At 36.7% G+C, this 135,804-nt stretch overlaps 10 protein-coding genes and 2 long non-coding RNA genes across 14 annotated transcripts; 6 read left to right on the top strand and 6 right to left on the bottom strand.

The window, feature by feature from the left end:
- The first annotated feature begins 759 nt into the window (after positions 1-759).
- Positions 760-1,408, top strand: LOC131935989 (UDP-N-acetylglucosamine transferase subunit ALG13 homolog). The gene has a single exon (XM_059292771.1). The coding sequence runs from the start codon at positions 797-799 to the stop codon at positions 1,307-1,309; it is 513 nt and encodes a 170-aa protein (XP_059148754.1). The 5' UTR covers positions 760-796; the 3' UTR covers positions 1,310-1,408.
- Positions 1,409-18,341: 16,933 nt separating this feature from the next.
- LOC131936003 (uncharacterized) lies at positions 18,342-21,610 on the bottom strand. The gene is made up of 3 exons (XR_009386002.1): positions 21,367-21,610; positions 19,907-20,075; positions 18,342-19,776 (listed from the first exon to the last, which is right to left on the bottom strand). It is a non-coding gene; the product is annotated as an uncharacterized LOC131936003 (long non-coding RNA).
- Positions 21,611-21,950: 340 nt separating this feature from the next.
- Positions 21,951-35,895, bottom strand: LOC131935905 (uncharacterized). Its single transcript, XM_059292648.1, has 9 exons — positions 35,595-35,895; positions 32,214-32,431; positions 31,473-31,695; positions 30,760-30,891; positions 29,446-29,716; positions 25,239-25,482; positions 23,617-23,830; positions 22,891-23,064; positions 21,951-22,142 (listed from the first exon to the last, which is right to left on the bottom strand). The coding sequence occupies exons 1-9, from the start codon at positions 35,889-35,891 to the stop codon at positions 21,951-21,953; spliced, it is 1,965 nt and encodes a 654-aa protein (XP_059148631.1). The 5' UTR covers positions 35,892-35,895.
- Positions 35,896-40,115: 4,220 nt separating this feature from the next.
- Positions 40,116-49,999, top strand: LOC131935968 (protein flp). Its single transcript, XM_059292740.1, has 7 exons — positions 40,116-40,365; positions 44,502-44,641; positions 45,083-45,253; positions 45,948-46,208; positions 46,925-47,181; positions 48,694-48,986; positions 49,524-49,999. Exons 1-7 carry the CDS (start codon positions 40,162-40,164, stop codon positions 49,899-49,901), a joined length of 1,704 nt encoding a protein of 567 aa, XP_059148723.1. The 5' UTR covers positions 40,116-40,161; the 3' UTR covers positions 49,902-49,999.
- On the bottom strand, positions 49,996-56,737 carry LOC131935967 (KAT8 regulatory NSL complex subunit 3). Of its 3 annotated transcripts, none has more exons than XM_059292738.1 (14): positions 56,720-56,737; positions 56,096-56,356; positions 55,697-55,864; positions 55,382-55,472; positions 55,010-55,093; positions 54,511-54,612; positions 54,299-54,424; positions 53,867-54,085; positions 53,627-53,698; positions 53,193-53,267; positions 52,837-53,058; positions 52,416-52,577; positions 52,223-52,310; positions 49,996-52,085 (listed from the first exon to the last, which is right to left on the bottom strand). In XM_059292738.1, the coding sequence occupies exons 2-14, from the start codon at positions 56,296-56,298 to the stop codon at positions 50,245-50,247; spliced, it is 3,453 nt and encodes a 1,150-aa protein (XP_059148721.1). In that variant the 5' UTR covers positions 56,299-56,356; positions 56,720-56,737; the 3' UTR covers positions 49,996-50,244. The 3 variants fall into 3 exon arrangements, with proteins under 3 accessions (XP_059148721.1, XP_059148720.1, XP_059148719.1); XM_059292737.1 differs by lacking the exon at positions 56,720-56,737 and adding an exon at positions 56,440-56,519; XM_059292736.1 differs by lacking the exon at positions 56,720-56,737 and having other exon boundaries at positions 56,096-56,426.
- A 1,532-nt stretch (positions 56,738-58,269) lies between these two features.
- LOC131935977 (putative aminopeptidase W07G4.4) lies at positions 58,270-66,082 on the bottom strand. The gene is made up of 16 exons (XM_059292757.1): positions 65,887-66,082; positions 64,794-64,926; positions 64,483-64,548; positions 63,629-63,711; positions 63,353-63,461; positions 62,981-63,099; positions 62,680-62,779; positions 62,488-62,563; positions 62,261-62,346; positions 61,933-62,037; positions 61,708-61,783; positions 60,760-60,878; positions 60,510-60,593; positions 60,050-60,157; positions 59,763-59,894; positions 58,270-59,485 (listed from the first exon to the last, which is right to left on the bottom strand). Exons 1-16 carry the CDS (start codon positions 65,889-65,891, stop codon positions 59,360-59,362), a joined length of 1,527 nt encoding a protein of 508 aa, XP_059148740.1. The 5' UTR covers positions 65,892-66,082; the 3' UTR covers positions 58,270-59,359.
- A 630-nt stretch (positions 66,083-66,712) lies between these two features.
- Positions 66,713-70,090, bottom strand: LOC131935978 (uncharacterized). The gene is made up of 3 exons (XR_009386000.1): positions 69,981-70,090; positions 68,940-69,113; positions 66,713-67,058 (listed from the first exon to the last, which is right to left on the bottom strand). It is a non-coding gene; the product is annotated as an uncharacterized LOC131935978 (long non-coding RNA).
- Positions 70,091-81,446: 11,356 nt separating this feature from the next.
- LOC131935906 (uncharacterized) lies at positions 81,447-82,000 on the bottom strand. Its single transcript, XM_059292650.1, has 2 exons — positions 81,655-82,000; positions 81,447-81,454 (listed from the first exon to the last, which is right to left on the bottom strand). The coding sequence occupies exons 1-2, from the start codon at positions 81,998-82,000 to the stop codon at positions 81,447-81,449; spliced, it is 354 nt and encodes a 117-aa protein (XP_059148633.1).
- A 13,794-nt stretch (positions 82,001-95,794) lies between these two features.
- Positions 95,795-99,771, top strand: LOC131935935 (sodium-coupled monocarboxylate transporter 2). Its single transcript, XM_059292682.1, has 6 exons — positions 95,795-96,057; positions 96,360-96,513; positions 96,830-96,968; positions 97,454-97,634; positions 97,863-97,992; positions 98,582-99,771. The coding sequence occupies exons 1-6, from the start codon at positions 95,839-95,841 to the stop codon at positions 99,334-99,336; spliced, it is 1,578 nt and encodes a 525-aa protein (XP_059148665.1). The 5' UTR covers positions 95,795-95,838; the 3' UTR covers positions 99,337-99,771.
- A 2,124-nt stretch (positions 99,772-101,895) lies between these two features.
- Positions 101,896-107,078, top strand: LOC131935907 (sodium-coupled monocarboxylate transporter 2). Its single transcript, XM_059292651.1, has 7 exons — positions 101,896-102,084; positions 102,841-103,110; positions 103,587-103,740; positions 103,963-104,101; positions 104,764-104,944; positions 105,272-105,401; positions 106,093-107,078. Exons 1-7 carry the CDS (start codon positions 101,896-101,898, stop codon positions 106,836-106,838), a joined length of 1,809 nt encoding a protein of 602 aa, XP_059148634.1. The 3' UTR covers positions 106,839-107,078.
- Positions 107,079-109,509: 2,431 nt separating this feature from the next.
- On the top strand, positions 109,510-114,425 carry LOC131935908 (sodium-coupled monocarboxylate transporter 2). Its single transcript, XM_059292652.1, has 9 exons — positions 109,510-109,647; positions 109,760-109,984; positions 110,363-110,451; positions 110,790-111,066; positions 111,352-111,505; positions 111,627-111,765; positions 112,177-112,357; positions 112,578-112,707; positions 113,626-114,425. The coding sequence occupies exons 2-9, from the start codon at positions 109,796-109,798 to the stop codon at positions 114,300-114,302; spliced, it is 1,836 nt and encodes a 611-aa protein (XP_059148635.1). The 5' UTR covers positions 109,510-109,647; positions 109,760-109,795; the 3' UTR covers positions 114,303-114,425.
- Positions 114,426-118,382: 3,957 nt separating this feature from the next.
- LOC131935909 (sodium-coupled monocarboxylate transporter 1-like) lies at positions 118,383-122,695 on the top strand. Its single transcript, XM_059292653.1, has 6 exons — positions 118,383-118,571; positions 118,802-119,071; positions 120,113-120,262; positions 121,182-121,311; positions 121,862-122,134; positions 122,649-122,695. The coding sequence occupies exons 1-6, from the start codon at positions 118,383-118,385 to the stop codon at positions 122,693-122,695; spliced, it is 1,059 nt and encodes a 352-aa protein (XP_059148636.1).
- Positions 122,696-135,804: the final 13,109 nt, after the last annotated feature.

Raw genomic sequence — 135,804 nt, forward strand, 5'->3', positions numbered from 1 at the left:
GAAAAGCGTGGGTCACTTTAGTACCGATTGGATACCTTTACTAATATTTGAGAAGAGACCCACGCTTTTCTTTATAGTAATTTAAATAGTAGTCTATAATTTATTTTCTACTTTTTAGTGCATTATTACATAAAAGCTTGTTATTAAAACGTTTTTTATGAAAAAAAATTTCAGTACTTTACATGTTTTATTTACAATAGAGTTACATGACTAAAAACCATTGCGCGCCTACTGAACGTGATGGCGCAGCTATTGAACGTACCGTGATGGCGCAGCTATTAAACGTGATGACGCGTGTGATGTGGTTGGCTATACATGCCTTCTAATTCGGTCCAAATTTTAATTTATTCATAAAAAATTAATTAGGCATCCAATTAAGACAAATTTAATTTCAGATTGCATTGTCTTCATGTCTTGACCCACGTGTCAAATGTGAATCGTATCGGTCAAGTAGAAGTTTCCGAATTTTCACTCCTGCGTTTCGATCTAGACTGACGACAGAGCGACGACAGAGTAAGTGAGTTAAATAAAAGCTCGTAAAAAAAAAAAAAAAAAAAAAAAAAAACTAAAATTGTACCCGTAGGAATACGATAATCTAGACTACTAGAGTAGAGATCTAGACTAGATCATCTAGATCTACACAAATGTGAAATATAAAATCAGAAATAGATCTGGCAATCTAGAATCTAGATCCAGTCCAGATACTAGAGTCTAGTACAGACCACTTGATATCTAGATTAGATCTACGCAATTTTTACTCAGATTATCTACAATTCTGTGGCACATTTGATTTCAAATGATGAAACAAATAAAAAGACTTTTTGTCACGGTGGGAACCACACAGTTTGATTCACTGATCAAAGAGGTTACATCTGTTCCTGTTTTGGATGTGTTAGCAAAACTTGGCTTCACTCATGTAAATTTGCAAATAGGAAGAGGAACATATGAGCCAACGGAAATTGCAGAAACAAATATTACACCATGTATAACCTACTATCGGTTCAAAGATTCCCTTGTTGATGACATTGCTGAAGCAGACCTTGTTATTTGCCATGCTGGTGCTGGAAGCATCATGGATTCTCTAGGGGCCAAGAAACATGTCTTAGTTGTGATAAATGAAGAGCTTATGGGAAATCACCAATCTGAGCTTGCTGCCAAATTGGCTAAAGATAATTATCTTTATTATTGCAGTGTTCCTTTACTATACAAATCTTTACCATCATATGACTTCAATTTACTTCAACTATTTCCACCTGGAGAACCACATAAATTTGCTGATTTTCTAGACAAAACTCTAGGTTTTGTCTAAAATAATATAAGTATGAATTTTTCTTGTTACCCGTAGAAGTTAGTTTAAAGTAAGCTTTATTTTTGCGGTCATCTGTCCAATTGCAAATGTAAAAATCTAATTTGAATTAATAACTTTTTCAATTGATTTATATAAATCATTAAAGATTATTTGTGCTGTATGGCTGGTGTTACCATTACAAAATAAAGCTAGTTTCCACCAAGTAAAAAAAAAAAAATTGTTCTTGATTGTTAACAGCACTAGCAAGTGCTGGCTGAGCTCAGTGCCAAATGACTAGAACATTTTCCTCATACAGCTCACCTGAATAGGGTCAGAGCTAATTACTTTCTTTCAACATTTGCATGCAAACAAGTAGGTTTAGTGTTAAGATCTGGGTGGAATAGTTTCATTATGACATCTGCAACTTTTGTGCATGGTCCATATCTGATTCACTTTGTATGTATTATATACTGTACTGTAAGTTATTTTATTTGTATTTACCATAAAGCACCAATGAGATGAAAAATATAATAAATTTTGTACTTCATTAACGCCAATATTATAATATTGTCAAAGATAAACGTCTATTACAAAGGAAAATTGGGTAGCAACGACGGAACATGGACGTACCCGCGCAACTATGTCTCTCTTCCTCTATTTCTCTCTCTCTCTCTCTCTGTTATAGACAGGCACAAGCACACACACACATCCGTGCACACACACGCACACACACATGCACACAAACACGGACACCCACAAATGCTTGCAGCCACACCTTTACAAGCGATTCTATTTTGACCCCACCAAATAGACATCTGAAATATAGACATCTGAAAAATAGACATCTGAAAAATTGACATCTGAAAAATTGACATCTGAAAAATTGACATCTGAAAAATAGACATCTGAAAAATAGACATCTGAAAAATAGACATCTGAAAAAATAGACATCTGAAAAATACACATCTGAAAAATAGACATCTGAAAAATAGACATCTGAAAAATAGACAACTTAAAAAATAGACAACTCAAAAACAGACAACTCACAAATACCTGTCAGACACCTTACAATGCCACCACACAGCTTTTGTATGGTGTCATCTGTCTAGATACCATACAATGTACACACACAAGTATTAACACATTGAAAACAGGACACTCCTTTTTGTAAAATAACCGAACATTTAAATTTAAATGAATTGTTCATTTTTTTAAAAACGATATTATATAGCTTTATAGCTTTATTTTATTATAACTTGCACTTAACATAAAAAAAAGCGGCACTTAAATTATGATTTTGATTCTTGATGGGCTTTAAATGTTAAAAAAAAGTCGTAAAAATGTCAGGCTTGTAGCAAAAAAAAAAAGAATAAAAAACTCGATAAATTAGATTTGAATTGTCTAGTGTCAGTGACACGTAAACAAAGGATTGCGTTGATTCATGGGTTTAACTAACACGATCAACCTATAGTTCGATCAGGTTTTATTGATTTTTAAATGGTGGAGTAAAACGCCCACAATAAAATTAAAACTATTTTTTCATTGAGTTAGTAAATTGTGTTTTTTTTAGATGAATAAAAACATTAGTAAACAAAATAACAAACAGAAATAGGAATCTTACTCTATCCTTTTGGACATATGTAATTAAGATGGTTTTTAGATTTTAAGAATGGGAGCCCGCTTGTTCATTAAAGAAAAAACAAACAAATAATCCCTTACACCAGCACACTCTTCCCCCACCCCCACCCTATGCCCCGGGAGATACCCTCCGCCTATTGTGACATTCACCATATTCAAGGACTTAGCTCTTGAAATCAACCCAACCCTCGACGTAAAGGCTAAGAAAAAAAAACAGTGGACACTTCGGTGTGCCATATCCGCATCGTATTTTTATGTTGACATTCCAGAAAGATTTTGTGTAGAGAGTATGAAGGTTATTTTTATTGCCCCGCGCTATTGTCAGTGTCGTGGTGGTGGAGAGTGGCGCGGGGGAATGTCAACAATGCGGTGTGCTTTAGAATTGTTTTAGTTTAGAAGAGGGGCCGGAGGGTGGGGTGGGGGGGGGGGTATTTTAAAGACCGACTTTCTAGTGTCGCCATTTGACGTGTTTAGAGAGCCCGTATAGGCTTTAATACATATACTCGGGACACAGGTAGTGGTAATTATAGTATTATTGTAGGTGGCGGGGTAGTCAGACAACTTGACATGTCCGGTTTAATCTATTATTAGCCGGGTTATAATTCCCGATGTCGAGAGTTGGTCAATACGCGTGAAGTGACCTCAGGTTACTTTGTTGATGGTGGGCTCGTCGCCATGGTAACAGGTGGGCCGAAACTAAACTGTTTACCTGTCTTACCTGACTCTCCGAAAAACATGACACGTGTTTTGTCAGCAGAAGATATTCAGTGGTGATGTCCGCAGGTGTGTCAGCTGTTGTGTTGTGGTGTGACAGACGGGGTAGGGGGGGGAGACAGACAGACCATTTTTAGCCGTCTAGGCCTAATAAAAAAAATCATGCCTACGCAAGAGAATTGCTATTAGCATAAAATAAAGTATAATCAAATATTATAACTTTATTACAGATCTCTAATGCAACTTTCAGTGTGTTTTCCGAGGTATTTTCTCCAGTTATTTTATCTACTGGCTCAGTTTGTCGGAAGAAATAACCGACGAAATCTTAAAGGTATCCATGTAAATAGCAACACCTTACCTGTTTTGTTTTTTATGGTTACACCCATTTGCGTTGAGTAGATGGGGGGGGGGGGGGGTGTACTGTCCAGTGTTAAGGTCAATTGCCTTTCTACATGGTCAGGCTGGTAGGTGTCGCAGTTGGGTGTCGACTGATAACGAGATGTGTCCAAGTGTTTAGCGAGATGGTTGAGTCAGGTGCTCCCCGTCGGTGTTTCTTCCAGACTTTTTTCTCCGGGGGGTGAGGAGGGGGGTGCACATGAAATTTTGAGAGGGGGGGGGGTAGATTTACTTCTGGGGGGGGGGGGGAGCGGAGCGCTACCGTAGAGATGCGTGGAAGAAACTCTACTCCCCGTAAGTTAGTCAATCAACCAAAACCCTAACTCACACACCATCCTAAGAATGCCGTGTGTTTTAGTTTAACTGACTGAGGTCCTTACCTTCAACAAGTGTAACAGTTACAGTTAGTGTCAAGGAAACGGTCAGTTTAAAAATTCAACTATTCAACTGTATCAAATCCGGGTGACAATAAAAAAAAATAGGAACAATTTGACGTAAATAACGAAACAAAACCCACTAAAACACCTCATAAACACCACGACTAATGATAACATGCGACCTAAACCAACCATTAACTAAAACATGAACCCTACATCAAAGCTAATCCCATACTGTTAATCTTTGTTTACTTAAGAAAAAGCTTTGAAAAAACCCCGAGACCGCTGGTGAAAACCTACCCCCGTCCTTTGACCACTTTAATAACAGTACTTTGTGTGTGTTCGTGCGCCTCTTGCATGTCTTAGCTTGTCCCCTCCCTTTCTTTCTTTCTACTCTAGCGCTGACATAATACTTTTACTATTATTATTATTACTATTATTATTATTATTATCAGAGGCGAAGCGAAGGGGGGGGGGGTGACACCAAGGCAAAAAATAGCAAAATATATAGAGAAAAATTTGAGGGGGGGGGGGGGGTTGCAAATCGAACGTTTGAGGGGGGTGCAAATCGAAGGTTTGAGGGGGGGGGGGTGCAAATCGAAAATTTAAAATTTGAAATGGTCGCTACGCCTCTGGGTGGTGACACCATTAAGTGCCGCACAGGGTGACACCCGACCTCGCTACGCCTCTGATTTTATTATTATTTAGTAAGAACGCAAAAATATTATTATTTGGTAAAACGCGAAAAAACCTGTACTTTTCCATATGACGTCAATGCCAATACGCCTCTTGAAAGCCAAATCGTAGGAGGACCTCTCAGACGACAGCAATTGCCTGCTCATGTATGAGAACACGACAATAACCAATGCGCGTGCATACACAGTGCTCACACACACCTTACACTTCCTGTTGATGTTGAGTTAATGTTGATGTTTTAGCTGAGACCAACGATGGAGATTGTTTTAGTCTAACACGTTTAGTTCAGTTATTTTTTTATTATTGAGTAACATGTCAATTTAAGCTGGAAAATATGAAAACTTGTAAAAAAAAATAGACCGTTACTGACGTCATAAGTGACGCGTTTAGCACACGGAGAACACAAAAGACGTGGTATCAGTAACAAACACAGCACATATTAAAATACAAACCATACAATATATTTAGCACAAGTAGCAAACATTGCATGAGTAGAAAGTTAACCAGTGGCGTCGCTAGGTCGAGTGTCACCTGGTGGGGCAACTCATGATGTCGACCCCCCCCTCCCCCCAACCCATTTTGTAGGAATCTTCATTTTTACTGAAAAAACTTTTTAACTTTAATTAATCATTCACTGAACTGGCATAAAGCATTTTATTTATATTTTACAATGGTGTCACCGGTGCGGTGCGCACCCCCGCCTCGCGACGCCTCTGACTTTACCACATGTAGCACAATATTACATAAAGCATGAGCATGTAGCACATTTTAGCAAGAGTACAATGCTTGGCATATGAGATACATCGAGCACATAAGGCATGCTTAACACATGAAGCTCATGTGAGACATATAGCACAATTAGCATGTGTATCACTTGATGCACAAAGCATAGGATCACACATTACAGTTCGCAAGTATAGGATGTGCAACAAATGCATAAAACAGCTTCATTTACGCGTGCAGAGTGTAAATTTAAAAATAACTAAAAACGTTCAAAATCTTTTTAATGCTCTCGCTCAAATAAAACTTTATTCAAGTTGTGTCAAATATTTATTTTTTAAGTAAAAAAAAAACAAACGAGCATATTACTTTCAAACAAGACATACACAAAAGACCAATTATTTTTCTCAGTCACAATATTATGTCAATACAGTTACAAGAACAAGATATATTAATCTAGAATATTTTTCATACACAATAACATTTACCAAATCCACAGTTTTCAATAATAAATAATGTATTTAGTTCTATGAAAATATCATTCTATTTTGAATCGGTCACTTCTTTAACTTTAACCGGGCTAATCCAGAGGCGTAGCGACGCGGGGGGGGGGGGGGTGGTACATATGTCCCCGGGCGCCGACCCTAGGGGCGCCAAAATGGTTTGGAAAAAAATTCAAAGCTCATTTTAGCAGCAGTTTTGAATAATTAATATAAAAAATATATAGGGGGGTGGCGGCCTAATTAAAAGTTTTTCCATGGGCGCCGGGAGGGGTCGCTACGCCTTTCGGCTAAACCTCTTAAGTGTTATGGTCTGTTCGATTAAAGTTTTTAAACACAAATGTGCCAACCAAGTTTATGTTTTGCAACGATGCATTTATGAAATCGTGCTAGAAACAAATTGTGCATACAAATTAAAAGCGTGCTTACATATGTAAATAGTGCTAATAATACATGAATTCTAGAAAATGTTCGAAAAATTTTAATCAGTGTATTTTGAAAACGAGTCATAACGAAGATCCATATCACACTCAATGTTTACACTTTCAAAACAAAATCACGTGACTTGCGCATATTAGCATAAACCACCTCGTCCACAATAGATAATATCTCACAACAAATATGTTTTCGTATGTCCTGGTCACGTGATAAGGTTTATGTATTCGACATACGTCCATACCCACTCTCTGGTAGGTCGTAGTTTGTTCGTTTTCGGGCGTGGTTTGTGCATTCGATTTTATTTAAATTAGATGTCACATTCTACAGTCATTGATCTAATTGATATCAATGTGTCGGCAATGTTTGATAGAGGTGAATAAACAAGATGTTTGGTTGTTGTGTCGCTTCTAATACACGCAGAGCTTTAGGTAGCTACGATTTAGTCTTGTTATGGGTAGTTTGATGAGCTAGCATGTCAGTTCTAGAATATTCGGATAATGGGTCAAGAAACTTTAGTCGATAGATATCACGTCATGGCGGGATGGTCTTTAACGCTAACACTGAAGGTGGGATTTCAGTTATCTATGGGTAGCCTGTGGTCAGATGTCAGTTATGTCCGGGTAGCCTGTGGTCAGATGTCAGTTATCTATGGGTAGCCTGTCGTCAGATGTCAGTTATCTATGGGTAGCCTGTGGTCAGATGTCAGTTATCTATGGGTAGCCTGTCGTCAGATGTCAGTTATCTATGGGTAGCCTGTGGTCAGATGTCAGTTATCTATGGGTAGCCTGTGATCAAATGTCAGTTATCTATGGGTAGCCTGTGGTCAGATGTCAGTTATCTATGGGTAGCCTGTGGTCAGATGTCATTTAGTTATGGGTAGCCTGTGGTCAAATGTCATTTAGTTATTGGTAGCCTGTGGTCAGATGTCATTTATCTATGGGTAGCCTGTGGTCAGATGTCAGTTAGTTATGGGTAGCCTGTGGTCAAATGTCAGTTATCTATGGGTAGCCTGAGGGCAGATGTCAGTTATTTATGGGTAGCCTGTGATCAAATGTCAGTTATCTATGGGTAGCCTGTGATCAAATGTCAATTATCTATGGGTAGCCTGTGGTCAGATGTCAGTTAGTTATGGGTAGCCTGTGGTCAAATGTCAGTTATCTATGGGTAGCCTGAGGGCAGATGTCAGTTATTTATGGGTAGCCTGTGATCAAATGTCAGTTATCTATGGGTAGCCTGTGATCAAATATCAATTATCTATGGGTAGCCTGTAGTCAGATGTCAGTTATCTATGGGTAGCCTGTGATCAAATGTCAGTTATCTATGGGTAGCCTGTGATCAGATGTCAGTTATCTATGGGTAGCCTGTGGTCAGATGTCAGTTATCTATGGGTAGCCTGTGATCAAATGTCAGTTATTTATGGGTAGCCTGTGGTCAGATGTCAGTTATCTGTGGGTAGCCTGCGGTCAGATGTCAGTTATCTATGGGTAGCCCGTGGTCAGATATTTATGGGTAGCCTGTGGTCAGATGTCAGTTATCTATGGGTAGCCTGTGGTCAGATGTTAGTTATCTATGGGTAGCCTGTGGTCAGATGTCAGTTATCTATGGGTAGCCTGTGGTCAGATGTCAGTTAGTTATGGGTAGCCTGTGGTCAGATGTCAGTTATCTATGGGTAGCCTGTGGTCAGATGTTAGTTATCTATGGGTAGCCTGTGGTCAGATGTATGTGATTAACTTTAGGCTCTGGGCAGCGTTGTGAGCATTTTCCCCAAGTCTTACACGAAGCTCCACACAAAACCCCACACAAAGCTCCACACACAGCTCCACACACAGCTCCACACACAGCTCCACATTTAGTTCCACACATAGCTCTAAAAAAAAGTCAACCCTTGTTTGTAGCTGGGGGTCGCTCACATTAAATTACTAAAAGTCAACTATTCAATGCGCTGTATATCACCTCCATTCACACACTGCTGTCCGCTCTACTCAATGACCTATTCACCCTGTTGTAAGATGGGGATGAATGAAGGACCTTTGAACAGCGAGTAACCAGGTCAGCGTCCCAAGCGTTGACTTGACGACTGTCGAGTCAACAAACGAGCTGCTGCTAGACGTACCGAGGGGTGAGATAAAAGCTGGTTTGTGTGTCTAGCTTTGAGATTATGTCAACATTTTGATACATTGTGGGGGCGGCGTGGTATGGGGGTAGAGCTAGTGGTTCTTAATTCCTTGTCCAGAGATCGGACCCCGGGCTAATTTAGCTAATTAAGGACAGCAAGTCATTTGGCCATTTTGGAGTGAAAATCTAAAATCAAACAACTACTGCCTTGCAGATTGTTCTAGAATGAATAAAGGCTATGGAAACAAAAGCTGAAAGAATAGCAAGGTAAAGTGGTAGTCAACAGGCCCTAAGACACACAACATGTTGACACGTAATACTTAATTGTGTTGGAGGTAATCCCCTACAATATTACAATCAAGAACCAAGAAAAAAGAATAAATATACAATGCTTCTGGCCGCTAAGGTTTTGAAAAAAAAAATATTCCAGCGTCCTCTAATTTTGAGCAAATTATGGTATAGATGTTTACGATAAATATGATAAAATATCAAAGCTTATTCTATTATGATAAACTAAAGCTAGTACACCAAGTAAAATAAATACGATGCTCCAATAATACAAACACTGAGCAGAATTATAATATCGTTTTAGCTGAGTATACACCAGCCACATGTTGTATCACATTGAGTATAAATTAATATAGTTTGTATCAAAGAGTTGTACTTGATGACCAATCAAATCAGATCTTGCGATCACGTGACTTTTTTAAATATATATAAATCTCAAATGTGGAGTATTGTCCCGTTGGCGTTTAACGGGTGTTGGCGTGAAGCGTTGGTTAGCGACGGGTGAATGTGGGGGTCACGTGATGACCACGCCCTTAGCTACACACTGACCGCTGTGGGCGTCCACTAGGAATGGCCAGAGGAAGCTTTTGATGGCGTCACTCTCACAGTCTGAAGTGTGGAACCTGGCGTGGCACTCGGGCTGTAATAAAAAAAAAACACTGACGTCATCAAATGAAAAAAATGTGGGATAATCAAAACATAAGAATTGATCTCATAAAACTAAAAGTATAGGGGCGTACATTTTCACAAATTTAAACATAAAAATGCATTCTTTAAAAACGTATAAAATAGAAGCAATTATACTTAGCAGCATTCAAGAATTGTCAGTGTTAAAACTCTAATTTGAAACGCACACACAATACTGTTAAAGAAATGTATGTTGTCATCGATACAGAGAACTTTGTTATACGCACAATGCTATCTATCTTCACAAAGTAAACTTCTTAATTTTTTTTTGTTTTAATTACAAAAACTGTTCATTTAAAACATGTTAAAACTATTTTGCATTCACATTTCGAAACTGAAATAATTGACAGCTTTGTTTAAGAGCTTTGCACATTTCTCTATTCACTGTCTAGTTGCTTACATGTAATGTAGTATTAGTACCGTTTAAAAGTTATCGCCCTTTATAGTTATCTTCCCTACACACACAAAAGCTATTTCGACATATTGAAAAGTTAAACACATGTTTTACCTGGGTAAAAACGTTAAGTATGTTATAGTCACAGGTCTAGGTATGCTTTGCAATCAGTCATTTTCAGTAGCTGTCAATTTTAGCAAATCTCATTGTTTTCATTCATTTCTAAGATGATTAAACGAGTAACTCAAACACAACTAAATCCGAAAATGCAAAAATGTAATCGTCTCCAACTATGAACACATTCACACATCACACACTGTCAACCTGAAATATCACACTATCTCCACACATATTGTCAACCCACACATCATATTGCCAACCCGAAATATACCATAGTCAACCCCACCCATCAAACTATTCACCCGATGTATATTCACCCAAGTATATTCCCTCACGTAAGTACCCACTATCTATTCGTACGACCACCCATCCCTCAGATTAACCCAAATTTATTCATTTTATTCATCCGATATGGTTTTGAAGTGATTATTTAAGTTGTGAATGTCGCATATTTAGGCCACTATCTCCCTTCGCCCCCTCCAACCCCCCCCCCCCCCAATAATTTTTTTTCAAGCTATGATACTTTTATAAACGAGTGTCTCCACGCCTCTACAGGCCTCTTCCCGCTTGTCTCCCTTGAATATTTTTCCCAAGTGATCTCCCTTGAAGTTGTGTACATCACGTAGACAGCAGTTCTCCAGTGACTAGGTCACGGGATCCAGGCAGTACCTAGAGTCTGACACCTATGATTCACGGAGACCACGTTATTCCATTCACGTCTCCCCCTTTGTCCGACCCAGCCAGACCTGAATCCGTTGACCTCTCCTGTGGCCAAACTGTTTATCTTTCACTTAACAGCCCCGGGGTGTGGCTTTGGTTCCTACTACACTAGGCGGTCGTCAAGTATTCGGCTATTTGCTGGTATCTGACGCCGTACATCGTGCCCGATAATAACCGCAGTTGTAGATTGTATTGAAGTATTTGCTGATATCTTAGGTCGTACATTGTACCCGATAATAACCGCAGTTGTAAACTGTATAGAACGATCTGCTGGTATCTGACACCGTACATCGTGCCCGTAAATAACAGAAGTTGTAGACAGTTTGAAATTCTTTGCTAATTTCTAGAGTCGCATTGACGATGTCCTTTCTTCGCTTACTTAGGTCTGTCTAACAAGTCATTTGCGTGAGGCAGTTTTGTCGGAGTCTTTTTGACGCCCCCCCCCCCCCTCCCAAGTAGTAGCATCCAGATAAATAAGTCACTTCTACGCCAATAAATGATGGACTACATCTTATACAAAAAGGTATAGTATGAATAATTTAAGAACCCCTGTTAACATTCAGAGGACTGTTACACAGGTTGGTAACTAATCCTGTCATAAACTACCTGTGAATCACAACACCTGCCTAATAAAGCGAATCTATCAAACACTAAAGACCAAAGCCACTTAGTAAGTCATTTTTTATGGGACGGGCTCAGATCGTAAAGCTGAAAAATTAGCATAATTTATTCTTAAAATCATCCCCTCGAAAAGCGGGGGTGTATTTCAACTATCTGCTTAACGTATTCTGACATCTGACCTGAGCTGACCTACCAAAATTTTATCTGGCAGTGAGGTCAACGTCAAATCCTTTGTCGGAATAAAATCAGTGGCGGCGACAGGGAGAGGATCAAAGGTCCCAAACCCCCTCTCATCTATTGCCGACAGTGCTTTTACGGCGCTTTTCAATATATATATATATATATATATATATATATATATATATATATATATATATATATATATATATATATATATATATATATATATATAAATATTGTGCCCACATGCTTAAATCCTGACTACGCCACAGAATGAAACACATTCTTGGAATACCTGAACAATTGATCTAGATGTGCGTGTAAGGTCATTAAATCTTTGAACGTGCACGCGCACAGATTTCTGCCTAATTGAGCGCGATATTTTTGTTTCTACGTTTCAATTAAACAGGAAGGAATTGATGGGAGTGGCGAGACGAAAAGATGCTAATGTGTTTGTTCATCCTTAAACTAAATGGTAATCTTTAAAAGGTGTTTAGTTCCAGGGGTACCTTTTTACGAGTATGTCAAATTGGTAATTTGTGATTTGTTTAAATTTTTCTGCGAGAAATGACATATGGGCAGTTATGTTCTGACTTTTACCCTTGTATATCGTGTCAGAAGATGACAATATTTAAACTTATTTCAGGCGATTGATTGACTGGTTTATTGATTGATTACTGATTGAATTGTTGACAGATTAATTAAATGATAGATTAGTTGAATGTTTGATTGATTAATTTAGTTGTTACATTGCGCTTTCAATTACAAGACTGTATTACAGCGTATTTGTGCACTTTTGTACCATCGTTTTGATTCGAAGGTTATTTTTAAAATTTCCTACTATTCAACCTTTGACTTATAATTTTGATGATAGTGTACCTTTTTTTGCGAGCTTATGTGTTTTTACATTTAAATGTTGTTTATGCCATCTAGTTTAATAGCCAAACAGTATTAATTCGCAGTTTTTAAAAAAAACTGTTTAGAAATATAGCCAGCTTTTTAGTGAGGTAATTCTAGACGTTAGGTAATGTTACATCACGAACGACATTTGGTGAATTCTTACCACCGATATAAGGCGTGGTTTAAAACTTTCATATATCACATATAATACTGTAATCAGAAGTGTACTTAGACGTTTGTCTCCCATATTAGGTAGGTCTAGATCTAGTGAAAAATTTTCAGAAAGATCATTTTTAGGAGCGTTTGTATTTTTATTCTAAAGTTCTTAATCTTATTTGATGAAGGCCACACATTCCCTATAATGTTTTTTTTTTCAAAATGTCGGTCAATGATCTATAAACAAACAATAAACAATGAAATTTTTTTTAAAGTTCTGTTGCTTTTTCATTTGTGCTATTTTTAAGATTTTGTCTTATTTTGTTCAAAAGGCGTGGACCTTGAATGCTAGCATGAAAACAACAACTAGCCACAATTGTTTATCCATACAGACGTGGTACAGGATATACATTTCCCCATGGTTAACCAAGCGGAACCGTTTTACCTACCTAATATGTGGCCATTGTTTGCCTGTACAAGTCTATCATATGGTGCTAGCTAGGCACGTACTACACACCTGGTGCTAACTAGGCTCATACTACACACCTGGTGCTATTTAGGCTTATACTACACACCTGGTGCTAGCTAGGCTCATACTACACACCTGGTGCTAGCTAGGCTCATACTACACACCTGGTGCTAGCTAGGCTCATACTACACACCTGGTGCTAGCTAGGCTCATACTACACACCTGGTGCTAGCTAGGCTCATACTACACACCTGGTGCTAGCTAGGCTCATACTACACACCTGGTGCTAGCTAGGCTCATACTACACACCTGGTGCTAACTAGGCTCATACTACACACCTGGTGCTAGCTAAGCTTATATTGCACACCTGGCTAATAGCGCCCTACACACCTGTGCTATTTAGGCTCATACTACACACCTGGTGCTAGCTAGGTTCATACTACACACCTGGTGCTATCTAGGCTCATACTACACACCTGGTGCTAGCTAGGCTCATACTACACACCTGGTGCTAGCTAGGCTTATACTACACACCTGGTGCTAACTAGGCTCATACTACTCACCTGGTGCTAGCTAAGCTTATATTGCACACCTGGTGCTTACAAAGCTCATACTACACACCTGGTGCTAGCTAGGCTCATACTACACACCTGGTGCTAGCTAGGCTCATACTACACACCTGGTGCTAGCTAGGCTCATACTACACACCTGGTGCTAGCTAGGCTCTTACTACACACCTGGTGCTAGCTAGGCTCATACTACACACCTGGTGCTAGCTAGGCTCATACTACACACCTGGTGCTAACTAGGCTCATACTACACACCTGGTGCTAGCTAAGCTTATATTGCACACCTGGCTAATAGCGCCCTACACACCTGTGCTATTTAGGCTCATACTACACACCTGGTGCTAGCTAGGTTCATACTACACACCTGGTGCTATCTAGGCTCATACTACACACCTGGTGCTATCTAGGCTCATACTACACACCTGGTGCTAGCTAGGCTCATACTACACACCTGGTGCTAGCTAAGCTTATATTGCACACCTGGCTAATAGCGCCCTACACACCTGTGCTATTTAGGCTCATACTACACCTGGTGCTAGCTATAGCTAGGCTCATACTACACACCTGGTGCTAGCTAGGCTCATACTACACACCTGTGCTATTTAGGCTCATACTACACACCTGGTGCTAGCTAGGTTCATACTACACACCTGGTGCTATCTAGGCTCATACTACACACCTGTTGCTAGCTAGGCTCATACTACACACCTGGTGCTAGCTAGGCTTATACTACACACCTGGTGCTAACTAGGCTCATACTACTCACCTGGTGCTAGCTAAGCTTATATTGCACACCTGGTGCTTACAAAGCTCATACTACACACCTGGTGCTAGCTAGTCTCATACTACACACCTGGTGCTAGCTAGACTCATACTACACACCTGGTGCTAGCTAGGCTTATACTACACACCTGGTGCTAACTAGGCTCATACTACACACCTGGTGCTAGCTAAGCTTATATTGCACACCTGGCTAATAGCGCCCTACACACCTGTGCTATTTAGGCTCATACTACACACCTGGTGCTAGCTAGGTTCATACTACACACCTGGTGCTATCTAGGCTCATACTACACACCTGGTGCTAGCTAGGCTCATACTACACACCTGGTGCTAGCTAGGCTCATACTACACACCTGGTGCTAGCTAGGCTCATACTACACACCTGGTGCTAGCTAGGCTCATACTACACACCTGGTGCTAGCTAGGCTCATACTACACACCTGGTGCTAGCTAGGCTCATACTACACACCTGGTGCTAGCTAGGCTCATACTACACACCTGGTGCTAGCTAGGCTCATACTACACACCTGGTGCTAACTAGGCTCATACTACACACCTGGTGCTAGCTAAGCTTATATTGCACACCTGGCTAATAGCGCCCTACACACCTGTGCTATTTAGGCTCATACTACACACCTGGTGCTAGCTAGGTTCATACTACACACCTGGTGCTATCTAGGCTCATACTACACACCTGGTGCTAGCTAGGCTCATACTACACACCTGGTGCTAGCTAGGCTTATACTACACACCTGGTGCTAACTAGGCGCATACTACTCACCTGGTGCTAGCTAAGCTTATATTGCACACCTGGTGCTTACAAAGCTCATACTACACACCTGGTGCTAGCTAGTCTCATACTACACACCTGGTGCTAGCTAGACTCATACTACACACCTGGTGCTAGCTAGGCTTATACTACACACCTGGTGCTAACTAGGCTCATACTACACACCTGGTGCTAGCTAAGCTTATATTGCACACCTGGCTAATAGCGCCCTACACACCTGTGCTATTTAGGCTCATACTACACACCTGGTGCTAGCTAGGTTCATACTACACACCTGGTGCTATCTAGGCTCATACTACACACCTGGTGCTAGCTAGGCTCATACTACACACCTGGTGCTAGCTAGGCTCATACTACACACCTGGTGCTAGCTAGGCTCATACTACACACCTGGTGCTAACTAGGCTCATACTACACACCTGGTGCTAGCTAAGCTTATATTGCACACCTGGCTAATAGCGCCCTACACACCTGTGCTATTTAGGCTCATACTACACACCTGGTGCTAGCTAGGATCATACTACACACCTGGTGCTATCTAGGCTCATACTACACACCTGGTGCTAGCTAGGCTCATACTACACACCTGGTGCTAGCTAGGCTTATACTACACACCTGGTGCTAACTAGGCTCATACTACTCACCTGGTGCTAGCTAAGCTTATATTGCACACCTGGTGCTTACAAAGCTCATACTACACACCTGGTGCTAGCTAGGCTTATACTACACACCTGGTGCTAACTAGGCTCATACTACACACCTGGTGCTAGCTAAGCTTATATTGCACACCTGGCTAATAGCGCCCTACACACCTGTGCTATTTAGGCTCATACTACACCTGGTGCTAGCTATAGCTAGGCTCATACTACACACCTGGTGCTAGCTAGGCTCATACTACACACCTGTGCTATCTAGGCTCATACTACACACCTGTTGCTAGCTAGGCTCATACTACACACCTGGTGCTAGCTAGGCTTATACTACACACCTGGTGCTAACTAGGCTCATAATACTCACCTGGTGCTAGCTAAGCTTATATTGCACACCTGGTGCTTACAAAGCTCATACTACACACCTGGTGCTAGCTAGGCTCATACTACACACCTGGTGCTAGCTAGGCTCATACTACACACCTGGTGCTAGCTAGGCTCATACTACACACCTGGTGCTAGCTAGGCTCATACTACGCACCTGGTGCTATCTAGGCTTATACTACGCACCTGGTGCTATCTAGGCTTATACTACACACCTGGTGCTAGCTAGGCTCATACTACACACCTGGTGCTAGCTAGGCTCATACTACACACCAGGTGCTATCTAGGCTCATACTACGCACCTGGTGCTATCTAGGCTTATACTACGCACCTGGTGCTATCTAGGCTTATACTACACACCTGGTGCTAGCTAGGCTCATACTACACACCTGGTGCTAGCTAGGCTCATACTACACACCTGGTGCTAGCTAGGTTCATACTACACACCTGGTGCTAGCTAAGCTTATATTGCACACCTGGTGCTTACAAAGCTCATACTACACACCTGGTGCTAGCTAGGCTCATACTACACACCTGGTGCTAATTATAGTAATTGTAGTGCACACACTTAATGTTATTTATGCACGTAGATCAGCATCTACGTTGTGTGGGAACCTAAGTTTATTTAAACATGAGAGCGGAGACGACTTTAATTTTCAACTGAGATTGGAGACAACGTTATTGTAACATGACATGGGCGACTACTGTTATTGTAACTTGATATGGGAGGCTACTTCTATTGTAACATGAGATAAGAAACATTTTAGTAAAACAAATATCTTAACATTTAAAATGAATATTGTCATCTCTGAACACAAAAAATTACCATAATCAACATCATTACATTTTATTTAGTACCTGCTGCGTGATATACATTTCAATGTCAAATATAATTTGCTGCGAATGAATTTGTAGTGTAAATCGCTTCTTGTGTTAACGGTGGTATTCTATAGTGATGATTGTACTCAATTATAATAGGCTGTTGCTCGTATTTTTTAAACTCCACTAATTTCAAGTAAAATTATACCACAATAAAACAGGATTTTTTTCCCTACACATTGATACCAATTTTGTGTCTCTAGCTTAATTAGGAGCTAAGATATGGCCTTTTAAAAATTTGTGGGCGTGGCTAAAACAGCTTAGACCTTCGTCATTCAAGTCAATGTTACATAAACAAAAAAGTTGGCACCGATGGTTTTTTCATTGCATCATCACGGATTCGCATTTTTCGAAAAATTAAAAAATTATAATTTTATTGCATCATCCGGGATTCGCATTTTTTTTAAAACTAAAAAATTATAATCAAGCTTACAGTCTAAGTTATACTGGACTGGATGTGATTTGAATGAGTAATTTAATGCCATTCATATATTATTATGGACTTATTACTCCGTGTAAAAAAAAAAATGTAGATCTAGGTTTAAAATAAACTAGATCTAGTTATTGTAAATCGATTTATTAATATTTAATACTGTTACTACTATTATTATATAATAGAAATGCATAAGCACATATTACTGCACAAGTTCTTTATATCTAATTGTAATGAACGATATTACTTGGGTAGATGAAGTAGAGTAGACCTACACACACATACACTACATGATAAATGGAAGTAGCAACTGGTTGCCTTTACGTTACTTTCTCAGCCCCCCCCCCCCCCCCCCCCCACTTACTTGATATTCAGTGTCTATATCAGGAGGCCATAATAAAATTATAGAACAAAATAAAAGAAAACAGCTGTCAAAGTGTGTACCAGTGTTTATTACTACTAAACTATGCAATGTAAATTATTAGAATGTGAGAAACACAGTATTAAAATACAGTAATCAGATTACCACATGAATTTTAATTTTGTCTAATAAAATAGAAACATTTAGGAGAATGGCAAAGTAAAAAAAAGATTTTTTTTGCAATAATTTAAAAATATGTTTATCAGAGCAAAGAAATAAACTACATAGTGACAACCTAAATTTAGCCCTTGTATAATCTACGACCATCACAGTACTGTAAAACAGTTACATAATCATAATTAGTGTGAAGAAACAAATCTACAGTACAAGAAATCAACCTCGTCTCATTACGATCTTTCTTAAGAAGAAAAGTAGTATAGTATTAATTATCCAGGAATAAACATTAAAATATTGGTTTAAAGTATAATTACTAGTAAATCTAACCAGTCATTGAATGTATGCTGGAAAAAAAAAAGGTGACGAAAAATTTCTTGGACCACTTTTAGTCTCTTAAGTGTTAAAACAATTTTCTAAAGTATCAATTATAATTAATCTTTAGATACAATTAGCACATCTGAGGAAAAAATATATATTTTAAAAAGCGTTAGTACTTGTGTGATAAATTAGTTTGGACCAACATTTTTGAAGCACATTAACTACTGATTCTAGGATTATCTAGCTGATGTCAATTACCCTGAAAAATTAGTTAAGTAATTAATTAAAATGTGATTTTTTTTACACTATGAAAACTAAACTTAATTATAAACATTGTTAGTATTAGTTTTCAAAATAAGTTTACAATTCAGAGCAATCATTTTTTCAGTAACAATTTACAAAAACACTAATGTTTAAAAAATAAAGTTCATTTGTATACTAAAAATGAAAGAAGTACTCTGAAATTCTGATAAGCTATTATTCAGAAAGAAAAACAAGATTCCTACAAAGTCAACAACCAGTGATTCTGCCCGATGACTGAAATCCTCAGCATTATCCTCATCCTCTGCCCAGTAGCTTATGGTGTAAAGAGCTGACTTTTGTTTTGTTGCTGGCACCCTTTTGATAGTCCTTCCACTGTATTGCGACACTCCCTGATCACCTTGCTTCCACTTATGAGTCAGCTGGACACCAATCAGATTTCCCGTCAGATACCTCTCCAGCTGTCGCACCAAGAAAGGCTCAGTAGAAGTCAACTGTCAACAACGCTTCCATGACTTTAAGAAACAGAGTAGATCTACATTTGATTGCCACATTGCATTCTTGTAAATGATCTTTATCAAAGGGCCAGAAATTAACTTCTTAATCAGCCTGAGTGCTTGCGGTGCTGCACGAGAACCCCAGGCTTCTTGAGATCTGCAAGCAGTTGAATGTAGATTTTAGTTATGTCCCAGCAGCCACATCATTCTCTTTAAGATGAGCCTTGAATAAAGCTGGATCTCCATGGAAACTGTACCTTAAAAGAGAAGGGCAAATGGAATTAGAATTTAGGAGACCATTTCACAAAATATATACCAAGCACAACATATTGCAAAGTATATAAAATAAATATAAAAATTTGAAATAAATTCAGTCTCCATACTTACTGAATGTACTTCCACCTGAGACATTTGTTGAACATAGAAAGGGCTGTACACAAGTTCCACCAACCTATTCCACTCACAAGCCTCTGTTCTCCTCAGCCGCTTTATCTCAGCCATCAAGTTTCTGATTACATTAGCGATCCCCTTTATACCAAGTTGTAGGCACACAAGTCTAGAATTAAATTAATATTAATAAAATTATCAAGTACTAAAATTGTCCTTAATAAGGAGGTCTAAGGGCATAGGGCTTTATAAAATTATATTATTGTATAGGACTAGTTATAGATATATAGATCTACAATACATAGGCTTATATTAATTTAAATATATTTATAGGCCTACTTGATGGAGAATTATACCTGAACTAGTCTAAATCTATTCTTAACCATTTAACAATGTTTCACTATGTGACTATTTTTACAAGATCTAGATCTAGACTAGTACTTGTATGAAATAGAATAGTTTCGGCAAAAATAAAAAAAACATTACTGTAGGCCTAACTGAAAACGTGTAAAAATATAACTAAAAAATTAATGTAGAGTCCTAATCAAACATAATGATTAAATGATTGTGTTCATCTAAATGTACTGAATTAAAATAAATAGGCTAATTACTGAAATGGTATAGGCCTAGGACAGGACTACTTAATACTTAATGCAGAATTAGATGAACACTTAGGCCTATACCTAATTAATTTAACTTATCTAGATTCTAGATCTAGAATCTATATCTAAATGAACTAGCACCTATTTCTTACTAGGTCTAGATGTAGAATCTAGATCAGTGTTGGCCCTATTAGATTCAATTAGATCTAGATCTAGAATTAAACTAGAGTCCAGAACTAGCTAGGCCTAAAGCTAGATTCAGTAGATTATTTTTTACTAGATCTATCTAGACTCTAGTAGTATATAGTCTGATCTAGATCTAGTTACTATAGAATAGATCAATAGAGCTAGATCTAGTAATCGGGATTTGTTTTTCTAAATCCAAAATCTATTAGGCTATCTTAATATCATCTAGATATAGATCTAGATCTAGATCTAGATCTAGGCCTATTTACTGAGTCTAGTTCTATCAAAATTTAAGTTAAGTCTACTTGTGTAAAAATCTAAAAATTAAATTAATGTAGAGTCTAGACCTAATTGTCCTAAGTAATCAACCGTAATAACTTAGTAAATGTAGGCTACTTAATCTAAATTATTAATATTTGGCCTAGTAATAGTAATATATCATAGATATCGGAGAGCCGTTATCAAGTAATGCGATATTTTAATAATGTAAGAATCACAGGAAATTTGGCGCGAAATTAAGGCTCTCTCGCGGACAGCCTTCCTAGGCTTGCGGACCATTGAAATCGTAATTTTAAAATATAGGTTAATTTTACAAGACCCAATTATTATTCTCATCAACATTTAGGCATCTCTTTCTAAATATTAAGTACTTTATTATTTAAAGACTCTTACCTTATATTTCAGCACATTGCTCCTCTGTAAGATAATAAACGAGATCCAAAAATTAAAATAGGCTTGGAATCTAAATCCTCTTGAGGTTAAAACAAAGATGCGCACGGCGACATGCGTAGATCAGGTGTGCTGTGGTAGCGCCTTAAGCGACACGGCCTTAATTACCAATGGTCAACCGGAAACATGGAATTTAGGTTCAAGGTACAGCCATGATTACCATGGCAACAAAGGTCACGGCGCAAGCTGCGCAACTCGCTAATTATAAACACTTTTCTTACCGCGAGGTGGGAGTGGGGTGGGCTTTAATAATATAATCAAGCCTAAGATTGACCACCTGCAGTAAACACTAATTAGTGGACGCATTAATGCAGAGATTAGTCATGTTGTTGTCAAAGTGATAATCCGCCCCACCCCCATATGTTCCAGCCCTCGATAGAACCTCACCTTTTAATATACAGCTCATCTAACACGGGGGGGGGGGGTAACTAAAAGACTTGAAGCATGGGGGAAATCTATTTTGGAAGACTTTGTAACCTTTGTATAGCTAGTGTAGTAGGTCTAGGAGCTAGAGCTACCAGTTGAGGTTAAATGATTCTGGAACTTCCTGTTTTTCTTACCTGAAATTTCCGAGAGTCATAGGCGATGAAAAAGGGTGGGTTTTGTACTGACAGACCCCAGGCCAGCCTGACGGTCATTTTTGTGAACTCGTCCAGCCCCACACAAGTCCTCAGGCCGGGGTAGTCGTACAGTGTGGCATGTATGTTCTGCGAGACTTCCTGGCCAGATAAAAAATGTGACATTATTTACTCGTACTAGACGGGTTTGTTGTGAGCAAGAGTTCGCGACAACTAGATCTAACTCTGATCATGGGCTACGTTTGTAGGATGACCATCTAGCTCAGTTAGGTACCTGACTATAGACTTTAGTCGATAACTAAAGACAGCAAGACGCAATGCTGACCACTAAGTTTAGATCAGATAAGCAGATGAACTCTACTTCATGTACCCCGTGAAAAATCTCTTTTAAAAAGGGTGGCTCATTATTTACAAGAAAGTAGGACATTCCTTGTTTTAAAATAGATGAAATAATGACAACAATAATGTTTCATTAATGAACATCGGGTGTGTACCTAAATAAACTTCGATACCAAAGTAGGCTGTCTGGTATCTGGGCGGTCATTAACAAAGGGAGGTAACGTAAATTATCTCGTCATTAACCCGTAGTTAACCGTGAGTGTCATATTCTGTAGTTCTATCAATTGTTTATGATGATCTATAGTTTCTGACGTAGCTAGTCATACAAAGGGCAAGCACTCGTAGCAACACAAATAACTAAGCGGAAATACTCCTCCAGCTGACGTCATGTGGTCCCTGGTTCACCACTCATAAAATCGGACAGAAAAATGGTTATTTATAGAATTTATAGTATTCGTACTTAGAAAAACACCGGCCCGAAATATCTCTCCACTTAAGTACTATGTAAACTTCCATGTAAGTGCTGACACTCTTGTAGATTTATACTTACATGTATGATTGGGGCCATCTCGAAGCGTTCGATAGATCGAATTAAATAGTTATTGATGTGCTGTTCCATTTCTGAAGAGACGTTGTCGGCAGGGCCCGCGGTAGGTAGGCATAAAAGATGGCGTAGTTTTAGTTTTAGTTGGTGGAGGGTCTGTTGTACACAGCGAAATGACAGCTGGAATGTAGGGATGACATGTTTATGACATGGAAAAAAATGACATCGGGAATGATGAAATTTAAGGGGATGACATGGTATATTGGAAGAATGGAATGACATATGGACTGATGAAATTATATATGTTTGGATGGTAATTCATTTGTCAGCGTGAAGTAAGCGCATCATAAGCTTTGTATGTTTAACAGATGGTGATCGGAAAAAAGCGCAACGGAAAACTGCGAAAAAAAATGTGCGCATATATAGATATTAACAAAGAATGACAACATGTACGTTTTAACATAATAAAATACTTCACCACAAAATATGACAAAATTAAACTGTATTGCTATAATTAGCTTGTTATTAAATAAATTAAATATATAAATATTTGCGCAGTTTTTCGTTGCGTAGTATGCGCATTTCTCTGGAGAATCGTTAAAAATTAGTAACAATATCATGAAGGTATTAAAACCCTGACTTAGCAATATCATGAAAGTTTTGAACCCTGGCTTGACAATATCATATAGTATTGAAACCATGACGTATTTTAGCTACATGTCAAATACTTACCACAACAACTGAGAATAATATTTTCATCTTAAGAATGTCAAGACCGCGCAATTCCGGAAGTTCATCTAGGGCGTCTAGGGTGTCCACCCTCCCCTCCCTGTAGAGGTCATCGTAGGCCCTGATGAGGCTGGTGGGCCGGTGGGACCCCATGTTGACGTTCTCAAACACGTGACTCGGCTTGGTCGTGAACTGGTTGTGAACCTGTTCGGCTAGCCTAGAAAATGATAAAGTTTCATCAGGACCTGTTCGGCTAGTCTAGAAAATGATAAAGTTTCATCAGGACCTGTTCAGCTAGTCTAGAAAATGATAAAGTTTCATCAGGACCTGTTCAGCTAGTCTAGAAAATATAAAAGTTTTATCAGAACCTGTTCGGCTAGCCTAGAAAATGTCAAAGTTTCATCAGGACCTGTTCGGCTAGTCTAGAAAATGATAAAGTTTCATCAGGACCTGTTCGGCTAGTCTAGAAAATGTAAAAGTTTCACCAGGACCTGTTCGGCTAGTTTAGAAAACAGAAAAGTTTCATCAGGATCTGCGTGGCTAGTTTAGAAAATAGAAAAGTTTCATCAGGACCTGCGTGGTTAGTTTAGAAAATAGAAAAGTTTCATCAGGAACTGTTCAGCTAGTCTAGAAAATAGAAAAGTTTCATCAGGATCTGCGTGGCTAGTTTAGAAAATAGAAAAGTTTCATCAGGACCTGCGTGGCTAGTTTAGAAAATAGAAAAGTTTTATCAGGAACTGTTCAGCTAGTCTAGAAAATAGAAAAGTTTCATCAGGACCTGTTCAGCTAGTCAAGAAAATAGAAAAGTTTCATCAGAACCTGCGTGGCTAGTCTAGAAAATAGAAAAGTTTCATCAGAACCTGTTCAGCTAGTCTAGAGAATAGAAAAGTTTCATCAGGACCCGCTCTGCTAGTCTAGAAAATAGAAAAGTTTTATCAGAACCTGTTCGGCTAGTCTAGAAAATAGAAAAGTTTCATCAGAACCTGTTCGGCTAGTCTAGAAAATAGAAATATTTCATCAGGACGTGCTCGGCTATTTACAAAGAAAGGATTTTCAAAATCAGAACTAATTACAGCGACTTATCTTTGCTGGGGAGAAGTTGTAGGCCTACTCATTAGCAACATAATAAAATCGGTTACATTGTATTAAATATGCTAGTGAACGATGAGTCACTGATGACTGCACTCAGGGTATAAAATATACACAAGTGGAGTCACGTAAGGTGACTGGAGACACTACTGGACACTACTGAGTGTCTTTATATTGTCTAATAGCTACACTGTCTAATGGGACAAGCAGTACAGCGACAGGCTGCTAACCCAAAAGTCTCGAGTTCGAATCCGGGTTCAGTAGAGCGTCCACCCAGCTCTAATGGGTACCTTACTTACGTTAGGGAAAGTAAAGACGGCTGGGCATAGTGCTGACCACATTATCCCTTCATATGCCTAGGTCACAGAAACAGGTGGACTCTAAAATTCAATTGCCCCATTGACCGTCAGGTTCGAAAAGGGATCTTTACTTTTACACTGTCTATTTAGATGTAACATAAACAGACAATACGAAATGCGTGACAAAGTAGTCCTGCTGGGAGAGGGCAAAGGTCAAGGACGGTCATCCATCTTTACCTCTGCCTCAGCTGTTTCTCCTGCTCCTCTAGCTGAGCGATCTTCTGACGAGAGGCTGCTAACTCTTCCTTTAGGAACCGTACTTCCTCTTCTAAATTCGCGCCACCTTCTGGACTTGCAGTGCTGCCATTTGTAAATGTATTGGGCCCCTCAGTGTTGGTTTCCATCCTGCCCGGTGGGTGATTATTGGAGGACTTACGGTGGTTCGCGTGGCGCTGTCCCGATGCTCCGAGTCTTTCTATATCTGAGGAATTAAACAAGTAGGATAAAAACTTCAACGCTAGTTTACGGAAAAAATAAACATTTCTTACATAGAGCAAGTTTAAATAAATAAAACTGTGTACGCTATGCTCTGAAATGACTTATAGAAGGATTTCTTTTGTTTTAAAAAATGACTGCACGCTTGTTTACAACTGTTGCGCAGCATGACTGCGCATATTTAAATGAACACTAAGACAAATGGTTTATAAACGGACGATAATTTTTTTCGTATAGATTTCGCCAAACGAGAAATCCTCAAAAGTCTTATTAGTCTCGTTAAAAACATAAAGAAATAAACATGTGAAAGTCGTCTTGAAGTGAGGGTGTAATGGACATCAGCAGCTTAGGATTAACGGGGAGTTAGGTTTAGGACAAGCCTGGTAGGACTTGAGAATTGTGACTTACAGTTTATGTCAAATTAGTATCAATCTTTACAGAAAATACGCAACGGAACATTCTTCCTTTTAACCACGTTTTTTTTACTTAATGTAATTCATAGTTGAATCCTCCCCCTCCCCCCTACCCACCCCGTCACAGATAAAACTAGATAGGCAAAGATCCGCAAGACAACGTCAGATGCTTAAAACAAAACTTAATCTTGCATAGACGCTTTAAGTGCATCTACGCAAAACTCAATATTCACTTCCTTATTTATATTTTTGAGTTAACATAGCTTTACAAAAAATGCATACATTTGCGTCACGCGTCAGTAAGTAGATGTGGAGTCACAGCGAGTCATTTGTCTTGCTGTTTTGGAATGTAAAGAATTTTTTTAACACCAAAAAACTCGAAGGGTGTTCACTCGACACCACAAAAAGTCATACAGTGTGACCTACTTCTTGTGTTGACATCTTTCATCTTCTTCAGGTCGCCACTTTAGAAACGTTTGTGACAGAGTGAATGAAAACAAAACTTAACACATACTGACTAAACGGGGAGGGGGGGGGGGGTGGGGTTCGTATGTTTTGTTGAGCAACGATCATCTTTTGCTTGTTCTCTTACCGTCATTTACAAAAAAAAAAAAAAAAAAAGCGTTTGTATTTTATGTTTTTTTTAGCAAACGCTGACATTAAGAGACAGACGTAGTAGGTTTTTTTTTTTTTGCCTAGAAAAAAAAATTCCATCTTTCCAGTTACACCTGTAACGCCACAGGCTGGAATGTTTACATTCACAAACCTGCCTCTACCCTCCCCGCCCCCTCCTTACCAGGTGAGTTCCAGGCCGAGCTTAGAGTTGCGGAACTTAGTCACAGAGGAATCTGTACATCTGACAAGGATGGGGGAGGGGGAGTTTTTTAATTAGCTGACCTAGAGTTTAGCTCATGCACCAGCTGGTCTTGAAAGTAATAGTACTCGTAGATTAACAACAGCCACATAATCGTTCTGCTGGTATCGTTGTTAACGATACTTCAATTTCAATTTCCACCAAAACTTAAATGACATCCGTCATGAGTTTATTAAAGTATCTTAATGGGTAATTCCCGTTTTAATAATAGATGGGTTCGGTTAATTAATAAGAATTAAGATAATACATATACAAAATTATCAGCATAATATAACTAATTAAATTAACTAATTTATTAGTTAATAAAATTATAAATTTGCAAAGTAATTTAAAATGTTTTAAATAAAATATTAGATTTAAAACGTGATTTTTGTAATTAGTTAAAGAAAAAAAGTTATTTAAAAGGAAGGAAGTAAAAGGTAAGGACGTCAAACGTAGACCCATGTAACAGCGTGCAAGCATGGACTGGGGTGTAATGTAGTTGTCTAATAGAAAAAGTAGTGGCCTTACTTACGTCTGCTCCAAACGATATGACTGGTAGTCGCAGGGACCGGGCCGCCATTTCTTCTCAAATCACGTGACTTGTGAGACGAGTCGTCTGTCCAGTTAATTAGCTGACCACGCCCATCTGGTGTTGGAAAAAAACAACAAACTCTGTAACTAATTAGTGATTGTGAGCGAAAGAGGAGATAAGATCGGACAACGGCTACAGCAGCAGAGCACACGTTTATTTTTGGCAAGGCTCGTCGAGTTACTTCCCTTAGAGAACACACTTAGCTTTACCTAGGAGATTAGTTAGCGTTCGCCAGCAGCGTCGAGCAGGGGAGGTAATATAACCGTGGATTCGTTAGTTTCAGCTTAAAGAAATCTTTCATAAGACGCTTGCCCCTCCGGAGTGCGAACCCCTCCCCCTCCCTCCCGCTGAGGTAAGTAAATATGCGTGTAAATAATGTTTGACACCTTAAGCTTCCTATTCAGTGAAAATTGATATTTATGTTTAGTGAGGTAAACAAACGAGAATTTTTTCCCCAGACCATTAGCGCCAAGGGGGGCAACTGAGTAAAAGCCTAATCAGGATGATGAATGTAGGAGTAGCCTCCCCTTGATATGCAGTAATTATTTGTGTGTGTTTGTATTAAAGGATAACTCTGGAGCATAAAATGTTTATTTAAATAAGATTATTTTCGTTTCGTTGTCTTTAATCCGTAATATTTACCAACTTGGTGACTATCTGTTAATGTTAACCAACTTGGTGACTATCTGTTAATGTTTACCATCCCACTGGGCCGTTTAATTGTTACCTTTCTATCAGCCTTGTCCACCAACTATAAGTTAAACTCACCCTACCTTTTAAACCGAAACCGACGCTGTTGTGACCTCCCCTTTTAAACCTACCTTGTTGTGACCTCCCCTTTTAAACCTACCCTATTGTGACCTCCCTTTTTAAACCTACCCTATTGTGACCTCCCCTTTTAAACCTACCCTATTGTGACCTCCCTTTTTAAACCTACACTATTGTGACCTCCCCTTTTAAACCTAACCTATTGTGACCTCCAATGTGATCTTCAATGTTGTAGCCTCCCCATTGTAATCTCCCCAAATGAAACCTTCCGTAATGTAACCTCCCTGTTGCGATCTCCCCTGTTGCGATCTCCCCTGTTGCGATCTCTCCTTTTAAACCGCCCCTATTGTAACCTCCCCTTTTTAAACCTCCCCTGTTGTAACCTCCCCTTTCAACTTACTTTTAAGCCTCCACTAGGTACCCCCTCCCCAAATGACCTCCCCTTTTAAACCTCCCCTATTGTAACCTCCCCTTTTTAAACCTCCCCCTGTTGTGACCTATCGTTTTAGTATTTTCTTGTTTTTCAACTTAGTCCATCAAATGTCTACTAAAAAATTATGAGTAAAATCTAATAGACTGCACATGTGGTGGATGTCGCTCTAGTGACTGGCAACACAAACATTCAAATCTAAAAGATTGGTGTGCACCAGAGCGTGAAGTTCAGTTCAACTAGAGCCAGGGTGTCAGGTTTTGTTGACATGGTTCTCTTGAAATAATGCATGGTTAGGCTGTGTGATACTTGCTCCAATAGTGCGGCTCAGGTTTTGTATAAACAAATACACATACAGATACACACCCACACCCACAAGTACACCCCCATATTCATATATATATATATATATATATATATATATATATATATATATATATATATATATATATATATATATATATATATATATATATATATATATATATAGGCAAAATGTAAGGTTCCCTTATGAATCAGTACGGTCCATGGACACGCTAACTAGTAGAGTTCTACCTTTTCTGTGTTCTCGTAAAATGAACACTGCCCAACCGCCTTACTTTCCGCAACGTGAGTCAGGTACCCATGAGAGTTGGGTGAACTCAAATACGGTCTACTGACTTGAACCCGGATCCGAACTCAAGACTTTCGGGTTAGCAGTCGTGTGCTCTACAATCAAATCACGCCGTCCATTTATCAATACATGTCATTAGCGTTAAAAAAAATTCTTCCTTTTGTAAAACATTTTTATTAAATAATCTTATGTAACAATTGTTAGATAAAATTGAAATATTTCTCCATTTATTCTATCCTATCATTAAGTCTGCAAACACTACACCAAACCTACTCACCATGATGTCGTGAGAATCCATTTTGTTTTGGAATAATTGGATGAAAGCTGAGGATGTGACTTTGGTCTAGAACTGACTGGACACTTGACCACGACATGTCGTCATCGTCTGCCGTGGTGTCCACGTCATTGTGTCCATCCAGCTCAGACAACATGGCCAACAGGAACCCGTAGCCTCGGGAGAACTGGGATAGCGTTAGGGATAGATAGGATTCGCCTGTTAGGATACCCTCGCTCATCTTTCTTATCTCAGCGTCGTGAAGTAGTAGAATCTGTGGAGTGGAAATGAATTAGATGGTAGTGATCCGATGTGGCTAGTGACGTCATGCGGCTAGTGACGTCTTGCGGTTAGTGACGTCTTGCGGTTCGTGACGTCTTGTGATTAGTGACTTCTTGCGGCTAGTGACGTCTTGTGGCTAGTGACGTCTTGCGGCTAGTGACGTCTTGCATCTAGTGATGTATTACAGGCAGTGACACGTTATGGACTAATGACGTCTTTCGGCTAGTTGTTATGCAGCCAATAATATTAACTTGTATTTTGCCATGATTAATGACCTTTGTTGGGAGCCGTAATAACCGGAGCCGATTGTTGGGATCCTAAATGAAGGGAGCCAATTTGTCGGGGACCGTAATGACACGGAAACCGTTTGTCAAGACCAAAATACGTAAACTTATTTGTCAGGAGTTGTAATGACTATGGCTGTTTTATTGGGAGCCTTATTGACCGAAGCCCATTTTTGGGAGACTACACGAAGGTCCATTTGTCCGCTGGTCCTTTAGACGGGGCCATCATTGCGTCGTAGGACTTAGACCATATCTTCTATATAAACAAAATCCTAGCAGTAACTAGGTGCGACGTTTAAAACTGCACGTAATTCTTTCAACATTTACCACATGACCAGTTTTAATTACGCCCCCCCCCCCCTCCACCCCCACGCACCCTTTTTTGTAACGTCTTTGTCTATAGCACTTTAATTGTCCTTTTTAAAGTCAACATTTTGATCAATGAATTAATTTATTGATCGCGTCGGAGAAAAGAAAGACAAATTAAAGTTAAATTTAGGTTATTGTAATGGCTGATTAATTCATAACAAAACATTCGAGGGCATAAGGACGGTCTACGTTAGAAGTAAGCCAAGAATCAAGGTTCGATAACTCTTTAAATTATGCGGTTGTCTCCCTTGGGGCTTGAAACCCTCGGCCATTTTTTTTCCAAGCTTTAATTGGTATCACTCGTGTTATTTACGTAAGGTTGTCGCATGATGATTTTACACTGGAGATATTTAGACTTTAAAGATTATGTCCCCTGTCTCACCTTGTCATACTCGATCCTCTGCTTGAGGAGATGAATAAATCGGCTCAAATGTTGGTCGCCTTGGGTCGAGTCTACGACATCGAATAAACTTTTGTTGCGGATGACTCGGTTTAGAACGTCCTCCCTGTTAATCTGTACAGAAATGGCACATGTATGAGGAACAAATGTACAAGAAAGTTTATTGCATGAGGAACAAATGTATAAGAAAGTTTAATTGCACGAGGAAACAAAAGTATAACGAGCTGGGAACCTAAGTTCAAGGTTATTATGAACCGACCAGAGACCAATTTGTTATATAAGTTTTATGATAAACTTATGATAAAAGTACTTGTTTAGAATTTGCTAATTTTGGAGCAAATCTAGCCCATTAAATCACTTGTATAAGAAATGTAGGACTATAGTACAGGTTAATCATGTACTAATTTGGAACAAGTTTAGTCTTCTAAATGAATTGGAACAAAAGTACAAACATGTTAAACAAAGACAAAGAAGAATGAAAACAAGTTGACCGGGTCATCTATGAGTATATGTTGATATGCAGATGTCAAAACTAATCCAGGTCTAAAGCCAGTATTTCTTTTGTTTCTATGTTCCCTAGTTTCGACGCATTGATCAAAGAACGGCCCGTTACTATATACATACCCACTACATTTGTTGAAAGGAGGGGAAAGGGGGGGGGGGGGGGAGTGATAGATGTGTTTTGTGTGAACTACCTGCATCATCCGGAAATGGCTGGAATCACTTGGAGCCTGGACACCGGCCACAGCCCCGGATGTAGCGTGTCTGGAGGCGAGGTTAAAGCCCTCGATCTTCTGTAGCACGCACCTGTACTGGATGATGACCTTCTCCAGCTCGACCTTGAGGGCGTCAAAGAGCGACATGAGCTTCCCACCTGAGCTCTCGATCAGCCCGTGTTTGCCCATGTTCCTCACACACCTGAAACAGGTGGAACACAAAAAGATTACTGGGGGTTAAGACTTTTGTAGGATCTGGCTGAAAATTACAATGACCTTCACGTTTCATATTGCTTGATAATTTGTATACCGTTTAAGTTTAATGTAAATTAAAAGGACTCAAGAAAACATTTCCTTAAAAAATTTCCCTTTTTCTAACACACATTCCCTATACTCCCTCCACGTCATACACACAGGACTAATACGTGAAAAAAAAACACATCAGCTGAGATACTCAATTAAAGTTTAAAGTGCGTAACAGTTACACTGATCGTTAAATGGTGACTGTTTAAGATACCTAACTAAGCAATACTTATAGATGTTTATTTGACAATGATAAAAAAGATGCTACAAAAAAAAAAAAAAAAGAAAATGACGGTAGTAAAATTTAATTTGTTTTTATGAAAGACGATCAATAAGTCAGTAAAATATGAAAAGTTAGTGGGTATCCAGTCTAAAGGCGATACAGAACTAAATGAGATGGCAGTGGTGAAAGGTCACCTGTCTATAGCTCGCTTCCTCTGCTGGATAGTTCTCCTCAGGTTCGGGTCTAGCCTGGCGATGATGGCTATGATAGTCCGGCACTGAGGGATGTGGCGTCTGATGTTCTCATGTCGGTCAGTGCTACAGTGTAGGGTGAACAGGGCGATAACTCGCTTGACCAGCTGGTCAGACATCAGCTGACCCGTGGGGAAATCACTCTTGTAGAAGCTGTAAGTCTGAGATAAAAATAGAATTCGGTGATTGTAGACTGTTTATTTTTAGTTGAAGGAAAAAGATCTTTGGTTTTGTGAGGTCGAGTGAAAGAAGGCACGACTACTTCTAGGATGTCTACTTCTGTTCTCATGTGTCAGAATTATGCCCCTGAGAGAGTCCATATATTATGGGCATATGGCTTTAATTAGGTGTGGTAAGGGCAGATTTGTAAAAACGTAATTCCATATAACATCATCCAACACAAACGTTACCTTCATCCAACATCATCCAACACTAACGTTTCTACCATACAACATCATCCTACACAAACATTACCACCATACATTAACATTCAACTTAAACGTTATCTCCATACAACATCTACCGACCTTTATGTAAAGTACCTCCATACAACATCCAACACAAAAGTTACCTCCATACAACATCTACCGACCTTTATGTAAAGTACCTCTATACAACACCTACCGACCTTTATGTAAAGTACCTCCATACAACATCTACCGACCTTTATGTAAAGTACCTCCATACAACACCTACCGACCTTTATGTAAAGTACCTCCATACAACATCTACCGACCTTTATGTAAAGTACCTCCATACAACACCTACCGACCTTTATGTAAAGTACCTCCATACAACATCTACCGACCTTTATGTAAAGTACCTCCATACAACATCTACCGACCTTTATGTAAAGTACCTCTATACAACACCTACCGACCTTTATGTAAAGTACCTCCATACAACATCTACCGACCTTTATGTAAAGTACCTCCATACAACACCTACCGACCTTTATGTAAAGTACCTCCATACAACATCTACCGACCTTTATGTAAAGTACCTCCATACAACATCTACCTACCTTTATGTAAAGTACATCCATACAACACCTACCGACCTTTATGTAAAGTACCTCCATACAACATCTACTGACCTTTATATAAAGTACCTCCATACAACATCTACCGACCTTTATGTAAAGTATCTCCATACAACACCAACTGACCTTTATATAAAGTATCTCCATACAACATCTACCGACCTTTATGTAAAGTACCTCCATACAACATCTACTAACCTTTATGTAAAGTACCTCCATACAACATCTACTAACCTTTATGTAAAGTACCTCCATACAACATCTACTAACCTTTATGTAAAGTACCTCCATACAACATCTACCGACCTTTATGTAAAGTACCTCCATACAACATCTACCTACCTTTATGTAAAGTACCTCCATACAACATCTACCGACCTTTATGTAAAGTATCTCCATACAACACCTACCGACATTTAAAGTACCTCTATACAACATCTACCGACCTTTATGTAAAGTATCTCCATACAACATCTACTGACCTTTATGTAAAGTACCTCCATACAACATCTACTAACCTTTATGTAAAGTACCTCCATACAACATCTACCGACCTTTATGTAAAGTACCTCCATACAACATCTACCTACCTTTATGTAAAGTACCTCCATACAACATCTACTAACCTTTATGTAAAGTACCTCCATACAACATCTACCGACCTTTATGTAAAGTACCTCCATACAACATCTACCGACCTTTATGTAAAGTATCTCCATACAACACCTACCGACATTTAAAGTACCTCTATACAACATCTACCGACCTTTATGTAAAGTATCTCCATACAACACCTACCGACATTTAAAGTACCTCTATACAACATCTACCGACCTTTATGTAAAGTATCTCCATACAACATCTACTGACCTTTATGTAAAGTACCTCCATACAACATCTACCGACCTTTATGTAAAGTACCTCCATACAACATCTACCGACCTTTATGTAAAGTACCTCCATACAACATCTACCAACCTTTATGTAAAGTACCTCCATACAACATCTACTAACCTTTATGTAAAGTACCTCCATACAACATCTACCGACCTTTATGTAAAGTACCTCCATACAACATCTACCGACCTTTATGTAAAGTATCTCCATACAACACCTACCGACATTTAAAGTACCTCTATACAACATCTACCGACCTTTATGTAAAGTATCTCCATACAACATCTACCGACCTTTATGTAAAGTACCTCCATACAACATCTACCAACCTTTATGTAAAGTACCTCCATACAACATCTACTAACCTTTATGTAAAGTACCTCCATACAACATCTACCGACCTTTATGTAAAGTACCTCCATACAACATCTACCGACCTTTATGTAAAGTACCTCCATACAACATCTACCAACCTTTATGTAAAGTACCTCCATACAACATCTACTAACCTTTATGTAAAGTACCTCCATACAACATCTACCGACCTTTATGTAAAGTACCTCCATACAACATCTACCGACCTTTATGTAAAGTATCTCCATACAACACCTACCGACATTTAAAGTACCTCTATACAACATCTACCGACCTTTATGTAAAGTATCTCCATACAACATCTACTGACCTTTATGTAAAGTACCTCCATACAACATCTACCAACCTTTATGTAAAGTACCTCCATACAACATCTACCGACCTTTATGTAAAGTACCTCCATACAACATCTACTGACCTTTATGTAAAGTACCTCCATACAACATCTACCGACCTTTATGTAAAGTACCTCCATACAACACCTACCGACATTTAAAGTACCTCCATACAACATCTACCGACCTTTATGTAAAGTATCTCCATACAACATCTACCGACCTTTATGTAAAGTACCTCCATACAACATCTACTAACCTTTAAAGTACCTCCATACAACATCTACTAACCTTTATGTAAAGTACCTCCATACAACATCTACTAACCTTTAAAGTACCTCCATACAACATCTACTAACCTTTATGTAAAGTACCTCCATACAACATCTACCGACCTTTATGTAAAGTACCTCCATACAACATCTACTAACCTTTATGTAAAGTACCTCCATACAACATCTACCGACCTTTATGTAAAGTACCTCCATACAACATCTACCGACCTTTAAAGTACCTCCATACAACATCTACCGACCTTTATAGTACCTCCATACAACACCTACTGACCTTTATGTAAAGTACCTCCATACAACATCTACTAACCTTTATGTAAAGTACCTCCATACAACATCTACTGACCTTTATGTAAAGTACCTCCATACAACATCTACCGACCTTTATGTAAAGTACCTCCAGGACCGGCAAACTAGCCGGAAGTTCGTCATGCATGCGCTGTACCGGAATGGCCGTCAAGATGGATGCCAATGTCAGCCCCCTCAGACGCTGGATCAGACCGGCACAGTCAACAAATCGCTTCCTGTCGAACAGACTCGCCAACTTCCTGATTGCGAACGGCGGGGTCAGATCTGCTGCCTCAAGGTTCAGCGATTCTTCGGAAAACGATTCGATCCAGTGACCAGTTCTCCAGACATTTTCACTTCCGCCCACCGGCATCTTGGCTGAAATTGGCATTGCCAGAAGTCTGTGGGCGTATGCACGTACTTCAGTGCAATGTATTGACAATGTTTACTAGGCTTGTGAACTGTATTTTAACTATTAGATCCAAATCTGTTTAAAAACTGCAAGTTCACTGGTGATAGTAATAAGCTCATATAAGACACTGTATTATAATATTATACAATAATGAATGTGTTTTTTAAATGGATATAAGCTATAAGATAATCTGTATTGATTAATGCATTCAAAAGCTGAAGTTATAAGAGCACAAATTGTAACCTCCGATGTAAACAGTAGCTGATTTTATAACTGACACAACAGCAATTGTAAAAAAAAAAAAGTAAAAATTCAAATTTAGGACTAGCGATTTTTTGAGAAGATGTAGTAGATTTTATGTGTCCCTATGTAGGACTGGTGTGGAATGCCCAGGCGCCTTTACTTTATCCAGTAGAAGTCTGGTACTCAGACGTCCTTCAGTCTCAAGTCTGAAACAAGATCCGAACTCTAGACTTCGGGCTCGCAGCCTAATGCTCTACCATTCGACTACGCCGTCTACAGCTTCTAATATCACTTGACTTGACTTCTGGTAATTGCTCACAACTATACTGTTGCCAGATGCTCTGGTTTGACGGGTTGTACAATTGACGTCACACAACTAGATAGAAAATATGACTACTTTAAATGATTTACATAAAATTGTGACGAAACTATCTTAGAGTAAATGGGAAAAAAATATTAATTTTCATTTGAATAAGCTCTATGTTGGGAGTGGGGAGGGGGTGTTTTGTGCGGTTATTTTAGGGGGGTGGGGAGGGTGGGTTGGCTTTTTGTGACGCCATGTCATGATTGAAGATGCGAGGTTTAAGGCGGTTAAAAATACATTAATGAGCGGTTCCTCTATCCAATGTGATGATACCAATATTATGATGTAGTCACGCACAAATCCGTAATGATTTACTCACACAATCTAAACACACTAGGAAAATCCCATGCAAGAAATCACACTTGTCACTACCTGTTTTAACTACTCCAGTTTTGAAAAACAAGATAAATGTACGTAACGCACCACCAACTAAACGTTACATCTAACGTAGATTTAGAAGTTTACACGTTTCCGTCCAAATAGACAACACATGGAGTCGTCTGCTGATATGTTCGCTCTACCGTCATGCTGCGCTGACTGTACATGAAATCGTGCAGTCACTGACAGAAACAAACATGGCTGAATGATCCGATTTGAGAAGCAGACGGCTAAAATGTGTTATTGATACAACATATTCCTGTCTTTCTTTTCATCAAGTGCAGCCGAGCGTGAAAACAGGGGGGGGGGGGGGCAACTTAGTATTGAACTAATTTAGGTCGCTGGAGTTTCACAGGGAAGTAACTCAAGATTTATTTTGTTTACACAGGATAACTTTAATTTAAAGCAATTAAAGAGGGAGGTAATATTTTTTTTAAAATCTAAATTTAGAGTTGTCGTACTTAAGTAGAAAAAAAATGTGTTTCTAATTTACTGTGCGGGTCCATCTGTTTAAAAAAAACATAAAATTTACATTAACAAAATAATATTCAAAATTGTTGAGAGTCTAAGATATCTGTGTCTGGTCAATAATTTTAAAATATATATTGTTCTCACAATGTTTCTAGTACTCATAAAAACCAAGTAGGAAAAACAATATTCATTTAGATCTAGTTCTGCGTTTACACCACGACATTGCGACGATAAGGGAATAAGGGAAATTGAGATGGGAATGGATATATATGTATGCAAATATAGGGATATATATATATATATATATATATATATATATATATATATATATATATATATATGCATTCTATATAGGGCCTATATACATATCTATATCTATATGTATGTAGATATATTTATGTGTGTATGTGTGTTATTTAAAAATGGGTATATATATATATATATATATATATATATATATATATATATATATATATATATATATATATATACACACACACATTTATATATATATATATATATATATATATATATATATATATATATATATATATATATATATATATATATATATATATATATATATATGTATAGGCTATGTAAATATGTCTGTGGTGGTTTGTGTGCACTCAAGTCATGTACGATATGTACACAATGAAGCCTAAGCCAACAGAAAATTCCACCGCACATCATTAAAGTCAGCATTGTTTGAATCGTGTTACAGGCCAACAGATAGGCGCCACCTTTATTTATATCTGCATGCACATGATACTCGCACATGGCCTTAGGCTCTAGGCTGTATGTTTATCAGCTGTAGATTCCATGCATGCCTGTTGAATTAGATAAAACCTGTTTCAGCGACATACCAGGATGCTTTACAACGTTGAATACTCGTGTGTTGTACGGACTAGTCTCTTTAGTATTTAATCTAAGCCTAAAGACATTTCTAGCATCTAATACAGATATAGATTTGTAAATGTGTTTCTCGTCCTATTACTAAAAATAAAAGACTCCTTAGTCTGAAAGGCGATTAGAATTAGATCATTGAGCCTGGTAATCAAGGAGCAAAGTCTGGGTTAATACGTCGAAAAGAGCCATGTTCACTTAGTCATCTTGTATTGGAGATCATTCTGCACCACAGTATGGGACAAATGTCCTTTGGGGTCGTCCATAAATGTCGTCACCCTCGAAGGGGGGAGGGGGGTCCGTAATTTTGTGACGGTGTGTGATGAGGGGGAGGGGGGTTCAGATGGTGCGACGTCACACTTTTGCATTATAAAAAAGCAATGTTAGAAAACGAATTTTAGACTTTATTTTGCGTTTTAGAAAACTGTTTTAATAAATTGTAATAACAATTGATTAAAAAACTCTATTTCGACAGAGTTCAGACAAGATTTTGGAAAAATATAGCTGTTTAAAAAAATTCAATTCAATTTTGAGGGGAGGGGGGAGGTAAAATGGTAAAAAAAAATTGTGACGTCATTTATGGATGACCCCTTATGTGCCTCATGCCCTACACTCCTGGTCAGATGTCCTTATGTGCCTCATGCCCTACACTCCTGGTCAGATGTCCTTATGTGCCTCATGCCCTACACTCCTGGTCAGATGTCCTTATGTGCCTCATGCCCTACACTCCTGGTCAGATGTCCTTATGTGCCTCATGCCCTACACTCCTGGTCAGATGTCCTTATGTGCCTCATGCCCTACACTCCTGGTCAGATGTCCTTATGTGCCTCATGCCCTACACTCCTGGTCAGATGTCCTTATGTACCTCATGCCCTACACTCCTGGTCAGATGTTCTTTTGTACCTCATGCTGTAGACTGTTCAAGTCCCCTAGCCGCATGCATCATCATGACACCACGTTCAGTGAATAATCTTCAAATTAAAATTCAGTCACATTTTCATACGATATCTGGTTTTTTAATGAACTAAAAAGTAAGGTAAATGAGTGCACTAAATGTGAGGCATTAGTTTCATGTGTGCGATTTTTTAATGTATCCGTTTGAAGGCTGGCCGGAAAACAAATGTAATCAGTGAAAAACACAAGTCAATGATCTAAATTACTCATTGTTGTTTGTTTACAGATAATTAAAGAATGCTTTTTAATTGGGAGGGGGGGGGGGGGTAAGGGGGTATTGTTGTGAGTTAAATGTAATCAGTGAAAAACACAAGTCAGTGATCAAAATTACTCATTGTTGTTTGATTACAGATAATTAAAGAATGCTTTTTAATGGGGGGGGGGTATTGTTGTGAGTTAAAATGTAAGCCTGTGGTGTTTAGTCTTCAAGTAGGGCCTATATAACCTGAGGGTAGAAGAAATATTTCGTTTGAAATATATCACTTAATGAGCCTTAGCAGTGAGAAAGACACGTACACTAATTTGTTATGGTTCTTATAAAAGTGTTGCATGATAATCTTTGGGAAAACTAGTTGCCACCAATCCACATTCTGACGATGCATTGGCGCTTTGTTTTCCCTTCAACATTCAAATTTCTTTCCGAGCCGACCCCCCCCCCCCCCCAATCTCTTTCTTTGCCTCGCAAGTAGCGAATAGATGTATCGGTTGTGGACTTCCGAACCGTGCATTCATCACTTATGTATGTATATTTCACTGAGGGGGGAAGGGGTCTTTTTTCTATTTCTGCAAAGTAATCTGGTTATGATAAGTAGGTAAGGAGGGCGGGGGGGGGGGGGTGGAGTTTTCTCGTTCTGAAAGAATAGCGCTCTGGTTTATCGTACGTGCAGGCTAACGAGGTTCCCGTACCGATAGGCCGACAGTTCGTGCTCTGCCATGGTTGGGGTTAGACGTTTGAGGTCAGCGTGGCTGAGTCTGTGTCTGCTACTGTGTCTGCTGTTGTGTCTGCCAGTGTTTTCACAAGATGTCGGGGATATGTCCGTTGAGTTTGATGCGAATGAGATCAGTGACGTCATCAACACGAGCTACTCATGTCACAGTAACCCAGCCATGGCAGTGGCAGTTGTCAAGGACGGTAAGGTAAGGTCAAGTTAGGAGCCTGGCGGTCTAACATTAAGATTAAGTTCAAGGACGGTAAGGTAAGGTCAAGTTAGGAGCCTGGCACTGGCGGGCTAATATCAAAGACTAAGTTCAAGGACGGAATGTTAAAGTTAGGAGCCTGGTACTGGTAGTCTAACATCAAGGATTTAGTTCAAGGACGGAAAGGTAAAGTTAGGAGCCTGGTACTGGTAGTCTAACATCAGCTTTAGTTCAAGGACGGTAAGGTAAGGAAAAGCTAGGAACCTGGCGTGGTAGCTTTAATGTCTAATTGATAGCCTTGGCCATGGGCGCAGAGGCGTAGCGACCCTTCCCGGCGCCCGGGGCGAACTTTCAATTTGGCGCCCCCCCCCCCCCGCTTATTTATATATATATATATATATATATATATATATATATATATATATATATATATATATATATATATATATATATATATATATATATATATATATATGTGTGTGTGTGTGTGTGTGTATAATTATGTGTGTGTGATAGTGTGTTTATATATAAGCTTGTGTGTGGGTAAGAGTGTATTTGTGTGTGTAAGCGTGTGTGTAAGCGTGTATGCTACAGTCCGGACAAGGTTTAATAATTACATTGTATGATTTTCATTCCTTAAAACTTTACGACAATCTAATTCCCATTAAGATGCGTTTAACTTTTTTTGCGAAAGATTAGTAATGTCAGTTAAAAAAAATAAGCCTGATCTGTGTTAGAGGGTAGTTTGTAGCTAACGCTAATATGTTTAGACCAACCTTTTATGTTCTAGTTTTGAACGATCTCTGTTGTGATATGGTACATAGTTGGATTCGAAGTTTGTTAGAGTAAGGACACACAAGTGACATACAAGAAGAAGTTATCAGAAATATTTATTGTTCACATTGGAATACGACATGGGTATTTCGTTGATTGGTTGATGGTATGACAAAACAAGCTAGAGAAAACAAACTGGAATCCAACGGATGTTAACAGCTCGTAGTCTTGGATTTCGCAGATTTTGCCCTGCCTTCTCGCACACAGTTTCTTCCAGGCATCTTTTTACGCCCCCCCCGAACGAAATGAAATTTATATAATTTATATATAGAAAATATATACTTTTAACAGTGTCCGCCCCCCCCCCGAAGAAAGTTTACCGCCTCCCCCCTCCCCCCGAAGATTTCAAGTGCCCCCCCCCCCCCCGGAGAAAAAAGTCTGGAAGAAACACTGATCAAAAGTATCTGATCTCTCACGTTGAAGTTGAGAGAATCGTAAGAATCTTACAAAGAACTAGTCGCGTCTTTTTTTTAACAAAAACTGGCTATTGAAATTGTACATTACGCGTTAATACACTTGGTTTCTTTACTAAGTGTTAAGAGAGTTATCTACTCACCAATCCAGTACAAATACTTACGATTTTTGTTAGCGAAAAAAGCGCCCCCCCCCCACCCCCACACACATTCATCACAACCATCTTGGACAAAGTTTGTAGAGCGGTTTTTAAAGTAACTAACTTTTTAAAAAAAAATGTTACACAATTATACAATGCACAGTACAATTCGTTTCTTTCTGAGAGCTAAAGGTTGTTTACTCAGAATCCTGTGTAATTTTGCTATTTTATTTAGCCTAAAAGCGCCCCCCTGCACCATCTTGATAAAAGTCACTAACGTATTTTACAGTTCAACAATCGTACAATACGTTTTAATACAATTGGTTTCTTTTAATAGTGGTAACGTTTATCGACTCAACAATCTAGTGTAAATTCTTCCGTTTTAAGTCTCGAAAAAGCGCCCCCCCCCCCCATCTAGGATAAGCTTCAAAGCGGTTTTGCCGGTCACTGTTTCTTAAGAGTATATGTTTTACATTAAGAAATCAAGATAGAAAACAGTTAAATCAGTATGTAAATGCGTGTAGCCATTACATTTCTTAACTTAGACAGTTTATAATTCAAAACTGCAGCATAAAATCAGCTTTAAAAAAATTTTCCCACCCCTTTTGGCGCCCCCCATAGGGTCGGCGCCCGGGGCGGCCGCCCCCCCCGCCCCCCCCCCTAGCTACGCCTCTGCATGGGCGGTGATAAAGCTGAAACACCGAAATAGTTCGCCAGACCCGCTAGAAACGAAAACCATTTACATGGTTTAGTTAGGCCTACTTAATTCTATTCTAGTAGTAAAATGAGTCTTCATAAAACATGATACACCTATTCATTACAATATTTTAAATGCGTTAAAAATTAGAAAATAATAGGCCTACTGTAACTTAAAATGTGTTAACGATGTTTCATGACCGACCAACTAATTACTACTAATTATAGTAACCTAATTACTCTAAAGATTTTTTTGTTGTAAGTGTATTGTAAAAAAAAATAGTAAGGCTAGTCGATATTTATATAAGTTTTTAATATAATTTTAGTCCCATTTTATTTAGTCTGTCCAATCTCAAGCTCGCAGACACCCCACACAACTTAAACTTTGTTCTAAAAATATAGGCTTGATCTGGGTAAGGGAAAATATAGCTTAATGACATGTCTGAAAACGTTCAAAAGATCGTGTTGTCGATACATGACAAGAAGCTTTTTGACCAAGTATTAACGCCCAAACTTATTGTAACATAAGGTCAGCTTCCCCCCCCCCCCCCCTTTTTTTCCCCCTTAAAATGATGCTATACTTCCCAAAATAGCGATTTTTCTTTCTTGAAACAGCTATTTACCCCTAACATTTGTCTCCCTTATATAGTAATATGAGCAATAAATAATAAAATAATGTTGCCACTTTTATTCTCAGCTAGGTATTTTTTAACGAAAAATAAAAACCAATATATGGTCTATATTGATCACAAATTACAAGTGAAATTCTTTACAACAAATTCTTCACCATTTATATGACTAATTACAGTGTCTTTATTACCATTAATTTGCTAAAAAAATATTTTTCTCAAAGTTGCTGTGAAAAGTAGGCTCAGTGGCGTAACGAGGTCGGGTGTCACCCGGTGCGGCACTTAATGGTGTCACCCGCCAGAGGCGTAGCGACCCTTTTCGAGGACAAACTTTCAAATTTTCGATTTGCAACCCCCCCTCAAACTTTCGATTTGCACCCCCCCCCTCAAATTTTTTTCTATATATTTTACTATTTTTTGCCTTGGTGTCACCCCAGAGGCGTAGCGACCCTTCCCGGGGACAAACTTTTCGATTTGCACCCCCCCTCAAGATTTCGATTTGCACCCCCCTCCCTCAAACTTTCGATTTGCACCCCCCTCAACCTTTCAATTTATTTTTCCAACCCATTTTGGCGCCCCCTAATATGTCCCCCCGCCCCCCCTCGCTACGCTACTGTGTCACCCCCAAAAATGGTGCGGTCCGCACCCCCCGCCACCCCCCCCCCCCCCCCCTCACTACGCCTCTGGCTAGGCTGATATCTGTTAGGTAACTAGGTTATCGATCAAAGTAGATTAGACCTGCAACTTTATTTGGAAGAAAAGAGGGTAGGGTGAAAGAGACCATAGCATCTTTTTCAGTGAGTAAAGTAAATTGCTCATTGATTAATAAAGTGAGAAAGAAATATTGTCACTTAGTAGCACATGACACTGTGCAAGAAATGATTTAGTCAGTCGTTTTGACGGTGGAGTTGTCAGTATGTGGAGAGGGAGGGGGATGGTCTGATCCCCCATAGACCCAAAAAAAAAATCCCGCGCGTGTTTATGTTAATGTGAATACATACATTTTTGTTTCTTTTTAATGATTATATAGAGGATGCTTAATTTTTTAAATTTTAAACTCACAATTAATAATCTTTGATACTATTGTTGTATTTAAAACACACATATACCATGAGAACTTTTTCAAGATTTATCAGGCCATGTTAAGAATAAAAAACAAGTTTTGCAGAGTTTTATATTTATCCAGAGGCGTAGCGACCCTTCCCGGCGCCCCCCATCGGGAATAACCTTTCAATTTGCAATTTGCACCCCCCCCCCCTCAAACTTTCAATATGCACCTCCCTCAAAATTTCAATTTGTTTTTCCAACCCATTTTGGCGCCCCTAAGGTCGGCGCCGTGGGACATATGTACCCCCCCCTCGCTACGCCTCACTATTTATCAAACTAAATCTCATCACCTAATAAGCTTTGTTGTATTTTTAAAGGTGCTGTTATCTAGAGGATATGGGACCTTTGGCCTTTCTTCAGAAAAACCTGTCACAGGGAAATCTGTATTTGGAATTGCCTCTTTGTCCAAGGCTTTCACTGCAGCCCTGTTCTATAAATTACTTCGTGAGAAAACCAAGTAGGCCATAAGAGAACTGTTTTATTCTTATTTTGTGCAATTAGGTTTGGATTGACTCCAAAAATAAGTAAATAAATAAAAAAAGGGAAAAAATACCTATAAAAGTAAAGTTGAAAGGAATGGGCTTACTACATTTTAAAATAAACTATTTTATCAAATATTTGTATCAGTTACTAAAGATTTTTAAAATAATAATAATAAAAAAAACATCAATTAAAAAAAAAATTATTTCTTAATTCACTTAACATTAACATTGAACGACTATTTTTCAATAATGATAACAAATTAATATAGTAATTAGGCCTTGTAGATCTGACTCTAAACTAAGTTAAATGAACATTGTTACTAAACTTGTTTGTAAATTGTGAGATAATTGTTGATAGTATTGCATATAATTTATGCCTAACTTTAGGTTCACCTGTAAGACTTGTTTATTTTTAGCATAACTTTAGCTTCACCTGTGAGACTGTTGTTGGGCAAAAAATTCATGATGCCGGATGAATTCCGCACAAAAGAGACAACTTTTGAGGATCTATTGTCTCACAAGACAGCTGTCCCTGACTACAACAGGCTTAGGTTCAACGACAACTTCACAAGACAAAATCTCCTGGAGTAAGTTCTTTCATGGTTACACAAGCTTAGATTGCTAGCAAACTCTACTGGAGTAAGTTATTTCCTTATATATAAGGGATTGTCCATAAATGACATCACACTTGTAGGGGGTGGGGGGTTCCGTAAATTTGTGACGGTGTGAGATGAGGGGGAGGGGGGGGGGGGTCAGATAGTGTGCCGTCACACTTTGGCATTATTAAACAGCAATGTTAGAAAATGATTTCTAGCCGTTATTTCACATTTTAGATAAATGTTTTAACAAATTGTAATAAAAATTGATTTAAATACACTATGTTGACAGAGTTCAGACAAGATTTTGAAAAAAATATCGGAGTTTTAATAAATATTCAACGTCAAATTTGAGGGAAGTTGTAGGTTGAGATGTGACATCAATTTAGGGGGGGGGGGGGGGGTGAGTCTGGCTTTTTGTGACTCCGTGTGACAGGGGGGAGTGGGGGAGGTAAGAATCGTCAAAAAAAGCGTGATGTCATTTATGGATGACCCCTAAGGTGTGAGTTTACTTTTTACATGTAGTATTCCGTAAGAATCCATAGTATACATTTATATATTATATATTATATATATATATATATATATATATATATATATATATATATATATATATATATATATATATATATATATATATATATATATATATATATATATAAATTTGTATCATTATGTCTTTCAGAAAGTTGCATCTATTACAAACTCGATATCAGTTCCGGGTGAAATACATCTACAGCAACCTCATGTACGGGCTAGTGACAAGAATAAGTGAGATTCTGGGGGGCAAGAAGTGGGAGGAGCTTATGAAGGAGAACCTGTTTCAGCCACTGGGGATGACCAGTACTACCTTTTCCACAGAGGCAGATTTTAATAGAGGAGACATTGTAGTGCCTTATGCTGAGATACATTCTAAATTGGTGCAAGTAAATCCCGAGTTCTCAAGGTAATTCAAGAAGTCTTAAGGTAATCCTTTAGGTCTTGAGGTAATTATTTAGGTCTTAAGGTAATCAATAACATCTTAAAGTAATTTATAAGATCTTACAGTTATCTTTGACCTTGAAATGATTCATTAGGTCTTAAGGTACTTTATAAGGTCTTAAGATAATTCATGATTCTTAATTCAAATTTTGAGTTCTCAAGGTAACTTAAGGAGGATTTTGCAGTTCTTTGTATCAACTGCTATAGATTTCATAAAGTCATATCATGTTAGTAATTCTTCTTTTTAGCCAGTGTGATGGTTTTCTATTGAATTCAAAAGTTGTATACATACATCATGTTATCCAACTATGATGATGGGTATACAAAGTTAGCATTTCAAATGGAATTGGTTAACTTTCATAGATAAGAATTTACAGCAGCCATTGAACTTCATGGGGACTGCATGGTGAAATGGTAGAGTTTACGACTGCTAACCCGAAAATCTCAAATTTGGATCCCAGGCTATAGTCTGGGCAGGGCGCTGAAAATAATGTCTCCTCATATGTAGAGGTAGTTGAAATAGATGAACTCTACTTCATCTGCCTGACTTAGCTATATATCAATTTCTGATTTTAATTTATTAAAGAGCCGAATGAATTTATTTTAGCAAAAAAATTGTAAAATCAAGGTTTATATCATCCGTTCTAAACTCAAATCAAATATTTTTGTTTATGATTACAGAAGGTGGGCAGATATGGCTGGGTCCGGTTCTATCATGAGCAGTGCTGATGACATGGCTAAGTGGATGAACTTTCACCTCAACGCAAGTCAAAACGGTACAGGTGACCAAGTCCTAAAGCCAGAACTCCTAGATGAATTACACGAGGGCAAGTTTTATGTTGGGGATGAAACATCTAGCGATTTAAAGTACCCACAATTCCCTGTGGCTACTTCTGACAGCGTTTATGGCCTAGGCTGGAGGATTGGATTTTTCAGAGGTAGGACTGATACTATTCATCCTTATGTAAAAAGACAGGGTGCTGAGTTAGAACTAGCGTGGACAGGGCACAGTAGATTACTAATACTAATGTTAACACACAAAACACTGGTAGATATAGGTCATAGTCCAAATACAGGAAATCCTGTTTTTTTTTAAAAAATATGACAAAGTAAAAGTTCTTCTTATGTAGACAGACAGTAAAAATACTACTTATGTAGATAGACAGTAAAAATACTACTTATGTAGACAGACAGTAAAAATACTACTTATGTAGACAGACAGTAAAAATACTTCCCTTGTAGAAAGACAGTAAAAATACTACTTATGTAGACAGACAGTAAAAATACTATTTATGTAGACAGTAAAAATACTACTTATGTAGACAGACAGTAAAAATACTACTTATGTAGACAGACAGTAAAAATACTACTTATGTAGACAGACAGTAAAAATACTACTTATGTAGACAGACAGTAAAAATACTACTTATGTAGACAGACAGTAAAAATACTTCCCATGTAGAAAGACAGTAAAAATACTACTTATGTAGACAGACAGTAAAAATACTATTTATGTAGACAGTAAAAATACTACTTATGTAGACAGACAGTAAAAATACTACTTATGTAGACAGACAGTAAAAATACTACTTATGTAGACAGACAGTAAAAATACTACTTATGTAGACAGACAGTAAAAATACTACTTATGTAGACAGAGTAAAAATACTACTCATGTAGACAGACAGTAAAAATACTACTTATGTAGACAGACAGTAAAAATACTACTTATGTAGACAGACAGTAAAAATACTACTTATGTAGACAGAGTAAAAATACTACTTATTTAGACAGACAGTAAAAATACTACTCATGTAGACAGACAGTAAAAATACTACTTATGTAGACAGACAGTAAAATACTACTTATTTAGACAGACAGTAAAAATACTACTTATGTAAACAGACAGTAAAAATACTACTAATGTAAACAGAGTAGCCTGCAGGAAAAGTAAAACATTTAAATAATAATGAATCCATGTTGTATGTAGCTATGTAGTTACCCTTTCACACCTGGCAGACCATGGGTCAGATGAAGCAGAGTTCAGCTGTTTCTGCAACCTTTACATATGAAGGGATAATGAGATTTTGGCCCAAATCTCACCAGTTTTGTTAACCATGCTGTATTTGGAGGAGGGTGGGGCGGGTATTACCACAAATCTTCAACCCTGTTGCCACACTCATGACTTGTTCTTCATTCTTTTGTTCTTATAAAACCTGTTTGTCATTTATTTATATTAAGGGATAGTGTGACCAGCACTATGACCAGCCACCTTAATGTGAGTCAGAGTTGGGTAAATTCTAGTACGTCCTATAGATTTAAGCCCAGGATCAGAGCTCACTACCTTTGAGTTAGCGGTTGTCCACTCTACCATCCGACCATGCTGTTCTATGAATATTGCATGCCATACTAGATTCTATAAATTCCTTAGAAAAAAAAACATATTTCAGGTTTTGAAAGAATCAGCCACACCGGGTCAACTTTGGGCTACAGAGCAATCATATCAATCATCCCTCGTCAAAAGATTGGGATCTTCATCGCCATGTCAGGCAGTGATGACAGCTTCAGGCACCGCATCCCCCTGCTGATGTACCTGACAGACAGAGCACTGGGTCTCAAACCGTTCCTCAATGCCTCAACGATTTGTTCATACCCTGAGCCGTGGAAACCTAAACCCAAACCAAAACCACCTGTTGTTTTCAATGCCAATGTGACACTTCTACATGACATTCAACAGTATGAGGTTAGTGGCATGACATTCAACAGTATGAGGTTAGTGGCATGACATTCAACAGTATGAGGTTAGTGGCATGACATTCAACAGTATGAGGTTAGTGGCATTGACATTCAACAGTATCAGGTTAGTCACACGACATTCAACAGTATGAGGTTAGTGGTATGACATTCAACAGTGTCAGGTTTGACACATGACATTCAACAGTATGAGGTTACTGGTATGACATTTAAATGTATGAGGTTAGTGACATAATATTCAACAGCATTAGGTTAGTGGCATGACATTCATCAGTACGAGGTTAGTGACATTCCTGCCTTTTTTAAAACCAGCTTTAAAATTAGTTTTATGCAAAATGGAAAAAATGAATTTTGGAAAAAGATTTCTAATTTTTTTTTTAAACAAAAGTTGGTTGTGAAAAAAAACATTGCCTGAAAAAAAAGACACTAACTGCTTAATGGCAGACCTTTCTTAAACTAAAGATTGCTGACTTAAGGGTTGGCAATATATTGTAATACTACTTCAATCTGTCATTGTTGATTTCAGGGATTGTACTACAACAAACTGTTTGGATATTTGAGCATCCATTACAACAAGACCCTAGGACTACTGGTCATGTCGTATGGATGGGGACAGTGGCATCTGTACCTCCAATCAGTGGAACAAAGGGAGAAGTTTTATGGCAGGGGAATAGGAATCAATGAGGCCTATGACATTAGTCCTGTCTATTTTAACACAAAAACCAAAGACGGCAATGTCTCCATCATTGGTATGGATGCCACGGCACTTGAATTCAGTATGCCACCAAAATTTACTAAAGTCACAAACGACAAGGTGAAAGTGAAAGAAAGTAATGCTCACCAAATGACCAAAGTCAACTTGTATGTACTTGCATGCCTGCTGATCTTGTTGGTTATATTATAAAACATCAGTTGTTTTACGTGGTTGCAAGTGTTATATAATTGCCTTACTTTACATAATTATAAATACAATTAATATTTAAAAAATAAAGCTAATGACAAGGATTTGAGTTTTGAAATTTATTTGAAACCATGAAAATGAACAAATTGGAACAGCTAAAGTATTATGATAATACAGGTTTACAAGTGATGAAAAAACAAAGTTTAAACAACTTAAAAACAACTACAATAAATTTTGAGTGTCTAAACACAGCTAGTAAGCTACTAGATGATGTCTAATGATCTTGATATTACTAGTACGATATTGCTAGTAATTTTATTTAACTCTCACGATCATGCATATACAGCTACAAGTCGTATTGTTTAGGAGTCTTGATTCTACGTGTCCGCGTAGACGCTACGGTGGGCAGTGCAGATTTGGGTGTGGTGGCGTAGGAAGAGGTTGTTGTTTTTGTATAACTCTTTGTGCTGTGTGTGTGGCTGGTGGAGGGCAATGGTGCAACGCTCTGTGAAGGTGTGACTTGTTTGGTCCCACTGTTTGACTCATCTGATGACCCCATCACCGCTGGCTCCACCTGTCTGACCGGGCTCGCAGGTAAGATAGAGGTGACCTGACCCAGGGTCTCTGTACAGGTAGATATGACGTGTTTGGGGGAGTCTACCTTAGTTTGTTGAACACTGGTGGGGGTGGTGCGGCACTGGAAAACAATCTGGGCAGTGCTGTGTTTGTTGGCTGGGTTGACCATTAAAGATGTTGGTTTAGTCATGGTTTTCCCTGCTACAGAATACGTAGCCTGCTCTGACGAGGAGGGTTTGGACACTGTTGATATAATGGTCCCAGATTCTGGAAGCTTTGACTGAGGTTTCAGTGCAATGTTCTGAATTTGAAAATTGATCAAGTCTTTTTGGTCAGAGTTTTTCTTCTCTTCCTTGAGGGTTGAGTCTTTGGCTGGTATGGGGTTGGGAGTGGGGGTGATGACGCTGGGGGAGGAGAGTTTGAGTGTGATCAGGCCGGTGGTGGATGATAAGTGCTGGGTGGCAAATCCAGATGACAGGATTAGTGGGGAGATGATGGAGGGGTTGCTGGGCTTGATGGCGTCCTTAGACACAGCTGTCTGGAACTTGTACTGGGTGCTGATTCCAGGGGAAGCAGATGTTTGTTTGACAGTTTTTACCTGTGAGGGGTTGAGTGAAGATAAGGTGGCTATTGTCTGCAGTTCAGATTGTGGGGTAGACATGAACAGGCTCTCTGATGAAAGGGGGACCTGTTTGGATATTAATGAAATTTTAGGTGTGGGGGTCATCTTGACATTGCTAGAGCTTGCTGCTGTGGTGATGTGGCCAAGATCTACGCTGACTGTGCTTGGTGTGGTGCTGGGTGGTGATTCTTTAGAGATGTAGTGATCTGTACCAATGTTGATGATTGAAGGAGTATTAGCCACTGATGCAAGGGTTGGGTTGGAGATACTGACCACTGGGCTGTTTAAGGAGATGGATGAGAGGTTAAAGGCCACGTTTGATGAAGCTGGTATTAAAGTAGAAACGGTCTGGACGTTAGAGAAGTTGCTTGTGGTAGAGCCTGACGTGCTGGATGTGGAGATGGGCTGAATGATGGGTGAGTTCAGGCCACTGATTTTCATGACAGGTCCGCCTTTCAGAACCTTGTTGGCCATGGTGAATGTCAGTGGGATGGTGAATGGAGAAGATGCTGAGCCAGTCCGGATGAGAATCTGCGGCTGTTTCATGGGTGGGTCAACTCGGTTGTCAGATTTTTCTGGCGAGACATCGCAGCTGGATTTAGAACCAGTCTCAGAATCATCCGACTGATTTTCTGATGGTTTTGTGATTGACCCAGTCCGGAACAATCCTGATGAAGCGAGAAATCTTGACAAGGTCAGCGCGGTTGTTGTTGGGATGGTAGCAGACGAGGAGACTGTGACAATAGCTTTACTGACAGTTGCAGGTGGCGGTGCAGTGCTGGTTTTTAACTGCTCACTGGGTTTGATACTCTGTAAGAGATTGGAAAGTTCTGGGGCAGAAGCAATGGCCGCTGCCTCGCTGACTCTTGAGAGGCTTTTGGCAGAGTCACCAGCTGAGGCCACCACTGGGAAACTCATGTGTAGCATGGGTTTAGGCTGGGACCCTGCACCAAGAGCTTCTCGTCTTTTCTTGGGAGTCACACGCTTTGCTGTAAACAAACAAGCAAGGGATTACACATTTAGAGGAAAAATATATTGCCAGGCTTGTCACATTATTAAAATATATTTTTAACTTATGGTAGCTAAACTGTTCTTAAGACCAGAAATAAATATATGTCTGACTTACCCAGTTTACCAGTAAGGGCCAACTGTCCATTGTAGCCTACAGTGTTGCCTTTACTTAATTTCATTGTCTTCATTGGTTTAACAGATGTCTGAAAATTTAATAACAAAGTGAAATCGCAAAACTATTTCCTCCAGTTTATAAAACTAAAAATAAAACATTTAGATTACAATAAACTTTTGAACTAAAACTCTACCATTGTGGATGATCCATTTTCACTTGTCTGTGAGCCAGCTGCTGTTGTGATTTCTTTCTGCTTGCGTTTCCTCTGCTTTTTGCCTAGTTCAACATCATCACTATTATCTGGCTGGAGAGTCACTTGGGATAAAACATTTCCCAAAAACTGGAACACCTCATCCTGGTTGACAGAGACAACAGAATAATGATTACCACTTCTATGTATAGTGGAAAATTGAAGACTATCACATGTCATAGACTTTAAGGACTAAAAATTCTTTTTATAAAAAAACAAAATAAAAACCCTTTTAAAAAGATAATTTTTTTTGCAACTATACAAGAAAAAGGTTTTCAAGTTTATTATCAAAACTATTTTTCCTGCATGATTAATTAATCAATTAAGCGTCAGCAAGACAAAGTGTAAACTCTCCAGGACTCACCAAGATACACCTGTCTACCATAGCTTGAGTGACGCCACAGCTGCGTTTCTTGGACTGACACATCCTCAGTTGGTCATCCGCCCCTCCCACCAGCACTAGACCTGTCTCCACTCGCAGTCTCTCACGGATGTCCTCGATGGTGTCCAGTTGGCTGGAGCTGGCGTTGTGACCAACAATAAACAGTGTCGGGGTTTTACAGTTGAAAATTTGGTCATCAATTTCCTGACAGAACAAAATAATTCACAGCATTATTGATGAGTACGTTTGTAGATTTTATTTCAAACCCTAAAAACTGACTTTATAAAGCTAAAAAAAGTAATGAAACATAATTACAAAATCATTTTTATGTAACTTACTCCACGATTCCCATTGACTCCCATGGTAGGGAAACCTAAACACACAATGCCACTCACTGTCTCCATTTGGGCCACCTGCAAAAAATTAATGTAACTTTTAAGGGTAATCATCATTATCGTTTCCTTTTCATGCCCAAGACACATGGGGCTGATGAAGTGGAGTTCATCTGTTTCAATGACCTCTCCCATGATTTCTTTTAGTTGTGTGTGGAAGTTAAATCCTCCTTGATTACTCTTTGGTATAGTACTGACCACACTATCCCTCATATTCCATGTTTAAGTTATTATTTTATTCTCCTGACCCATTCAGTCCACCAGTAGACTTATACAAATCTGAAAACCTTATTTTAAACCTCTAGCTTGAGTGCTAAGACATAAATTTCTTGTATATTCTATGACGGTAAAACAGTATTTAAAAAATTAAAAATTCTTACATGTGTAGCAACTAATGATCCAACATGCCAGCCAACCAAAACAATTGGTCGCCCTGGGAAATGACTTTTCATCTAAAAAAATATTTTAGTAAATATTAAATTAAATATAGTAAAGAAATAAATTTCAAATGCATCAAAATATCACGACACAAAAAGATTGGTATACATAATTTAGATAAAAGTATGCCAAACTGTTCAATTTATTAGAATATGTCTTGAAAAAAAAATCAGGTTGCCAACCTCTAATATTTTGGATCTAGTCGAAGTAATCATATTCTCCACACAGCTTGATACAGTCATGTTGGGAGTGATACTGTTGATAGGTACAACATTGATGACCTTCCCCATAGCAGACAGCTGGTGGTGCCAGAACTTGGTCCTCTTGAGAGCCACTGGGTTAGATGGTGACAATGGTGCACTTGGAATTACCAGCAGCAGAGGATTGTCTGGTAGTTTCTTCTGTAATGTAAATAATATAAGTTACAAGCTTTTGTAGGAGTTATAATGAATATAAAGAAATGGCAATGTACAAGCATTAAGATTGTATGACAGAAAATAATTCATTGACGAACACATTTTTATTTGAGTGTAAAAGCTAGTGATGACAAATAGAACATCAAGTGTAAAATCTGTTTGAGCAAGATTCTACACAATAACACAAAATGAACTGACCAGTTTTGGTTGATTGGTGGTAGATAACAGTGGATCCCATGTTCTTTTCATCAGTCCCCCGAGTGATTCTGCTGTAAAAACTCCTTGATTTGTGCCTTGTACCAGACGGTCAACGAGTGAGGGAATCTAATAAAATAATGGTCAAAGTTCATATATACAAAACCTCAAACATTTTATGTAAAAGTTTTCAATTGAGAAGTTTAATTGCTTACTTTTACTTTCAGGGTCTGTAAGACTTCAAGATATGATGTGAGTAATTGTCCTCGAAGATGTTCCAAAAAGATATTATGAAGCCACATAATGAGATTTAAGTCCTAAAAAATAGTTGCATTAAATTTAATTTAAAAAGCAATTAAAATACACATGCTTTTGTGAGTATTTGTAATTTTTACTTAATAAAGAACACAAATATGACATGTACTACTGATTGTCTTATAAATAGACAGATCATAAACATTAAGCTCAAAGCAGGCAACCAGCTGACATTATTTGTTACTATGATCCTGAACCAATCAAAACATTTAACCATGTATCTCACTTATTTCTCACACTTATGCTAGTTTTAACAAAGGAAAAGTTATTTCTAAGACTTAGGTTTGGACGATAATTAAACAAAAAGAACTTAAAAAGTGAAAGGACAAAAAAAACCTGAGTGCAAAAAGCTTTTAAAGGAAAAAAAATAACAAATAAAAAGCTAAAAAAATTACCCACCCAGCCAGTATTGGCAAATGCAAATCTTATTCTTTTAGCAGCTTTGTCAATTTGTAGCCTTCTCTGTACTGGCTCATTCTTCATCTACAAAAAAGTTCATTAAAGTTAAAACACTGGGGCACAATGGTTTCCTCTTTATCATTGCATGTAGTGTAGTCATATGAAAGGGTGGTCATGTGTTACTTTAATGTTGCCATGTTGATGTGAACCAATAAAAAAAAATACATTGGTTATATTCTAATCAGTTTACATAAATTTAAAATGGTGTTTAAACCTGATTTCTAACTGGAAAGGTTAGTCACATAGCATTAGCAATCAAGTCACTTAGCATCTATAACTTTTTTTAGTCAGTAAAGCATTTTAAAAATTTACCCCTTGAATAGACAATCGAGCAAGTCTGTCTGCTTGGAGTACTCTCATTCCTTTAGCAAATATTCTGTTCTGTAAAACTGACCATGAAGTTCTGCAATAAATGAACCAGAGAGTTTTATAACAGATACAATGTAGAACTGAAACACTGTGTACCAATAAAAAAAAAGACATTGGTTATATTCTTTTATATTCCTTTAGCAAATATTCTGTTCTGTAAAACTGACCATGAAGTTCTGCAATAAATGAACCAGAGAGTATTATAACAAACAGATACAATGTAGAACTGAAACACCGTAACATTCAAGAGTAACCAACCTGGCAGCTGCAATGTGATCTTCCCATTCATCCCCATCATCTGCGTGATCAGGACACAACAGATTTACTTGTCTCTCACAGTCTAACATCAGAGCTTTGGCTTTTGATACATCATACATGGCAGGTGCTACATCCTCATCCATAGCAACATCGATTTCATCTGTTGGTCTGGTTCAGCACAAAGTATGAATGCAAAAAAGTAAGTCCTAATTCATTTTATTTCTAGAGAAACAACAACAGTTTTGCATTAGCTGAGTTTTAACTGTATTTGTAAAGTCAAATATTGTAATCAAACTTTAGGCCTATAGCCTACTACTAATATATAACTAAATACACCAGCAATAATAAACAGGACCTAATTTTTATGAATCAGGGATATCAAATTCTAACAATACTTACTTTGTTTTGTCTTCATTTACTGGAAAAGTATGTTTGTCCATAAAAAGCATTTGCAAAGGCCGAGCATTGCTTGCATCTGGATGAGAGCTCCATGGCTTTGAATAGCAGTGGTCAATACTAACAACGTTTAATTCATTTAAAATCCTCTGAGAGAATGCCATATATCGGGGGATTGCATTGCTTTCTTCAACAGCACTAGACATCACGCCGATTCTTGCTTGGCAACTTTATTGGTATTATTTTAATATCAGGCCTCATCAACTGGAGTAGATGTTAAAAGTAAGATCATTTCAAAAATTTCATACAGAGAAACTGAGAGAAAGAAGGTATTTTATAGACTTTACATAGTGTCACTACAGGAGTATAAGCCAGTGAGTAGGATAATTGTAGTTTGGTAAACATTTGAATTTGTGTTTTCAATTGCTAAGGAGGATCAAGGAAGGAGTATTTTAAACGATTTTTACAGTGCAGAAATAGTCTGAAATACTGTAGAAATCTAGAATTAGTTCTAAAATTTTAATTGTTTGCCTCTTGCTTTAAAACAGTTTAACTTGAGCTTATTATTTAATATTTACATTTAATCTAGATCTACTTGTTGAGTCTCGACTCTTTGTTTTTTTTTACATAGAGATTCTTCTAGACATGGTAGTATGGTAGATCTAGATCTAGATCTATATAAATAGATCAGATATATGTTTGTGAGTTTGTCAAATGGGGGTATTGCTGATGGTATTTCGTACTAGTTACAAGAGAATCAAGATCTATTCTACATCTAGATCTAAATCTAGTCTAGTTAGAATCTAGATCTAGATTCTAGATCTAGCTAGATCCTACACTAGTTTACACAGGGAAATGTGTTGAATACCGGAAGTCAGATTGATTGACGATGTTTCTAGAAAAATAGTTTCGACTAATTATTTCGAAAAAAAATAATAATAAAAATTCATTTTGTATAAAAATAAAAAAAAAAGCTTTTATAGGCCTATGCACTCTGACTCAACGCTACGAATTCGGAAAAAAATTAGATCTAGAGTCTAGTTAAAATTATAGTTTTACTTTATTATTGGCATATGTCTAGTTACTTTTATAATATACAACATTTAATTAGTAATAATTAGGCCTATATATATATATATATATATATATATATATATATATATATATATATATATATATATATGTATGTAATAGTATGTATTTCTAAATTTCTTTTACCTTTGGATACCTTCTAATGTTGTATGTCTTGGTGTCATCCTCCAAAAGGACTAGGCTGCTATATATTTTGATATACATTAGATTAAAATTTTTGAACAGGTGTCAACCATTTCCCCCATGGTGTCTTTCTGTGATTGCCGATGTTATTTCAAACCAACTATGCATTTGACTAGATTAATAACCTTCTGTTTCTGTAAATTTTGCTTTTTGTACTTGATATCACCCTTAAATGTGCAGTCAGTCTGTCCCCATCTTGTGACATTATTGAATAGAATCTTATATTTTTCACCCACTTATCCTTATAGAAAACAAAATTCATGCAATTTTTAAAAATACATTTTTCTCAGATGAAAGTACTTTAATCTATAATTTTCAATTGAGTTAGTTATTAAAAGTCTATTACTATAGGGCCTATACAAAATCAAAAGTGGGAGGTAGCAGTGAGTATGAATGTTAATCCAGCTATTTTAAAAACACATTTTTATATTTGCAAGATTCTTTGTAATATTCGCCCATATTGAATTTGACTGATTTTATTTTTAAAATAAATTTCAATGGTAATATGCTTGTTAACTCTAGCTTTACTTATAAAAGACTATATATTTATATAAAGAAACTAAATATAAGTTCCACTTCTTTCACCAAAATGTGTTTACTAATGTTTTAGTAATGTGAACCACAATGATGTAGGGTAAACAGCTTGTAAAATTTAAAAAATTAAAATTTGTGATTGAACAAATTATGTTTACATTGTACATCTTTAATGCTTTTAAACATTCAATAAAATTTATCTAACAAGGCTTGTATTAGAGTAGATAAAATTAAACTACTTTTAATAATACTACATTTAAATTTAAAAAAAAAACTAGATTATGAAAATTCTGTAAAAACTCTATAAAGTTAATAAGATCTACAACAAAAATATGACATAAGGCTTTTATCACAACAAAATAATTCAATATAAAAAAATAAAACTTTTATTTGATTAGTCTTTCTGACAAAAGGTTGCGATACCATGTCAGATATAAACACACAAGTAATATTAAAATAGGCCCTTTGGATTTGAGCTAGTTTTGGAATGGAGCTTACATGTTAATTTTTAAATAATAGACTACCATATAGATAAGGTGTTGCCTAAGATTTTCAACTTCATTATTGTTTATGATGACTTAAAACAGGTAAAAACTACGTATGTTTACCTCAAAGTTGATAAAAAATTTAATTATCAACATCAATCGGTAGCCTAGAAAATCCTTTATTAAAAACACTTTTTTGTTAAATGGCTACATTTCTATAACTGTTATGAAAAGTTAACTTTTAAGGAGAGTTGTTGGGACTCAATTGACTGTACAGTACAAATGTGTCGCTTACTTGAGTTCTTCCCATTCAAATACATGGTAGCCTAAATGGGCAGGCTTAGTTTGCTTTTGTCTCAATAAAGTTATTATTTTCATGAAATTTTCTTTAGAGTCTAGCATTTAATTAAATATTTTGCAAGCAAAGTTTAAACAGTTCATACAAGTTTATATATAATGAGACAATATTTCTTTTTTTTATCTTCTGCTTCCTTATACTCATAGAAGAATATACTGCAGATTATAATGTAAACATTAAACTTACATTGTTATAATCTAATCCGTATTGTTTTAGAAGTTGCTTGATGAAACAAATTACAATATATAGTTTTAAAATGATAGCTCAACTTTATAAATAAACAAAAAGGTGGATTTGTCTTTTCTGGCAGTCATCATTACCAAGGCAGCAGCTTAAAAAATAGGTCAAGCAAGAATCTAATTTTAGATAATTGTTTAATTTTTAATTAGAATAAGAATACAAGTATTGGTATTAATTCAATAAAAAACAAAAGAATAATTTTTAAATTGTAATCACTTTTGTCATACATAAACAAATACAGTTCATATGAAAAAAGTTTTAATATTGAGTCTGGGATAATTTATTTTAGAGCAACTGTTTACATTGCTGATATACAATGTAACTGTTATAGAACAACTATAACAGTGACTGTAACATGCTGTTACACAAGGAGGGTTACAGCGCAAATGCTGCAGTAAAAGCAACCAGTGGTGATGCTGTAGGCACACCGGGGAATGGGCCACTGGATCCAGCAATGTCAACATGAGAATATGGCAGAGGGGTAGAAGAGTCCTTGCCATGCTGAAAAATAAAAATAAGATACTTAATTTTTTCCCATCTTTCTTCAAAATATGAAACAATTGAAAATGTATATCAAATAAAACTTATGAATTATATTTTAGTTAAATTGCTGTCTGATTATATAAAAAGAAAATAGTTAAGGGTTCTAAAATCACTGATTTTAAATTCTATTAAACGATGAAAACTGTTTTTAATATAATATAATGAAATATTTTAAAGTATTGATGTTTAAAAAAGTATTTATCATAACTATATTCACGCTACACAGACTACAGACCTTATCTAATCCAGAAGCCATGATTAAAAAGGCTGCAGGTGTCTGGTGCCCACGATTGGTCATGGTAGATGGCTGGTTATTTGACTGTAGTAGATCTTCATACTCTGATTTGCCTTTGTGGAAATCATAGTCCTAGCATTCATAGAGAATATAAATTAGAATTAGAATGTAATATAGTCCTAGCATTCACAGAGAATATAAATTAGAATTAGAATGTAATAAACATTTTTTAATTCTTTAAAATAAATATGATAAAGAACACAGAAATAATTTGTTTAACTGCTTACCTCACGCCTGATATTTGATATTTCAAAGGGGTCTCCATATGCCTCACCAATTGTCTGAATTCTTTGAGCATTACCAATATTTCTGGCTGGTCCATTATCCATGATAATCTACCCAAAAGAATAGTTTAAAGTAATTCACATAGGCATATATATATATGAAAACAAGTTTACAATTTGATAGTGCATGTTTCAATACTTTAAAATCTGTAACAAAAAAAATTTAATATTCTTGAAATTTGGAACAGCTAGACTGCTATTCCGTAAGTCAGTAGACCATTCCTGAGTCCACCCAGCTCTGATGTGTACTTAACTCACGTTAGAAAAAGTAAAGGCGGCTGGGTATAATGCTGACCACACTATCCCTTCATATGGCTTGGTTACAGAAACTATTTCACTCTACTTAACTTGCCCCATAGACCGGCAGGTTTGGAAGGGGAACTTCACTTTTTACTTTACTTACAGTGTAATCTGGTCCCATAGCCCTGATGGCATGTCCAGTCAATGTAGCCAGAGTAAAAAGTTGTGGGTTTACAGCTTGCAAGGCCTATAAACATAAAAAAGTGGGATAACTATATTACTAGATAACATGGGAAATCTGCCAGAACAAGGCCCTAGTAACATTTTGGTAGTAAATTTAAAAAATGTATTTTTGGTATTATTTAAATAAATCAGCTCTATTGTTTAGAAGATATTTAAACAATTGGCCTTACCCTCTCTTTCATTTGGCATAAAACATCAGCCATTACCATTCTCCCTTCAGCATCAGTGTTGCCAACTCTGACCCTCACTCCAGCACGTGAAGTTATGATTTCATCAGCGACATAGCTCTCTAAACATGGAAAGATATTTCATAGAATTCAAACTTGGTCAAGATATAATTTCTTTTGGGCTAAACAGGGACAAATTGTAATTTAAAAAATAACTTGAATAACATTTTCAACTTCAAAATAATTTTCAAAATTCTATCCCTGTCTATATAAACATTTGAATTTTAGCATCTATTGCAAGACTACTCCTACTTTAACTTTAAGAAAGGAGCAAGATAAACTTAATTTTAAAAGTAAGTTGATATTTATATACCTTTAATTGCTGCCTAACACTTTCCAAAGTATGATAGTCCACAACAATTTTTAAACTATTGATGCCCACAAATTATGTTTAATTTTCATAATTAAACAGGAAAGAATTTGTTAAAACTATTTTAAAAAACTGAAGTATATAAACACATAATAATAACATTCATTTAATTACCTACTCAGCAACTGTCAAAACAAATTTTATAAAGTATAAAAATTTATTCTAATGCTAAAATCAAACTTTCATAACAAAATGTAAGCAATGGATTTTTAGAGTTAAGGCTTAAATTCAGTGGATCAGAACATCTAAAAACTTCTCAGCAGAACATTCAAAGTTTTGACCACATGATTTGGAATTCCAATACTTAGATCTAAATCTTTTAAATTCATTTAAAACTTAGCTGTAAACATCTAGATTATAGGTATAAAATTTAAATAAAATAAGGTATTTAAATTGGCAGCATGTTATTACTAATGTTGCTCTTTTAAAAAAAATAAGCACCAACTTTTTAGTAAATAACAAACAGAGCAGCAGTGAAACTAATGTTGCTGATGTATAGCAGTCTAACATTAAAAAATCACCTTCTCCCACACTGTTCCTCACTACTGCCATAGCACCCACAACTCTGAGATTGGCTGGTTTTAGTATGGAGACAGTCTTTAAAATAAAATATTTTTCAAAAATTAACTTACATCTTGGACATGTCAATTTTCTATTTAAAAATAAATTAAATGCTTGCATCACCCTTGTTTTCCATTAAACTTCCTAAGCTAAATAATAAAACAAATAGTGCCAACATCAGTTACCTTGAGAATTCCAGCCACAGTAGCAGCTCCACACTTGTCTCTGTGCATGCCTGCCATTACACCCCCAGCCTTGATGTCAGCACCACCAGTGTCATAAGTGATGCCCTGATGCATTTTTAAATTTGGAAGGATTAGTTTTTTTTAAGCCAGTGGTTCAAATTGCAAATATTTGAACAATTTATCAAGTAGGCCTATTTATTCAAGTTGAAGATTTTTAATACATTTAAACAAAATCGTTTTTCAAATGTGGTCTTTTAAAATTTGCAATACAAAGTGCTAATGGGAACATAAATTTCAATAGTTGACAAAGAAATGAGAGCATGATTACCTTGCCAACAAGAAATAGAGTCTTTGTAATTTCACCACTTCCTTTGTATTCAAGAAAAATAACTCTTGCTCTGTGCCTCTCAACAGCTAAAAGAAATAATTAAAAAATTGAAATAATTAAAGACTGTTTTTTTTTTGTTTTTTAAATCTGTTCTTTAGAAAGTACCAATTACAAAATAATTTAACCATGCAGGTACTTCTACCAGTTAACAAAAAAAAATTACTTACTGTGTGCAGCCCTATTAACAGCAGCTAAAAGAGGATATTCCTTTTTCAATGTATCCACATCACTCACAACCTCTATCTGTGAGAATATTTTGTTTCAAAACTTGTCACAAAACAAATCATATATTTTTATAAAACACGTATAAGAATATGCATGGAACAACACATTTTTTAAAATGAAAACCAAATACTTACAGTCACATCACTGCCATTGAATGACTCCCTCACATATTCTTCAACCTTTGGTGCTGCCATTCTCTCAGGATCTGTTCCACCAATATCTCTTGCTACTAGTCTAAATAAATTATAAATGAGCACAGCTTTTCATTTAACATCGTGTTTGTACATTTATTTTATCTTTTTAAAACTCTTTAGCACTAGTCGGTACCTACTAGTTTTGAAAAAGCTGACTTAAAGTAATAATGATTCAGGCATTCATTAAAGACTGTAGTATTATTTTCAGTAAGAGTTCTTCTAATTAACAGTAAAAACACACCTTCCTTCTTCTAAAGCTTTACTAATGGCGATTGTTTTTGTGACCCGATCCAAGTTGTTGCACCAGACACCTAGGACTTCCACTCGCTGATTTACACCAGCCTCACGAAGCTCCAGAGGCTGAAAAATAATCAATACTCAATACACAGTGTTACAGTTAATGTCTGTCTCATAAAAACTTTATATGGTGGTAATATTTAACAATTATAAATTATTTTGGGTTAAAACGTAAGTTCAAGCCTGGTACAACACTTTATAAAAAAGTAGTGTTTAACAATTAGATAATGTATATGACAAAAATATATATAACACTTGTAGTACAGCACTTATGTTTACTACTACTTAAGAGATTAAATCAGGAGGAACATCTAACCACATATAAAGTTTGCAGGCTAGCTAGCAGCGTCACAAGTCCTGCGTGCTCAAAAGAATCATCCACTGGACGAACAAGTAAAGGCTTCTTGCAGCCTGCAGACAGTGCTCTGTGTTAAAAGTTCAGAGTTATGATGTTCGTAAGTACATTATAAAAAAACAAACACATACAAATCAAATTACATTTACTTTACTCTTGTGTAACAGATAATGGTAAAAGTGTGCTCTGGTGTACAAGCAGTTTATAAAAAAAAAAAGACTGGAGAAAGAAGATCACCTTTTAATGCCTGCTGAAGCTGCATCTGCAAATCTTCTAACATCATCTTGGTCACGATCAAGCGGTCCGGTGGCAGAAAATATCTAAACATAAAAATAGTTACATAAAATTACTTTAAAAAAAAATCTACTTCTAGACAACAATTCCAATAACCTTGACATATATATATATATATCCTTTTTTTTTAAATTTGCAAGGGTGGCGCCCGCGAGGGTGCGATTCTTATCTATACATGGTATATTAAAAAAAATGAAAGTCAGATGCGGTTCCACACCTTTCTTCTGAGTGCTATAAAACTTTAAGGAGTTGATGAGAATACTCCCGGGAAGATTTTTATTAACAAAATAAATAAAATTTGATATGAGTGGCGCCTGGGAGGGTGCGATTTTTATCAATACATAATTTCGCGCCAAGAGTTCCAAAGCGGCTATGTTAGCATTTGGCATCCGTTAATCATGCGTCCTGCATAGTGGGTAAGGGGTATTACTATATTCAGCATTAAAACTTCTACAGGTGCAACTGCTGGCGCCCAGTAAATTGCATGACCTGAAGCGCCCTGGGTTTCCCTGTGAGCACTATGGCGCGTCTGCGGTAGTGTAAATCGGGGGCTTAAAACAAGGTCACCCGTCTAAGAACATAGGATTTGTAATGCATACAAGAAACCCTTCTTAAATATCTCGCCAGAATTTCTTCGAGTACGCTAGTATGTATTATGCTAGAGTTATCTCTCATTATTGTCATCTATAGACCAACCAATCTCTTAAGCCATTCTAACTTAATTGAAATTAAACTGTCTTAAAGATGCAAAGAAAGCATTAGTATTAAAACTTTTCATTTAAAAAATCAAGGAATACCAGTCTTCCAGAAGGGACTGCATTTGTCTGGATCAATATAGGTTGCTTATCAAAACCTTTATCAATCTGAAAAACAGAAAAGAAACTTAAATAAATAATTTTTAATTCACGTAAGAGAAGCCAATAATTTGAACAATTAAGGACAAAATAGTGCTTTACATCATTTAAATTGGGTTTAGAATAAACTATGTAATCATAGGGCCCATTAAATATCTCACATAATTATTTTAAACATATATTAAACCATACCCATATATTTGTAATAATAGTATTTGCATGGGTATGGTTAATCAACAAAAATATCAACATACTTGTGAAAAGTCCTCCAATGGAGACTTGAGTGGCTCAAGTCCATCTTTTAACTTGGACAATTTGTCAGTGACAACAATGACAATATCAAACTTGGCATCTCGTACATCTGAAGTAGGTACAAGTTCTGGTATTCTAAAAAAAACACAACAATGCAATAGAGTTGAATAATAGAGATGCTTATTCAGCTGTTTCTTTCAGGTTTTATTTTTCAATTTTCAGTGCATTTAGTTTAAAAAGCCTATTATATAGAATTATAGGCTTAGGTAATTATAATAATAATATCTATATATATATATAATTCTCTTCTGGGAGACGTTAGAAAACAAGCTGTAAGCGCGCCAAGCAGTCCCCTCTTTTCCTCTCTAGGCATATCGCAACCACCCCCACTCCCACATGGTCTGGTGAGCTGTAGTTCACGCTAAATGTTTACATCGTAGAGCCGGGTTTAGTGACGGTTATTAGGGGCAGATAATTTAGTTTAAAACTATTTTATACTTAGGGGAAGTGACTAAGAGGTGGCTGCAGGGGTTGGGGGAAAGGAGGGTTTTAGTGTTTTAAAGCAAATATTTTCAGTGGCAGCATTGGTACTATCGAATTCACTAATTATTAATTACTGAAAAATAGAAAATAAAACAACTAAATAGCGGCGTATGATACGTCGCGGGTCAGCTCGTTATAATGGTTTTTAAAGGCATAAATAAATATACTTAATATACTACTAGGTACTTAATGACTTAACAAGTTAATAGTAATAACTAATAGTAGTAATAGTAATATTTAATATATAGATAGGCTGATAGGGCATAGGCCTACTGTAGCCTATAGCAGCGACTATAGCCTAATCATGGCCTAATGAAATGGCTAATGCCTAATCCTTAATAAATAGGCCTACTAAATATTAAATTAAATAAATTAAACAGGCCTACTAATAACTTAATACTTTTAAAATTATTGACTTAAAATTAGTAATAATAGATCTAGCAGCAGCATTCTAGCTAGATTCTAGTTCTAGTCTAGAATAGTCTACTAGATCTAGTAAGTAGGCCTAAGTACTAAGTTAGTAGTAAGTAGTAGTCTAGTAGTAGTACTTACACCATTTTTCTAGGTTTCTAAGCATGCAACTTTATTCAGTAGTTGCAATCATTTAGGAATTAACTTTAACACTCTCTTACAAACTGCCAAAAGCCGCTAGAATCTACTATTTATGTAAATCTGCAACTGAAGTTAAATTTTCTTGAAAATCAAAATGCTTACGTTTGATTTTTTAACGCTAGACAAAAATCACATGATATTGCCTATCACATGACATTCACTTCTATATTTAGGTAGTGAAAGTTAAACCCAGCGGTTCTAAAATTGTATGTTGCATTAATTACTAATGTAACTATTACGTAGGTAGAAGTAGAAGTCTAGATCTATAAATTACATAAATTAGGCATAGATTCTGTATAGAAATTACTATTTAAATTAGATGGGATATAGGGGGTCATCCATAAATGACATCACACTTGTAGGGGGAGGGGGGTCCGTAATTTTGTGACGGTGTGTGATGAGGGGGGGGGGGGGGGGGGTTAGATGGTGCGACGTCACACTTTTGCATTATAAAATAGCAATGTTAGAAAACGAATTTTAGACGTTATTTCGCGTTTTAGAAAACTGTTTTAATAAATTGTAAGAGAAATTGATTAAAATACTCTCTTTTGACAGTTCAGACAAGATTTTAGAAAAAATATCGATGTTTAAACAAAAATTCAACTGAACTGCAATTTTTTTTTGGGGGTGGGGGGAGGTTGTAGGCTGAGGTGTGATGTCACTTTTAGGGGGGGGGGGCTGGCTTTTTGTGACGAGGGGGAGGTAAAAATCGCCAAAAAAAGCGTGACCCCTAATCTGCCTCAACCTACTCTTCAACAGATTAATTTTTTTCTCACTGAACTTTAAGCCGAAAGCATGTCCTTTATTCATGATAGTTTCTTCGCTCATAGCTATATTTGTTTATAGCTGTTAGGTTTCGTACTGAAAGGTAAAAAAATATTCCACAGGCTAATTTGAAAAACTTACCTATGCCTTTCATTGCTGGAATAGGCCGGTTTATTTACGTTTTTAAATATATCTATTTAAATTTAATATCAACATAAATTTAAAAAATAATAATAATAAAATAGCTTGCCCCTTTTTTGTGCTGTTATACTTGATCATTTCATATGTAATATCTACCCTTTCATGTCTATTCACACATTTGGATTTCAATGAAGGCTCGATGCTTTCTGTAAAACATAACATGCTTATTTTATTGAATCTACATTGTTAAAACGATATTCTTACCAATATAATTGTAGCCCTCATTTCAATATATTAGAATACATATTTCTAAGAATTCTAAGTTAACAATGGAGGAAATAGTTTTTAAAGTATTTAGCATTAGTATTTTTTATTATTATTATTACTTTTTTTGGTTGTTCCTAGAGAACTTGACATTCAAGTCCTCCTTCTTCTTCTTCGTTCTTAATTTTAGTATTGGAAGAACAAACTACAAGGCAGCAGTTGTTTGATCTAGGTGTTCTCTCTCCAAAAAGAGAGGTTGTCCCCAGCTAACGAGCCTCATCTGCACGAGGTTTCGAAATAGGGACTTTTCGCTTTAGCAACTATGAGCTTTACCGACTCGACCACGCCGACCCCTTATTATTATTGTTTTTTTCCCCGTTTTTTTGTGTTCTTTTCTCTTCATTTTACAACTTTTTAATTATAGAATCATCACTTGTACAGACACACAGCAGACACTTCAGCGATACAGCAGCTGGTCTCAATCAGAGTTTCTTCCAGACATCTCTTTGGGGGGGGGGGGGGGGGGGGGGAGGGGGCAGCCCCCCCCCCCCCCCGAAAAAAGTCTACCCCCCCCGCACGAAATGGAATTTATATAGAAAATATATACTTTTAACAGTGTCTGCGTGTCTGCCCCCCCCCCCTCCCCCCGGAAATGCTAGTCCGCCCCCCACCACCGAAAAAATTCAAGTGCCCCCACCCCGGAGAAAAAAGTCTGGAAGAAACCCTGGTCTCAATCTATGGTTTGTTTACCTCTAGTGATTAATGACGGACTGGTTTCGGAGCAAGCGATATCAGCTGTATTGGTATAAATCAACTAAAGAAATAGAGATAGTGAAGGAGAGAAAGGTGGGAGGGGGAAGAGATGGAAGGGAAGATATCTTGAAAGCCATTTAGCCACTTAATATCAAAATAACGCCAGATGATTACCTCCATTGTTTGTGTTTATTATAACATTATGATGTGAGTAGAAGGGTGTCCGGTGTGGTATAGATTCCAGAGGCGTAGCGACCCTTCCCGGCGCCCAGGGACAAACTTTCAATTTGGCGCCTCGCCCTGGAGCAGCCTTTCAATTTTCAATTTGCACCCCCCCCCCCCTCAAAATTTCTATTTGCTCCCCCTCTCATATATTTTTTATATTTATAATGCAGCTAAAATGAGATTTTAATTTGTTTTTACAACCCACTTTGGCGCCCACTAATGTAGGCGCATGGGGACATATGTATCCCCCCCGCCACCCCACCTCGCTACGCCTCTGATAGATTCCAAGTATTGCTGGGAGCAATGTTAAAGAGGTGCGCAAGAAAGACGATATAGGAACCACTCATTTGTAAAACGGGTATTTTACCGATGTTTACAACAGAAATCGGATTTCTAAGAAATGTTTTTTTTTCAGCTCATTTGCATTTCATGTTGACTACCATGTAAACAGATACGATCGACTTGTTGCACGGGTTTAATGTGGACATGCCCGCAGCATTAATAGTGTACGTTGTCTCATATTAATACATACGAATTGAACCTGCAATGATATGGTTTTTACTTTCTAAACCAAATGAACGTTCATGTCTGCTTTTTTCGATAAGTCACACTCTATATGTATGAGAGTCTCCATTACAACGATATATATATATATATATATATATATATATATATATATATATATATATATATATATATATATATATATATATATATATATATATATATATATATATATATATATATATATATATATATAAACATAAACGACACAATGACTGTATCACAAAAGTAATGTATATTTAATATTATCAAAAGATGTTCTGCTTTTGTTTGAGACTTACCAGTTCCAGTAAAACACACAAAACAGGCAATGATGGTGACAATCTGAAAACGGAACTCCATTATCTTAGAGCTCGTTTTACGGTCGGTCGTATCAAGTGCAGTCTGCAAGTTGTGTGAGCCGCTGATTGTGGTCTCTGTCTGATTGGCTGAGTGTAAGACCATTTAACCAATAGCTATGTGGATTATACGAAAAACAATTACGGCTAATGAATGTAACTTGTATACATTTTACTATACTTATCAACATTCTATGGTTCTGACATCGGCAGACCTAAAGGACATTACAGATTGTAAACTATTGTAGGCTAGATAGGGCACATCTAGCTTGGAAAAGACTATGGGCCCGGCCTCTGAGAATATATCTCGGCCTCCTGAAATTGATAATTTTCAAGGATCAATGACGTAACGGTGTAACTATTCAGTTGGCACATTTTCTCTAATATATTGTACGAGCTGACCCGCGACGTAGCATGCGCCGCTATCTAGTTGTTTTATTTTCTGGTTATCAGCAATTAATAATTTGTGAATTCGACACTCTCCCTCCCTCCCCCCACCCTTCCGCCCAGTGAAAGCAGCTGTTTACAGACAGCAATGAAAAGATCAAGCAGAAATCTCCCCTTCGTTTCAAATTGTTTAATACTAAATTATCCGCCCCTAATAGCCGTCACTAATTCAACCCGGCTCCACGATTGTAAACATTCGTAGTGAACCAAAGCTCACAAGACTGGTGGGGGTGGGGGTGGTAGCGATATGCCCGGAGTGCGCGGAAGGAACGGCGTGCGTCTACATCTTGTCCCGCATGGTTCCTGTAACAACTCGTATATATACTCCTGTATGTTGGAGAATAATCAGTTGTTATTCACATCCACTTGTTGCACATGAACTCTTTACCACTCAACACTGTTGTTGTCCAAAATATTTTTAAAAAATCTGGCGCGCTTTAATCGTCCTTTGAAATTTACAAATTTCATACTGAATAGTTATTAAACGATTAGCATTGCGTAAACCAGTAAACCATAGAAAAGCATAATGTAACTTACTTTGCACTTAGCTACTGGGGCATAAATAAGATGCAATGGAGCCTTATGTAAACCAGTTAACCTGTGAACAAATACACCACACTGACCGTTATTCACAGCCACCTGTTACACATGAACTCTTTGCCCTTCAACATTGTTTTTGTCTATCTAGGTGGGATGGCAACTCGGGATATTGACATTATTGCTAATCCATTTTTAATTACTTAAATTTAAAAAAAAATAGAATAGAATCGGGTAGAAAAAAGAATTGCGCACCATGTGAACGCCAAACAAAATGTTTATAATAGTGCGGATTATTATTAGCATTTTATAAATTCAGATGCGTTTTTTGAGAAATCAGAAATAGCGTAAATTACTACTTCCGGTCAACGAAAATAACTCAAAATTAAACAGAAGGCAGAGAATTAGATCTTTTAATTCATTGTGAAATTTCATTTATCTATCTGAAATGGTACTCAAGGTGTAGGCTTTTGAAAAATTTAAAGTAGAATAAGTTCTACATGCGGTTAACGGAAATCGCTGGAAAGTTGATACAGAACTACTCATTTGATATAATACTTATATATGAAATTTCATCAACCTAGCTGTAACGGTACTCAAGTTATCGTGTTCACAGACACACACACACACACATACACACAGACATACGGACAAGATTGCAAAACTATGTTTTTTCGACTCAGGTGTAAAAACGTCAAGATTTGCAAAAATCTGTTGTTGTTTTTTTTGCACGATCACAATACTTTCTCAATACTTCGTGTACGAGAAATTAAAAAAAAGGAAAGTTCCATTTTAGAACCTGACGGTCAATGGGGAAAGGGAAGTAGATTTTACCTGTTGTTGTGACCTCGTGTGGTCAGAACTAAGCCCTGCCGCATTTATTTTTACTAATGTAAGTCAGGTACCCATTACAGCTGTGTGGACCCACTGTTTTGAACCTGAATTCGAACTCGAGACTTTCGGGTTTGCAGTTGTTTGCTCTACCATTCGATCACGCTGTATAAGGTGATTCCTAAAATTAGGTTAGGTTAGGTTAGGTTGGCCTGTCGCCCTTCCTGGGAAATAGGCCACTGACAAGAGCTTTCCAGGCGTCTCTGTCCTGGGCTAGTCTCTCCAACTGTCCCCAGGTGTATCCAATCTTCTTGGTGTCTTCTTCCAGTTCACGTCTCCAGGTCTTTCTTGGTCTGCCTCTCCTCCTCCTGCCTTGTGGATTCCATGTGAGGGCCTGTCTTGTTGTGCTGGGTACAGGCTTCCTGAGTGTGTGGCCAATCCATTTCCATTTTCTCTGGAGGATCTCTACTTCAACTGGCAGTTGATTTGTCCGTTGCCATAGAACATCATTTCCAATGGTTTTAGGCCAGCGAATGCACAAGATCTTTCTGATGCATGAGTTTATAAATGATTGTATTTTCTTCATATTTATAGCAGTTATTCACCACGTCTATGCTCCATAGAGTAAAACATGTTTTACTAGTGTGTTGAAGATCCGGATTTTTTTTCCAAGGGTTAAATCTCCAGAACCCCAAACATTTTTTAGTTGGTTGAAGACTGTTCTTGCCTTGCCCGTCCTTTTTTATGTCTGCTTCTGTCCCACCCTGCTTTTCAACAACACTTCCAAGGTAGGCGAATCTATCCACTTCTTCTAGGGCTTCTTCTGCCAATGTTATAGGGGTGCTGCTTGATGCATTGACTTGGAGAACTTTACCTTTCCCCCTATGGATATTCAGGCCCAGGCATGTAGAAAAATTTGCAACACTGTTGGTTTTTATCTTTCTAAAATTAAGACCACTGATATATTAATATGTAGGAGGCTATATCTAAGCTATTACATTTGTTATTAGGGACCTAAAGCAATATATATATATATATATATATATATATATATATATATATATATATATATATATATATATATATATATATATATATATATATATATACATTTATATATATATATATATATATATATATAAATGTATACACATTTTATATGTGTGTCTCTATCTATCAATCTCTCTCTCTTTGCATATATATATATATATATATATATATATATATATATATATATATATATATATGTAACTGGGGTAGGCCTAACTACCAGTTACAAATGATAACGAACGAGAAGCCGAGACACGGTGTTGGTCTGATGCAACCGATGACAGGTGGCTTATTGGGTCGGGCTGATAACAACCTCAAAGCCAAGGCGTGCTATTTTGGGAAACGGTATTCAGACGGCCTGTCAACTTTGATGGATAGGACGCAGATGTTATTTTACGGTCTGTACGTTTGAACTACGCAACTGGTGGTCGGAGATCGAGTACAAGTATCGATTACGGAGGAATACAAGTACGGGGACGAGTACGGATACAGGGCATAAATAGGAGGGCACGGCAGGACTCGCTATCTCTCTCTTCCGTCGTCGTCGCTTGCTTTAGATCAGTCAGTCTGGGTGACATACCCAAGTTGGTTATATCGTGTTAAGAAGGACAATAGACATGTGGATTCAGTTATATGAAGCCTAGTGAGGACTGTTAGGGGGTCAGTTGATTCAGACTATTATTGTGAAACATCTCTGTTGATTCATTGTGTTATATTGAAACATTTCTTGATTCATGTAATAAAAGGATCAATAGCGAACCTGCATCTTCGAGTCTTTCTACTGTAGTCGATGTTGTGTAGCATGAGTGGTTCAACTCGTTACAATTGGCGTTGTCGGGCAGGATAGACTCGGGAAAGGTCACATTGGGCGTTGCGAACAGGATAGATGCAACTAGCCTAGGTCACATTTGGCGTCGTCGAGCAGGATGAATTAAACTAGACTTGCCGATTTAGGCACCCATAGTCAACCTTGTGCATAACTGTGTTTTGTGTGTATGTGAATTCGGACATTCAGGAACTGTGAAAATCGAGGAAAATTTTTTCATATACACACGGTAAGAAAGAACTCTTTTGTTTTACTTACGGAATAAAATGTCTACTCTGGACGAGAAGCAGACCCATATAGTGGTCCTACCCAGAGAGTCCCACATTAACAAATTTTACGGGGACGGGGATCCCACTTTAACCAACAGGTTCAGTGAAGAGGTCAAAGCGGCCTGGGCCTCGAGAGGCATGTCACCAGAGGAAAGATTAAGACTGCTGATGGGCAGCATAGGAGAGACGGTTAGGGCAGAGGTCAAATGCCACGATAAAACCATCCAATCAGATCCAGATAAGGTGCTGGATCTGATTATGGAGACCTTTGGGGAGAGACGGTCTGGATCGCAACTGCTGGCAGGGTTCGTAGGCTTGAGGCAGAGATTGGCGGAGAGTGTGATGGAGTACTCACACCGGATGAACAGTGCCTTTGATTCGGTAAAGGTCAAAACACCGGACATTGATGTACGCCTACTGAGGGACCATTTCATTGAGGGGCTGGCAACCCCGAGCCTAAGAAGAGAGTTGAAAGAGGAGGTCCACAAAGAACCGCAGTTGACCTTCCTCCAGGTCAGGAACTCAGCGATCCGCAGGTCCGAGGATGAGGACCAATCGAACTGTTCGGTGTACAAAGTTTCTGTACCTGAACAGAGACAATCCCCACCCACAGGGGCCGACACGATGGAGACCATGATGGCTCAACTGTTGGCCCACATAGATAAGGTTGACCAACGTTTGGAGAGGTTAGAAAGCAGGTCAACAGCTGAGAATCGGGAAAAGAACGGTACAAAACAGGGACGGGTTGGACGGCCGCGTCCTGCCAAGCCATCACTCCAATGGACGGCAGACGGTCGACCAATTTGTTTGTCTTGTTCACAACCCGGACATATGGCACGGTACTGTCCGGTGAAACGATCGCCCTCTGTACGGCAGGTCAAGGCTACAGAGCGGCGAGGTAATGACTTGGTAAACAAAATGACAAAGAAACACAGTAAGGAGAAAAAGAAAGGTAAAACACAATCATCAGATAGTGGAAAAATGAACTGTGAAATGAACTTGAATGTTGAAAAGTTTCAAGTGAACAATTTGTTGGTAGAGAAAAATGATGAGAAGAAGAAAATTGGTAGACTTAATAAAGGAATTCAAAGTCTAACCAGGAAACTGGATAGGAAAAGTTCATGCAAATTAAAAGCACAGGAGAAATGTTCATCTTTAAAGTGTCTGTTATCGGAAGAAGTAAATAAAAATAGTAGACAAAAGAACAGTGTTGGCAAACTAGAAAAAGTATCAGATATTGAAAAAGAACTTCAAATTACAGCAAGGCTGGGATCCATCGAACAGCGATGGGCAGCAGAATTGGCACTCGTTGACCTAGAGAGAAAACATCGCCCGGGGCGGTCCAATGGCAATGCGGACGCCTTATCAAGGAATCCTTACGAGAGACCGGGTGATGAGGAAGAAACACTGACAGGAATATGTGAGGTCAGAGCGTCAACAGATATCCCTCATGGGGTACAAGTGATGCAAAACGGGCAGACCGGTGTGGAGCACATATCCACAGAGCCCGGACATATGGACAGTAGTGATTTTAATTTCCTTAATCACAAAAAGATAAGAGATGCCCAGAGAACGGACAGTGGCTTACAACCGCTATTGAAATACGTCCAGGAACAAAAATTCCCAGGAAGAAGGGAAAGAGAACAATTTGGTCGAGAAACAAAGAAAATACTGAGTCAGTGGGACCGTCTCAGTATAGAGGATGGTGTTCTCATGCGGAGAATTCATGACCAAATTGATGGCACAATACACCAGGTGGTGGTGCCGGGACAATTACGAGAAGAAGTGCTAAGGTTGGCACATGACAGGGCAGGACACCAGGGTCAGGACAGAACCCACAAAATATTACGACGGAGGTGTTACTGGCCCAATATGGAAATGGAGGTCAAACGCCATTGTGAGGCTTGTGTGAGGTGTCAGCATGCGAAAATGCCAGTTGTCAAAATGAGACAGCCATCAGGACACCTACTAGCGACAAAACCACTAGAGATTGTGGCTATGGATTTTACGTCGTTGGAGCAATCATCGGATGGGACGGAACATGTGTTGGTAATGACTGATGTATTCACCAAATGGACGGTGGCGGTGCCCACGCGAGATCAGACTGCCAAAACAGTGGCAAAGGTCTTAATAGAACATTGGTTCATCAAATATGGCATACCAAGACAATTACATTCTGACCAAGGAAGGGCTTTCGAGTCAGAAGTAATTAACCAACTGTGCAGCCACTACGGGATCAACAAATCTAGAACAACCACATTTAATCCGAAAGGAAACGGACAGTGTGAACGGTTCAACCGCAGCATGCATGATTTGCTGCGTACGCTAGAACCTGAACAGAAAAAACGTTGGCCTGATTTTCTCCCAGAGTTGGTATATCTATACAACTGCACACCACATGCCACAACCGGCTTTTCGCCATACATGTTGCTGTTCGGACGAGAGGCTCGACTCCCTCTTGATTTGTTCCTAGGAAAAAGGGAGAGTATGACTGGCTCATACACCGCACTGGAATATGTGAATGAACATATGAGAAGAATTAGAGAAATGTACAGGGTAGTACAGGAAAGACTAGAACATGAATCTCGGCGAAGGGAACCGCCGATACAGACGAAGGGCCCGCCACTCAAACTGAATGACAGGGTATTACTGCGTAGCCACCCGTTAGGCAGAAACAAAATCCACGATCTCTGGGGACAGGAGATATGGCAAGTCGTGGAGATGCCTAAAGCAGCAGGTGGCCCCTTTAAGATAAGACCCATCGATCACGCCAAACCGGATCGGTGGGCGAATATTGCTCAATTAAAGAAATATTGGAATAGGCAAGAAGAGCAGTTACACACAGAGAAACCCAAGACAATTAGGGAACCGGAAGTTATAACGGAAATTCACATACCCATTCCGGAACCATATCACCATCAACAGAACAACAGCGATACGCAAGGGGAGGATACCGGCAACAATGAGGATCCCGGTCCCTCCAGAAGCAGAGAGACAGTAGACCATCAGATAAGTGGTCCGCGGAGAAGTTTAAGGAACAGAAGGAATACGAAATTTTTTGTCAGCAACCATCAATTCTTTCATGGTCGCGCTGGTATGAAAACAGACTGTTCAAAGAGCTATAGAAGTGAACTGGTGAAGGCACCAAATGGAAAGGGTGGATGTGAATTCTAGAACTGTTTTGTGTCTCAGAAAGATGGTGTAGACACAGTTGATATGTGAAATAGGTAGAACTGTCAATCGTATACGAATGGAACGTCGTGGACAGTGAGTGGAACAATAGATTTTTTTTTTACGACTGTGCGATTGACTTTGGAGGAGTGCACCTGCCAGGCGTTGTTTGTGGTTGAAAACACACAAAAAAAGCAGGGGTGGATGTAACTGGGGTAGGCCTAACTACCAGTTACAAATGATAACGAACGAGAAGCCGAGACACGGTGTTGGTCTGATGCAACCGATGACAGGTGGCTTATTGGGTCGGGCTGATAACAACCTCAAAGCCAAGGCGTGCTATTTTGGGAAACGGTATTCAGACGGCCTGTCAACTTTGATGGATAGGACGCAGATGTTATTTTACGGTCTGTACGTTTGAACTACGCAACTGGTGGTCGGAGATCGAGTACAAGTATCGATTACGGAGGAATACAAGTACGGGGACGAGTACGGATACAGGGCATAAATAGGAGGGCACGGCAGGACTCGCTATCTCTCTCTTCCGTCGTCGTCGCTTGCTTTAGATCAGTCAGTCTGGGTGACATACCCAAGTTGGTTATATCGTGTTAAGAAGGACAATAGACATGTGGATTCAGTTATATGAAGCCTAGTGAGGACTGTTAGGGGGTCAGTTGATTCAGACTATTATTGTGAAACATCTCTGTTGATTCATTGTGTTATATTGAAACATTTCTTGATTCATGTAATAAAAGGATCAATAGCGAACCTGCATCTTCGAGTCTTTCTACTGTAGTCGATGTTGTGTAGCATGAGTGGTTCAACTCGTTACAATTGGCGTTGTCGGGCAGGATAGACTCGGGAAAGGTCACATTGGGCGTTGCGAACAGGATAGATGCAACTAGCCTAGGTCACATATATATATATGTAAAGAGAGAGAGAGATAGAGAGAGACACACATATAAAATGTGTATATATATATATATATATATATATATATATATATATATATATATATATATATATATATATATATATATATATATATATATATATATATATATATATATATATATATATATATATATACCCAAAAAGAAAAACAGCTAGTGCTTTCTACAAAGTATTTTATTGATTTTTACTACCCGAACCCCACTTTCAAACATACCACTGAAAGAGTTGTCCCCCTTATTGCTGACGATTTTAAAAGCTTTTATGACAATGTAGCAGTGCTTATGTACACATTTCGCTTCACTGAGCCCTAACTTGGCATAGGTTTTATTGACTTCTTAAAACGTTTAAAAACCCTAGTCCAACACGTAGACAACATACATAATTTTTGGACTCTTATCCGCTGAAATGCAAATCGATAAATAATTAGTTCACAATGCAACAGCTCTGTACATAAGGCGCATGGGGAAAAAACTCAATTGCGCAACTTGCTATTTTTTATGATACGTGCATATAAATTTGTGACACCTGTTTTATTAGAAAATATATTCAAATTGTACTTTGCACAGTACGTTTATTACTAGAAGGCTTGTCAAACATGACAAACCATGACAGGACCACTTGTCAGAAAGAGCTTATACAATGTTATAGGATGTTATAGTGTAGTTAACAATAAAGTTAACAATAAAGTTTAGAGTATTTTATTCAGTTTCATTTGTTGGGACTGTTTTCAAAGTTTCCTTTAGATTTGGAATCGATATTTAAATCTATATTTTGTGATTGTTTTCGTGAATGACAAATCTCCATAACGTATTCAGTCATTCATTTAAATAATGAAATCTAAGTGATTAAGCTATTACCCCAACTAAAGTATCCACTGATTTCAAATGAAATTTATCATAGGGGAAAATATAATGGTATTAAATTTTAACAGATCATCATATCCTTGTAGGTCAACATGCCAGTGCCGGTCAAAAGTTCAAGGTCAACATATCACTGTAGATTAACAGGTCACTGCATGTTATTATTAGATTAAGAAACCAAAAACACATATTCACATCCCTAAACTTAAGATATTTTATCTCGCATTTTTATATTATTTAAGTAATTAACAACATCTAAGGCAAATTATATGTAAATGCTTAACATTCAAATCTAAGCGCTTGCGATCTTTGTGTTGATTTAAAATGTAAATGTAGGTATAGTTTACTTTGGAACATGACGGTCCTTGGGGCAAGTAAAGTCGAGGTCACCTGCTTATGTGACCTAGTGATATGGAAGGATAATGTCGTCAGCAGTAGGTTCGGCCACAAAATGCAAATGTAGCAATATCATTGCACTATTAAGCTAGTGTTGAATCTACTTGAGGACAATCTAATCGAGCTATGCAGAGCTAAGTGTAAAATAAGGAAGAAATACAAAAAGCTGAAACGAGATATTTAAAAATGCAATCATTATTTCTTTCCTTCTTTACAATACAAACATTTCTTAAAAGAAATAAAATACGAGTTTTAAAACGGCATAAAACATTTAATGATCATGATTTTTTTCATGCGTTGTTTTCTTTTTTTTTTACAAAGGTTTAAAAATAGATTATATTCTTGACAGATCGTTAACAGCATGCATTAAAGTCTAGTCTCACTAACGTTGGTTGTTTTCTAATGGATACCACTACTAATGGATACCACTAATAATGGATACCACTACTAAAATGAATACCCCTACTACAATAAACAAGATACTACAATGGACATTTCAAACAAAATGGACACGTTAAATAAAATGGATACCCCTACTACGATAGCTTAGATATAAAGGGCAGTGTGGTCATGGTCAACTAAAGGTGTTCCGGGCTCTTTTATGCTAACAAGGATTACCAGTAGAATTAACACTAAAGCATCCGCTTAAAACCGGTATGGAAACACACGTGAAAAAACTTTTTGTAACATTGCCCTAAAGAGATGCTCGTCTCAAATTTGTCGACAGGGCACTTTTATATTTTACAAATCAAATTGCGTGTTGTAAGATGCATTGTTAGCCAACCAGTGGCGTAGCTAAGGGGTCGTACATAAATGACGTCACACTCGAAGGGGGAGGGGGAGTAGTATATTAGGTCACTTTTGGTTAGTATTTTTGGCGCAGGTGGGGATGTGGAGGAACAATGACATATAGCAAAATACTCGGGAGCAGGATGCGCGGGATGCGCAATGACATATAGCAAAATACTACGCCAACTGGCGCATCGGGATGTGGAGGGTGGTGGAGCAGGATGCGCAGGATGCGCAAAGACATATAGTAAAATACTACGCCAACTGGGGTTGGCGCAGGTGGTGGGGAAGTAGGTCACCTTTTGGTGACCTTGTGACGTAATTAGTGACTTTGTGACGTAATCACTGACCTAGTTACGTAATTTTAATGCGTTTTTTTAATTAGATTTAATGAGTTTTTAAAATTTTAATTAATTTTTGACCTAGTTACGTAATTTTAATGTGTTTTTATTACGTAATTGTTTAATTTGTTTGATTTAAATTGTTTAATTACTTTGTTTATATTGTGTAATTTTTTATCGACTAGTTACGTAAAAGGATTATTTTGTTTATTTTAAATTTTATTTTATAATTAGTTTAATTATTTTAATTAGATTATTAGTTTGAAATTCATTTTATTTCTTTGATTTTATGTTTATATTGTGTAATTTTTATTAACGAGTTACATAATTTGATTATTTGTTTACTTTTTAATTATTTTTATTTTGTTTATTTTTAATTTTATTTTATTTTATAATTAGTTTGAATTTAAATAAAAGACTAACACTAGAGTGGACTTTGTACAGGGACCATTCTCCAACACAACGAGCGTTACAAAAATAGAACATCCATTAAAGATAACGATCAGCCACAGCTGTTACGTATCGACCCGCCCGCGAACCTCCCCGCCCGGAGATTTATGGGTTTTATATTGATCGCACCCACTGGGCCATCACAGCATGATGTCCCACCTAATTAAATTTTTGTTATGCTTCACCGAGTTTCCCCCGCTCGGTTGACGGGTCATGATGATTTATGTGGGTTCGCGAAGCGATCCCACCGGGGGGGGGGGTATGGTAATTAACGCGAAGCCAGCGTTAAGTGTGGGAACACCTGTTACCACGTTAATCGATTTTTTCCCCCCGGTTGGATCCCGTGCTTTTCACTAACAGTTATACGGACAGTATCATAGGTTTTTGGTTTTCACCGAGGCAATGTTTTGTTGTTGGTTGGTGTAGAGTTTATACGAGGGTCGGTGAAGTTTTCACCGAGGTTGGTTTTGAACTCGAACCATACATGTTTAAGAATTACTAGGTGTAGAGTTTATACGAGGGTCGGTGAAGTTTTCACCGAGGTTGGTTTTGAACTCGAACCATACATGTTTAAGAATTACTAGGTGTAGAGTTTATACGAGGGTCGGTGAAGTTTTCACCGAGGTTGGTTTTGAACTCGAACCATACATGTTTAAGAATTACTAGGTGTAGAGTTTATACGAGGGTCGGTGAAGTTTTCACCGAGGTTGGTTTTGAACTCGAACCATACATGTTTAAGAATTGCTAGGTGTAGAGTTTATACTAGGGTGGTATGGTTTTGGTTTCACCATGGCTTGGTTCAAAGTTGTTACATGCATGCTTTGGAGTTGGTAGGTTTCAAACTAGGGTCGGTGAAGTTTTCACCGAGGCAGGTTACAAAGTTGATACAGGCATGTTTTAGGAATTGGGGTGGGCCGTGTTCATACTAGGCTCGATGAAGTTTTCACCGAGTGATGTTGGTACACGATGTTTTGGAAGGGGTTGGTGTAGAGTCTATACTAGGGTCGGTGAAGTTTTCACCGAGGCAGGGTTCGAAGCTAGACCATGTATGTTTAGGAATTGTTAGGGGTAGAGTTCATACTAGGGTCGAGGGAGTTTTGTTAACACCGAGGCATGTTGGTACATACATGTTCTTGGAATTGTTGTGGGTAGAATGTATACTAGGGTCGTGGGAGTTTTCACCTAGGTAGGTTTCAAAGTTGTTACATGTATGTTTAGGAATTGTTGACAGTCGAGTTCATACTAAGGTCGGTGAAGTTTTCACCGACGCATGTTTCAAACTCTGTCCATTCATGTCTTGGAGTTGTTGCGGATAGAATTTATACTAGGGTCGGTGAAGTTTTCCCGATGTAATATTGTTTTTGTCTTTACCAGTTCGTTTTGTGATGGTGTGTGTGTGTGTGTGTGTGTGTGTGTGTATGTGAGAGCTTTTTGGTTTGAGTGAAAAAGTTTGGTTTGCGGTGTATAACTTACACCGATGTTTTGACTGCGTAGGATTTCAAAGTTGGATGGGAAAGTTGTCACACCTTTTAATCAGCTATTACAATTAATCACAAAAGAGCATTTAAATGTATATAAAAATTTTATTTACTTAAAACAACTCCTGATTGTGTGTGTGTGTGTGTGTGTGTGTATGTGCAGCCCGTACAAAAGGACAGTCTGGATAATAGCGTCGATGTTCTTCTTCTACCACATCACCCGTTTCCCAACCCCTCAAGGTATTCAAACAGAAAATACACTTGACAAGGTCACCAGGTCCAATGAAGATAAAACCATTTTTAGCCAAACTGATAGGGTCGACCGGGTAGACGTCGGACCAACACCCCGAAAATGTTTGCAACCTTTCGTCCTCATCATGGAACCTGATGTCACTGTCCCTGTCAGAAGCTGGGTTGGGTGGTGGTGGTGTCTCATCAAGGGGCTCAATAAAGGTTCCACCTATAGGTCGCTGTACAAACACTCTCTCATAACCTAGATTCATCTCCCCTTGATTAGTCTCATGAAAGGTACTGATCATCTGTACAGGATACAATCTCACTTCCTCGGGTCCAATATCAAGACCCGTTTCCGTTTGATCCGACATTCCCGTGCTCTCACGGGAATCCCATCCACAGCACTGAAGACAAAAACATTCACCGGACATGGTATAGGGTTCTTATACGGCGGTGTTTATAGTATTCCCTGAATACCACACCTGGGTGGGCTATCGATCAATACCGTAAAGGGCGGTTTCCAACTCGGATCCAGTATTTTAAATGGTTGATTTTGCTTCCAGTCATGCCTCTTATACAGGATACCGAGTTACATAACTTTCAGGGACAAGTAACAAAACAATAACTCACATCAAAAATTTAAAAAAGATCGTTTATATCATAAGTTTTTATTGAATAAAAACAACCCCATCAGCATACCGTCATGGTTCTGTCTTATTTACATATTTACATTAAAGTCTCGTTAAAGTCATGGTTGGTAAACTAAAGGGTCTTATATGTCTAGGGGAGATGTTGTGACATTGTCTGCGTCTACTTGTCTTTTAATGTAAAAGTAAGAAAGTGAGTTTCTGTGTTGGGTGTAAGTGTATATCCCCGTGTTGTATGCTCTGAACCCTGTGTTTGTCCCACCACTTGGTTCCTTTGTTGTGAGGACCTGCATGAAAGATTCTTTGCCTAGTGTGTTGTGATTTTTAGATAATCCTTTGGTTGATGTTTTATTATACTCGCCAAAACAGTGGTACGTCTTACTACATAAAGATACCATCCCATCCCCTTCATATTCTAGCTTAAACAACCCCGGTGTTCTTTTTTCATAAATTTTCCTAGCCCTACACCCCAGACAATGACTATCTACCGTGCCTTTGCCGCTTATAAATTGTGGTCTATGTGAGTCGCATACTTCTGAGGGGAACCATTTGTCGTAAATGTCAAAAAACTCGTGTTCTAGTCCCGGTCTAACGGCTTTTAACAAGTCATCGGTACTTAAGGCTAAGTATAAACTGTCCGTGTCCATCTCACATAGCTGAAAGTCGGTTCTATCTATATATTTGTCTATAAAGTCATAATAAAATTCTAACATTCTAAGTTTCGCGTACTGATAAACGAAAAAGCCTATCTGAAGAGGGAGATCCCAAACTATCTTCTTTTTTAACGTTTCTACTTCGTAAACATTGTCGGTAAGTTTTGTCATTTTTTTAAATCGTGGATTATTAATACAATCCCCTATATCCCTATCACTACAGTAGGTCATGTCCGCATGTCGTGTTTTATCCGTCAAAGTTTTACCGTATGCCGCGTTTCCTAACAATTTCATTGTTTCACTAGTTATTGCGTATTTGTCGTCTATGTCCCCCTTTCTTCGCGCGTCTGAAACTGTATCCCCAAATGTCTTAAAACATGCAATTGGATTATATTCAACGACTTGATAAATTTTAGTTACCACCAACCCATGATTTAAATACCACTTTAAAAGGGGGGTCGCTAATAAAATTTTCTCCCCTGTAAAGCTACCGATTAAAGTCCGTCTACCGCTAGTTAATAAGTTGTTATCGATCGCGTATTGTCTCATAAACGGTCCGATGTCGTCGCGCGTAACGTCCGTATTTTTAAAAATAGGTGTCATCTCACTAAAATGTTCTCTTAAACTATCCGGTACTTTAATGTCGCATTCTATCAGTCCAAAACACGAGTCGTCTAAAACAGAATCGATGATCTGTTTTTCAGTCAGGGGCCATTTCTTACCATAGGTCGGTGTCGGTGTTTTTTGTGATTTGTCAATAGATTTTAAATAGTCTTTAATAGTTGGGTTCATTTTTTTCTGGTTCCCCCACTCACATTCCCACATTTCTACGACTTTAACGTCAACAGTCTCGGTAAGGTACTTCGTAATTTCGTTTGTCTTTTTAAATAACTCTGTCAAGGGTCTGTTACTAATAGGATTTACTGTTCGGTCTTTGGTTAAGGGGCAGTCGGGGTGTCCATGAAAGAGGCAGCCATGGAACTGATAAACGGTTCGACTGTTCGCGTCCCACCCGTCTACTCTTATATGGCGTGATCCTAAGCTAACTTCACCCCCGTTAAATGCCGTTTTTAAAGTTACCCCCTTTGTTTTTGAAACCCACGATAACCACTGAAAGGCCTGTTCCCCATAATGATTCGTTTTACGCGGTCTAAACCCCTCCTCACTATTTCTAATAATCGGAAATCCCGTCGGCATTTTTTGCATTAAAGACCATAAATAAAGCGCGTTTGCGTCGTACCCCTTAATTGCCTGTACCACCTTATTACTATTCCCCCTAATGAACGTTTCACCCTTTTCGTGATGTCTATGAAAAATAATGGAGGGGCCCCCTACGATATTATTTCGGATTGTTTTATGTAACTCTGATTCGCGCTCGGAACACAAAGAAAAAGAAACGTTTTCGGGTAGTGTTTTGAATAAGTATTTTAAGGTTACCCCCGGGACAGAAATCGCATCTTTAAAAATATCAACCCCTAAATTTTTGTAAAATTTAGTTTGCTGCTCGAGCGCTTCGATAAACGGTTTTACATCGATATTGTTATACCAAATAAGATAATCTTTAAACGTTTGCATCCCCTTCTCTACCCAAATTTGGCTACACGTCGCGTACTCCTCGTCTGAAATGTTACAATTTTTTAATGATGAAAAAAAGGCCGAATGCGGAGGTAAAGACGTTTCATCTAAGACGGCTAAATTTTTGACATATTCGTACGGAAAAAATCCCTTGGTCTCTTTAACATTATATGCGGCGAGGTATTTACTATAGCTAAACCCCGGTGCTAGATAATTAACTATATCTAAGAACTTTAATTTATTTGTTGATATACACATAAAATTATTATTTCTTTTAACTACATATTTAAACGGTGTTTGTTTATCTTCTACGTCGTCTTCATCATCGTTACAACTAGATCTAGGTCCCTCCTCTAACCCCTCTTCTGTGTTTGAATAAGCTAAAAAGTACTGAATAAAATACGGCTTAACGAGATTTATATCATATTTTCCTGAATTAAACCCTATAACTGGCATTTGTCGCAAATACTCGTCTAATCTACCGCTAAGAAACCTATCAAACCCTTTGTCGTTCGACTTATTATCACTACCCCTAGCTTTAGGTGGAAATAACTTCCTGATTTGCTTAAAAACAGGCTCGAACTGTTTTTTCAAAATTCCATAAGCTGCCTCAGCAATTATGTGGAGTCTGTCAATAACTCTAGTCACTAATTCTTGAGGGTCACCAGTCGAAATAAAACAGATGGGTTCGACGAACCCATCTACGTTTGAGGCTACAGAGCAAGACAAAGGCACGTGTTTGGCAACGCTTTTTGTAACTCTACCTAACGTGGGTAACTCGGTATGGTCGAAATAGCATTCGAAATCGTAAGTTGCTCTGAAGGGATAAACAAAGTTACTATCTACAACTAACCCATAGGACGCTAAAAACTCCCAGATTGTTTGCTGTGTCTGATAAAGCCCTCCCTTATACCTATCTACTGGTTTCCCCCCATTACACCCTTTCACGTGTCTGTTCATTTGTTGAACGGTGGGCCATAATTTGTTACACACAGAACACGCGAAAGAGTGACCCGCCCCACCTATATTATTAATGTACATAAACTGATTTTGAAAAAATAAAAGATACATGGTCTCCCTAAACCTATCACTACTTCTAAGTTTCGGAGAAAGGATCTGGTTTTCGTTAAATTCAAAAAGCTCAATATTTACACTAAAACAGGACTCTAAGAGGGGAATTTCGACCAACCTAACCCCGCTAAAATTATCCAAGGTCCCGAGACCTTGGTGCGCTTGCCACTGTTTCGCGAGTTTTAATGTTGGTTTTCTAAGATCTGTTAAGGGTGCTCCTAAATGTCTGGCTAAACATCTAAAAAAGGAGAAGTTGTCTGTGTAGGGTTTGGAATTTGAATCCTGTTGTAACATGTTAATGGCGTGATTATGTTTAATAAAGTCAGGAATGTCTGTAAGAAGGCATGTGGGTAAAGGTTTGTCTGTGGTCGTGTGTAAGTCTACCACATCTCCCCTAAGGTCGTCTACAGGAAACATAGTGGTGTGTGAATTAAGGTTACGGTCGTTGTTAGTCTTTACGCGTTTGTTGTTTGCTATGTCGTCATACGTCGTGTGTCGCTTTAAGGGGTTAGAGTTGGAAGAGGTACGATCGGTTTGGGTCGCTGATGGGAGTTGGACAGTATGTGTGTCTGTCACAGATGTGGGTTGGTGTGTTTGTCTGTTGGTTGCTGATGGGGTGTCGGTCGGTAATGTTTGGTTGCTGTGTGCTTTCTTAAAGTGTCTTGTTAAATTACTTAGTAGTGTAAATACTTTCCCGCATGTTGTGCAGGGATGTCTCTGTCGACCGTGTGCAGAGTCGTGATGTCTTGTCAAAGCGTCTTTGCGAGTGAACACTCGGTTGCAGATCTCGCATGTGAAACGGGTCATGGCTGGGTGGGTGGTAGGTTGGGCGGCTTCCATTATTGACGATGTGTCTAGTAGTCGGATGCTTGGGTAGGTCGCTGGCTGTAAAATAAAGATTAAAGTAATTACATAAAATAAAATACATTTGTCAACTTTTTAAATAAAAAACATACTTAAAACAAAATTGAAAATGAAACGTACCTATGGGTTTGAACGTGTAAGCCGGCTCTGGGGTTGTGTAGTTGGATGTAGTTGGATCTTTGGTTCAGTGGATGCCTCGGGGATGGGTGGGTAGCTCAATAGGTTCGGTCACTGGTTGTCTTGTTGGGTCGGTTGTACACTAAAAAGGAATACAGTTGCCTACTTATTTAGAAACTATTTATTCAAAGACTATTTCAATGGGGTTAGCTCCCTTAAAACAATACGTACTATTAACCTTACCTCGGTGTACGATACAAAATTAAATACATGTGCGTACTTATTTAATAAGATTTGATTAAAGGATATTTTAATGGGGTTAGCGCCCTTAACACAAAAAGTAATATTAACCTTACCTTTAATAGAATAAAAACGCACAAACGATGTGGTCCGTATAGGGTTAGGTAGATGTGATGGTTGGTAAAGCTGGCGTGGGTTAGTCTCAGGAGTCAACAGAGGTCTCAGGCAGGATAAGTCGCTGTGACGCTTGATTTGAAGTCCGAAGTTGAAGTGTTTAGAACAAAATTTTCGCGGTCATTTATACGGTTGGACGGCCTAATTACACCACCAGCTGTCGCACAACAGCTGTTGCATAATGACCTACGTACTTCGTGGAGCTAACAATTCGATCGGGGAAAAATCGATTAACGTGGTAACAGGTGTTCCCACACTTAACGCTGGCTTCGCGTTAATTACCATACCCCCCGGTGGGATCGCTTCGCGAACCCACATAAATCATCATGACCCGTCAACCGAGCGGGGGAAACTCGGTGAAGCATAACAAAAATTTAATTAGGTGGGACATCATGCTGTGATGGCCCAGTGGGTGCGATCAATATAAAACCCATAAATCTCCGGGCGGGGAGGTTCGCGGGCGGGTCGATACGTAACAGCTGTGGCTGATCGTTATCTTTAATGGATGTTCTATTTTTGTAACGTTCGTTGTGTTGGAGAATGGTCCCTGTACAAAGTCCACTCTAGTGTTAGTCTTTTATTTAAATTCAAACTAATTATAAAATAAAATAAAATTAAAAATAAACAAAATAAAAATAATTAAAAAGTAAACAAATAATCAAATTATGTAACTCGTTAATAAAAATTACACAATATAAACATAAAATCAAAGAAATAAAATGAATTTCAAACTAATAATCTAATTAAAATAATTAAACTAATTATAAAATAAAATTTAAAATAAACAAAATAATCCTTTTACGTAACTAGTCGATAAAAAATTACACAATATAAACAAAGTAATTAAACAATTTAAATCAAACAAATTAAACAATTACGTAATAAAAACACATTAAAATTACGTAACTAGGTCAAAAATTAATTAAAATTTTAAAAACTCATTAAATCTAATTAAAAAAACGCATTAAAATTACGTAACTAGGTCAGTGATTACGTCACAAAGTCACTAATTACGTCACAAGGTCACCAAAAGGTGACCTACTTCCCCACCACCTGCGCCAACCCCAGTTGGCGTAGTATTTTACTATATGTCTTTGCGCATCCTGCGCATCCTGCTCCACCTCCCTCCACATCCCGATGCGCCAGTTGGCGTAGTATTTTGCTATATGTCATTGCGCATCCCGCGCATCCTGCTCCCGAGTATTTTGCTATATGTCATTGTTCCTCCACATCCCCACCTGCGCCAAAAATACTAACCAAAAGTGACCTAATATACTACTAGGGGGGAGGTCCGTAATTTTGTGACGGTTCGTTATGAGGGGGGAGGGGGGTTCAGATGGTGCGACGTCACACTTTTGCATTATTAAAAAGCAATGTTAAAAAACTAATTTAAGACGTTATTTCGCGTTTTAGAAAACTGTTTTTAATAAATTGCAATATGAATTGATTAAAATACTCTATATTGACAGAGTTCAGACAAGACTTTGGAAAAATATCGATGTTTTAAGAAAAATTCAACTGCAATTTTGAGGGGGGGGGGTTGTAGGCTGAGGTGTGATGTCATTTTAGGGGTGGGGGTCTGGCTTTTTGTGACGATGTGTGACGTAGGGGAGAGGGGAGGTAAAAATCGTCCAAAAAAGCGTGACGTCATTTATGGATGATCCCTAAGGGAGGGTGGATGAAGCGGCCACCACGTGCGCAAACCCTAAGGGGGCGTCAATGTAAGCCCTGCTAAGGGGGGGGGAGGATCACTAAAATCTATCTACCCTTCTAGGCTTATCTAACTACCGTCCGGTCAGTGCAAGTCCGTCTAAACCGAGACTGGTTAATAACCTAACCTTAGTCTAGAATAAACACAAAAAAAAAACCTTTAAAAATTTAGTAAATTTATTAACTGAAACCAATAAAAAAAAAAAGAATAAATTAAAAAAATATGAAAACTACAGAATACACAAAACACGACTAAACAAAACTCAACGGGACAAAACAATGTACACAAAATTCGACTAAACAAAACACCCAGCCAAGTTGCACAAACAACCTCACTGGAAAGGGGGGGGGAATAGAAAAAGAAAAGGAAAACATAAGAAAAATGCATGGAAAAATATATACATCAATATATACATATGTTTAAATACTAAAAACTTCTACTAGAGAAATCTAAAGCCTCGAGTAAAACTAATCCCTACTATTAAAATTCTAAAAGCAATTGTCAAAAGCACAACTAACCCCTGTCTAACCAAGAACTAGCGACTTAAAAGTAACGTGTAAAACAAATTCATTGTAGAACCAACTTTCCTACACAAGGAGCAGCACGAAGCCATTGGTCTACCTATACATAATACAACATCCATATTGATAACACTGAAGTTAACACACCCCGCTAAGGCCCCAATGAAGGCAGACACCAAGCAAGCGATACTCAACATGACGTTGCACGAAACAGCACACACATTAATTTTAAACAACCTAAAACTCGAGGCAACTAAAATATACTCATTACTGTCTAAAACAACCGACTATTGACTGAGCCAATCCTAGTCATCGTGGGGGAACCTACAATAACAACACATCATAATAAAGTAAAACAATCAAGTATATGACACACGCATTCGCACCAGTTTAGGAAACCCTCCTAAACATAAGGACCTAAACCACGTGGTCTAAAACACACGCCAGGTCCAGTGCAACACACCGTGCCTAGTCCAGCCACGCATACTAAAGGCTCGCCGAGGCACGTCTCTCCGCCAACCTGACTGGGTGTTTAGACAACAAACAATTCCTACACTAAACATAAATTAAACACATATATGGTTCCATGGGGACCTATCAAAACAAAAAATTATCTAAACTAACCTAGCCCTAACAAAAAACAAAAAAATTACCTAGACTAAAGCACTGAACCCTCTCGTGCTACCAATTTGATAGGCCTAGAAGGGTAGATTTTAGGTATCCCCCCCCCCCCCCCCAGCAGGGCTTACATCAAAAAGATTAGAAAAAAAAAAAATTTAAAAAGCTCACTTTAACTTAAAAGCTGAAGTATTGAATTATATACACAGTCAACTCAAAGATAAGAAAATAAACGTCTCAAGGCTCTACACACGGATTTAACATCAATATATATATATATATATATATATATATATATATAGATATATATAGATATATATATATAGGCCTATATATATATATATATATATATATATATATATATATATATATATATATATATATATTTATTTATTTATTTATTTATATACATATGAATATATATTTATAATATATGTAATCATATATATATATATATATATAAAATTATATATATATATATATATATATATATATATATATATATATATATAGGGTAATCATATATATATCAGGAGATAAATAAATAATATATATATATATATATATATATATATATATATATATATATATATATATAATATATTTAATATGCGATATGAACTGTAGTGGTGTGTTCCTATAATCTTGTCTGCCTATTGTGCCAATACGTGAACTCGGTTACTCGGTACTCTCTTTCACACCCCGCCATCGTACGACATAAAGAGTACATATATGACAGCGATTCCCATATAAAAGTGCCTTTATGCTGGTCATAGAGCTGAATATACCCAAAAGACGGACCTCGGTATTTATCCGAGCACGCTTTTCACGTTTCAATAAGACAGGTCTTTCCTAACAAACGTGTAGACAGGCTATTTAAGTCAACTACTCATTGATATTATTCATATATAGATTATTATTCATGATGATCTTTGGATAACAGAGACTTTTAAGTAACATATGCCGTATAATGTTGATATGAATAACCCGCTCATATGTAAATATTACTTATTATTATGTCTGGTTATGACATTGTCAGAATTCTTGTGATAAATGTACTAGAGTCAGACCTAGCTAACGCTTCAATCAGACGTCAAGGTATAAGGTAAGTGTACAATTTATAATTTCTGCTGTACAAAGTAGAATAGAATAAACACAAATTTAGTTAACTAAGTCGAAAAGAATTAACTAAAATGAAGCTTTCAAAGTAAAATAGAATACATGGAAATGCTGCTTATAACGTAAAATAGAATATATGGAAATGTAGTTTACAAAGTAGATCTAGAATTAAATAAACGGAATTCTAGCTATAAAGTAGAATAGAATAAATGGAAATGTACATTAAAAGTAGAAAATAATAAAAAGGAACTTTAGATAGATAAATATTAGAGCTGTTGATTACCTAAACACATTCTATAGATGGATTGTAGGCTACATAGAATAGTTGAATAACAACTGTAGGCTACTTAAGGAAAACCAACTGTTATATTCTTTATAAATGGAAGTATAGTTTTTTAAAATGCTAGAATTATTTTTTTGTTTCAACATAATTTATGGTCATAAAATTAAATATTATTTTAGTACTAAAGTCATTTACAAAAGGCAATACTAATTTGCTAAACAACAGCTTCGGTGCATTGATTGTGCACTAACAGCTTTAAAAAGATCCAATACTGCACATCAAATTATCGTTTGATGAAGTGGTACAGGCTGTCAAATGTGTGATGTGAGTTCACCTATGGATAACAACTTTTATGTGAATTGATTTTTAAAAAAATGGTGTACTAGTAACTTCCCGTGTCTCGTGTATCTATTTGAAACTATATTATATCCTGCACCATGATGGCGTTCGGTGATTTAAAAAAAAAGACTTTTATAAATAAATCAATAAACATCAACATAAAGCGGTGTGGTCGGATAGTAGGGAATGTATGAAAGTCTCGAATTTGGACTTGAGTTCGTATGAACGGGACTGAGCCCACCCAGCTCTATTGGGTGCCAAACTCCGGGAAACTAAAGGCAGCTTGGCAGAGCTGAAGAAATCCTTTCATATGCCGAGGTCACATGTGAAATCTACTTCATCTGCCAGATAGAGTGTTTATTCCAAAAGAGTAATTTTATAATATAGGCCATATATATCAAATAAACGGATCGTAACAAGGGGTTACAGAATTAGCTTGGTAAGGGGTTAAGGGGTGAGTTGGGTGAAAAAAATTGCTGTTATTACCCGCCCCACCCTCTCCTTGAAACCCACCATAGTGGACAATGTAGGTGTTATTTAGGGAGGGGGGGGGGGCAACACCAAATCACGCTAGGAATGAACCAATCAAATTGGCCTTGGTGATAAATAAAAAGAACGAGCGAGTAAGTGATGTTAAAGTTAAATTGTTATTTTAGCTTTGTAGGCGGTAGGGATATTTTGTTACCGTGGTTGTTGATGTGAATATTTCTTTTAGAGCAGTTGTTCATGTGAATGTTTCTTTTAGAGCAATTGTTGATGTGAATATTTCTTTTAGAGCAATTATTGATGTGAATATTTCTTTTAGAGCAATTGTTGATGTGAATTTTTCTTTTAGAGCAATTATTGAAGTGAATGTTTCTTTTAGAGCAATTGTTGATGTGAATATTTCTTTTAGAGCAATTATTGATGTGAATATTTCTTTTAGAGCAATTGTTGATGTGAATATTTCTTTTAAAGCAATTGTTGATGTGAATATTTCTTTTAAAGCAGTTGTTGATGTGAATATTTCTTTTAGAGCAGTTGTTGATGTAAATATTTCTTTTAGAGCAGTTGTTGATGTAAATATTTCTTTTAGAGAAGCTGTTGATGTGAATATTTTTCTTAAATTAGTTTTTGATGTGACCATTTCTTTTGGAATCGTACTGGTGCGAACAACAATGTTGAGCCCGGTTGTAGCTTTAAGTTATTTGACAGAACTGGACGTGTAACTCTCCCAACTATCTACCTTTGACTCTTGCTCATGACCGTGTTAATTAGCTACAAAATATAGTTATGTTGTCTTCGTGTATTGCTAACAGAATGTAATGTGCACTACGTGATCTGGTCACGTATTTACAAAATCTGAGTTCTCCTGACTTGCCAGTTGGACGCGGAGCTGACATGCGATCTAGCGACCAATCAATCAAGTTCCAACAGATATCAGAGCAACCGAGGACATTTTTATTAAATGGTTAAATGGTGGTGGCGGGGGGGGGGGGGGGGGGGTGTGGTAGCTAATGAAAAAGGTTACGTTTTCAATTGAATAAAAAGCTAGCATTTTTGACGTCTGAATTTTCTCACCATTAAGTTTGATTAAAATAACCAAATTTTTTCTCTGTTTGGCAGAATATTTTCAAATTATTCGTCATTCTCATAGTATGTGTGTACGTTAGTGTGAGTCACACAAGTAGTAGTGACGTAAGTTGGTCTTATATGCTTACCTTTATTACGAAACAAGGATTAATAAGGATAAATTACATTGCTTTTTAAATTCGTTTTGGTCTATCGCAACCGAATATTCGCGAATAAATTATTCGGCTTATTATTATAATTTAACCAATAACTTGCTGGTTTCTGATCGTGTTTAACACTAATGCACATTACAGAAAATTTATTTGCCAGAAAAACTAAAGATGGACGTAGAGACCAGCATTCAAGTGGCCGACTATGTTGTATGTGTTGTTGTCTTGTTGATTCCTATGGCCATCGGGATTTTGTTCGCTGTTAAAGACGCGAAGAAGGCGACCAGAGAGGAATATTTGTTTGGAGGAAGACGGATGTCCCTTGGACCTGTGGCTTTGTCACTTTTTGCTACATACATGGTATGGTTGTTTATTAGAGACTAAGCTTGAGAGTTGAATAGATGTACTTACCTTAAGCTTTCGCTGGCTAACATTATGTTATGCAAATCTGCCATTTTCAACAACATACCTAACAGTTGGCACTATTCACTTGGCATTATATTATTGAGACCAAAAACATGTGTATCTATAAAGGCTTTACATTTTATAAGTACATAGATCTAAACATAATATTAGCTCCACTTGAAATAGAACATAGTGTATAGCATAAGTACATATGTCTAAATATAGTATTAACTCTACATACCTAAAATAGTTGTTTCAAAAATAACCATTCTACAGCCTAAAATTTGCTTTGTTAACATACGCATTTAATTTAATCATTTTTTATAGTAAATGAACGGACAAAATATACACATTAGCTCTTAAAAACCCTACAATAGTTTGTTCAAACTTAAATTTTGTGGAGTTACAATGTCAAAAAGATGTTACAGTTGACATAAAAATAAATAATTACTTTAAAAATGTTTTTAAAAACTTTTTTAAGATGATTAGATGCGAGCGTACCCCTCCCATGTGTTGCCGCAAGCTGATGTGGTATTTTAAGAGGATTTCGTGCATTTTTAAAAAATCTTAGTGTTAACAGCGCCGGCGCTATAATGTATCTTAGATGTTGGGGCGCGGCGTGCTGAATGAACGCTTTTAGTGAACTTTAAAGACCCTCCTTAATATTGAGGTAAAAACACACCTCGGTGAGGGCCAATTTATTAGGGGCGTCGCGGGTCTCTCTCTCGCCACCGGTTGCATTACAGTAGGGGCGCCTGATGCAACCCTTGTTTCGGTTTAGTCATCTAATGTAGCGGCCAACCGTATCCAATTGTGGGCGCCATAGTGCTTACTGGGGAGTCCGGAGTGCTACGGGTCACACTAACGCCAAGGCGCCGGCAGACGCGTCTGGTTCGATTTAGCTAATGATTATAGTAACCCATTGTATAAATATTCTATTTTGATCTTTAAAACGAACGTAGGCGACATAGTGCTGATGGGAGAGTCTGGGGCGCCGCCCCGGGACGCCGGTGGACACGCCTGGTTTAATTTAATCAAATTACTCAGGGGGTGCCAAGGGATCTTTGTCATACAAAGATTAAAGTTAATTAAAGTAGAAAGAAACATACGAGAAACGATCGATCGCAATAGAAGGGTACATATTTTACCATAACTTCACTTTCACCTTAACCCCCCCCCCCCCCACCCCCCCACCCTCCTACACAGACATTTTTTCTATTCTCGCATATTGAATGTGATTGTCATAGTATCGTATTTGAAAACATGTTCCCTCGGACATGTTCCCTGAAGATAAACTTAATTTTTAAAATTCTTAAAATTATTCATCCCCTCCCCATTCACTCCAAGTATAAAAAGTACTTTAAATTGTAAATCGCTATTTACAAATGGTATTGAACTGCGCGATGAACACAGTAAAAAATAACCTGATAATATTACCTCAGAAATGAAAAAAAAACTACAAAAAAAACTACACACAAGGTTCGATGGAATATTATGTACCTTCGGTGCCTCGGATAGTCTGGGTCTAGGCTCTGAAAACACAACCTTCCTATCCCCTACGGCAACCGAAACGCCATCTAATATCCGCACCAAACATATAAAAGTAAAATAAAAACAAATATCTTCACGCACTAGGTGCGCCAAACGCCCACACATATACTGACCTGATATACATTCTACTCGGGACAAAAAGAAAAAAAAAATCCGAGCGGTCAGTTTATATACTGACCGCTTCGGGCGGAAGGGGAAACCCCGTAGCCGCTCTCCAGTGGACCCTTCACGCACAGATTCGCACACAATATAATAATACAAAATAAATCATCCATTCACCCGCTCACATATAAAAATTCATCTATAATTTTCCATATCAGAAACGGCTCAGAATATAAAAAAAATATTTGTGAATCAAAAAAATTATCCACCCTTTCCTCTAATCACACACATTTAAAAAAAGTTAGTAATAATTGATTGAATTTCTGAGATCTGATTAGAGATTATTGCTTGAACCTCCCACATACTTAAGATGTCATACAATGTTTTTATACGTACTGAATTAGTTCGTCTGATATTAAAATATGTTTTAAATGTCGTCCTCCTCAGTCAGCCATCTCTTTAATCGGCACCGCTGCCGACTTGTATACCTACGGCGCTATGACAGTCATCATGTATGTCGGATTTTCTCTCAGTTACGTCATCGGTCTGTTCACCATTGTGCCGCTGTTCTATTCCCTACAACTGACAAGTATCTATGAGTACTTCGAGTTGAGGTTCCACTCACGTGCAGTGAGGATGTCAGCACTGACCATTGGTATGTTACAGACCATCTGCTACATGGCTATTGCCTTGTTTAGCCCAGCGTTAGGGCTACAGGTCAGTGATAGTTTTGGTATATCAATAACATTTTAAAATGTTTATAAGCCATTTCGTGATTTGAGCTCTATTGTAGGTTTTTAATAATGTCAACGAAAATCATATGATATATTAAATGGAATTGAAATATTATTGGCTCCAAAAGTTTCTTAAGCATTTTGAGTCATTAACATTGTAATATTAGCCTACACCTGAACATGTTTTCACATTTCTCTAAAAAAAATCCTTATATTGGTAGTATTAGTTATGCTTAAAATAACTACAGTTAAAAATGTTTCATTTATCCGTTTTAAAAACATTAGACAACAGCGAACATCCCATTGTGGATGTCTATTGTTATTGTTGGCATCATCGGCACCGTGTACTCAGCTCTGGGTGGTATCAAGAGCGTTGTCTGGGCGGACGCTTTTCAATGTTTCGTCATGTTTGGTGGGGCTCTTCCTATTATTATCGTTGGTAAATATTTTTTCTTCTTTAATAATTTGTGTCATTATCTGGCGTGTCTGTTTATTTGACCGTCGTTATGTTTTACTCATCATTAATCTCAGTAGAATGTAGCTCAGTATATTCTATTAAGTGATTTGTTGATTATAATGTCCAAAACGTTATAATTAGACGTGGCATGTAATCAGCAATAGATCATGTTATACAACTGTGATTTTTAAATATCTAATATGAAACGTTTCAATTTCTTGATGTTTCAAACAGCTATACAAACAAAATAAAAGATTACAAATTTTTACATTGTTTGTTTCATCGATATTTCAAACAGGTATAAAAACAGCAGGTGGGTGGTCAGAGTCGTGGCCACTAGCTGTGAAAGGTGGAAGAGTTTCTTTTGACTCCTTCGACATTGATCCAAGAGAAAGACATACCTGGTGGGGAATGGTTATGGGCGGCGCATTCTTGTGGTAGGTTAGTTGTGTGTTTATACTTGAAGAGTCGTCTATTATTTGAAGATTTTCTTGGTTATTTAATAACATTAGTAAATAAAAAATTAAACGCCATTGTTGTCATTTAAAGGCTAGAAAAAAAAACAACCTTCAAATCTCTCATTCTAGCTGGAGTAAGTTAGAAAGATACTATTTTATTTTTTAAAACAAATATTTCAATATCATTTAAAATTAATGTTTTTGTATGCACTATTTAAACTATTTTAATAAAACTTGTCATTTTTTTTAGATTTGAGTAGCTTAAAAAAATTCAATTTTTAATTATTATAAACAAATTCAGATTAATTTGGAATTCTTCTACTTACCATTCATGCTTTGAGTCAGTGTTACTTAACTCTTACAAGAACGAAGGTATCTTATGCTAGTATTTAAGAAAATCTTTAAGTCGTACATGAAAACCTTAACTTATATCATCTGTGTATTCTTTTCCTCATCTCTTCTAGGCTGGGCAATACATTCAACCAGTCAACCATCCAAAGATTGTGTGCCATGAAGACAATGAGAGACGCCAAGCTTTCCTTTATCCTAAACATCCCAATAATTTTAATTTACAGCTTCATGTTGTTTTTTGTTGGCTTCGGAGTTTACGTGTATTTTGCAACAATTCAGTGTGACCCATTCTCTGTACGTTGTTTATATTTATTTGTAAAAAAATTTATACGTTGTAACTTAAAGAATAAACTTATACAATGTGATGTTTATAAAGTTTACTGTTAATCTAAAGTAAATGCAACTTTATTTTACTCTGTAGCTTGAAGCAACAGATATAAAACTATAATAATATAAGTATTGTAAAAGTAAAAAACAAACTATTTTGAGTCTAATTGATAATTTTATTTTGCTTATTATAAGAGCGGCTTAATCAGCAACAGAAACCAAATTCTACCATTCTCTGTGATGCACGCTCTAAAAGACATGCCTGGGTTGGCTGGTCTTTTTATGGCCACTCTGTTCAGTGCTTCTCTCAGTACTATCTCATCAGGTTGGTTTAGTGCTTCATTCAGTACTATGTAATCTGATTGGTTCAGTGCTTCACTCAGTAGTATATCATCAGGTTTGTGTTATTAACATTTACTTTGCTAAAATACGAACAAAAAAACCGTTTCAGCAGCTTTTCTATGCAAAAAAAATTATAATTATAGTTTTATTTTACCAACACGACCTCAGGATTTTTTGTTCCAAAAATTATTCCATACATAGCAAATAATGTTGTGGTTGACTTTGATGTGGTATACTAAGTTTTATCTACGTTTATGCAAATTATGCGATGAGTACAAAAACGTACAACGTGTCGCAATAGGGTAAAATGTCAATAAAAAGTTATATATAAGAGTAAATATTACAGAGACAATAGACTTTTGTCAAAAAGATGATTGTAAAGTATCATATACACTGTTAATAATTTTTAGTTATTTTAAGTATGTATACATAACACAATGATAGATTTGAAACTACTTATATAAAAAAAAGATGGTTACATTATGTTCTTACGACCCGATAAAAACAACAAAATAGACTGGAAATGTTTTATTATATATTTGATTCATATTGTTTTTTTTTTAATATCCCAGGTATCAGTGCACTGGCTGCAAACACAGTAGAGGATATTTTGAAGAAGTATCTTGGAGGTGTTCAAGAGAGTAGAATAACACTGTTTACCAAGTTGCTTGTCTGTGTGTATGGCTTTACCATTGTTGGTCTTGCATACTTGGCGAATTCACTACAGGGCCCCGTAACGCAGATGGGGGCATCGATTTTTGGAGCCTGTGGGGGTCCTGTGTTTGGGGTGTTTATACTTGGGGCGTGCATCCCTTGGAGCAACAAGTACGGCGCCTTAGGTGGAGGTGGGCTGGCTCTTGTTTTCAACGTGTGGTTGGCCATTTCAGGACAGATGTATGGGAGGAAAAGCCGACCTTTGACCCCGCCTCCAGTAGATAACTGTTACATCAACGGCTCTATGTGGCTGTCCAATAACACTTTGAACCTCAGTAACGTGACAATTACACTTCAAAGAGTCAACACTATCGCAGTTGATAAAGACCCATACAGTTTCGGTTTCTTTCTACACGATATATCCTACATGTGGTATGGTTTTATTGGATGTTTTGTTGCCTTCATCTCTGGTGCTATAATCAGCATTTGCTTCAGGAACTTCGACCACTCCAAGACTGACCCAAGACTCGTTGTGCCAATTTTTCGTAAACCTTGGTCCGTGTTGAGCCACGAAGATAAAATACACTTGACATGTAATCCACATCAGTTGAATAGTAATGAACAAGAGAAGAGTGACATGAAACAAACGAGAACAACACCAATTCACAATTAACCAAGTCTTTTTGAACGGTTCGTTTCTAAAAACACTCAGCAACTATATGGTTTATATGTCTAAATGAGAATTCTAAATTCTGAATCAAGTTTGTACAAATTTAACCCACAATGTTAGCCAAATCGGAAGAATCTCTTTTTCGTGTTTGACAGTATTCTACCAACTTTATTTTGTATAATAACCAATTTTTTAGAATTAAAATTTGGCAAATTTAAGTTTATATTTTATTTCAACTCCTGTCCCTGTTCAGCTGTTGCACTGATTATTATCAGAGGATAATTCACGTAATGGGCCAAGGATTAAAAGTTGTTTGTACGCGAGGAAAAAATACACGTACTTGACACCATTACATAATTATCTGGAACATGGTTAGCGATTATGTTCAATTGGTGTGTTTTTAATTCAATCTCTTGAATATACATTTACATATTATAATGCAGCAGCAGAATAATATTGATTATTGCTGTTATTAATATATATATATATATATATATATATATATATATATATATATATATATATATATATATATATATGTATATATATATGCCTATATATATATATATATATATATATATATATATATATATATATATATATATATATGTATATATATATATATATATATATGTATATATATATATATATATATATATATATATATATATATATATATATATATATATATATATATATATGTATATATATATGCCTATATATATATATATATATATATATATATATATATATATATATATATATATATATATATATATATATATATGTGTGTGTGTGTGTGTGTTTGATTAATTGTTTTATGGAAAGCTAATTTATTAATGTTAACTCACTAACTTTTATAGTGTTGTGTAAAACACAAATTATTAGACTACTTCAGCCTATTCATTGCATAATTTATTTTGATTTAAGGAATAAATAAATTTAACGCAAAATAACCTAGTAACTGTCTACACATTTCTATTCAATTTTTTACGCTTTCTTTACATTTGACATTTGTGGGATTGCGATAAGGACGGGGTCGTGGGATAAATCGACATGTAACGTGGGATTGGGAATAAAAGAAACGGGATATGTAGAGGGACATTAGAAAAGAGTGATATACTAGATGGGGCATGAACAGTGGTTGTAGGGCCTGTATGGGATGGGAGATGTACATAGGTTTGATGAGGCTGGCGGCTTAAATGCCATGTTGATTCAAGAAGTTGCATTTCTCCTTTCAAGCAACGTCTTTGCCTGCCTGATATAGGTGCTTAAATAAATTGATATTTTACTTAGATGCTGTTTATCCGTAGCAGTCATTATTTTTCCCGTTTACAATGATTGACACAATATAAGCTATCTGCTCAAATTTCAGACAGAAGGTTTAAATGTAATCAATTGAAGATTTATTTCGCATGCCGGTTTTTAAATTAGTCTTGGGTCCAACATTAGAGTAGTGTTTCAGAAAAGTTGAACTCTTGACGATATAATTAATTTTAGTTTAATTGAAACTATTCATGCTACTAAAGGCGTGGTCTACGTTTAACCGCTTGCATGCTTTGTTACTAATGCACACAATTTTAAGCCTTTTATAACCAGTATTAAATACAAGATTTTTCATAGATGTTTGTGTGCCTTAAAATTATATTAAAATCACACATAATGAACTTTATTGCTTCTCCAACTCTTAATATATCAACATGAACATATGTATCTTCTAATATGCACTGAAGCAAGCTATTTGACATAAATCAGCAATTAAGAAACAAACGCTCTACACTAATTTTTTAATTTTTCAAAAATACTTTTTTTTTTAAAAAACGAACTTGACAGGAAATTGTGGAGAAGAGCAAACAACTCCAAGTTGTCCACAATGAACCTGCTCATTAATGCACACCTGCTATCTATTACACTCAAGTGACGTTGTCATCGAATAATTAACATATACATACTCTTCCGGAATACAACCCCAAATGTAACATATGTCCAAGAATTTAAATAAAATAAGCCGATCATTCGAATGGCTGTATTATTAGTTCTTTGTTTGCTAAATGCTGAAATATAACCATTAGGTAAATGTAGTTAGCACCCAAATTGGACCATTCGTTTAGACTAAACCTTACGTAAAAGGTAAGAAGAATTTATAGTCTAAACTTGTATGCAGGAAAGATATTATTAATATAATATCAAGTGATGGAAGCTAGTCCTTAAAACAAAGAGCTTGTGATAATCTAAAAATTGCTGGGTTTACACATCGTGTTTAAATTGTGATGATGAGGTAACAAAATCGTAAATAAATGATTAAGAAACGGAACTATATTCACATAATTAAGTTTAATAATTCCTACAGTATCAGGGTAATTGCATCTTGTGTCTATGATACTTTTTACGATTGAAGAATATTGAAGAAGGATGAATTACAAAGATTATTAAAATCATTTTCTATGAGGTTTCGCAAAAACATTATTCTTGAGAATTATAATTATGTAATTGATAACTTACGAGTTACTTTTCGTGTTGTATACTAATGTACGGAAAACTATTTTGCCAGAAAACCTAAAGATGGACGTAGAGACTAGCATTCAAGTAGCCGACTATGTTGTATGTGTTGTTGTCTTGTTGATTCCTATGGCCATCGGGATTTTGTTCGCTGTTAAAGACGCAAAGAAGGCGACCAGAGAGGAATATTTGTTTGGAGGAAGACGGATGTCCCTAGGACCTGTGGCGTTGTCACTTTTTGCTACATACAGTGTATGTTTGTTGTTGTGGTTCCGATACTAAAGATAAGTTTGACATGATTATATTATAAAAATTTTCACGGTCCAAAATTTGACTCTATACACCTAATAGTAAGCCTAACATAAACGTATACTGATATATAATATGACCTTCTAAACACCGGACTATAGCTAAACAAAGTAATTATTTGCTTATTCAAAACTAGCATTAGTTTTAAAATATCTAACATAAAACTGGTATAAGTTATAATATACTGAAATCTTAGAGACAAACGACTACATGGGAATATGTGCTAGTTAAAAAAGATGCATATTCTATGAAACAATTACAATTCAAAACATTATATTACAAATTCACAAATAGCATTTTCATGGAGAATATCTTAGAAATAACAATTATTAACAAAATTTTGTAACGGCGTCTATATGTATTGTCGTACACACACACACACACACACACACACACACACACACACACATATATATATATATATATATATATATATATATATATATTAAAATAGGCAATTTGCAAGGAGCAATTATTGATTGAAACAGCTGGAAATAACAGTTCATTTTCCCACCACAAAAACACATTGCATATAGCACACGCATAGACCCAGTGAGAAACGGACAAGCAACAATTGAAAAGTGTTATATTATAGTGCAGATACCCATAAGACTTTACATATTCTAAAAATATTTTCTAATAGACAATGCCTTTTGAAACTTTAAACGTGATATTTCGTTTCGAATCTCCCATTTCCAGTCGGCTGTTTCTTTAATCGGCACCACTGCAGACATGTTCACCTACGGCGCTATGGTAACCGTCTCGTATGTTGGATTTTCTCTCTGTTACGTCATCGGCCTATACACCATTGTGCCGCTGTTCTATTCGCTACAACTGACAAGTATCTATGAGTACTTCGAGTTGAGGTTCCACTCACGTACAGTGAGGATGTCAGCACTGACCGTTGGTATGTTACAGACCATCTGCTACATGGCTGTAGCTCTCTACAGTCCAGCTCTAGGGCTACAGGTCAGTGACCATTCTAAAATGTCTGAGTACGACGATTTGTTTAAAAACATTGTTGTAACTGTTTATTGTTTAAAGAATGTTTGGATTCTTTTTGGAGTTTCGCTCCTCTATTTTTGATGCTTTAAACAACAAAAAGACTTGAAAACAATAGCTACACACACAGCAAACCAAAACGTAAAAACTTGACACAAGTTCAGTTGTCTGATAAATATTTTTGATACCTCTTTCTTTCACATATTTTGTGTGAAAGAATAATGTGCTGCCAAGTTTCAAACAGATAAGAAACAGATAAAACTTAAAAAGCTATACTTAATGAAATATACACAAAATATAAGTTGAAGAAACTATTTTAAAAGGTTTAATGATTTATGTATTAAGCTTTGAATTTGCATCACACAAGTGTTTTCTTTTTATTTATTGCTTTTTAAATATATTTTTTGATTTGATGTTCTAATACAACTTGTCTTAAAAAACAGACAACAGCGAACATTCCATTATGGATGTCTATTGTTATTGTTGGCATCATCGGCACCGTGTACTCAGCTCTGGGTGGTATCAAGAGCGTTGTCTGGGCGGACGCTTTTCAATGTTTCGTCATGTTTGGTGGGGCTCTTCCTATCATTATCGTGGGTAAATATTTTTCGTGTTTAATACAATAATTTATGTAGCTCATTATCTGGTGTGTTGTACCGTTGTTGTACTTTGCTCTACTAGACTAATCCATCCTAACATGGCCTTACTTGTAATAATTTACAAACAGTTTGTGTCGCTATTTTAAATGCTAAACTTATTACAGAACAAAAACGCATTACGAAATTCAACATTGTTCATTTCTTTGGTATTTTAAACCAGGTATAAAAACAGCTGGTGGGTGGTCAGAGGCGTGGCCACTAGCTGTAAAAGGTGGAAGAGTTACTTTTGATTCCTTCGACATTGATCCAAGAGAAAGACATACCTGGTGGGGCACAGTTATTGGTTGCGCCTTCTTGTGGTATGTCCTTATTTGGAAGTAATATTTGAATGTTAAAGTCTGATAGTGGGATTGTTTTGTATTTTAAGTAGTAAAGTAAATTTTAAAAAAAAACTGCATTCAACGAAGAAGATTGTTGTTGCATTCACATTAAAACATTTTTGAACAGTTTGCTAGATTTATATTTATGTCATAATTTAAAATAATACATTATTGACTTCTTCTTCTTCTTCTTCGTTCTTAATTATTAGTGTTGAAGGGGATCGAGATTTATCTGCCAGTGGGTTTGAACTCGAGACTGTTCGAATGTATCAACCATGAGCTTTTTGCCGACTCGACCACGCCTCCAACACAATTAAGCGTTACGTGTCAACTGGTTATGCGCCATTGAGGCCATTGACTCCGATTTCAGCCTGCTTTTCTTTTTGGATTTGCTTCCATAGCCTTTGTCCAACCAAGAACAAACTACAAGGCAGCAGTTGTTTAATTTTGGAGTTGTCTCTCCTAGAAGAGTGGCTGTCCCCAGCTAACGAGCCTCATCTGCCCGAGGGTTCGAACTCGAGACTTTTCGGTTTAGCAACCATGAGCTTTACCGACTCGACCACGCCGACCCCCTCATTATTGACTGATACCTCAATGTTTTTATAAATCATTCTTGTATTGTTTATTCATATTTTCCCCAGGCTAGGAAATACATTTAACCAGTCAACCATCCAAAGATTGTGTGCCATGAAGACAATGAGAGACGCCAAGCTTTCTTTTATTCTAAACGTCCCAATTATTTTGTTTTTCGGCGTTTTATTGTATTTTGTTGGCTTTGGAGTTTACGTGTATTTCACGGCCATACGATGTGATCCTTTCTCAGTAGGTTAATAAGTTTGCCTCTCAAAATTTTTTTTTTTTTTTTTTTTTTTTTTTTTTTTTTTGATGTAGTTGAAAGTATTAGAGTACACTTTATTTATTTGTTACTCTTCGAAATTAATTTCTTGTAAGTCGGATTATACAAAGTCTCTACCTTACATTCAGTCCGTGTTACTTGTCTCGAAAATATTATTTTTAAGAAACATTTTCAATTACTTCGTCCTATAAATATTTTTGTAATTTAATTTTTTTAAAAGCATTAGAAGGCATCATTTATCTTGCTTTGATATTCTTAATCCAATAATTAATGTGTTTTTACTTTATTCTTAGAGCGGTTTAATCAGCAACAGAAACCAACTTCTGCCATTCTCTGTGATGCACGCTCTAAAAGACATGCCTGGGTTGGCTGGTCTTTTCATGGCCACACTATTCAGTGCTTCTCTAAGTACTATATCATCAGGTTGGTTCAGTGCTTCACTCAGTACTATATCATCAGGTTGGTTGAGTGCTTCACTCAGTACTATATCATCAGGTTGGTTCAGTGCTTCACTCAGTACTCTATCATCAGGTTGGTTGAGTGCTTCACTCAGTACTATATCATCAGGTTGGTTCAGTGCTTCACTCAGTGCTATATGGTCAGGTTGGTTCATGCTTCACTAAGTACAATATCATGAGGTTGATTTGGATATCACAATCCTCATGTTTTGTGAATCAGGTATTACATGTTAACGTTGTGTACTTGCTCATAAGCATGTGTTAGAAAGCGATTTTTTGACTCATAGGATAGATAACTATTTAGCTCGTTCAATTTTTCATTTCAAATAAGATCTTACAATTTTGCTCAATTTTAACTTTGGAAAATGATACATAAATAAATAAATAAAAATAAATATTTATATATATGCAGGTATATATATATATATATATATATATATATATATATATATATATATATATATATATATATATATATATATATATATATATATATATATAAAAAGCTACTTATAAAATATATTGCTTACGAAACAAATGTTTCTTCCAAAAGGCTAGAATTGTTTAAATTCAGTTTTAAAAAGTATGCCTTATAGTATTTAATCCACTAATATAACTCTGTTAATCGAGTACTTTTTATTATTTTATACCCTCAGGTATCAGCGCCTTAGCAGCAAACACAGTCGAAGATATTTTAAAGAATTTTCTAAGAGGTTTTAAGGAAAGCAGGATAACATTGTTTACCAAGCTGCTCGTCTGTGTGTATGGATTGTTAATAATAGGCCTGGCGTATTTAGCTAATTCCGTGAAAGGACCTGTGTCCCAAATGGTGGGATCAATTTTAGGGGCCTGTGGGGGTCCTATGTTTGGGGTGTTTATACTTGGGGCGTGCATCCCCTGGAGCAACAAGTACGGTGCCTTAGGTGGAGGTGGGCTGGCTCTTGTTTTCAACGTGTGGTTGGCCATTACAGGACAGATGTATGGGAGGAAAAGCCGACCTTTGATCCCACCACCTGCAGATAACTGTTACACAAACGGCTCTATGTGGCTGCCCAATAACACTTTTTACTTGAGTAACGTGACAGTTACACCTCAAGCAGTCAACACCATCACAGTTAATAAAGACCCATACAGTTTTGGCTTCTTTTTACACGATATTTCCTACACATGGTATGGTTTTATTGGATGCTTTGTTGCCTTCACCTCTGGTGCTCTCATTAGCTTTTGTTTTAGGAACTACGACCACACCAAGACTGACCCACGATTAATGGTGCCAATATTTCGTAAGCCTTTGTTCTCTCTGAAACCCAAACCCAAAATATACTTAAAAGACAACTCAGGTTTGATTAGCACTGATGAAAAAGAGATGTTTGATACTCACCCAACTCGAACAGAATTCTAAACGTCAGAACCGAATTCCTGTTGGTCATTCGGTGCTTTCAAATTTAGATGTATTCAGACGCCAATTTGAAATTAACTAAAAGAAACATTTGGTTTGAAATTTATCAGATTTAATCAGATATTTCTACGTTTGTCATTTTTTCCGGCTTCTATCTTCCGATCGGCCTATTGTGTTGTAGATGTTTGGTGGGGTTCGGAAGTATATTTAGGATGACAAGGCATTAGAACGGAAGGAGAGATGTACTGGTGTATATATATATATATATATATATATATATATATATATATATATATATATATATATATATATATATATATATATGTGTGTGTGTGTGTGTGTGTGTGTATGTGTGTTTGTGGGAGTGCTTAGAATTTGAGTGGTGGTGTATTGCTACATCCCCCCCCCCCTCCAGAAGCTACGAAAATTCTGTATCCCCTCTATAAGCTCTGGAGGGGATACAAATACGTTGTGTATATTTTGCACTTTTTCTCCTTATCAAAAATTTTAAAAGAATATATTTCAGTCAATCATATTCCTATTTTAAAATAAAAGCATATTGAAAACCTAGAGTTGTCTGTCGTTTTTCGAATCAACGTTCTCTATTGTTGTGTTAACTTCTGCACGTTATCCAACCAACAATCGAAACAATAATACACACGTGTAAACAATGCAAAAACTAATTTGAGAAATGTTTTTCACAGATCTGTTCGATCTTTAAATATTTTAACATTTGTTTAAAGAGCAATGTCTTTTGACAGATCATATTTAATATATTATGCAATAAATGTAACAGGATGCCCAGCTAGTCTAGTCCAATGTGTACACCGGAACACTAACCCCCCTCCCTGTCCCTAATGATCGCTTTCCTCTTATGATCTCAATGAAATAAACTGTTAGACTTAATTAAAAGAATAGCCACATAGGATTGGGTAATAAATCAGCACTGATATTTTATTCAAGTGAAAACATGTTTGGGTAATTTACGGCAGAAATATAATCTCTCCGCAGTAACAAAGCATTTATAGGTACATCGTCTGTTGATTACATGCAGTATATATCTTTTTTGGGTTGTACTGAAAGCTGAGTAACACTTAAAAAAGTGGGATTATGTACATGATTCTCCTCTAGTCGATAATTAGGAAACACAATAAAATAAAAATAGATTTACTGGTGATTAAAGGTGTAATACGTTTAATATCTGGTTGATTGATGTGCCCTTCAACATAGATGATGCTCCTTTACAGCTCAGGTGTTAATGTTTTCACGTGGTACAATGTACATCGTGAAAATGTGTTTCTGAAAATTTCACTGTTTATTTTATCAGTTTGTAAACTCGTTCCTTAAAATTTTTTTTAGACTAATTATATAAAATTACATTACATAAAGGCAAATTCTATAAAACTGTCTTGACATTTCACGGCGGTCTGAATATCTTTAAATACCCAACCATTTTATTTGATTATAGCACAGTTTTCTTTCTTTTTAGGTTCATTATTTTATATCAAACAGATTATTTCAAAATTCTTCATTAACATATGGTAATCCTGCGGTAGTAAAACCCTTTGATGGGTACATTTGAAACACATTTTATTGAAATTACCCACTTATTTATATGTAAATATTTTTGCGTCTACTTTTGATAAAAGCGATAATAATCTCCCCTAAGCCCTCTCGTATTTTCTAACATGACAATAAGGGTTACGATATCACTAGAAGAGTATTGCAATCGGTCAATAGAAATATACGAGTTTGTGACAAAACTCCTCGTTTTTCGATAAAACTCAAAGCGCCGAAAAGTTCTAAGAATATTATTATGTTAAATTAAAAAATAAGATATGAAATTATTAAGCGTTTATAGTTTTTTGATAAAACAGAAATACTGTAAAACATAACTTCCGCCAATCACTCAAAATTTGACAGAAACCAGTGAATATAATATGTATCCACATATGAAATGTCGTCCAATTAACTGAAACCGTACTCAAGTTATCGGCATTTTAGAAAACGGAAATAGAACAAATAGCCACTGCAGGATAATGGAAGATTACTCATTGAATAAAAAATTTTCCAAGTAGATACCTTGATTACCGTTTCAGTAAGGTAGACGAAATTGCAAATATAAGATCTACATGGATTATTTTAATAAATCGGAAGTGATCTTCCCAAGCTTTTTTTATACTCTTATGTAACAGTGGGGCACTTTTAGGATTTGAGAAATGTTTATTCTAATTAATTTTGTAAATGCTTATATTTTTAAACGGAACAGAATCGCCAGAAAAATAAATTGCTAAATTTTCCATTTAAGTGTTAGATTGTAGGCGCGTTTAAAAAAAAAATTGAACGATTTCCGGTAAACGAAAGTGGTTTTTACTCCAGTTCATTCTGCGTGATGTTGTTCTTTTAAGCTACCGACTTATTTTGATAATTGTAATCGATAATTAACTTAAATTTAAACGGCTGTAAACATTTTATTGTTTAAGTTTTGATTTAATAATAACAAATTTGAATAACACAGACGAGAGTGTTATTTACTGGACGTTTGGTACCTATTTAGATACGGGCGTCTAATTTAGCATGCAGGTTCTGTCATCGCTACTTAAAATTCGTCATATGCATGTCTAGACACGATTATAGCTAGTAGCATTATATTTGAGACATCATTGCACCCAGTAAAGACAAAGCTTGACTTAAATCAACATCATTTAATGTTCCATGGTTTAATAACATTACAAGATAACCTATTTTACAGCAAAGTTTAATGTTGAATGTTTTCCATTCTGAACTTACAAACTATATTTAAATACTTTTGGTAAGAAGTTTTTAAATTTATTTTGCAAATAATATAGTACAATACTAATTTTTATTTTATTATAACAAACGAATGGTTAAAATAAAGCAAATTTACTCTCTACAATTATAAGAGAGTTGACAACGAAATAACGAGGAACAGCCTAAAGATGGACGTAGAGACCAGCATCCAAGTGGCCGACTATGTTGTATGTGTTGTTGTCTTGTTGATTCCTATGGCCATCGGGATTTTGTTCGCTGTTAAAGACGCGAAAAAGGCGACCAGAGAGGAATATTTGTTTGGAGGAAGACGGATGTCTGTGGTGCCGGTGGCTTTGTCACTTTTCGTCACGTTCATTGTAAGTTCTTCTTCGATATTCTAATTGTAAATTGAGACTTGGTTCATTATTTATAAATCCAAGACCTTTTCTTTTTCACAAAATGAATAGTGCTCATACTTACTTTTGGCAACAATTAAACTTACTTTGATCCAAGCCTTAAAATCACATAGACGTATGTGTTACATCAAAATATTTTTGATTTGGTTTTCATGTTGCTCACATAAAAATACTAAACTTTTAAAATAATACAGATCAGAATATAACACACAAACATTGATATTTAAGACATCAGAACAATTTGACTTGTCTTAATCTTCTTTACTATTTGTGGAGCATAAAGCTTCAAACACGGCTTATAATTTTTGCAACATTCTGAGAAATCCCTGCTGTTTTCAGTTCTTGAAGAAGACTCAGTCAGCATACTTTGCTCACCTAATAATATCAAAAGGTCAACATTCAATCCATAGCATACTTTTAAATAAAAGGTATACCAAAATACCACCAACTAATTATACATACTTATATTTTTGTATATAATCACAAACAGTATGTTATTTTGTTATTTTGCATTCAATGCAAATAACTAAGCACTTAAATTTTGAGGAATACAAAACAGTAACAACTTTTATAACTACGGTCTAGGATTGTTCTTTCTTTACACAGACAGCTTTTTTCATGGATTGCTCGTTGAAACAAAAATTCAACCATTTGATAGTAACGATTACTCGACAATCGAACGAATGAATATTAATATTTATAAGTTGTTGTTAATAGATATCTCAAGAAATCATACATCTTTTATTCCTCTTATATTATGAAACAAATTCCAGTCTGCCATTGGATTGATGGGAAATCCCGCTGATATTTACAGTTATAGCGTAATGGTTATCACCCTATATGGAGGCTACTCGATCAGCTATGTTATTAGTCTGTTCACCATTGTGCCGCTGTTCTATTCCCTACAACTGACAAGTATCTATGAGTACTTCGAGTTGAGGTTCCACTCACGTGCAGTGAGGATATCAGCACTGACCGTTGGTATGTTACAGACCATCTGCTACATGGCTGTAGCTCTCTACAGTCCAGCTCTAGGGCTACAGGTCAGTTTTATTTTAATCTTAAAAATTTATTATTTATTAATTATCTAGCAATATTAAATTAAAAAAAAGTCAAGTAGTTAAATTCATATATATTTAGATTTAAGAGAACAGGATCTTATTTACTGAAAGGATTAATTTTAGCCCGAATTGTTAAGAAATGTCTACTTTGACATATTGCGTTAACATAATTTAAAAAAAAAAATCAAAACCTGTACTGATTGTGAGAGGTATTATTGCTAATTATTATCTAACCACTGCATTCTCTACCTGTTTTCTATTTTCTAGACAACAGCGAAGATCCCATTATGGATGTCTATTGTTATTGTTGGCATCATCGGCACCGTGTACTCAGCTCTGGGTGGTATCAAGAGCGTTGTCTGGGCGGACGCTTTTCAATGTTTCGTCATGTTTGGTGGGGCTCTTCCTGTTATTATTGTAGGTCTTTTTACATAAAAGACATCAAGTCTTATCTTGTGGAAGAAGATTCAAAGCATAGTGCTTTATACATTTCAGATACCGGTAACCAAATATAAACATTAATGTTGTTAAATCCACTCAAGGGGTACAAACTGCAGGAGGATGGTCAGAGGCGTGGCCACTAGCTTTGAAGGGTGGAAGAGTTTCCTTTGACGTTTTTGACGTTGATCCAAGAGTAAGACACACCTGGTGGGGTACAACTATTGGGGCTACTTTCTTATGGTAAGGTTTTTGTTTGTAAAAGAAGTGCATGCATACATTATATATATAAATATAAATATAAATATATATATATATATATATATATATATATATATATATATAAATATATATATATATATATCATATAATGATTGCTCATAATAAAATACAGAAGACGCTGATCTGTTAAAAGTTCATATTAATTTTCAGGCATATGTTATTTATAGTGTACAAAAGCTGAATCTTTATACAAAATTGCAATAATTTATTTAGAACGGTTGTTATAAATTATATTACAAGAAGCTGTTTTTTTCATATAATAATAAACAAACACCATATAAACGTCTTGGGGTGGGTGTTTGAGTTATGAGTTTTTCTTCTCAATTTCTCTTTAATTTGCCTTATCACACGTCAAACGTATGCATCTTTTAGGCTTGGTACTACATTCAACCAATCAACCATCCAAAGATTGTGTGCCATGAAGACAATGAGAGACGCTAAGATTTCCTATATATTAAACATCCCAATTATGTTGGCTTATGGTGTTCTGATGTTTTTTGTTGGATTCGCAATTTACGTCTATTTTGCATTCCTACGCTGTGATCCTTATGAAGTTTGTTTACATTAAGTAAATTAATTTAGCAAAAAAAAAAAAAGTAAATTCATTTAAATATTTTATTAACTCCTTTAAAGATAACTTTCACGTTATTAACCCCCAAATAAATTTAGAATACGTTTTGTTATTTTCAATATAGACACAATGTAATAGCAGATTCATTTTATTTTGTGTGTGGATTTCATTGAAAATATTATCTTTAAACGATTTCTTTCAGGGCGGTCTAATTACCAACAGAAACCAACTGAGTCCATTTTTCGTCATGCAAGCTTTTCAAGACATGCCTGGGTTTGCCGGTCTTTTCATGGGGACGATGTTTAGTGGGTCTCTCAGTACTATATCATCAGGTTTGTTCTTAGTATGTATATTTTGAAATATTTACGTTTTAGGACGAAAAAATTTATTTCGGTTCTTGTTGAAATGTATCTGAAATAAAAATAAGAGCAACTAAATTCTCAGTCTGTTGAAATTTACGTAAAAGCTATTAAACGTATTTGTAAACTGCTATGACTTATATTTGACAGCAAATGCTTTTATCATTTTGCTCTTATTTTAAAACATACACCTAAAAAATCTTTGTCGAATTCGTGCTGCTTAGAAAGGGTGGCAGGGTAGTTGTGCACTCGATTGCTAAACGTCTTGGCGGCAGTGTACGAGATCTCGCCATTGCAATCCGTGACGTTAGAGCACTTAAGTAACCCCCCCCCCCCCTTCTTTACAAACACTGATGTGTGGAGTTTTCTCTGCTCCCTCCATAATCTTGCCTTTGCTTTGTTCATAATGTAATTTATGGTTTTTACCTACATAGAACGGCGAAGAATTAAAAACCGAATGGAGATCTTCGGTCAGGTCGGCTTAGCTCATAATAGTTAAACATAAAAGTCCTGGAACTCCCGGGCAGATGAGGATCAATAGCAGGGGAAAGCTACGCATCTAGGAGAGACAACTCCTAAATCAAACAACTGCTGTCTTGTAGTTTGTTGTTGGTTTATTCTTGTATTTAATTATGTTTAATCAAATATTTTAAAACACTAGAATTAATAACGAAGAATAAGAAGAAAAAGCCGATTATCCATTTCATAATCTAGCACTCAATTGCAATTGTTCTCTGCCCACACATAGCGAAAATGCTTGCTAGACGCATTGCATTTAATGTAAATTGATGTAGCAACGTTGACATTATGTACTTACTAAAGTCAAACGATTATCTTTATTGTGTACTTAATGATATCCACCTCATTACATTTTTTGCATCATTTCTGCAGGAATCAGTGCTTTGGCGGCCAACACAGTTGAAGATATTCTAACGAAATGTCTAAGTGGTTTTAAAGAAAGCAGTATCACGCAACTAACACAAGTAATTGTCTGCTTCTATGGACTTGTCATTGTTGGACTTGCTTATGTAGCCGATTCCTTAGATGGGCCAGTCACACAGATGAGTGCATCAGTTTTTGGAGCCTGTGGGGGCCCTGTGTTTGGGGTGTTTATACTTGGGGCGTGCATCCCCTGGAGCAACAAGTACGGCGCCTTAGGTGGAGGTGGGCTGGCTCTTGTTTTCAACGTGTGGTTGGCCATTTCAGGACAGATGTATGGGAGGAAAACTAGACCACTACAACCCCCATCTATAGAGAATTGTTACCCGAACAGCTCAATGTTGCTAATGAGAAACTATTACCACTCTGTTAACCTGACTTCTACAACACCAGCTACTGAACGTATCCCAAATGACAAAGACCCATACAGTTATGGTTTCTTCTTGTACGATATACCCTACGTCTGGTATGGTTTTATTGGATGTTTTGTGGCTTTCATCTCTGGTGCTCTCATTAGCTTTTATTTTAAGAAGTACGACCACACCAAGACTGACCCACGGCTAATTATACCAATAATTCGCAAGGCGTGGTCTTTGCCTGAGCCAGAAGCTAAACAAGAGGAAAGCTGAGCAACGATGAAATGTCGACTCGAAATTTTAAATTGCTCTGACAATGTAAAATTCGGCACCCCGTCAAATGAGCGCACGACAAAAGAGCGCCGACATAAGAGCGCAGACAAAAGAGCGCCGACAAAAGAGCGCAGACAAAAGAGCGCAGACAAAAGAGCGCCGACAAAAAAGCGCAGACAAAAGAGCGCAGACAAAAGAGCGCAGACATAAGAGCGCAGACAAAAGAGCGCCGACATAAGAGCGCCGACAAAAGAGCGCAGTCAATTATAAAAACACATGTTGTAAGCTAAACAAATATGGCATTAAACAATCGGCGGTACGATAAAACGACATGTGTTTATTTATATATTGTGGTTGATGTGGTATAAACGCAGTTTGAAAATATTTCTAGCCCAATTAACATGGAGAAGATCGAATCACAGAAAGGGAAGGTAATTATTTTGGTCGAAGGCTACAGATTTCGAAAGGACAGAGCAAATGCTGATGGAAGTACGACATGGAGATGCTGCAAGAAAGATGGCTGCCGAGGACGGATGAAAATGATGAACGATGTTGTTCTGTCATCATCGGAACACAATCACGCTCCTGATCCGGCTAAAAACGAAGCAGCGAAAGTCGTTTCGGCTATACGAAAACGGGCAGTGGAAGGGGTGGAAAACCCAAGGCAGATTATACAATTAACATTTAGTAGAAGCTAGTCCTGCAGAAATTATGCCACTGGTAGATTATTGCGAGGATAGTTACATAGGGAGGCGAAGGAGAAACCGTCGAGGTGACCCACGCTTCGCTCTTGCTATTTGGAATGTCCATAATCGTGTCTCTGAAAATCTACCACGTTCGAACAACTCAGTCGAGGCATGGCATCGCGCATTCCAACGAACGGTAGATTGAAATCATCTTTCCGTTTTTAAATTGATCAACCAGTTTCGTCTGGAACAAGATCACATCGAAATCGAACTGGAACGTTATCTGGCTGGAGTTAATCAACCAGAAGCTTCAAAGAACAAATATGTTCAGCTGAACCGAAGATTGCAGACAATTGCTTCAACCTATGCTAATGATTCAATGATGGACTACCTACGGGGTATAGCCCACAACTTAGCATTATAAATGCAACTATACAGAAAATGTTTATTAATCTGAACTTATTTTCATTTTGTAACATTTCATTTCAGTTTATATTCTCAATTTAGGCCTAACTTTTAAAATCTTTGTATGTGTTACTACGTTGCGTTTTGAATAATTCGACTTCATGTTGATTATATCAGTTTTTTAGTTAAAGAAACTGAACAATTAGTTTTTTAATGAAACAATAAAGAGTTAGCTTCAAACGATGACGTCTGATCTGAGTTAATTTTCTTGTTCCTATTTATTAAATATGGTTTTTCGATTTTTAGTTTGCGCTCTTATGTCGGCGCTCTTTTGTCGGCAAATTGATGCGCTCTTATGTCGGCGCTCTTATGTCGGCGCTCTTATGTCGGCGCTCTTTTGTCTGCGCTCTTATGTCGGCGCTCTTTTGTCGTGCGCTCTTTTGACGGGTCACCGTAAAATTCCGTTAAGTGATGGAAACCGTATTAAAAACTGGCAAAATAAAACTATTTCAAAAGTTTAAAATTTGGACTTCAATCGAAAGTTTAAGATGTAGTATAAATTGACTAGCTATTTTTAAAATGGATAAAATTATACATTGTTGTTTTAAGAATTTTATAAATAGTTTGGTCTTAGTTGTATTTTTTAAGACCCCGAACACTTTAATAAATATAATGAAAACATAGTTACTCTTGCAAAAATGTAATTTGCTAAAAGAAAATGCTTTTGGTATTACGTTCCATTCACAATGCAATGTTGATAATTTAATAGGATATTATTTTCTTCATTTTGTGTCAAATTATATCAATTGGGTTCAACCAATTCGTTATTTTTAGCGCAATTTCCATACGAACAATTGCGATTATTAACTCGTCATTTCTGGATGTATGAATGAATGGATGTGTGTCCGCAGCTTTAAGTCGTATCTCCTCCTCAACGAAGCAATATCGAGGACTAGTTCCAAAGCAAATATGTTAAGCAAGTTTCGAGGATGATTGTGGGCCAAAACAATTCCTGGAATTCCTTCCTGGATTTCCCGGAAAAGCCAAAAAACCTCGAAAAAAAATGCAGTTTTTGGCCCATTTCTCGGCAACTAGACCACTTAGCGACTTGAAACATTTACCAATCGATTTCTGCCATAATTTTGAACAATATTACCGAAGAAAGTTTTCAAAAATATCCTTTCGTTCCGTCACAAAAAATTAATTACTACTTTTTTAAACGGAGCATCGTGTAGGCCTAGGATGATATTTTTTTTAAACTGAGCATCGTGTAGGCCTACTCGTTAAAATAAAAAAAAAAACATAAGGAAATTGCGCTTAAATTGTCACTAGACTTTTTATTAACTTGTTTTTTGTTTTAACTTCAGTTATCAAATTAAACAACATTGAGGCTAATTATATTAAATTCCTATACTATTTTCCCGATTTATTAAAAAATTCAGATGTCACCTACATGTCCAAGAAACCAATCACACGTTACACATTGTAATGAAGAAACATAAGTATGTCGAAACATTTATAAACCAAAGTTTATTCACATAAACACACACAGACTTACACAGACACACAGAGACACACACAGACACACACAGACACACATTATCCTACTAACAGTCGAAACAATAATACATACGTGTAAACAATACATAAACTAATTTGAGAAATGTTTTTCACAGAACTGTTCGAGATAGTTGAATGTTTTAACATTTGCTTCAAGAGCTCATGTCTTTTGCCATACCACATTTTAATATATCTAGCAATAAATGTATCAGGATGCCCAGCTAGTCTAGTCCAATATGTAAACCGGAACACTATTTCCATCCCACATGAACATTTTCCTCTTCTGATCTCACTGAAATAAAATGTTAAACTTAATTTAAAGAAAATAGTCACATAACATAAGCAATAACTCAGCACTGATATTTTATTCCAGTGAAAGCATGTTTGGGTAATTTATAGAAGAACTTTAATCTCTCCACAATAACAAAGCACTTATTAGGACATAGTCTGTTGATTATAGATATATCGTCATTGGGTTGTACAGAAAGCGAATAGCACTGAATTTGAATAGTGGGCTTGTGTTCGTGATTCTCCTCTAGGCAATTATTAGGAAACCCATTAAATAAAATAGGTTTACCACTGTGTTTTTAAATGAAAATAATATACTTAGTTATTGTCAGACTGATTAGAAAAACTGTATCCCATTTATCTAGCATCGGTTTTTTGAGGTGATATGTATCTATTTTCAGGTTTATTTATATTCACTCTAACAAAGATGTTCATTCATACCACAGGCAGTGTTTCTTCCAGACATTTTTCTCCGGGGGGGGGGGGGGGGGGACTTGAAATTTGGGGGGGGGGGGGGTAGAATTTTTTCGAGGGGGCGGACACTGTTAAAAGTATATATTTTCTATATAAATTTTATTTCGTTCGGGGGGGGGGGGGCGGTAGACTTTCTTCGGGGGGAGGGGGGGGGGGGGCGAAGTTAAAGTCTCGCAGGTACCATTTGTATTTATCTAAGGTGAATGACACCCACGTGAACGTGACATACAGGTTTGGTATTTATTTAGATACGGGCGTTTACATAATTTAGCATCCAGGATCTGTCACTTAAAATTTAAAATTCGTGATATCCATGTCTAGACACGATTATAGTTAATAGCATTATATTTGAGACATCATGACATCCAATAAAGACAAGCTTGACTTAAATCAGCATTATTTAATGTTCCATGGTTTAATAACATTACAAGATAACCTATTTTACTGCAAAGTTTAATTAAGTCTGAATTTTTTACATTCTGAACTTTAAAAAATATTTCCTGAAATACTTTTATAAAGAAATTTCTTTGATTTTTTTTTGCAAATAATAGAGTACAATACTACTTTTTATTTTATTATTAAAACTAACGCTTGGTTAAAATAAAGCAAATTTACTCTCTACAATTATAAGAGAGTTGACAATGAAATAACGAGGAACAGCCTAAAGATGGACGTAGAGACCAGCATTCAAGTAGCCGACTATGTTGTATGTGTTGTTGTCTTGTTGATTCCTATGGCCATCGGGATTTTGTTCGCTGTTAAAGACGCGAAGAAGGCGACCAGAGAGGAATATTTGTTTGGAGGAAGACGGATGTCTGTGGTACCTATCGCTTTGTCCCTCTTTGCTTCATACATGGTAAGTGCAGTCTTCAATAGGTTTTGTGAGCTGTTCTTTCTACTTATTTAACTTTGATTTAGATAGTACTATAATTAATACACAGCAAAAAAAAAGTCTAATTTTTGAAACATATATGCAACTACTCAAAATAGTACGAATGATTGTAAAGTAGAAATAAATATTTTTAAAATCATATAAAAAAAAAAACAATGAAAATTTATTTAATTTTGATTTTTTTTTTTTTGCAGTCAGCCATCTCTTTAATTGGCACCACTGCAGACATGTACACATACGGAGCCATGATAACGCTCTTGTATGTTGGGTTTTCTGTTAGCTACATCATCGGCCTGTTCACCATTGTGCCTTTGTTCTATTCCCTACAACTGACAAGTATCTATGAGTACTTCATGTTGAGGTTCCACTCACGTGCAGTGAGGATGTCAGCATTGGCCGTTGGTATGGTGCAGAATATCTGCTACATGGCTGTAGCTCTATACACTCCAGCTCTAGGGTTACAGGTCAGTTATGATTGTAAATGAAAATCGGGTTTCGGTAGGCAACCTGTTTTAAATCGGGATCGAATTTATAAATTATTTATAAATTTTAGTAATTTCTGTTTGACAGGAAGAAGTAATTTTCGCTATTTCCGATTTCTCAAAAAAAAAAAAAAAAAAAAAAACCGCATGTGAATTTGTAAAGTACTAATAATATTCCGAACTATTATGCACATTTTATTTGGCGTTCACTTGGTGTGCAATTCTTTTTTCTACAAGATTGTATTCTATTTTAAAAAGTTTATTTAAAATGGATTAAAATCCATGTCTATATCCCGAGTTTCAGTACCTGTTTTTTAATATAAGAATATTCGAGAAAGTTTAGGGGAGATCACTCCCGGTTTATTTAAATAGAAAAAGAGTGAAGTATTAATTTCGGTTATGGGGAATAACACAAAGTTTAAAAGGAACCAAAGAATAAGATCATATACCATAATATGAAATTTCGTTTAGTTAGCTGAAGCAGTACTCAAGTTATCGGTATTTTAGAATCTAGAATAAAGTTAAGAACAACCTCCGGATATTGGGGTGCACACAAGTATAAGATCTTTAGATAGCCTATGTATGAAATTTCGTCTAACTAACTGAAATAATATTAATGTTATATTGTTCCCACATAAATAGCCATACTTATAATTTCCGATTAACGGAAATCGATCAAAAGAAGATGGAAACCTAAACATACAGTGTAATGCTTGTATGTAAAATTCCGTCAACCTACATTTAAATGGCTTTTGAGATCCGGCAAGCAGAGTATAAACAGCTTTCAGTTAGCGAAAATATCTCCAAATGAAAAACTAATATCTTGATAAACCTAGAAATTGAGTTTTTAGCAAGATAAGTCGTCTAGGTCGCATACGATAAAGAAAGGAGGTGTAAAGAAAACTTTCGAAATTTCATTCGATCGATTTTTGTGCACAATTAAATTTCTTCCTTTATACGCAGAGAATTGAACCAATTTCTGGTAAAGTACAGTATTTAAAATGTAACCATTTAAACCGTTAGACAACAGCGAACATCCCATTGTGGATGTCTATTGTTATTGTTGGCATCATCGGCACCGTGTACTCAGCTCTGGGTGGTATCAAGAGCGTTGTCTGGGCGGACGCTTTTCGCTGTTTCGTCATGTTTGGTGGGGCTCTTCCTATTATTATCGTAGGTGTGTTTATTTAGTTATAGTATGTGTGTTTTTACCTTGTGCGTTTAATTACTAAATATGTGTTCTACTTTATCTTATTGATTTACCTAAAAGATCTATCACTTTTACTTTAATTTTGAAAGTTTTTTGAGTCATATGTTTGTGGCTAGAAGAGTCAAAAGATTCTTATAAATTCGAGCTCCAAAAATAATTCGGATACAATGTTGATTCTTAAATCTTTATTTCTAAAAGGTATAAAAACAGCAGGAGGGTGGACAGAGGCGTGGCCACTAGCTGTGAAAGGTGGAAGAGTTTCTTTTGACGTGTATGACTTTGATCCAAGAAAGCGCCATACATGGTGGGGAACAGTCGTCGGCGGCGCCTTCTTGTGGTAGGTTAGTTGTATGTGAATTGATAGCATCAAATTTTATATCAATTAAATACCATGATAATATACTCATATTTTTAAAAAATGAAAAAAAAAATTATGGTTAGAGGATTCTATTTCTATTATGAAACTATATTAATTATATAATTTCCGCTGAATCCTACTTAAAATGCATCATGCATTGTTTTCAAATATCTCACCCAACAGGCTAGGCAATACATTCAGCCAGTCAACCATCCAAAGATTGTGTGCCATGAAGACAATGAGAGAAGCAAGGATTTCCTTTATCCTAAACATCCCAATTATGTTATTTTACGGCTTTATATTGTTTTTTGTTGGCTTTGGAGTTTACGTGTATTTCGTGTCCATCCGATGTGACCCATTCTCTGTACGTTGCCTTTATATTTTGTTTGAATATTATGATGAACATGGTTACAATTTTTACCCCAACGTTCCTTGACTATTCTACCCACAAATAGGTTGATGCAAGTTTTATATTTATTTAGCTATTTGTAATTTTAAAACCTGACATGTTTATTTTTTATTAGAGCGGTCTAATCACTAACAGAAACCAAATTCTGCCATTCTCTGTGATGCACGCTCTAAAAGACATGCCTGGGTTGGCTGGTCTTTTTATGGCCAAACTATTCAGTGCTTCACTCAGTACTATCTCATCAGGTAAGTTGTAATATTCTCTTAGTAAATCCTTTTCAGTGCTTTCTTATTTACTTGGTATTAAATTATTTCACAATTTGGAATAATTGCTTGTCTAAAATCAAGTTCTTTGATTTTTACAAATTAACTTACACTTCTCCTACATTAGTAGGCTAATAGTGGGACGGCGTGATCGAGTCGGTAAAGAAACAAACAGTTTTCATTACTAGATTAGAACCGAAAGAAACAAATGTTCAAGAAATATCGCGAGTACTTATTATATTAAACACAAACAACTTCTTACTGGTATAAGTGTTTCAGTCATTTAAAGTGTTACGTCAAAATTATTGCCACATTGCTAATATTTATTTGCTGTTGTACAGTATCCACAAGCTACATGCTGTTTTAGTTTGCCTATTAGTGCTTTTTTTTAGAAATGACAATTCATTGAGATTTCTTTGTAATTAATTAACATTTTTGCGACTGTTAAGTGGGTGTAAAAATTTAATCGTGTACTAACCTGATTGTGTATTTGAATCTGCATTTGATGCATGTTATTATTTTATAACAACAGGTATGAATGCTTTAGCAGCCATCACAGTTGAAGATGTTTTAAAGAATTTTCTTGGAGGATTTCAGGAGAGCAGGATCACGCTGTTTACCAAGTTGCTTGTCTGTGTGTATGGTTTAATAATAATAGGACTGGCGTACTTAGCTAATTCACTACAAGGACCTGTGACACAGTTGGGGGCATCGATTTTTGGGGCCTGTGGGGGTCCTATGTTTGGGGTGTTTATACTTGGGGCGTGCATCCCCTGGAGCAACAAGTACGGCGCCTTAGGTGGAGGTGGGCTGGCTCTTGTTTTCAACGTGTGGTTGGCCATTTCAGGACAGATGTACGGGAGAAAAAGTCGACCTTTGACCCCACCACCTGTAGATAACTGTTACACAAACGGCTCTATGTGGCTGCCCGATAACACGCTTTACTTTAGTAAGGAGAAAATTACACCCCAAACTGTAAACACTACCACAGCTGTTAACGACCCATACATTTTTGGCTTCTTTCTACACGATATTTCCTATATGTGGTATGGATTAATTGGATGTTTCGTGGCATTTATGTCTGGTGCTATCATCAGCGTTTGCTCCAGGAACTACAACCACTCAAAACCTGATGCTTACCTTTTTGTGCCAACATTTCAACATTGTTGGCTATTGGGGAAATGGAGACACAAAATCTACTTGAAAGACAATTCAGTGTTGGTTAACAGTGGAGAACCATCGATGATAGACATCAAACCAATAGAGACAAATCTAATTTAATAAACAACAATTTCTGTGAATGTAATGTATATTCTCAGGTTTGACCCACAACGTTGTTCAAATTATAAGAATTGGCAACCAGTAATGCAGTTTGAAAATTCTTCTGGATTTATTATTATTTATTAAAACCTTAACATTCATCATTTTATTTCTGCTTTTCCCTGTGCTCGCAATGCACTCGGGACCTAGGGATATTGCATTTTATTAAAATATGTGTTTGTATGGTTTTACATTATGATTTATTTACGGTTAGGAGGAGCTGAGGAGTGTGTGTGTGTGTGTATGAGAGAGAGAGAGAGGTGGCGGGGGCTCAATATTACAACCACTTCACCCCGGGTCATCAAAGTCTTTCTAATACTGAATGGAATATAACCAAACAACTAGAGGATTTTGTCTGTGGAGGGGGGGGGGGGAGGTGAATGGTGGGGCGTTGAAGCCATTTAGGGGCCCAAGATCAGACCAAAAACAACAAGATAATATTTTTTTTGCACCTTTAAAAAAAGTCCAAATCAACACACTAAATTATCGTTTGATTTTTCCAATGTACAGGAGCGTACTGGCAATTTATGTTTAATACCCTGTTCGGTTTATTTTCAGTTATTTCGTGCCAAAGAGAAACAACTGAATTAATTAATATCAGTCAGAATATAAATCAGAATTGCGGTTCTTGTTGATGTGCAATGTTTAAATAGTTTTGAAGCAATAATTATATCTTGCTCTACTAAAGTTGGAGTATATATTTTTATCCCAGTGTCCGATAATGCCATATTAATGGAATATTCTTCAAAAGTTTGTACTAAATAATGGTAGTAAATCAGTAACTTCTAATATATAAAGCTCAAATGGACTCTGTGGCTCTGTATGCATGTAACATGTTTGTGGAATACATAAAAATAGTAAAAAAAAAATACGACTTGATCACTCTACTGTAATATTTTTGTAGTGTTTATTTTTGTTCTAAAATCTAAATTGCAAAATTGGTAGTTTAAAAAAAAATGTTTTCATTTTCCAATGTTATAATTTTAATTGACGTAATGTGCAAATAACAAAATCAAATACAATGTATCCCATTTCGAAAAGTTCTAATTGTGTGAAAAAAGTGTAAAGATTACTTGCCTTGGTACCAATTACGTTCCTTGATAGATGACAAAAAAAAGACATTACATGGGAAAAAAAAACATAATTTTTATTAGTTTGTTTTGATGTTGTAAAAATGTATAATTAGCATGGATAAGTGCAATGTGGAAGGTAAAACACAGGAATTTTAAATACAACCTTTTATTTATTGTATGTACTGTTTACTAACTATTGTTTGCGTTACGTTTGAGTTTGCGTTTGCTTTTGTGTTTTCCTTTATGTTTGCGTTTGGTTTTGCGTTTCCGTTGGCGTTTGCCTTACGTTTGCGTTTTGGTTTTTGTTGGTTATGGTTAGAGTTAAGTTTAGAGTTAGGTTTAGGGTTATGTGTTTTTTCTCAGACGTCCATATTTGCATATATTCATTTAATTGGAAAAGTAATATATTTTCAAAACCCGGGCGATGCCGGGTATATACTGATTAATAAAAACACAAGTCACGGCCCTTAACAGATAGGGTTTCCAAAGGGGCCAGTGCTAGGCAAGGCAGGGAAGGCTAGTCTATAATATAAGGCTATCATGAAGTGTGTCAGTGTGTCAGTCCGTCAATTAGTCACTCATAGCTTTAGATTAATGAAGAAACTTAAAAGTAAACAGCACAAGCCATGCATTACTTTCATTGCATTGTCTTATTACAAGAAATGGAGTACGGTCTATTACTCATGACTGCTAAAAAGTCATGTGCAATGGCGGTGAACACCCACCCATCTAAGAGAGATAACTCCAAAATCATACACCTTTTGGATTGCAGTTATTTTTTGGATGGACAAATGCTATAAAAGCAAACCAAGAAAGACAATCAAGCTGAAATCGGAGTCAATGGCCCATAAGGTGCTTAACATATTTACACGTAATACTGAATTGTGTATTAGGAAATCTTGTCTAATATTACAGTTCAGAATGAAGAGGAAAGTTAGTTGACAAAAACATTAGTGTATTCCACTCCCCCCCCCCCCGCCCCAATTTTAACAGTTTGAGGGACTTTTCAGCCGATATACATCAATAAAAAGTCTAGTCTGCAAGCCTATTAAAATTTAACAGGTAATTATGTCGATAAGACCACATTGAATCAGTAAGCCAATTTTGAATTCTCTAGTTGTAGAACTTATACTTGTTGTACCCAAAACTTGCTTTGAAAAAATAAATGTAACAGTAAAATGGAGAAAAATGGAAAAGTAGCATAAAATATCCGTTTCAGTGGTTCCCAAACTTTTTCTAGTGGCGACCCCTTTTTATAAAAATTAGGTGACCCGCGACCCCCATAGAATTAAAAAGTCGTAATTAGTAAGGAAATTAATCGGTACTAAAATTAGATTTACTAGTAGACTTTCAATATGAATTGTTATTGATAACTGTTTTAATACGATGAGTAAAACTGTATGCTATTTTAACTAGCCTTAACTTTCGCGGTTGAGGTTTTGTTACCGCCAACCTCATGTAATTCTTAACATTTAATTTATCTCTTTTTTGTTTTTAATTGGAGAAGTGCTGAAAATCCATTCTCAAAAGGCAATCAATTTCACGTTTGGGTATGAATGGTGCATACTACACCAAAATTGTGTGAGCAGTTTTTAATCTGACGCGGAATCATTCCGCTCATTTAAGAATCCATCTTGTAATTCATTGGGAATGCTGTCAACATCAAGGGAAGCAGAGCATGGGTAACGTGTCAATTCAGATTCTTCTTCTTTCAGCTCAGGGATGACGCCGCAGTTCGATGCCAAGAGATTCAAGATGCCCAGAAATCTGCTCTTTCAAATTTGTATTTACCTCACAGTCATACTCACCAAACATGGCAATATTTCAAAGATTTATTTTTCTTCGCCAATTTTGCAGCTTTGATAATCATGACAAGAGATAATATTCGTTCACTTTCCCCTAAGCTTCAAGTTAAGCTTATGTTGATGTTCGAATATATATGCTAGGTTTGCTACTCTCTCCAACCACTCTTTTTCGTTAAAGTATTTCAAAAGGTCTTGTTTTCCCTTGCACTTCAAAGAACAACTTGATTTCACCTTTCAATTAAAAAACACGATTCTCAACTTACTTTTGACAGCCAGCGTACTGTAATGTAGAAAAGCATAACCTCGTGATTTTTATTTATATCTTTGCACAGTTCTTTAAACAGACGGTTGTTTAGTGCTCCAGATTTACATATAATTTAAGACTTTCATTAGCTTTAGCAATGGAGTCGGAGTCTTGCTGGCGAGGGCATACCGGTGAATCATGCAATTGATTCCCCTTTGTTAGGGAGCTAAATCTTTTACTGTTTTCTGAAAGCTCGATTTGACCCAAACATAGATGGCGCACCATTCGTACAAACCCCACAGCCGTTTACCCATTTTAATCATCCAGTTTAAAAAAAAAAACGTATTTATTTTCTCCATGATATCTTCACATAATAGCAACTCTTCTTTCTCTTCTTTACTATCATCTGAATGAATATATTTCACAATTCACGGCTGTTCATCAACTCGAAAAGCAAACAATGGTGAAAGTTTGATTTCATTTAAAATGTATCCTTTAACATCTACAGACATGTCTGCTATAAGCCGCTGAATAGGATTATTAGACAGAAATATCTGTTACATCTTTACTGCACTGAATCCCCAAAAAATAATTTCACCATCTTCAACATTGAGGGTTTGATGAGATTTTCTCCTATTGTGTGAGAGGGTTTTTTTAATTTGCTTTTTTAAAGGCGACTTCATTTGATTCTTGCACTAATGCAAGAAAACTTCCTTTTCGATCAAGTCTCAGACGTTTTCAACTAGCTTCATGCCAACGAAACAACTCCATATCTTTTGGTCTGTTTTGAATGACTCGTCTCAAATTGACGTTTAAGTTTTAAAGGTTTCCTAGACTCTTTGCACAGTACGCATGGCTTCTTCTCTATTCCATTTCTAGTGATGTTAGTGAGGCCGAATTTCAGATATTCTTCTAAATAATTATGTTTTTTTTCATTATTAAGGTTTTGTCTACCAGTTGGCGACCCCCCCAGAAAGCCCTTCGCGACCCCCAGGGGGTCGCGACCCCCAGGTTGGGAACCCGTGGTTTAAAGAATACCGAACTAAATATTATCCATTTAAAAAGTATTTGATTTTTCGTTATAATGAGGTTTTTTAGCACATTTGTAATTTTTTTATTTTGAAAATAACTTGAATGGAAACTTTTTATAAACGTGTTTGAATCAAAAAAATTATAACCCTCTTAATAAAAAAAAAACAACCTTTTTCCGTTTTTTACACATCGTCTATGAAAAATCCCATATGCGTCATTATAATGTACTTTGCATCGTTGGAAAGATGGATTTCTCTTGTATTTGTTAATCGTATATTTAATCATCTCAAAAACAACCGGAGCCTTCAACTGGCTTTAAAAATTACATAGAAATGGTATTTTCCTGACCTAATTGTCGTTAGTTATTGATTAGCGCAATTTCCATACTGGACAATTGCGATTATTACCTCGTCATTTCTGGTGATGGATGGATGGATGGATGTGTGTCCGCAGCTTTAAGTCGTATCTCCTCCTCAACGAAGCAATATCGAGGACTAGTTCCAAAAGCAAATATGTTAAGCGAGTTCCGAGGATGATTGTGGGCCAAAAAAATTCCCGGAATTCCTTCCTGGATTTCCCGGAAAAGCCAAAATCCTCGAAAAAATGCAGTTTTTGGCCCATATCTCGGCAACCAGACCACTTATCGACTTGAAACATTTACCAATCGATTCCTGCCATAATTTAGACCAATATTGCCGAAGAAAGTTTTCAAAAATATCCTTTCGTTTGGTCACAAAAAATTAATTAAGAACATTTAAACTGATATTTACTACTTTTTAAAACTGAGCATCGTGTAGGCCTACTCGTTAAAATAAAACTATTTCCGTTGATATAGTTTAATATAGTTGTCTTTTTTTTAGCGCAAAAAAAATATCCTTTCGTTCGGTCACAAAAAAATTAAAAATTGTTATGGATAACATAAGGAAATTGCGCTTAAATGGTCACTAGACTTTTAATTACTTGTTTTTTTATGATGCCTATTTTTAACTCTATTTTTTAAGCCCACTACATACATTTTTAGAAATTAATAATGCGATTGTCGCGATACTTTTAGTATTTGGTCTGCATCTGATAATAAAACGTTTGTCACAAAAGAGTTGTGACGACGTTCCTTGAAAAAAATCTTATGGTAATAAAATATGCAAATAAAAAAAATCATAAATATCACTAAGGGAGATGGCACTTCCAGTGCAATGGGGATATAAACATATTTTTGTTTTTTAATTTTTTTTTAAATACTTAACAAAGAGTTGCGTACTAAATGAGCCAATACAATTTATAAATAATAGCGCGGAAAATTAGTACTATATAAACAAAACATTGATTCATTTTTTAAAAGTTAATTAAACAACTAATTAAGCCAAATTTTAAGTCAAAGTTCATTATCATTCGGTCGTTATCTACATGAAATGTTTGGAACAAACAGGTCCAGTAGAAGTGACATTTTTTGAGAAATCGGAAATACTGCAAAGTATTACTTCCGTTATCAGAAAATCACTCAAAATATGAAAGATTTTAGATATCAAGTACTTAAACCTATGCATAAAATTTTGTTTACCTAAATGAAACGGTGCTTACGTTATCGGTATTTTAAAAACCCAAAATATAGAGTTAAATACAACTTCCATTTATTGCGGGTCACTCAAAAATTGAAAATTATCCAAGTATAAGATTTTATTCTTATTCTTATATATCTGAAATTTCTTCTACCTTAATGAAACAGCATTCGAGTTAAATTGTTTACAATGAAATAAAGTAATTTACCACATCCGGTTACCGGAAATCGTTCAAAAGTTGATATAATACTGCGCATACAATTTAATACGTTTTTATGAAATTAAGTCTACCTAACTTAAACGACACTCTAGCTTTTGGCTTTCAATAAATTGAAAGTAGAGTATGTACCACTTTCAATATCTTGAAATCGCCCAATGTTTACACGCAACTACAAATTTGATATAATGCTTATATATAAAACATCATCAATATAACTGAAACGGTACTCAAGTTATCGTGTTTATGGACACACACAAACACTCACATACACACACGCACGCACGCACAAACACGCGCGTGCGGACAAAATATAAAAATTTAGTTTTGTTCCGTTCCTGAAACATGTACAACATCAAATTTTGTCAAATCTCTATTTACATTTTTTGCACGATTTCAATACTTCCTTGTGTTCCATATATGATAAAGTAGAGAAGTGTAAAATGGCTAAAATAATTACACGTATAATTTATTATAAATATTTTCCGTGTACCCTAATTTTACCCTATTTATTTTGATGGTTTTTACTTTCTCGTATATACGAAGTATAGAGAAAGTCTTGTAATCGTGCAAAAAAAAAATTGAGATTTTTGCAAATCTCGACGTTTTACACCTCACTGATACGGAAAAACATAATTTTGCAATCTTGTCCGTATGTCTGTGTGTCTGTCTGTCTGTCTATCTGTCTGTCTGTGTGTAAACTCGATAACTTGAGTACCGTTACAGCTAGGTTGATTAAATTTCATATATAAGTATTTTATCAAAATCGTAGATTCGTATCAACTTTTTAGCGATTTTCGATAACCGGAAGTGGTCTTTTTCTACTGTGAATTTTTCAAAAGCCTATAACTTGAGTACTATTTCAGATAGATAAATGAAATTTCACATGTAGGTAAAAGATCTAATTCTCTACCTTCTGTCAAATTTTGAGTAATTTCCGTTGACCGGAAGTACTAATTTACGCTATTTCCAATTTCTCAAAAAAAAAACCGCATGTAAATTTATAAAGTACTAATAATATTGCGCACTATTATGCACATTTTTTTTGGCGTTCGCTTGGTGCGCAATTCTTTTTTCTACGAGATTCTATTCTATTTTTAAAAGTTTAAGTAATAAAAAAATCATGTCTACATTCCAAGTTATGTAAGAATATTCGAGAAAGTTTAGGGGAGATCACTTTCGGTTTATTTATAATCACGTCCATTATAGACCAAATTTCTAGAGGGAAGCGTTTAAATTTTCGAAGGGGGAGCTGTGTAAGCGGGGAGACACTAATTTAACTATCTATTTTCTAGATAAATTATACTATATTTTCCATTTCGTCCAGAGAGGGGGGGGGGGGGTAGAGGGGCCAATGGACATGTTCCGGGGAGTGTTCAGAGGTGCGTGCGTGTAGTTTTACCCCGTCATCCTCTTATAACAAACATTGTAAACACCCCATACTTTCAGTCTTTATTATTGTCCTTAGTTTACCCTAGCTCAGGGGTTCCCAACCCTGTGCCCGCGGGCGCCATGGCGCTCGCTGAACGATTCGTATGTGCCCGCCTCTCACTATTCGACAGAGACAGATTTTTGTTCATAAACATTATTTTAAACTATGATTTATTTTTGTTCATTTGTTACAGTTTTAATTTTTTGTGTGACTGCCTAGGTTTATTAAATATGTTCGATACTTGTCCCAACTTGTCTAGCGGCGAGCCAGACTGCACTATTTACGTCTTGTAAATACATTTCTCTGTGTGTATGCAATTTGAAAAAAATGCCAAATAATTTTATTATTTTGAAACAGTTTTGTTTATTATTTATTAATACATTATGACTATAATATAATAAGAAAATAAGAAAATAGGAAAATAAATTATGGGAAAATGTTAAATGACAAGTTATGGAAGGAGTTTGTCGATTTAAAATAGGTGGTGTCCGCCACCCTACCGATATTTTAGAATGTGCTCTAGAGTAGAAAAAGGTTGGGAACCACTGCCCTAGCTAGACCTATAGCGTCCTTAAATAACCTTTATTCTCCTCATCTATTATTAATACGTTCACGTGTGGACCAATTAATAAAATATCTATTATAATATTCAAAGGTTGAAATAATGATGGTAACATATGGTGGAGCTTTGAAAATGTAGCACGCGAGGAATGAACCAATCAAACGCGCCTTTGTTACAAGTCAAGTTGCGGGTACTTTAATGTAATCGATGTTTTGCTAATTTAGTTAATGCTGTCTTATGTGGTTGTTGATGTTTTAGCTACATCTGTTGTTGTGAATATTTAGGCTGTAGCGCTTGTTGATGTGAATATTTCTTTTTCTTTTAGAGAAGTGTTGATGAGAATATTTTGATAAGAGCGGCTGTGTGGTGAATATTTCTTTTAGAGAAATTGTTTTAGATGTGAATATTTAGGTTTTAGCGGTTGTTGATGTGAATATTTCTTTTAGAGAAGTTGTGTTGATGTGAATATTTTGGTTAGAGCGCTTGTTGACGTGAATATTTTGAATTTTTTATATCAATATATCTCTCAGTGTAGTTGTTGTTGTGAATATTCCAATTTCTGCACACGATCATGTGAATATTTCTGCTAGTGTAGTTGGTTGTTGAATTAACTATATAATTAATTAAATAATTAATTACCATGTTCTTTCGACGCGTTGAGTGTGAAGATGTGTTGTGTGTGAAAGGTATGTACGTGACGAGTGTGTGTGTGTGTGTGTGTGTGTGTGTGTGTGTGTGTATACGGTACCATTGCGCGAGGCCGGGGTTGTTGACGTGTATGTTGTTGTACGAAGTAAACAAAGGAAGTGACTGGTCGAGTGATATCGAGTATTTTGTAAGCGAGAAAGAGGTGTGTAGCAATTAATGTAAACGGGAGATAGAAGTCACGGTTGGAAGTGAGAGGTAGCTTTGTTGTGAATAATAACAGATAAATAGATCGTAAACTAAACTGAATTTAACCTCAAACGTTTATGTTGGTGTGTCCGTATCAGGGTCGGTACCAGGAGTGCCCTCATATTAAATATTTTCTCTACGTCTCTCACTATCGAAGCCTAAACATCTTTAAACATTATTTTATGGGTCTATGTCAATCATTTTTACTTTCTCGTATATACGAAGTATAGAGAAAGTATTGTAATCGTGCACAAAACTAACATGAAATTTTGACAGTTTTCACCGTTTTACTCCTCAGTCCTTCATCACATCCGGAGTATAGAGGACTTATTTTAATCAGGCAAAAATTATAAATACAAATATATAAACGTTTTGGCGTTTTATGCGTTATCGAGTCGTTAAAACTAAACTTTGCAATTCTGTCCGTATGTCTGTGTGTCTGTGTGTCTGTCTGTGTGTAAACACGATAACTTGAGTACCGTTACAGCTAGGTTGATGAAATTTCATATATAAGTATTTTATCAAAATCGTAGATCCTGATCAACTTTTGAGCGATTTCCGATAACTGGAAGTGGTACTTTTTCTACTTTGAATTTTTCAAAAGCCTATAACTTGCGTACTATTTTAGATAGATGCATGAAATTTCACACGTAAGTAAAAGATCTAATTCTCTACCTTCTGTCAAATTTTGAGTAATTTCCGTTGACCGGAAGTACTAATTTACGCTATTTCCGATTTCTCAAAAAAACGCATGTAAATTTATAAAGTACTAATAATATCCCGCACTTTTATACACATTTTATTAGGCTTTCACTTGGTGTGGGACGGAGTGGTCTAGCGGTAGAGAGCTGCAGGGACGTAGCGACTCATTCCGGCGCCCGGGGCGAACTATCAAATTTGAACCACATTGCAATGTAACAAAATTGAAAACAGTTATGTCAGTCAGGACAGCAAAGCAGTAGTCTATTTTGTTAAATTCAACCGTGTATAATTCAGTAATTGAGCTCAGAATTAAGTTTTTAATTATTACTTTTGCCCAGTTTGGCGCCCCATTAGGTTCGGCGCCCGGGGCTGCCGCCCCACCCGCCCTCCCCTAGCTACGCCTCTGGAGAGCTGGACTACTAACCCATTAGTCTCGAGTTCGAATCCGAGTTCAAGTCAGTAGACCGTCCCTGTGTCCACCCAACTCTGATGGGTACCTAACTCCTGTTAGGGAAAGTAAAGGCGACTGGGCATAGTGCTGACCACACTATCTCTTCATATGCCGAGGTCACAGAAACAAGTGAACTCTACTTCACTTGCCCCATAGACCGTCAGGTTTGAAAGGGAAACTTTTCACTTGGTGTGCAATTCTTTTTTTACGAGATTCTATTCTATTATAAAAAGTTTAAGTAATTAAAAATGGATAACAAATATTGTCTATGTCCTGAGTTGCCATCCCTCGTAATTTTATATTAGAATATTCGAGAAAGTTAAGGGGAGATCACTCCCGGTTTATTACTTTCTCGTATGCAGAGTAAAAAAGAAAGTATTGTGATCGTGTACAAAAAACTACATTAAATTTTGACAGTTTTCACCGTTTTACAATCCTGGTACTTCATCCTATATTGAGAGTTTAGAGGAATTTACACATGCAAAAATTCTACATCCAGATTTATCAAAATCACAGCGTTTTACGAGTCATAGAGTCGGCAAAACTGGACTTTGCAATTCTGTCCGTATGGCTGTCTGTGTGTCTGTCTGTCAGTAAACACGATAACTTGAGTACCGTTACAGCTAGGTTGACATAAATTTCACATATAACTAGCGTACCCGTCCCCGCGCGTTGCCGCGGGGATAGAAGAAAGTCTGACGGGATATATAAGAAGGGTTTCATCAATGCGTTATCAATCCTATATTCTTAAACACGTGACCTTGTTTTCTAAAACTGAGTTATTTAAATGTAAACAATGCCTGCACTTGGATCATAAGTATTGGAACTCGGGTTTACCTACATTACCGCATTAAATAATTGGGTGTACGTTAATCACTCACCGAAATAATGAGGTAGAACACACTTCGGAGACCGCCCATGTATCTGGAACGTAGAGGGCGCTATCGGGAGCCCCCCCCCCCCGATTACAGTACTGCAGAGGGGACGCGTACGACCCCTGGCTCATTAAAACTAACATTGACGCCATAGTGCTAAAGGAATAACCCAGTAGCGCCAAACAGCATCCTGAAACAATGATGCAGATTGCGTCATTTACTAAAGTTACACAAATAAACAAGGTTTTTTTCTTTAACGTACAAAAACATGTTAAAAACATCAGTCTGACTTACACAATTTGTTAGCATTTCTAATATTAGAAGCTCGATCTCAATTTCGAATTGGATCGTCTAAAGATAGATGCTAATTACACCATTATCAAATTGACGAAACTGGATTTTTTTTACAGACAAAAGGAAACAAACCAGTTAATAATCTAACCTTGGTTAATTTATGTGATTATTAAAAAAAATGTATTACAGGGCCCTCAGCGGCCCATGTGATCTTTGGGGGCAGAAACTCAATTATTTGTTCGCAGCCAAATCGCTACCTACCATGGCGTTGGCGGACACGACGGATTTAATTTAGTGTGCGGCTTTGACGCACGATCTAATCCATAATCTATCACACTGTTTTGAACGAACGTAGTCGCCATATCGTTAACGGGATAGACCAGGGCGTCAAATTGCATGCTGCCGGAGGCGAAATTAATCCCTCCCCCCAAGAAACCATCTCGGGAGTATTTATCAACTCCCAAAAGTTTTATAGCACTCTGATAAAGGGTGTCGAACCGCATCAGATTTTCATTTTTTTTTTAAATTTATCATATATAGAAATAAATCACATTCTCCCAGGGTGCCGCCCTTGCGAAATTAAAATAGTTTCTTTTACAGAAACCTCACCTGGAGTGTTCTAATCAACTCCCAAAAGTTTGATGGCGATCTGATGAACGGTGTCAAAACGCAATCGACTTTTATTTTTAAATACCGTATATAGAGAAAAATCGCACCCTCCCGTGGCACCACCTTTGCGAAAATTAAAAGTTTTTTTTTTGCAAAACTATTCCCTGCAGTGTTATAATCATTTCCCCAAAGTTTGATGGCGATCTGATGAACAGTGTCAAACCACAATCGAATTTTATTTTTATATAACGTATTTACAGAAAAAACAAATCGCGCCCTGCCGTGGCGCCACCACCCTGCACATTTGAAAAAAAAACTGTTCCGTAGAAACCTCCCCACGTGTATCCTCAACAACTTTCCAGGTTTATATCGATCGGATGAAAGGTGTAGTAATGCATAAAAAACACACAAACACACATGCGCACAAACATACATTGAATATATAGATTATTATATAAAATTTGTTTTAACATATTTGAATTTTCCGGTTACCGGAAGTGGAGCTTGTTCTACTTTCGTTTTTTCAAAAGGCTAAGTACTTTTCAGTTATATAAAAGAAATTGTAATATATGTAGAAGATCTAACTCTCGGTTTCTGACAAATTTTGAGTAATTCCCGAAGACCGGAAGCAGAACAATATCCTATTTTCAATTTCTCAAAAAAAAAAAAAAAAAAAAACAACCGCATATGAATTTATTTTTCTAATTTGATTCCTGTGTGTTTCTTTGTAAAGTACCAATGTACCGAAGAATTATACACATATTATTTGCTGCTTATTTGGTGCGCAATTCTTTTTTCTACGTGATTCTATTCCAATTTCAGAAAATACTATTTCATTATTAAAATATTAATTTGTCATCCAATTAAGTCAAATTTGATGTCAGATTTCATTGTTATTGCGTCTAGACCCACGTGCCGAATTTCAGAGAAATCGATCAGTTAGAAGTGCTCGAAATTTCGCTCACCCGTTTTGATCCAGACTGATAAACAGAGGCAGCAAGTTAAATAAAAGCTTGTAATAAAAGAGTCACCCACCCCTTCCGGTTACATAAAAACTAATGAGAAAGTTTAGGGAAGATAACTAACGCTTTATTTTAGATTTGTTTAGTCTCATTACATGCGATAATTTGATCTAAAAAGTAATTGCATTATGGATAATATATAAAAAGCTATTGTTTATTTATGGCGTATAATACTAAAATACATAAAAAGGGGATTCTCTTTTAAAACGTTTATGCGTGTAGAATTAGCATAAAATTAATTTTGTTTCGTTTTGAATTTTAAAAATATATTCACCTAGAACATTTTTTATCTAAAAAAAAAATCAAAACAGCATTTTGACAACAGTTAGAAAGTTTAGGTTAGGAAGTCTTTTGGTAAAACATTAACTTCAATTAATTATTTTTATT

Source organism: Physella acuta, unplaced genomic scaffold (assembly GCF_028476545.2).
Source record: "Physella acuta isolate Inbredline_101_S28 unplaced genomic scaffold, ASM2847654v3 ptg000164l, whole genome shotgun sequence".
Taxonomy (NCBI): domain Eukaryota; kingdom Metazoa; phylum Mollusca; class Gastropoda; family Physidae; genus Physella; species Physella acuta.

Bases quoted from the DNA above. Each gene is read 5' to 3' on its own strand.
- LOC131935989 (XM_059292771.1), top strand. From the start codon at position 797: ATGATGAAACAAATAAAAAGACTTTTTGTCACGGTGGGAACCACACAG.
- LOC131935905 (XM_059292648.1), bottom strand. From the start codon at position 35,891: ATGCCAATTTCAGCCAAGATGCCGGTGGGCGGAAGTGAAAATGTCTGG. The intron at 31,696-32,213 runs GTGACCTTTCAC...CACCTGTTTCAG, and splicing joins AGGAAGCGAGCTATAGACAG to GTGTGTGAGGAACATGGGCA. The intron at 23,065-23,616 runs GTAAGTATTTGA...CCTACATTCCAG, and splicing joins TATTATTCTCAGTTGTTGTG to CTGTCATTTCGCTGTGTACA.
- LOC131935968 (XM_059292740.1), top strand. From the start codon at position 40,162: ATGGTTGGGGTTAGACGTTTGAGGTCAGCGTGGCTGAGTCTGTGTCTG. The intron at 46,209-46,924 runs GTAATTCAAGAA...TTATGATTACAG, and splicing joins GTAAATCCCGAGTTCTCAAG to AAGGTGGGCAGATATGGCTG. The intron at 48,987-49,523 runs GTTAGTGGCATG...TGTTGATTTCAG, and splicing joins ATGACATTCAACAGTATGAG to GGATTGTACTACAACAAACT.
- LOC131935967 (XM_059292738.1), bottom strand. From the start codon at position 56,298: ATGTCTAGTGCTGTTGAAGAAAGCAATGCAATCCCCCGATATATGGCA. The intron at 53,059-53,192 runs GTAAGTTACATA...TTGTTCTGTCAG, and splicing joins GAGTCAATGGGAATCGTGGA to GAAATTGATGACCAAATTTT. The intron at 52,311-52,415 runs GTAGAGTTTTAG...TTAAATTTTCAG, and splicing joins AAAATGGATCATCCACAATG to ACATCTGTTAAACCAATGAA.
- LOC131935977 (XM_059292757.1), bottom strand. The intron at 64,549-64,793 runs GTATGTTGATAT...TCTGTTTTTCAG, and splicing joins CATTGGAGGACTTTTCACAA to ATTGATAAAGGTTTTGATAA. The intron at 62,347-62,487 runs GTAAGTAATTTT...TATTTCTTTTAG, and splicing joins TGTTAATAGGGCTGCACACA to CTGTTGAGAGGCACAGAGCA.
- LOC131935906 (XM_059292650.1), bottom strand. From the start codon at position 82,000: ATGTCGGATCAAACGGAAACGGGTCTTGATATTGGACCCGAGGAAGTG.
- LOC131935935 (XM_059292682.1), top strand. From the start codon at position 95,839: ATGACAGTCATCATGTATGTCGGATTTTCTCTCAGTTACGTCATCGGT. The intron at 97,635-97,862 runs GTACGTTGTTTA...GCTTATTATAAG, and splicing joins TTCAGTGTGACCCATTCTCT to AGCGGCTTAATCAGCAACAG. The intron at 97,993-98,581 runs GTTGGTTTAGTG...TTAATATCCCAG, and splicing joins TCTCAGTACTATCTCATCAG to GTATCAGTGCACTGGCTGCA.
- LOC131935907 (XM_059292651.1), top strand. From the start codon at position 101,896: ATGGACGTAGAGACTAGCATTCAAGTAGCCGACTATGTTGTATGTGTT. The intron at 103,741-103,962 runs GTAAATATTTTT...ATTTTAAACCAG, and splicing joins TCTTCCTATCATTATCGTGG to GTATAAAAACAGCTGGTGGG. The intron at 104,945-105,271 runs GTAGGTTAATAA...CTTTATTCTTAG, and splicing joins TACGATGTGATCCTTTCTCA to AGCGGTTTAATCAGCAACAG.
- LOC131935908 (XM_059292652.1), top strand. From the start codon at position 109,796: ATGGACGTAGAGACCAGCATCCAAGTGGCCGACTATGTTGTATGTGTT. The intron at 111,067-111,351 runs GTCAGTTTTATT...TCTATTTTCTAG, and splicing joins GTCCAGCTCTAGGGCTACAG to ACAACAGCGAAGATCCCATT. The intron at 112,358-112,577 runs GTTTGTTTACAT...GATTTCTTTCAG, and splicing joins TACGCTGTGATCCTTATGAA to GGCGGTCTAATTACCAACAG.
- LOC131935909 (XM_059292653.1), top strand. From the start codon at position 118,383: ATGGACGTAGAGACCAGCATTCAAGTAGCCGACTATGTTGTATGTGTT. The intron at 119,072-120,112 runs GTCAGTTATGAT...TTAAACCGTTAG, and splicing joins CTCCAGCTCTAGGGTTACAG to ACAACAGCGAACATCCCATT. The intron at 122,135-122,648 runs GTGGGCTGGCTC...GTATATTCTCAG, and splicing joins GTACGGCGCCTTAGGTGGAG to GTTTGACCCACAACGTTGTT.